Raw genomic sequence first — 144,179 nt, 5'->3', positions numbered from 1 at the left:
TTGGCGATTGGTGTTGAAGCTTTGGTAATACCTGATGAGGCAGGTTTCTCTATTAGTAATGAAGCAGCAGTTGTGCTATTAACCGATTGAGAGGTTGGTTTGCCTGGAAGAGGACAATAAGAAGTATGGTGTCATAGTTGGAACATTTCAATCACCTAGTGCTTTTGACTGGTTAGACATTTCTTTTCTATTTTGGTAAAATATGGACTGGACTGTTCTGTAGTAATACCTGATGAGGGAGAGACTTTGATGGGTGTTGAAGCTTTGATGTGTGCTTGGGTTGTTGGGGTCCCAACTAAGGAGTTGAAAGTAGACATTTTGTTAATTCACTTTAATCAGGAATCATTTGTTCAACTGCAGCAGAGTTTATAATAGAGAAAAATATTTGTATAGTGGTAATACCTGATGAGGCAGATGTTGTTATTGGTGTTGAAGCTTTGGTAACACCTGATGAGGCAGATGTTGCGATTGGTGTTGAAGCTTTGGTAACACCTGATGTGGCAGTTTTCTCTATTGGTGTTGAAGCAACAGTTGTGCTTTTAACCGGCTGAGAGGTTGGTTTGCCTGGAAGAGAACAGTAAGAAATACTGTGTCATAGTTGGAACATTTCAATTGCCTGGTGCTTTTGTCTGATTAAACATTAGTGTTCTCTTGTGGTAAAATAATGACTGGGTTGTTCTATTGTAATACCTGATAAGGCAGATGTCCCGATTGGTGTTGAAGCTTTGGTTATACCTGATGAGGCAGGTTTGGCGATTGGTGTTGAAGCTTTGGTAAGACCTGATGAGGCAGGTTTCTCTTTTAGTGTTGAAGCAGCAGTTGTGCTATTAACCGGTTGAGAGGTCGGTTTGCCTGGAAAAGGACAATAAGAAGTATGGTGTCATAGTTGGAACATTTCAATCGATAGTGCTTTTGACTGGTTAGACATTTCTTTTCTGTTGTTGTAAAATATGGACTGGACTGTTCTGTAGTAATACCTGATGAGGGAGAGACTTTGATGGGTGTTAAAGCTTTGATGTGTGCTTGGGTTGTTGGGGTCCCACCTGCAGATTTGAAAGAATACATTATCTTAATTCACTGTAAAGCCAAATAATTTGTTCAACTGAAGGAGGGTGTTTCAATTGAAAAGAGTATTTGTATAGCTGTATTACCTGATGAGAAAGATGTCACAATTGGTGTTGAAGCAGCAGCTGTGCTACTAACTGGTTGAATGGTAATACTAATAGCTGATGAGGAAGAAACTTTGATGGGCGTTGAAGCGTTGACAGATGCTTTGGTTGTTGGGGACCCAACTGTAGATTAGAAAGTATACATAATCTTAATTCACTATAAAGTGGAATCATTTGTTCAACTGAAGTAGGGTGTTTCAATTGAAATATGTATTTGTATAGTGGTAATACCTGATGAGGCAGATGTGACGGTCGGTGATAAAGCAGCAGCGATGCTACTAACTGGTTGAGATGTCAGCTTGCCTGGAAGAGGATGACAAGAAGTATGGTGTCATAATTGGAACATTTCAATTGCCTGGTGCTCTGATTAGACATTACTGTTCTGTTGTGGTAAAAAATGGACTGGGTTTTTCTGTAGTAATACTTGATGAGGTAGAGATATTGATGGGTGTTGAAGCTTTGATGGGTGCTTGAGTCGTTTGGGTCCCACCTGCAGATTTAAAAGAACACAGTAGTCGAATGGGTAGAGCTTCCGCTTAAGAACCGGAGGGTTGCCGGTTCGAGTGCCTGCCTAGGTGCCCCTGAGCAAGGCACCGAACCCTCAATTGCTCCCCCCTCTGCGAAGGGTGGTAATATAATGTAATGTAAGTCGCTTTGGATAAAAGCGTCTGCCAAATGATCGTAATGTAATGTAATGTAACACATTGTCTTAATTCACTAAAAAGGCAAACAATTTGTTCAACTGAAGCAGGGTGTTTCAATTGAAAAAAGTTTTTGAATAGTGGTACTACCTGATGTAGCTGATGTAGCAATTGGTGCTGAAGCAACAGTTGTGCTTTTAACCGGTTGAGAGGTTGGTTTGCCTGGAAGAGAACAGTAAGAAATACGGTGTCATAGTTGGAACATTTCAACTGCCTGGTGCCTTTGTCTGATTAGACTATACTGTTCTCTTTTGGTACAATATGGACTGGGTTGTTTTATTGTAATACCTGATGAGGCAGATGTCACTATTGGTGATGAAGCTTTGGTAATACCTGATAAGGCAGGTTTCGCTTTAAGTGTTGAAGCAGCAGCTGTGCTATTAACCGATTGAGAGGTTGGTTTGCCTGGAAGAGGACGATAAGAAGTACAGTGTCATAGTTGGAACATTTCAATTGCCTGGTGCTTTTGTCTAATAAGACTTTACATTTCTCTTGTGGTAAAATATGGAATGGGTTGTTCTATTGTAATACCAGTTGAGGCAGATGTCCCGATTGGTGTTGAAGCTTTGGTTATACCTGATGAGGCAGGTTTGGCGATTGGTGTTGAAGCTTTGGTAATACCTGATGAGGCAGGTTTCTCTATTAGTAATGAAGCAGCAGTTGTGCTATTAACCGATTGAGAGGTTGGTTTGCCTGGAAGAGGACAATAAGAAGTATGGTGTCATAGTTGGAACATTTCAATCACCTAGTGCTTTTGACTGGTTAGACATTTATTTTCTATTTTGGTAAAATATGGACTGGACTGTTCTGTAGTAATACCTGATGAGGGAGAGACTTTGATGGGTGTTGAAGCTTTGATGTGTGCTTGGGTTGTTGGGGTCCCAACTAAGGAGTTGAAAGTAGACATTTCGTTAATTCACTTTAATCAGGAATCATTTGTTCAACTGCAGCAGAGTTTATAATAGAGAAAAATATTTGTATAGTGGTAATACCTGATGAGGCAGATGTTGTTATTGGTGTTGAAGCTTTGGTAACACCTGATGAGGCAGATGTTGCGATTGGTGTTGAAGCTTTGGTAACACCTGATGTGGCAGTTTTCTCTATTGGTGTTGAAGCAACAGTTGTGCTTTTAACCGGCTGAGAGGTTGGTTTGCCTGGAAGAGAACAGTAAGAAATACTGTGTCATAGTTGGAACATTTCAATTGCCTGGTGCTTTTGTCTGATTAAACATTAGTGTTCTCTTGTGGTAAAATAATGACTGGGTTGTTCTATTGTAATACCTGATAAGGCAGATGTCCCGATTGGTGTTGAAGCTTTGGTTATACCTGATGAGGCAGGTTTGGCGATTGGTGTTGAAGCTTTGGTAAGACCTGATGAGGCAGGTTTCTCTTTTAGTGTTGAAGCAGCAGTTGTGCTATTAACCGGTTGAGAGGTCGGTTTGCCTGGAAAAGGACAATAAGAAGTATGGTGTCATAGTTGGAACATTTCAATCGATAGTGCTTTTGACTGGTTAGACATTTCTTTTCTGTTGTTGTAAAATATGGACTGGACTGTTCTGTAGTAATACCTGATGAGGGAGAGACTTTGATGGGTGTTAAAGCTTTGATGTGTGCTTGGGTTGTTGGGGTCCCACCTGCAGATTTGAAAGAATACATTATCTTAATTCACTGTAAAGCCAAATAATTTGTTCAACTGAAGGAGGGTGTTTCAATTGAAAAGAGTATTTGTATAGCGGTATTACCTGATGAGACAGATGTCACAATTGGTGTTGAAGCAGCAGCTGTGCTACTAACTGGTTGAATGATAATACTAATAGCTGATGAGGAAGAGACTTTGATGGGTGTTGAAGCGTTGACAGATGCGTGGGTTGTTGGGGACCCAACTGTAGATTAGAAAGTATACATTATTTTAATTCACTATAAAGCGGAATCATTTGTTCAACTGAAGTAGGGTGTTTCAATTGAAATATGTATTTGTATAGTGGTGATACCTGATGAGGCAGATGTGGCGGTCGGTGATAAAGCAGCAGCCATGCTACTAACTGGTTGAGATGTCAGCTTGCCTGGAAGAGGGTGACAAGAAGTATGGTGTCATAATTGGAACATTTCAATTGCCTTGTGCTTTGGTTTGATTAGACATTACTGTTCTGTTGTGGTAAAATATGGACTGGTTTGTTCTGTTGTAATACCTGATGAGGGAGAGACTTTGCTGGGTGTTGAAGCTTTGATGTGTGCTTGAGTTGTTGGGGTCCCAACTAAGGAGTTGAAAATAAACATCTTGGTAATTCACTATAAATCAGAATCATTTGTTCAACTGCAGCAGGGTGTTTCAATAGAAAAAAATATTTGTGTAGTGATAATACCTGATGAGGCAGATGTTGGGATTGGTGTTGAAGCTTTGGTAATACCTGATGTGGCAGGTTTCTCTATTGATGTTGAAGCAACAGTTGTGCTTTTAACCAGTTCAGAGGTTGGTTTGCCTGAAAGAGAAGGATAAGAAGTACTGTGTCATAGTTGGAAAACATTTCAATTGCCTGGTGCTCTGATTAGACATAACTGTTCTGTTGTGGTAAAAAATGGACTGGGTTTTTCTGTAGGATTACTTGATGAGGTAGAGACATTGATGGGTGTTGAAGCTTTGATGGGTGCTCGAGTCATTTTGGTCCCACCTGCAGATTTAAAAGAACACATTGTCTTAATTCACTAAAAAGGCAAACAATTTGTTGAACTGAAGAAGGGTGTTTCAATTAAAAAAAAGTTTTTGAATAGTGGTTATACCTGATGTGGCTGATGTAGCAATTGGTGCTGAAGCAACAGTTGTGCTTTTAACCGGTTGAGAGGTTGGTTTGCCTGAAAGAGAACAGTAAGAAATACGGTGTCATAGTTGGAACATTTCAACTGCCTGGTGCCTTTGTCTGATTAGACTATACTGTTCTCTTTTGGTACAATATGGACTGGGTTGTTTTATTGTAATACCTGATGAGGCAGATGTCACTATTGGTGTTGAAGCTTTGGTAATACCTGATGAGGCAGGTTTCGCTTTTAGTGTTGAAGCAGCAGCTGTGCTATTAACTGGTTGAGAGGTTGGTTTGCCTGGAAGAGGACGATAAAAAGTACAGTGTCATAGTTTGAACATTTCAACTGCCAGGTGCTGTTGTCTGATAAGACTACTGTTCTCTTTTGGTAAAATATGGACTGGGTTGTTTTATTGTAATACCTGATGAGACAGATGTCGCTTTCTGTGTTGAAGCTTTGGTAATACCTGATGAGGCAGGTTTCCCTTTTAGTGTTGGAGCAGCAGATGTGCTATTAACTGGTTGAGAGGTTGGTTTGCCTGGAAGAGGACAATAAGAAGTATGGTGTCATAGTTGGAACATTTCAATTGCCTAGTGCTTTTGACTGGTTAGACATTACTTTTCTGTTGTGGTAAAATATGGACCTGTTTGTTATTTTGTCATACCTGATGAGGGGGTGACTTTGATGGTTGTTGAAGCTCCTACTGTGACAGGAGATTGAGTTGTTGGTGTCTCAACTAAAGAGTTTAAGAGATGATATGTAGTTGTGCCTTTGACACACATGCACACTTAAAATGTTTTGCAATTGTTAACCACCGACAAAACTGTTCACACATTCAAAAACACTATTAAACTCAGTTATTTTGTATTGAACAAGATTATCAAGTCTTACTTGTCACAGCAATAGATGATGTGTCAACTTTCAGGGCAAAACCTTTGCTGGAAGCAGCGGTCACCAAGGTCTGAGCCACAGAACTGGCAGCTACCAAGGCTCCCTTCTTAAAATTTAGCTCTGCATCAACCACAACAGATCCTTTTCTGTAAGAGAAATGTTTGAGGAAATCAACGTCAAATGCTGTAATCCATTATGCTAGATAACTTTTTGAAAGTGAAATTCAAGGTTACATAACAAGAATGACTAATTTAATGACAGACATAACAAATCCCAATTTTGCTGCTCTGTCATATCTAAGCAATATTACCAAAGTGCAACTGAAAATGTTTAAATATTTTACATGAGACATTTAATAATTTTTTAACGATGACCCAAAATGTAATAGAAACTGACTCTTGAGAAATAAAACAAATAACGACTTATCAAATTTTTGCAAAGAAGGATGTCAAATACCTGAAACTGTTGATGACACAATAGTCATATTGACTTCCGTATTTGTCTGAATAGACTTTGTCGAGCTGTGAAAAAGAATGTGACCATTTTTACATTTTGAATTTTCAAGACGTTGGATACATAATTTGGAATGTGAAGGAAGTAACAATGGACTTACAGCTGTGGTGAGTTTTTGTGATAATGCTTTGAACTCTGGAGAGGTTTTGTCAGCAAGCTTTGACGTATAAGTTTCTGTCAACTTAAACGCCAATGCGAACATTGGCTGTTCTTGAGCAGCTGTTGTGACTGGAGTTGGAGCAGCACTTGTCTTGTGGGGTTGAGGTGAAGATGAGGTTTCATGAACTGGTCGAGAGATTGGTGCAACTGGAAGGAGAGAAATACAAGTATGATGTCAGTGAGCTGAAGCCAAATCATCAATGGAGAGGTTGTGTTCCCTGACAGGGTGATGTTGATCTTTCAAGACTATAGTATCAGAACTGCCCTCTGTAATCTAAAAAGCACAGTGGTAACACAGTGGTAAAATATGGACTGGTTTGTTCTGTGGTAATACCTGATGAGGTAGATGTCCCAACTGCAGCAGGGTTTTTCAATAGAAAAAAATATTTGTATAGTGGTAATACCTGATGAGGCAGATGTTGCGATCGGTGTTGAAGCTCTGGTAACACCTGATAAGGCAGGTTTCTCTATTGGTGTTGAAGCAACAGTTGTGCTATTAACTGGTTGAGAGGTTTGTTTGCCTGGAAGAGAACAGTAAGAAACACAGTGTCATAGTTGGAACATTTCAATTGCCTGGTGCTTTTGTCTGTTTAGACATTACTGTTCTCTTGTGGTAAAATATGGACTGGGTTGTTCTATTGTAATACCTGATGTGGCAGAAGTCCTGATTGGTGTTGAAGCTTTGGTTATACCTGATGAGGCAGGTTTGGGAATTGGTGTTGAAGCTTTGGTAATACCTGATGAGGCAGGTTTCTCTTTTAGTGTTGAAGCAGCAGTTGTGCTATTAACCGGTTGAGAGGTTGGTTTGCCTGGAAGAGGACGATAAGAAGTATGGTGTCATAGTTGGAACATTTCAATTGCCTAGTGCTTTTGACTGGTTAGACATTTCTTTTCTGTTGTGGTAAAACATGGACTGGACTGTTATGTAGTAATACCTGATGAGGTAGAGACTTTGATGGATGTTGAAGCTGTGATGTGTGCTTGGGTTGTTGGGGTCCCAACTAAGGAGTTGAAAGTAAACATTTTGTTAATTCACTATAATTACGAATCATTTGTTCAACGGCAGCAGGGTGTTTCAATAGAAAAAAATATTTGTATAGTGGTAATACCTGATAGGGCAGATGTTACGATTGGTGACGAAGCTTTGGTAACACCTGATGTGGCAGTTTTCTTTATTGGTAAAGCAGCAACAGTTGTGCTTTTAACCGGTTGAGAGGTTGGTTTGCCTGGAAGAGAACAGTAAGAAATACGGTGTCATAGTTGGAACATTTCAATTGCCTGGTGCTGTTGTCTGATTAGACATTACTGTTCTCTTGTGGTAAAATATGGAATGGGTTGTTCTATTGTAATACCTGATGAGGTAGATGTCCCAACTGCAGCAGGGTTTTTCAATAGAAAAAAATATTTGTATAGTGGTAATACCTGATGAGGCAGATGTTGCGATTGGTGTTGAAGCTTTGGTAACACCTGATGTGGCAGAGTTCTCTATTGGTGTTGAAGCAACAGTTGTGCTATTAACTGGTTGAGAGGTTTGTTTGCCTGGAAGAGAACAGTAAGAAATAAGGTGTCATAGTTGGAATATTTCAATTGCCTGGTGCTTTTGTCTGTTTAGACATTACTGTTCTCTTGTGGTAAAATATGGACTGGGTTGTTCTATTGTAATACCTGATGTGGCAGATGTCCCGATTTGTATTGAAGCTTTGCTTAAACCTGATGAGGCAGGTTTGGTGATTGGTGTTGAAGCTTTAGTAATACCTGATGAGGCAGGTTTCTCTTTTAGTGTTGAAGCAGCAGTTGTGCTATTAACCGGTTGAGAGGTTGGTTTGCCTGGAAAAGGAAGATAAGAAGTATGGTGTCATAGTTGGAACATTTCAATTGCCTAGTGCTTTTTGACTGGTTAGACATTTCTTTTCTGTTGTGGTTAAATGTGGACTGGACTGTTCTGTAGTAATACCTGATGAGGGAGAGACTTTGATGGGTGTTGAAGCTTTGATGTGTGCTTGGGTTGTTGGGGTCCCAACTAAGGAGTTGAAAGTAAACATTTTATAAATTCACTATAATTAGGAATCATTTGTTCAACTGCAGCAGAGTTTATAATAGAGAAAAATATTTGTATAGTGGTAATACCTGATGAGGCAGATGTTGTTATTGGTGTTGAAGCTTTGGTAATACCTAATGAGGCAGTTTTCTCTTTTAGTGTTGAAGCAGCAGTTGTTCCATTAAACGGTTGAGAGGTTGGTTTGCCTGGAAGAGGACCATTAGAAGTATGGTGTCATAGTTGGAACATTTCAATTGCCTGGTGCTTTTGACCGGTTAGACATTTCTTTTCTCCTTGTTATTTTGTCATACCTGATGAGGGGGAGACTTTGATTGGTGTTGAAGCTCCTACTGTGACAGGAGATTGAGTTGTCGGTGTCTCAACTAAAGAGTTTAAAATATGATAAATAGTCTGTGCCTTTTACACACATGCACACTTAAAATGTTTTGCAATTGTAAACCACCGACAAAACTGTACACAGATTCAAAAACAACAGTAAGCTCAATTATTTTGTATTGAACACGATTATCAAGTCTTACTTGTCACAGCAATAGATGATGTGTCAACTTTCAGGGCAAAACCTTTGCTGGAAGCAGCGGTCACCAAGGTCTGAGCCACAGAACTGGCAGCTACCAAGGCTCCCTTCTTAAATTTTAGCTCTGCATCAACCACAACAGATCCTTTTCTGTAAGAGAAATGTTTGAGGGAATTAACATCAAATGCTGTAGTCAATTACGCTAGGTCCCTTTTTGAATGTGAAATTCAAGGTTTCATAACAAGAATGACTAATTTATGAGAGACATAACAGATCCCATTTTTGCTGCTCTGTCATATCTTAGCAATATTACCATAGTGCAACTGAAAATGTTAAAATATTTTATACAAGACATGTAATCATTTTTTTAACAATAACCCAAAAAGTAATAGAAACTGACCTTGAGAAATATAAGAATTAATGACTTTTCAAATCTTAATGCAAAGAAGGATGTCATATACCTGAAACTGTTGATGACACATTTGTCATATTGACTTCCGTATTTTTGTGAATAGACTTTGTCGAGCTGTGAAAAAGAATGTGACCATTTTTACATTTTGAATTTTCCAAACGTTGGATACATTATTTGGAATGTGCAGGAAATACCAAGGGACTTACAGCTGTGGTGAGTTTTTGTGATAATGCTTTGAACTCTGGGGAGGTTTTGTCAGCAAGCTTTGGTGAATAAGTTTCTGTCAACTTAAATGCCAATGCGACCTTTGGCTGTTCTTGAGCAGCTGTTGTGACTGGAGTTGGAGCAGCACTTGTCTTGTGGGGTTGAGGTGAAGATGAGGTTTCATGAACTGGTCGAGAGATTGGTGCAACTGGAAGGAGAGAAATACAAGTATGATGTCATTGAGCTGAAGCCAAATCATCAATGGAGAGGTTGTGTTCCCTGACAGGGTGATGTTGATCTTTCAAGACTTGTAGTATCAGAACTGCCCTCTGTAATCTAAAAAGCACAGTGGTAACACAGTGGTAAAATATGGACTGTTTTGTTCTCTGGTAATACCTGATGAGGGAGAGACTTTGATGGGTGTTGAAGCTTTGATGTGCGCTTGAGTTGTTGGGGTCCCAACTATAGAGTTGAAAGGAAACATTTTGTTAATTCACTATAAATCGGAATCATTTCTTCAACTGCAACAGGGTGATTGAATTGAAAAAAGGTTGTAAAGTGGTAATACCTGATGAGGCAGATGTTGTGATTGGTGTTGAGGCTTTGGTAATACCAGATGAGGCAAGTTTCTCTATTGGTGTTGACGAAGCAGCTGTGCTACTGACCGGTTGAGAGGTGGGTTTGCCTGGAAGAGGACGATAGGAAGTATGGTGTCATAATTAGAACAGTTCAATTGCCTGGTGCTTTTGTCTGATTGGACATTACTGTTCTGTTGTGGTAAAATATGGACGGAGTTGTTCTGTAGTAATACCTGATAAGGCAGAAGTCGCGATTGGGGTGGAAGCTTTGGTAATACCTAATGGGGCAGGTATTGCGATTGGTGTTGAAGCTTTGGTAATACCTGATGAGGTAGGTTTCTCTATTAGTGTTGAAGCAGCAGATGTGCTATTAACTGGTTGAGAGGTTGGTTTGCCTGGAAGAGAACAGTAAGAAATACGGTGCCATAGTTGGAACATTTCAATTGCCTGGTGCTTTTGTCTGATTAGACATTACTGTTCTCTTGTGGTAAAATATGGACTGGGTTGTTCTATTGTAATACCTGATGTGGCAGATGTCCCGATTGGTGTTGAAACTTTGGATATACCTGATGTGGCAGGTTTGGCGATTGGTGTTGAAGCTTTCGTAATACCTGATGAGGCAGGTTTGGCGATTGGTGTTGAAGCTTTGGTAATACCTGATGAGGCAGGTTTCTCTTTTAGTGTTGAAGCAGCAGTTGTGCTATTAACCGGTTGAGAGGTTGGTTTGCCTGGAAGAGGACGATAAGAAGTATGGTGTCATAGTTGGAACATTTCAATTGCCTAGTGCTTTTGACTGGTTAGACATTTCTTTTCTGTTGTGGTAAAATATGGACTGGACTGTTCTGTAGTAATACCTGATGAGGGAGAAACTTTGATGGATGTTAAAGCTTTGATGTGTGCTTGGGTTGTTGGGGTCCCAACTAAGGAGTTGAAAGTACACATTTTGTTAATTCACTATAATAAGGAATCATTTGCTCAACTTTAGCAGCGTTTTTCAATTGAAAACAATATTTGTATAGTGGTAATACCTGATGAGGCAGATGTTGCAATTAGTGATGAAGCTTTGGTAACACCTGATGTGGCAGTTTTCTCTATTGGTGAAGCAGCAACAGTTGTGCAATTAACTGGTTGAGAGGTTTGTTTGCCTGGAAGAGAACAGTAAGAAATAAGGTGTCATAGTTGGAACATTTCAATTGCCTGGTGCTTTTGTCTGATTAGACATTACTGTTCTCTTGTGGTAAAATATGGACTGGGTTGTTCTATTGTAATACCTGATGTGGCAGATGTCCTGATTGGTGTTGAAGCTTTGGTCATACCTGATGAGGCAGGTTTGGCGATTGGTGTTGAAGCTTTGGTAAGACCTGATGAGGCAGGTTTCTCTTTTAGTGTTGAAGCAGCAGTTGTGCTATTAACCGGTTGAGAGGTTGGTTTGCCTGAAAGAGGACGATAAGAAGTACGGTGTCATAGTTGGAACATTTCAATTGCCTAGTCCTTTTTGACTGTTTAGACATTTCTTTTCTGTTGTGGTAAAATATGGACTGGACTGTTCTGTAGTAATACCTGATGAGGGAGAGACTTTGATGGGTGTTGAAGCTTTGATGTGTGCTTGGGTTGTTGGGGTCCCAACTAAGGAGTTGAAAGTAAACATTTTGTTAATTCACTATAATTACGAATCATTTGTTCAACGGCAGCAGGGTGTTTCAATAGAAAACAATATTTGTATAGTGGTAATACCTGATGAGGCAGATGTTGCGATTGGTGACGAAGCTTTGGTAACACCTGATGTGGCAGTTTTCTCTATTGGTAAAGCAGCAACAGTTGTGCTTTTAACCGGTTGAGAGGTTGGTTTGCCTTGAAGAGAACAGTAAGAAATACGGTGTCATAGTTGGAACATTTCAATTGCCTGGTGCTGTTGTCTAATTAGACATTACTGTTCTATTGTGGTAAAATATGAAATGGGTTGTTCTATTGTAATACCTGATGAGGCAGATGTCCCAACTGCAGCAGGGTTTTTCAATAGAAAAAAATATTTGTATAGTGGTAATACCTGATGAGGCAGATGTTGCGATTGGTGTTGAAGCTTTGGTAACACCTGATGTGGCAGAGTTCTCTATTGGTGTTGAAGCAACAGTTGTGCTATTAACTGGTTGAGAGGTTTGTTTGCCTGGAAGAGAACAGTAAGAAATAAGGTGTCATAGTTGGAATATTTCAATTGCCTGGTGCTTTTGTCTGTTTAGACATTACTGTTCTCTTGGGGTAAAATATGGACTGGACTGTTCTGTGGTAATACCTGATGAGGGAGAGACTTTGATGGATGTTAAAGCTTTGATGTGTGCTTGGGTTGTTGGGGTCCCAACTAAGGAGTTGAAAGTAAACATTTTGTTAATTCACTATAATTACGAATCCTTTGTTCAACTGTAGCAGGGTTTTTCAATAGAAAACAATATTTGTTTAGTGGTAATACCTGATGAGGCAGATGTTGCCATTGGTGACGAAGCTTTGGTAACACCTGATGTAGCAGTTTTCTTTATTGGTGTAGCAGCAACAGTTGTGCTTTTAACCGATTGAGAGGTTGGTTTGCCTGGAAGAGAACAGTAGGAAATACGGTGTCATAGTTGGAACATTTCAATTGCCTGGTGCTGTTGTATGATTAGACATTACTGTTCTCTTGTGGTAAAATATGGACTGGTTTGTTCTGTTGTAATACCTGATGTGGCAGATGTCCCGATTGGTGTTGAAGCTTTGCTTAAACCTGATGAGGCAGGTTTGGTGATTGGTGTTGAAGCTTTAGTAATACCTGATGAGGCAGGTTTCTCTTTTAGTGTTGAAGCAGCAGTTGTGCTATTAACCGGTTGAGAGGTTGGTTTGCCTGGAAAAGGAAGATAAGAAGTATGGTGTCATAGTTGGAACATTTCAATTGCCTAGTGCTTTTTGACTGGTTAGACATTTCTTTTCTGTTGTGGTTAAATATGGACTGGACTGTTCTGTAGTAATACCTGATGAGGGAGAGACTTTGATGGATGTTAAAGCTTTGATTTGTGCTTGGGTTGTTGGGGTCCCAACTAAGGAGTTGAAAGTAAACATTTTATAAATTCACTATAATTAGGAATCATTTGTTCAACTGCAGCAGGGTGTTTCAATAGAAAAAAATATTTGTATAGTGGTAATACCTGATGAGGCAGATGTTGGGATTGGTGTTGAGGCTTTGGTAATACCTAATGAGGCAGTTTTCTCTTTTAGTGTTGAAGCAGCAGTTGTTCCATTAACCGGTTGAGAGGTTGGTTTGCCTGGAAGAGGACCATTAGAAGTATGGTGTCATAGTTGGAACATTTCAATTGCCTGGTGCTTTTGACCGGTTAGACATTTCTTTTCTCCTTGTTATTTTGTCATACCTGATGAGGGGGAGACTTTGATTGGTGTTGAAGCTCCTACTGTGACAGGAGATTGAGTTGTCGGTGTCTCAACTAAAGAGTTTAAAATATGATAAATAGTCTGTGCCTTTTACACACATGCACACTTAAAATGTTTTGCAATTGTAAACCACCGACAAAACTGTACACAGATTCAAAAACAACAGTAAGCTCAATTATTTTGTATTGAACACGATTATCAAGTCTTACTTGTCACAGCAATAGATGATGTGTCAACTTTCAGGGCAAAACCTTTGCTGGAAGCAGCGGTCACCAAGGTCTGAGCCACAGAACTGGCAGCTACCAAGGCTCCCTTCTTAAATTTTAGCTCTGCATCAACCACAACAGATCCTTTTCTGTAAGAGAAATGTTTGAGGGAATTAACATCAAATGCTGTAGTCAATTACGCTAGGTCCCTTTTTAAATGTGGAATTCAAGGTTTCATAACAAGATTGACTAATTTATGAGAGACATAACAGATCCCATTTTTGCTGCTCTGTCATATCTTAGCAATATTACCATAGTGCAGCTGAAAATGTTAAAATATTTTATACAAGACATGTAATCATTTTTTTAACAATAACCCAAAAAGTAATAGAAACTGACCTTGAGAAATATAAGAATTAATGACGTTTCAAATCTTAATGCAAAGAAGGATGTCATATACCTGAAACTGTTGATGACACATTTGTCATATTGACTTCCGTATTTGTGTGAATAGACTTTGTCGAGCTGTGAAAAAGAATGTGACCATTTTTACATTTTGAATTTTCCAAAGGTTGGATACATTATTTGGAATGTGCAGGAAATACCAAGGGACTTACAGCTGTGGTGAGTTTTTGTGATAATGCTTTGAACTCTGGGGAGGTTTTGTCAGCAAGCTTTGGTGAATAAGTTTCTGTCAACTTAAATGCCAATGCGACCTTTGGCTGTTCTTGAGCAGCTGTTGTGACTGGAGTTGGAGCAGCACTTGTCTTGTGGGGTTGAGGTGAAGATGAGGTTTCATGAACTGGTCGAGAGATTGGTGCAACTGGAAGGAGAGAAATACAAGTATGATGTCATTGAGCTGAAGCCAAATCATCAATGGAGAGGTTGTGTTCCCTGACAGGGTGATGTTGATCTTTCAAGACTTGTAGTATCAGAACTGCCCTCTGTAATCTAAAAAGCACAGTGGTAACACACTGGTAGAATATGGACTGTTTTGTTCTCTGGTAATACCTGATGAGGGAGAGACTTTGATGGGTGTTGAAGCTTTGATGTGCGCTTGAGTTGTTGGGGTCCCAACTATAGAGTTGAAAGGAAACATTTTGTTAATTCACTATAAATCGGAATCATTTCTTCAACTGCAACAGGGTGATTGAATTGAAAAAAGGTTGTAAAGTGGTAATACCTGATGAGGCAGATGTTGTGATTGGTGTTGAGGCTTTGGTAATACCAGATGAGGCAAGTTTCTCTATTGGTGTTGATGAAGCAGCTGTGCTACTGACCGGTTGAGAGGTGGGTTTGCCTGGAAGAGGACGATAGGAAGTATGGTGTCATAATTAGAACAGTTCAATTGCCTGGTGCTTTTGTCTGATTGGACATTACTGTTCTGTTGTGGTAAAATATGGACGGAGTTGTTCTGTAGTAATACCTGATAAGGCAGAAGTCGCGATTGGGGTGGAAGCTTTGGTAATACCTAATGAGGCAGGTATTGCGATTGGTGTTGAAGCTTTTGTAATACCTGATGAGGTAGGTTTCTCTATTAGTGTTGAAGCAGCAGATGTGCTATTAACTGGTTGAGAGGTTGGTTTGCCTGGAAGAGAACAGTAAGAAATACGGTGCCATAATTGGAACATTTCAATTGCCTGGTGCTTTTGTCTGATTAGACATTACTGTTCTCTTGTGGTAAAATATGGACTGGGTTGTTCTATTGTAATACCTGATGTGGCAGATGTCCCGATTGGTGTTGAAACTTTGGATATACCTGATGAGGCAGGTTTGGCGATTGGTGTTGAAGCTTTGGTAATACCTGATGAGGCAGGTTTCTCTTTTAGTGTTGAAGCAGCAGTTGTGCTATTAACCGGTTGAGAGGTTGGTTTGCCTGGAAGAGGACGATAAGAAGTATGGTGTCATAGTTGGAACATTTCAATTGCCTAGTGCTTTTGACTGGTTAGACATTTCTTTTCTGTTGTGGTAAAATATGGACTGGACTGTTCTGTAGTAATACCTGATGAGGGAGAAACTTTGATGGATGTTGAAGCTTTGATGTGTGCTTGGGTTGTTGGGGTCCCAACTAAGGAGTTGAAAGTACACATTTTGTTAATTCACTATAATTAGGAATCATTTGCTCAACTTTAGCAGGGTTTTTCAATTGAAAACAATATTTGTATAGTGGTAATACCTGATGAGGCAGATGTTGCAATTAGTGATGAAGCTTTGGTAACACCTGATGTGGCAGTTTTCTCTATTGGTGAAGCAGCAACAGTTGTGCTATTAACTGGTTGAGAGGTTTGTTTGCCTGGAAGAGAACAGTAAGAAATAAGCTGTCATAGTTGGAACATTTCAATTGCCTGGTGCTTTTGTCTGATTAGACATTACTGTTCTCTTGTGGTAAAATATGGACTGGGTTGTTCTATTGTAATACCTGATGTGGCAGATGTCCTGATTGGTGTTGAAGCTTTGGTCATACCTGATGAGGCAGGTTTGGCGATTGGTGTTGAAGCTTTGGTAAAAGCTGATGAGGCAGGTTTCTCTTTTAGTGTTGAAGCAGCAGTTGTGCTATTAACCGGTTGAGAGGTTGGTTTGCCTGAAAGAGGAAGATAAGAAGTACGGTGTCATAGTTGGAACATTTCAATTGCCTAGTGCTTTTTGACTGTTTAGACATTTCTTTTCTGTTGTGGTAAAATATGGACTGGACTGTTCTGTAGTAATACCTGATGAGGGAGAGACTTTGATGGGTGTTGAAGCTTTGATGTGTGCTTGGGTTGTTGGGGTCCCAACTAAGGAGTTGAAAGTAAACATTTTGTTAATTCACTATAATTACGAATCATTTGTTCAACGGCAGCAGGGTGTTTCAATAGAAAACAATATTTGTATAGTGGTAATACCTGATGAGGCAGATGTTGCGATTGGTGACGAAGCTTTGGTAACACCTGATGTGGCAGTTTTCTCTATTGGTAAAGCAGCAACAGTAGTGCTTTTAACCGGTTGAGAGGTTGGTTTGCCTTGAAGAGAACAGTAAGAAATACGGTGTCATAGTTGGAACATTTCAATTGCCTGGTGCTGTTGTCTAATTAGACATTACTGTTCTCTTGTGGTAAAATATGGAATGGGTTGTTCTATTGTAATACCTGATGAGGCAGATGTCCCAACTGCAGGAGGGTTTTTCAATAGAAAAAAATATTTGTATAGTGGTAATACCTGATGAGGCAGATGTTGCGATTGGTGTTGAAGCTTTGGTAACACCTGATGTGGCAGAGTTCTCTATTGGTGTTGAAGCAACAGTTGTGCTATTAACTGGTTGAGAGGTTTGCTTGCCTGGAAGAGAACAGTAAGAAATAAGGTGTCATAGTTGGAATATTTCAATTGCCTGGTGCTTTTGTCTGTTTAGACATTACTGTTCTCTTGGGGTAAAATATGGACTGGGTTGTTCTATTGTAATACCTGATGTGGCAGATGTCCTGATTGGTGTTGAAGCTTTGGTTATACCTGATGAGGCAGGTTTCTCTTTTAGTGTTGAAGCAGCAGTTGTGCTATTAACCGGTTGAGAGGTTGGTTTGCCTGGAAAAGGAAGATAAGAAGTATGGTGTCATAGTCGGAACATTTCAATTGCCTAGTGCTTTTTGACTGGTTAGACATTTCTTTTCTGTTGTGGTAAAATATGGACTGGACTGTTCTGTAGTAATACCTGATGAGGGAGAGACTTTGATGGATGTTAAAGCTTTGATGTGTGCTTGGGTTGTTGGGGTCCCAACTAAGGAGTTGAAAGTAAACATTTTGTTAATTCACTATAATTACGAATCCTTTGTTCAACTGTAGCAGGGTTTTTCAATTGAAAACAATATTTGTATAGTGGTAATACCTGATGAGGCAGATGTTGCCATTGGTGACGAAGCTTTGGTAACACCTGATGTAGCAGTTTTCTTTATTGGTGTAGCAGCAACAGTTGTGCTTTTAACCGATTGAGAGGTTGGTTTGCCTGGAAGAGAACAGTGAGAAATACGGTGTCATAGTTGGAACATTTCAATTGCCTGGTGCTGTTGTATGATTAGACATTACTGTTCTCTTGTGGTAAAATATGGACTGGGTTGTTCTATTGTAATACCTGATGAGGCAGATGTCCCAACTGCAGCAGGGTTTTTCAATTGAAAAATATATTTGTATAGTGGTAATACCTGATGAGGCAGATGTTGCCATTGGTGACGAAGCTTTGGTAACACCTGATGTAGCAGTTTTCTTTATTGGTGTAGCAGCAACAGTTGTGCTTTTAACCGATTGAGAGGTTGGTTTGCCTGGAAGAGAACAGTGAGAAATACGGTGTCATAGTTGGAACATTTCAATTGCCTGGTGCTGTTGTATGATTAGACATTACTGTTCTCTTGTGGTAAAATATGGACTGGGTTGTTCTATTGTAATACCTGATGAGGCAGATGTCCCAACTGCAGCAGGGTTTTTCAATTGAAAAATATATTTGTATAGTGGTAATACCTGATGAGGCAGATGTTGCGATTGGTGTTGAAGCTTTGGTAACACCTGATGTGGCAGTTTTCTCTATTGGTGAAGCAGCAACAGTTGTGCTATTAACTGGTTGAGAGGTTTGTTTGCCTGGAAGAGAACAGTAGGAAATACGGTGTCATAGTTGGAACATTTCAATTGCCTGGTGCTTTTGTCTGTTTAGACATTACTGTTCTCTTGTGGTAAAATATGGATTGGGTTGTTCTATTGTAATACCTGATGTGGCAGAAGTCCTGATTGGTGTTGAAGCTTTGGTTATACCTGATGAGGCAGGTTTGGGGATTGGTGTTGAAGCTTTGGTAATACCTGATGAGGCAGGTTTCTCTTTTAGTGTTGAAGCAGCAGTTGTGCTATTAACCGGTTGAGAGGTTGGTTTGCCTGGAAGAGGACGATAAGAAGTATGGTGTCATAGTTGGAACATTTCAATTGCCTAGTGCTTTTGACTGGTTAGACATTTCTTTTCTGTTGTGGTAAAATATGGACTGGACTGTTATGTAGTAATACCTGATGAGGTAGAGACTTTGATGGGTGTTGAAGCTTTGATGTGTGCTTGGGTGTTTGGGGTCCCAACTAAGGAGTTGAAAGTAAACATTTTGTTAATTCACTATAATTAGGAATCATTTGTTCAACTGTAGCAGGGTTTTTCAATAGAAAAAAATATTTGTATAGTGGTAATACCTGATGAGGCAGATTTTGCGATTGGTGTTGAAGCTTTGGTAACACCTGATGTGGCAGTTTTCTCTATTGGTGTTGAAGCAACAGTTGTGCTATTAACTGGTTGAGAGGTTTGTTTGCCTGGAAGAGAACAGTAAGAAATACGGTGTCATAGTTGGAAAATTTCAATTGCCTGGTGCTTTTGTCTGATTAGACATTACTGTTCTCTTGTGGTAAAATATGGACTGGTTTGTTCTGTTGTAATACCTGATGTGGCAGATGTCCCGATTGGTGTTGAAGCTTTGCTTAAACCTGATGAGGCAGGTTTGGTGATTGGTGTTGAAGCTTTAGTAATATTTAATGAGGCAGTTTTCTCTTTTAGTGTTGAAGCAGCAGTTGTTCCATTAACCGGTTGAGAGGTTGGTTTGCCTGGAAGAGGACCATTAGAAGTATGGTGTCATAGTTGGAACATTTCAATTGCCTGGTGCTTTTGACCGGTTAGACATTTCTTTTCTCCTTGTTATTTTGTCATACCTGATGAGGGGGAGACTTTGATTGGTGTTGAAGCTCCTACTGTGACAGGAGATTGAGTTGTCGGTGTCTCAACTAAAGAGTTTAAAATATGATAAATAGTCTGTGCCTTTTACACACATGCACACTTAAAATGTTTTGCAATTGTAAACCACCGACAAAACTGTACACAGATTCAAAAACAACAGTAAGCTCAATTATTTTGTATTGAACACGATTATCAAGTCTTACTTGTCACAGCAATAGATGATGTGTCAACTTTCAGGGCAAAACCTTTGCTGGAAGCAGCGGTCACCAAGGTCTGAGCCACAGAACTGGCAGCTACCAAGGCTCCCTTCTTAAATTTTAGCTCTGCATCAACCACAACAGATCCTTTTCTGTAAGAGAAATGTTTGAGGGAATTAACATCAAATGCTGTAGTCAATTACGCTAGGTCCCTTTTTAAATGTGGAATTCAAGGTTTCATAACAAGAATGACTAATTTATGAGAAACATAACAGATCCCATTTTTGCTGCTCTGTCATATCTTAGCAATATTACCATAGTGCAACTGAAAATGTTAAAATATTTTATACAAGACATGTAATCATTTTTTTAACAATAACCCAAAAAGTAATAGAAACTGACCTTGAGAAATATAAGAATTAATGACGTTTCAAATCTTAATGCAAAGAAGGATGTCATATACCTGAAACTGTTGATGACACATTTGTCATATTGACTTCCGTATTTGTGTGAATAGACTTTGTCGAGCTGTGAAAAAGAATGTGACCATTTTTACAATTTGAATTTTCCAAACGTTGGATACATTATTTGGAATGTGCAGGAAATACCAAGGGACTTACAGCTGTGGTGAGTTTTTGTGATAATGCTTTGAACTCTGGGGAGGTTTTGTCAGCAAGCTTTGGTGAATAAGTTTCTGTCAACTTAAATGCCAATGCGACCTTTGGCTGTTCTTGAGCAGCTGTTGTGACTGGAGTTGGAGCAGCACTTGTCTTGTGGGGTTGAGGTGAAGATGAGGTTTCATGAACTGGTCGAGAGATTGGTGCAACTGGAAGGAGAGAAATACAAGTATGATGTCATTGAGCTGAAGCCAAATCATCAATGGAGAGGTTGTGTTCCCTGACAGGGTGATGTTGATCTTTCAAGACTTGTAGTATCAGAACTGCCCTCTGTAATCTAAAAAGCACAGTGGTAACACACTGGTAGAATATGGACTGTTTTGTTCTCTGGTAATACCTGATGAGGGAGAGACTTTGATGGGTGTTGAAGCTTTGATGTGCGCTTGAGTTGTTGGGGTCCCAACTATAGAGTTGAAAGGAAACATTTTGTTAATTCACTATAAATCGGAATCATTTCTTCAACTGCAACAGGGTGATTGAATTGAAAAAAGGTTGTAAAGTGGTAATACCTGATGAGGCAGATGTTGTGATTGGTGTTGAGGCTTTGGTAATACCAGATGAGGCAAGTTTCTCTATTGGTGTTGACGAAGCAGCTGTGCTACTGACCGGTTGAGAGGTGGGTTTGCCTGGAAGAGGACGATAGGAAGTATGGTGTCATAATTAGAACAGTTCAATTGCCTGGTGCTTTTGTCTGATTGGACATTACTTTTCTCTTGTGGTAAAATATGGACTGGGTTGTTCTATTGTAATACCTGATGTGGCAGATGTCCCGATTGGTGTTGAAACTTTGGATATACCTGATGAGGCAGGTTTGGCGATTGGTGTTGAAGCTTTCGTAATACCTGATGAGGCAGGTTTGGCGATTGGTGTTGAAGCAGCAGTTGTGCTATTAACCGGTTGAGAGGTTGGTTTGCCTGGAAGGAGACGATAAGAAGTATGGTGTCATAGTTGGAACATTTCAATTGCCTAGTGCTTTTGACTGGTTGGACATTTCTTTTCTGTTGTGGTAAAATATGGACTGGACTGTTCTGTAGTAATACCTGATGAGGGAGAAACTTTGATGGATGTTAAAGCTTTGATGTGTGCTTGGGTTGTTGGGGTCCCAACTAAGGAGTTGAAAGTACACATTTTGTTAATTCACTATAATTAGGAATCATTTGCTCAACTTTAGCAGGGTTTTTCAATTGAAAACAATATTTGTATAGTGGTAATACCTGATGAGGCAGATGTTGCAATTAGTGATGAAGCTTTGGTAACACCTGATGTGGCAGTTTTCTCTATTGGTGAAGCAGCAACAGTTGTGCTTTTAACCGGTTGAGAGGTTGGTTTGCCTGGAAGAGAACAGTGAGAAATACGGTGTCATAGTTGGAACATTTCAATTGCCTGGTGCTGTTGTCTGATTAGACATCACTGTTCTCTTGTGATAAAATATGGACTGGGTTGTTCTATTGTAATACCTGATGAGGCAGATGTCCCGATTGGTGTTGAAGCTTTGGTAATACCTGATGAGGCAGATGTCCCGATTGGTGTTGAAGCTTTGGTGATACCTGATGAGGCAGGTTTCTCTTTTAGTGTTGAAGCAGCAGTTGTTCCATTAACCGGTTGAGAGGTTGGTTTGCCTTGAAGAGAACAGTAAGAAATAAGGTGTCATAGTTGGAACATTTCAATTGCCTGGTGCTTTTGTCTGATTAGACATTACTGTTCTCTTGTGGTAAAATATGGACTGGGGTGTTCTATTGTAATACCTGATGTGGCAGATGTCCTGATTGGTGTTGAAGCTTTGGTCATACCTGATGAGGCAGGTTTGGCGATTGGTGTTGAAGCTTTGGTAATACCCGATGGGGCAGGTTTCTCTTTTAGTGTTGAAGCAGCAGTTGTGCTATTAACAGGTTGAGAGGTTGGTTTGCCTGGAAGAGGACGATAAGAAGTACGGTGTCATAGTTGGAACATTTCAATTGCCTAGTGCTTTTTGACTGTTTAGACATTTCTTTTCTGTTGTGGTAAAATATGGACTGGACTGTTCTGTAGTAATACCTGATGAGGGAGAGACTTTGATGGGTGTTGAAGCTTTGATGTGTGCTTGGGTTGTTGGGGTCCCAACTAAGGAGTTGAAAGTAAACATTTTGTTAATTCACTATAATTACGAATCATTTGTTCAACGGCAGCAGGGTGTTTCAATAGAAAACAATATTTGTATAGTGGTAATACCTGATAGGGCAGATGTTGCGATTTGTGACGAAGCTTTGGTAATACCTGATGTGGCAGTTTTCTCTATTGGTAAAGCAGCAACAGTTGTGCTTTTAACCGGTTGAGAGGTTAGTTTGCCTGGAAGAGAACAGTAAGAAATACGGTGTCATAGTTGGAACATTTCAATTGCCTGGTGCTGTTGTCTAATTAGACATTACTGATCTCTTGTGGTAAAATATGGAATGGGTTGTTCTATTGCAATACCTGATGAGGCAGATGTCCCAACTGCAGCAGGGTTTTTCAATAGAAAAAAATATTTGTATAGTGGTAATACCTGATGAGGCAGATGTTGCGATTGGTGTTGAAGCTTTGGTAACACCGGATGTGGCAGAGTTCTCTATTGGTGTTGAAGCTTTGGTTATACCTGATGAGGCAGGTTTCTCTTTTAGTGTTGAAGCAGCAGTTGTGCTATTAACCGGTTGAGAGGTTGGTTTGCCTGGAAAAGGAAGATAAGAAGTATGGTGTCATAGTCGGAACATTTCAATTGCCTAGTGCTTTTTGACTGGTTAGACATTTCTTTTCTGTTGTGGTAAAATATGGACTGGACTGTTCTGTAGTAATACCTGATGAGGGAGAGACTTTGATGGATGTTAAAGCTTTGATGTGTGCTTGGGTTGTTGGGGTCCCAACTAAGGAGTTGAAAGTAAACATTTTGTTAATTCACTATAATTACGAATCCTTTGTTCAACTGTAGCAGGGTTTTTCAATTGAAAACAATATTTGTATAGTGGTAATACCTGATGAGGCAGATGTTGCAATTGGTGACGAAGCTTTGGTAACACCTGATGTAGCAGTTTTCTCTATTGGTGTAGCAGCAACAGTTGTGCTTTTAACCGATTGAGAGGTTGGTTTGCCTGGAAGAGAACAGTGAGAAATACGGTGTCATAGTTGGAACATTTCAATTGCCTGGTGCTGTTGTATGATTAGACATTACTGTTCTCTTGTGGTAAAATATGGACTGGGTTGTTCTATTGTAATACCTGATGAGGCAGATGTCCCAAATGCAGCAGGGTTTTTCAATAGAAAAAAATATTTGTATAGTGGTAATACCTGATGAGGCAGATGTTGCGATTGGTGTTGAAGCTTTGGTAACACCTGATGTGGCAGTTTTCTCTATTGGTGAAGCAGCAACAGTTGTGCTATTAACTGGTTGAGAGGTTTGTTTGCCTGGAAGAGAACAGTAGGAAATACGGTGTCATAGTTGGAACATTTCAGTTGCCTGGTGCTTTTGTCTGATTAGACATTACTGTTCTCTTGTGGTAAACTATGGACTGGGTTGTTCAATTGTAATACCTGATGAGGCATATGTCCCAATTGGTGTTGAAGCTTTGGTAATACCTAACGAGGCAGGTATTGCGATTGGTGTTGAAGCTTTGGTAATACCTGATGAGGTAGGTTTCTCTTTTAGTGTTGAAGCAGCAGATGTGCTATTAACTGGTTGAGAGGTTGGTTTGCCTGGAAGAGGACGATAAGAAGTATGGTGTCATAGTTGGAACATTTCAATTGCCTAGTGCTTTTGACTGGTTAGACATTTCTTTTCTGTTGTGGTAAAATAAGGACTGGACTGTTCTGTAGTAATACCTGATGAGGTAGAGACTTTGATGGATGTTGAAGCTTTGATGTGTGCTTGGGTTGTTGGAGTCCCAACTAAGGAGTTGAAAGTACACATTTTGTTAATTCACTATAATTAGGAATCATTTGTTCAACTGTAGCAGGGTTTTTCAATAGAAAACAATATTTGTATAGTGGTAATACCTGATGAGGCAGATGTTGCGATTGGTGATGAAGCTTTGGTAATACCTGATGTGGCAGTTTTCTCTATTGGTGAAGCAGCAACAGTTGTGCTTTTAACCGGTTGAGAGGTTGGTTTGCCTGGAAGAGAACAGTGAGAAATACGGTGTCATAGTTGGAACATTTCAATTGCCTGGTGCTGTTGTCTGATTAGACATCACTGTTCTCTTGTGATAAAATATGGACTGGGTTGTTCTATTGTAATACCTGATGAGGCAGATGTCCCGATTGGTGTTGAAGCTTTGGTAATACCTGATGAGGCAGATGTCCCGATTGGTGTTGAAGCTTTGGTGATACCTGATGAGGCAGGTTTCTCTTTTAGTGTTGAAGCAGCAGTTGTTCCATTAACCGGTTGAGAGGTTGGTTTGCCTTGAAGAGGACAATAAGAAATTCGTGTGTCATAGTTGGAACATTTCAATTGCCTGGTGCTTTTGTCTGATTAGACATTACTGTTCTCTTGTGGTGAAATACGGTCTGGGTTCTTCTATTGTAATGCCTGATGAGGCAGATGTCTGGATTGGTGTTGAAGCTTTGGTAATACCTGATGAGGGAGATTTCTCTATTGGTGTTGAAGCAACAGTTGTGCTATTAACTGGTTGAGAGGTTGGTTTGCCTGGAAGAGAACAGTTAGAAATACGGTGTCATAGTTGGAACATTTCAGTTGCCTGGTGCTTTTGTCTGATTAGACATTACTGTTCTCTTGTGGTAAACTATGGACTGGGTTGTTCAATTGTAATACCTGATGAGGCATATGTCCCAATTGGTGTTGAAGCTTTGGTTATACCTGATGAGGCAGGTTTGGTGATTGGTGTTGAAGCTTTGGTAATACCTGATGAGGCAGGTTTTTCTTTTAGTGTTGAAGCAGCAGTTGTGCTATTAACCGGTTGAGAGGTTGGTTTGCCTGGAAGAGGACGATAAGAAGTATGGTGTCATAGTTGGAACATTTTAATTGCCTGGTGCTTTTGACTGGTTAGACATTTCTTTCCTCTTTGTTATTTTGTCATACCTGATGAGGGGGAGACTTTGATGGGTGTTGAAGCTCCTACTGTGACAGGAGATTGAGTTGTCGGTGTCTCAACTAAAGAGTTAAAATATGATGAATAGTCTGTGCTTTTTACACACATGCACACTTAAAATGTTTTGCAATTGTAAACCACCGAAAAAACTGTACATAGATTTAAAAACACTATTAAACTCAGTTATTTTGTATTGAACACGATTATCAAGTCTTACTTGTCACAGCAATAGATGATGTGTCAACTTTCAGGGCAAAACCTTTGCTGGAAGCAGCGGTCACCAAGGTCTGAGCCACAGAACTGGCAGCTACCAAGGCTCCCTTCTTAAAATTTAGCTCTGCATCAACCACGACAGATCCTTTTCTGTAAGAAAAATATTTGAGGAAATCAAAGTCAAATGGTGTAATCCATTATGCTAGATAACTTTTTGAATGTGAAATTCAAGGTTACATAACAAGAATGACTAATTTAATGAGAGACATAACAGATCCCATTTTTGCTGCTCTGTCATATCTTAGCAATATTACCATAGTGCAACTGAAAATGTTAAAATATTTTATACAAGACATGTAATCATTTTTTTAACAATAACCCAAAAAGTAATAGAAACTGACTCTTGAGAAATAAAAGAATGAATGACTTTTCAAATCTTAATGCAAAGAAGGATGTCATATACCTGAAACTGTTGATGACACATTTGTCATATTGACTTCCATATTTGTGTGAATAGACTTTGTCGAGCTGTGAAAAAGAATGTGACCATTTTTACATTTTGAATTTTCCAAACGTTGGATACATTATTTGGAATGTGCAGGAAATACCAAGGGACTTACAGCTGTGGTGAGTTTTTGTGATAATGCTTTGAACTCTGGGGAGGTTTTGTCAGCAAGCTTTGGTGAATAAGTTTCTGTCAACTTAAATGCCAATGCGACCTTTGGCTGTTCTTCAGCAGCTGTTGTGACTGGGGTTGGAGCGGCACTCGTTTTGTGGGGTTGAGGTGAAGATGAGGTTTCATGAACTGGTGAGGCAAGTTTCTCTATTGGTGTTGAAGAAGCAGCTGTGCTACTGACTGGTTGAGAGGTTGGTTTGCCTGGAAGAGGAAGATAGGAAGTATGGTGTCATAATTGGAACATTTCAATTGCCTGGTGCTTTTGTCTGATTAGACATTACTGTTGTCTTGTAGTAAAATATGGACTGAGTTGTTCTGTAGTAATACCTGATGAGGTAGGTGTTGCGATTGGTGTTGAAGCTTTGGTAATACCTGATGAGGCAGGTTTTGCGATTGGTGTTGAAGCAGCAGTTGTGCTATTAACTGGTTGAGAGGTTGGTTTGCCTGGAAGAGGACGATAAGAAGTACGGTGTCATAGTTGGAACACTTTAATTGCCTGGTGCTTTTATCTGATTAGACATTACTTTTCTGTTGTGGTAAAATATGGACTGGACTGTTCTGTAGTAATACCTGATGAGGGAGAGACTTTGATGGGTGTTGAAGCTTTGATGGGTGCTTGAGTTGTTGGAGTCCCACCTTCAGTGTAAGTATACATAATATAAACTTACCATAAAGCCAAATAAGTTCTTCAACTGAAGCAGGATGTTTCAATTGAAAAAAGATTTTGTATAGTGGTAATACCTGATGTGGCAGATGTTGCGATTGGTACTGAAGCTTTGGTAAAACCTGATGAGGCAGGTTTCTCTATTGGTGTTGAAGCAGCAGTTGTGCTATTAACTGGTTGTGAGGTTGGCTTGCCTGGAAGAGGATTATAAGAAGTAGGGTGTAATAGTTGGAACATTTAAATTACCTGGTGCTTTTGTCTGATTAGACATGATTGTTCTCTTGTGCTAAAATATGGACTGGGTTGTTCTCTTAGTAATACCTGATCAGGGAGAGACACTGATGGATGTTGAAGCTTTAATGGTTGCTTGAGTTGTTGGGGTCACAACTGTTGATTTGAAAGTATGCATAATCCTAATTCACTATATAGCGGAATAATTTGTTCAACTGAAGCAGGATGTGTCAATTGAAATGAGTATTTGTATAGTGGTAATACTTGATGAGGCAGGTTTCTCTATTGGTGTTGAAATGTGCTATATAAATAAACTTCCCATGCCTTATAAGAGAAAAAGGATTTGTTTCGAAAGAAGAAAGTTGATTTCAGTTCCAGATTAGACACAAGGAATTCGATCTGGGAACAGGTTTTGAGGCCCAAATTGTTTAATTTTAACAGAAAATGAAATTACGAGTGCATGAGGGTGTATTGATTATTGATCATTGATATACAGTATTACATATTCAGCAGCTTTGGAGATATCATGTTTGATTGTTTATCTATTCATAGCTGTTTCCATCACATTAAATTACGAGCTCACCAAGCTAATTCCACCACATTGACTGTGGAATCTGAGGGAAGATTTTAGACACAGTGATAACTGATTTAAATGTGATTTAAATGCAATTTCGGAAGCTAATGAACACTTTCAGATTTACATTCTACAACATAAAAATTCATTGTTACATTTTCAAAACTCGTACAGTCATAAACCTATTTGGTGATTATTTTTATTATCAAGCAAAAAAGCTTTCAAATAACAAGTCTAATGGAAGATGATCTGTATGTATGATTTGTAAACATACAGATCATATATAAACCCTAAAAATTTTAATTTTTTGGACAACAGTATTTGAGAACCACTTCAGTTATAGTAAATTAATGATTAATTAATTGCATGCACAGTAAACAATATGATTTTACAGCACATGGACAGCTTTCCTGCCTTTACAGTAATGTTATACAGTTAATGTTAACAAATGATGTGTTTTGAAATCAGAAAAACACACTTTCGATATTAGGACTGCCATTCACCATCACTTAACTGGGTTAGGGTCTGTCTTTATGCAGTAATTTCATAAACTACTTGTTTCTATTGTTCATCTGCAGAGGTGTACATTGGCAATGTTATCTTTATGCTCCTTGCAACACAAGATGCAAGTACAATAAATTATTTTTGCAAACAAATGTGCATAAGGCCCTGAAACTCTAATTGATCTGTATTTGTATAAAATACTAGTGATTATTATCATTATACACCTCTTTTTTTAACTGGTTCATTGGCGTATCCGTTTTCATCCACACTCAAAAGCACTGGAAAAAGGCAATTGAATTGAATTGTGTCTTTGCCAGCTAAATGTTACACAACCACTGTGTCACAATCAGTAGTATAAGTGACATGACTGTGCATGAAAACGCTGTAGGATGAGGAGGATGGCTGGATCCTGATATTGCACCTGAAATATTAGAAAGCAGATCATTTAGAAAGTGAAATTCCTTCCTTCCAAAAATGAGAGGTTTAAAAGGAAGCTCACCAAACCTTGTGTATTCAACTACAAAATAGCTTATACAATAATGACTGGTGAAAGCTTTGAAAAGACATTTTAGAAGCAATAATCTGTTGTTTAATTATTCAGTTCAAGAATGATGAAATGTTATGTATCAACATATTCAAAAACATAATTTTTTATCATTTATTGTATTGAAAGAATCATTAGACTCACTGTCACAGCTCAAAATATGTTAATGGTAGAACCTTATTGTTTTCTGAATTTTATGCTGTACAATGTTATTTTGTTTTATCTCAAATGTTTAGCACCTTAGGCTGCTTTGCAGCGTAAAGCTCTGCGGTGCCCCTCCTGTGTGTGTGTGTGTGTGTGTGTGTGTGTGTGTGTGTGTAGGAGGGGGGCGCAATTTCATATGTGTGTGATTTGCATTGTGTGTTGCATTTGCATTGTGTGAAACATTGTGTGTAAAAGCATGTATACATGAAATGTAAACTGCATGTACCTTAACCAAACATTTCTCAGACTGTTTGGAAAATAAAAGGGTTTTGTTCTTGTTCTTCTTTGACCTGTATCTATATAGGTGAGGCTCATTAAATTAGAAAATCGTAGTCTTCCCCGTTGTCGTGTTGCCTGTACCGGACAGGGACAATTTAAAGGCTCAGGAAACCTTTGCAGGTGATTTGAGTTAATTAGCTGATTAGAGTGTGACATCATGAGTCTACTAATATTAAACTTTTTCACAATATTAGAAATTTTACGAGATACTGAATTCAGGGTTTTCATGAGCTGTAAGCCATGATCATTAAAACTAAAACAAATAAAAGCTCAAAATCTTTCACTTTGTGTGTATTGAATCTACAATGACTTTCCCATTTTGAATTGAATTACTGAAATAAATGAACTTTTCCACGATATTCTAATTTATTGAGCTGCACCTGTATATCGTTACATATGACACTGTTTGTTTTCTGATATTTTCTGTGTAAAATATTCTGTATAAATGTTAAAACCCTTTGATTTTACTTTCATTTTGATTGCATTGAGAGACTTTTAAAAAATTTGCTCTCCGTGTCCCTTTTACTTTACGCCGTAAAGCACGCCGCTGAGTAATACAACTTTCAATTTGATTAGTAAAGCTAAAACAGTATCTGTTCTTCCAGTCGCAGTGGCACCTTTGAGTATCAAAAACAGCAGCAAGTACAAAGCTGCACCCCTTCAGGGATGCATTCTCCACATAGGCCAGTTTAAAACAGAGGTGATGGTGCAGTAAGTTTGATTGGTGGTGTCAGTGTATTGACTCGTTTGGTAGCATTTCAAGACGCTAAACATGCGATAACTGGTGGAGAAGTATTGTAACATGCGGATGTTGCATTGTCAACTAGTGTTGTGTTGGGGTAAAAGATGGAATGGTTTGTTCAACTGAAGCAGGGTGTTTATAGTGGTTATACCTGGTGAGGAAGATGTCTTTATTGGTGTTGAAGCAGCAGCTGTTCTACTAACTGCTTGAGTGGTTGCTTTGCCTGGAAGAGGACAATAAAAAGTAAGGTGTCATAAAAGGAACATTTCAATTGCCTGGTGCTTATTTCTGATAAGATATGATTGTGAGTGATGTTTTTTAATTAAAGATACAATGTAATTGAAGATACTTCAGTTAGTTTGGTGTGTGAAGTGGTAATACCTGATGAGGGAGAGGATTTGATGGGTGTTGAAACTTTGCTGGGTGCTGTAGTTGTTGGTGTCCCACCTGCAGATTTGAAAGTATACATTTTCTGGATTCATGATGAACAAAAAAAATTGTTAAACTGAGGCTGGATGTTGAACTTTTGTAGTGATAATACCTGATGAGGCAGATGTCTTGATTGGTGTTGAAGCAGCAGCTGTTCTACTAACTGGTTGAGTGGTTGTTTTGCCTGGAAGAGGACGAGAAAAAGTATGGTGTCATTGTTGGAACATTTAATTACCTGGTGCTTTTTTCTGACTAGACATTACTGTTCTGTTGTGGTAAAATATGAACTGGTTTGTTCTGTAGTAATACCTGATGAGGGAGAGACTTTGATGGGTGTTGAACCTTTGACAGGTGTGTGAGTTGTTGGGGTCCCACCTGTAGATTTGAAAGTAAACAATGTCTTTACTTACTGAAAAGCTAATTACATTGTTGAACTGAAGAGGGTGTTTCCATTTAAACTTTTTTGAATAATACCTGATGAGGCAGATGTCTTTAGTGGTGTTGAAGCAGTAGCTGTTCTACTAACTGGTTGAGTGGTTGCTTTGCCTGGAAGAGGACAAGAACAAGTATGGTGTCATTGTTGGAACATTTCAATTGCCTGGTGCTTTTGTCTGATTAGACAATATTGTCAGTAATGCAATTTAATTGAAGATATAATTTCACTGAAGTTACTTGTGTTATGGAAAGTGTTAGTCTGGTGTGTGACGTGGTAATACCTGATGATGGAGAGGATTTGATGGGTGTTGAAGCTTTGCTGGGTGCTTTAGTTGTTGGTGTCCCACCTGCAGATTTGAAAGTATACATTTTCTGGATTCATGATGAACACAAAAAATTGTTAAACTGAGGCTGGATGTTGAACTTTTGTAGTGATAATACCTGATGAGGCAGATGTCTTGATTGGTGTTGAAGCAGCAGCTGTTCTACTAACTGGTTGAGTGGTTGCTTTGCCTAGAAGAGGACGATAAAAAAGTATGGTGTCATTGTTGGAACATTTCAATTACCTGGTGCTTTTGTCTGACTAGACATTACTGTTCTGTCATGGTGAAATATGAACTGGTTTGTTCTGTAGTAATACCTGATGAGGGAGAGACTTTGATGGGCGTTGAACCTTTGACAGGTGCGTGAGTTGTTGGGGTCCCACCTGCAGATTTGAAAGTAAACAATGTCTTAATTTACTAAAAAGCTAATGCTTTGTTGAACTGAAGAGGGTGTTTCCATTGAAACTAGTTTTTGGTAATACCGGAGGAGGCAGATGTCTTTATTGGTGTTGAGGCAGCAGCTGTTCTACTAACTGGTTGAGAGGTTGCTTTGCATGGAAGAGGACGAGAACAAGTATGGTGTCATTGTTGGAACATTTCAATTGCCTGGTGCTTTTGTCTGTATAGACAATATTGTCAGTAATGCAATTTAATTAAAGATATATATTAACTGAAGATACTTGTGTTATGGAAAGTGTTAGTCTGGTGTGACGTGGTAATACCTGATGAGGGAGAGGATTTGATGGGTGTTGAAACTTTGCTGGGTGCTGTAGTTGTTGGTGTCCCACCTGCAGATTTGAAAGTATACATTTTCTGGATTCATGATGAACAAAAAAAATTGTTAAACTGAGGCTGGATGTTGAACTTTTATAGTGATAATACCTGATGAGGCAGATGTCTTGATTGGTGTTGAAGCAGCAGCTGTTCTACTAACTGGTTGAGTGGTTGTTTTGCCTGGAAGAGGACGAGAAAAAGTATGGTGTCATTGTTGGAACATTTAATTACCTGGTGCTTTTTTCTGACTAGACATTACTGTTCTGTTGTGGTAAAATATGAACTGGTTTGTTCTGTAGTAATACCTGATGAGGGAGAGACTTTGATGGGTGTTGAACCTTTGACAGGTGCGTGAGTTGTTGGGGTCCCACCTGTAGATTTGAAAGTAAACAATGTCTTTATTTACTGAAAAGCTAATTACATTGTTGAACTGAAGAGGGTGTTTCCATTTAAACTTTTCTGAATAATACCTGATGAGGCAGATGTCTTTATTGGTGTTGAAGCAGCAGCTGTTCTACTAACTGGTTGAGTGGTTGCTTTGCCTGGAAGAGGACGAGAACAAGTATGGTGTCATTGTTGGAACATTTCAATTGCCTGGTGCTTTAGTCTGATTAGACAATTTTGTCAGTAATGCAATTTAATTGAAGATATAATTTCACTGAAGGTACTTGTGATATCGAAAGTGTTAGTCTGGTGTGTGACGTGGTAATACCTGATGAGGGAGTGGATTTGATGGGCGTTGAAGCTTTGCTGGGTGCTTTAGTTGTTGGTGTCCCACCTGCAGATTTGAAAGTATACATTTTCTGGATTCATGATGAACAAAAAAAAATTGTTAAACTGAGGCTGGATGTTGCACTTTTGTAGTGATAATACCTGATGAGGCAGATGTCTTGATTGGTGTTGAAGCAGCAGCTGTTCTACTAACTGGTTGAGTGGTTGCTTTGCCTAGAAGAGGACGATAAAAAAGTATGGTGTCATTGTTGGAACATTTAATTACCTGGTGCTTTTTTCTGACTAGACATTACTGTTCTGTCGTGGTAAAATATGAACTGGTTTGTTCTGTAGTAATACCTGATGAGGGAGAGACTTTGCTGGGTGCTGCAGTTGTTGGTGTCCCACCTGCAGATTTGAAAGTATACATTTTCTGGATTCATGATGAACAAAAAAAATTGTTAAACTGAGGCTGAATGTTGAACTTTTATAGTGATAATACCTGATGAGGCAGATGTCTTGATTGGTGTTGAAGCAGCAGCTGTTCTACTAACTGGTTGAGTGGTTGTTTTGCCTGGAAGAGGACGAGAAAAAGTATGGTGTCATTGTTGGAACATTTAATTACCTGGTGCTTATTTCTGACTAGACATTACTGTTCTGTTGTGGTAAAATATGAACTGGTTTGTTCTGTAGTAATACCTGATGAGGGAGAGACTTTGATGGGTGTTGAACCTTTGACAGGTGCGTGAGTTGTTGGGGTCCCACCTGTAGATTTGAAAGTAAACAATGTCTTTATTTACTGAAAAGCTAATTACATTGTTGAACTGAAGAGGGTGTTTCCATTTAAACTTTTTTGAATAATACCTGATGAGGCAGATGTCTTTATTGGTGTTGAAGCAGCAGCTGTTCTACTAACTGGTTGGGTGGTTGCTTTGCCTGGAAGAGGACGAGAACAAGTATGGTGTCATTGTTGGAACATTTCAATTGCCTGGTGCTTTTGTCTGTATAGACAATATTGTCAGTAATGCAATTTAATTAAAGATATATATTAACTGAAGATACTTGTGTTATGGAAAGTGTTAGTCTGGTGTGTGACGTGGTAATACCTGATGAGGGAGAGGATTTGATGGGTGTTGAAACTTTGCTGGGTGCTTTAGTTGTTGGTGTCCCACCTGCAGATTTGAAAGTATACATTTTCTGGATTCATGATGAACAAAAAAAATTGTTAAACTGAGGCTGGATGTTGAACTTTTGTAGTGATAATACCTGATGAGGCAGATGTCTTGATTGGTGTTGAAGCAGCAGCTGTTCTACTAACTGGTTGAGTGGTTGTTTTGCCTGGAAGAGGACGAGAAAAAGTATGGTGTCATTGTTGGAACATTTAATTACCTGGTGCTTTTTTCTGACTAGACATTACTGTTCTGTTGTGGTAAAATATGAACTGGTTTGTTCTGTAGTAATACCTGATGAGGGAGAGACTTTGATGGGTGTTGAACCTTTGACAGGTGCGTGAGTTGTTGGGGTCCCACCTGTAGATTTGAAAGTAAACAATGTCTTTATTTACTGAAAAGCTAATTACATTGTTGAACTGAAGAGGGTGTTTCCATTTAAACTTTTTTGAATAATACCTGATGAGGCAGATGTCTTTATTGGTGTTGAAGCAGCAGCTGTTCTACTAACTGGTTGAGTGGTTGCTTTGCCTGGAAGAGGACGAGAACAAGTATGGTGTCATTGTTGGAACATTTCAATTGCCTGGTGCTTTAGTCTGATTAGACAATTTTGTCAGTAATGCAATTTAATTGAAGATATAATTTCACTGAAGGTACTTGTGATATCGAAAGTGTTAGTCTGGTGTGTGACGTGGTAATACCTGATGAGGGAGTGGATTTGATGGGCGTTGAAGCTTTGCTGGGTGCTTTAGTTGTTGGTGTCCCACCTGCAGATTTGAAAGTATACATTTTCTGGATTCATGATGAACAAAAAAAAATTGTTAAACTGAGGCTGGATGTTGCACTTTTGTAGTGATAATACCTGATGAGGCAGATGTCTTGATTGGTGTTGAAGCAGCAGCTGTTCTACTAACAAGTTGAGTGGTTGCTTTGCCTAGAAGAGGACGATAAAAAAGTATGGTGTCATTGTTGGAACATTTAATTACCTGGTGCTTTTTTCTGACTAGACATTACTGTTCTGTCGTGGTAAAATATGAACTGGTTTGTTCTGTAGTAATACCTGATGAGGGAGAGGATTTGATGGGTGTTGAAACTTTGCTGGGTGCTTTAGTTGTTGGTGTCCCACCTGCAGATTTGAAAGTATACATTTTCTGGATTCATGATGAACAAAAAAAATTGTTAAACTGAGGCTGGATGTTGAACTTTTATAGTGATAATACCTGATGAGGCAGATGTCTTGATTGGTGTTGAAGCAGCAGCTGTTCTACTAACTGGTTGAGTGGTTGTTTTGCCTGGAAGAGGACGAGAAAAAGTATGGTGTCATTGTTGGAACATTTAATTACCTGGTGCTTTTTTCTGACTAGACATTACTGTTCTGTTGTGGTAAAATATGAACTGGTTTGTTCTGTAGTAATACCTGATGAGGGAGAGACTTTGATGGGTGTTGAACCTTTGACAGGTGCGTGAGTTGTTGGGGTCCCACCTGTAGATTTGAAAGTAAACAATGTCTTTATTTACTGAAAAGCTAATTACATTGTTGAACTGAAGAGGGTGTTTCCATTTAAACTTTTTTGAATAATACCTGATGAGGCAGATGTCTTTATTGGTGTTGAAGCAGCAGCTGTTCTACTAACTGGTTGGGTGGTTGCTTTGCCTGGAAGAGGACGAGAACAAGTATGGTGTCATTGTTGGAACATTTCAATTGCCTGGTGCTTTTGTCTGATTAGACAATTTTGTCAGTAATGCAATTTAATTGAAGATATAATTTCACTGAAGGTACTTGTGATATCGAAAGTGTTAGTCTGGTGTGTGACGTGGTAATACCTGATGAGGGAGAGGATTTGATGGGTGTTGAAGCTTTGCTGGGTGCTGTAGTTGTTGGTGTCCCACCTGCAGATTTGAAAGTATACATTTTCTGTATTCATGATGAACAAAAAAAAATTGTTAAACTGAGGCTGGATGTTGCACTTTTGTAGTGATAATACCTGATGAGGCAGATGTCTTGATTGGTGTTGAAGCAGCAGCTGTTCTACTAACTGGTTGAGTGGTTGCTTTGCCTAGAAGAGGACGATAAAAAAGTATGGTGTCATTGTTGGAACATTTAATTACCTGGTGCTTTTTTCTGACTAGACATTACTGTTCTGTCGTGGTAAAATATGAACTGGTTTGTTCTGTAGTAATACCTGATGAGGGAGAGACTTTGCTGGGTGCTGCAGTTGTTGGTGTCCCACCTGCAGATTTGAAAGTATACATTTTCTGGATTCATGATGAACAAAAAAAATTGTTAAACTGAGGCTGAATGTTGAACTTTTATAGTGATAATACCTGATGAGGCAGATGTCTTGATTGGTGTTGAAGCAGCAGCTGTTCTACTAACTGGTTGAGTGGTTGTTTTGCCTGGAAGAGGACGAGAAAAAGTATGGTGTCATTGTTGGAACATTTAATTACCTGGTGCTTATTTCTGACTAGACATTACTGTTCTGTTGTGGTAAAATATGAACTGGTTTGTTCTGTAGTAATACCTGATGAGGGAGAGACTTTGATGGGTGTTGAACCTTTGACAGGTGCGTGAGTTGTTGGGGTCCCACCTGTAGATTTGAAAGTAAACAATGTCTTTATTTACTAAAAAGCAAAATACTTTGTTGAACTTAAGAGGGTGTTTCAATTTAAACTTTTTTTAACAGTACCGGATGAGGCAGATGTCTTGATTGGTGTTGAAGCAGCAGCTGTTCTACTAACTGGTTGAGTGGTTGTTTTGCCTGGAAGAGGACGAGAACAAGTATGGTGTCATTGTTGGAACATTTTAATTGCCTGGTGCTTTTGTCTGATTAGACAATATTGTCAATAATGCAATTCAATTAAAGATATGATTTCACTGAAGATACTTGTGTTATGGAAAGTGTTAGTCTGATGTGTGACGTGGTAATACCTGATGAGGGAGAGGATTTGATGGGTGTTGAAGCTTTGACGTGTGCTTGAGTTGTTGGGGTCCCACCTGCAGATTTGAAAGTATACATTTTCTGGATTCATGATGAACAAAAAAAATTGTTAAACTGAGGCTGGATGTTGAACTTTTGTAGTGATAATACCTGATGAGGCAGATGTCTTGATTGGTGTTGAAGCAGCAGCTGTTCTACTAACTGGTTGAGTGGTTGTTTTGTCTGGAAGAGGACGAGAACAAGTATGGTGTCATTGTTGGAACATTTCAATTGCCTGGTGCTTTTGTCTGACTAGACATTACTGTTCTGTCGTGGTAAAATATGAACTGGTTTGTTCTGTAGTAATACCTGATGAGGGAGAGACTTTGATGGGTGTTGAACCTTTGACAGGTGCGTGAGTTGTTGGGGTCCCACCTGCAGATTTTAAAGTAAACAATGTCTTTATTTACTAAAAAGCTTAATACTTTGTTGAACTGAAGAGGGTGTTCCAATTGAAACTAGTTTTTGGTAATACCGGAGGAGGCAGATGTCTTGATTGGTGTTGAAGCAGCAGCTGTTCTACTAACTGGTTGAGTGGTTGCTTTGCCTGGAAGAGGACGATAACAAGGATGGTGTCATAGTTGGAACATTTACATTTATTGGTGCTTTCGACTGATTAGACATTATTGTGAGTAGTGTATTTTAATTGAAGATGCAATTTAATTGAAGATATTTGTGTTGTGGTAAAATATGGTCTGGTGTGTGTAGAGGTAATACCTGATGAGGGAGATGCTCTAACACTGATGGGTGTTGAAGCTTTGACAGGTGCTTGAGTTGTTTGGGTCCCAACTGTAGATTTGAATGTATACATTGTCTTAATTCACTATAAAGCAAAATAATTTGTACAACTGAAGCAGGATGTTGCCATTGTATCGTGTTAATACTTGATGGGGCAGATGTCTTAATTGGTGTTAAAGCAGTAGCTATTCTACTGACTGGTTGAGAGTTTGTTTTGCCTGGAATAGGATGATAACAAGTATGTTACCGTGGTTGGAACACTTCAATTGCCTCCTGTAATTAATTGCGTTGCCTTGTAAATATATAGGCATGGAGGCAGTCTCATTTGCCATTTTTTTTGTTATATAAATACAATATTTGGGCTGGACAACATGATATAATCATTGGCTCAATCAATTGGCTGCCAAGTTGAGCTGATGTAGCTCATTTGTGGAAACCCCCATAACATGAATGAAGTTGTCCCTTGAAACCAAACTAATGGGGTACGTGTGCTCAAAATTTAGGTCAAAGAATGGTCACGAATTCGTGGTGTCACAGTTGAAGGAACATGACCTGAAGCGGCGTAAACCGGCAGTGAAGAACAGCAAAGAAAATAACACAGATCTGAATGGCTGTCTTGTTTTCATTTGAAATTTAGGTCTAGACAAAGGTTATGTATTTTCAAGATCTGTAGAGCTGAGCAGTCTACCAGTTACATACAAACTGTCGATACACATGTCAAATGCTTTCTGTTAGTGAATAAGCTTTACCCTGGTTTGAGAATTTTAACTTAGAATAGTGTTTTTATTTTTATTACAAAGGCATTTAAATAGATGAAGGATAATAAACTGTCCAAGTTTCCTCAACACCCAAGTGATAAGCTTGCTCTTAATAATTTTTCGTATTTCTCAACCAGGAAAGAGAAAACCAGAAAAGACAAAACTATTATATTTGTTAAATCAAAATGAAACCAAAGCTTAACCAAAAGCTTATACAAGAGCTTGAATCTTGCTTCAGTGTGTTACCTGTTGATGATTGAGTCACAGTTTGTACAGGAGATGGTGTAGGCATTGTGGCCACCAGTCCTGAACATCGAAATATAACAATGCAACAGTCAATCCGATGCAAAGAATGGCGTGTTGGTATATACGTCATAACTACGTTTTAATGCCTCCACCCCCCGCCACACACACACACACACACACACATACCTGCCAATAGAAGAAGGAATATGGGAGGCTCCATTCTCAATGATTCTGGACCCTGTGGAATTATATATTACTTGATTATACACAATGATTAAACATAACAATGTCTCATTTGCCCAAATACAACATTAAATCAACATTATCCTGCTCTTCTTCTGTGAGTATTTGACACAGTAATAAAAGGCAGACATTCTTTTTGTATTTTGTAGCTGCTTAAATATACATGAATGTAAGATTCCACAGATGCCACTCTATCACATACTGTAGCTGTGATGCATCCTTGGTTTGAAAGACTCTGCACAAGGAATACACACTTCCTGGAGAGACCACTCTCTGTAAAAATCTTTGTAAAATCCCACACCTGTTTGATCAGTGTGACAATATCTCTGGGAGTAGGTAGGGGAGTAGGAGGAAGATGTTAAACTGAGTCAGGCATGGAAATGACAGCAGCTCCATTTTTGACCTCGGTAGTAAACAAGCTCATCACCAATGTTGAAGAATCTCTTTGTTTTGTTCTGAGATATAGCTTTTTAACTAATAACCTTTTCAGAATAAGAATAGGACTACCAAGATGCTGTTTGACATCAATGGGATAGGCTGTTTCTGGTCTCGAGATAGCTCCAGTATGTTAACTGATGAGAAAAACCACAAGGCATAATTTATCATTTCTTAATATGTTACAAATTCACTCATACACCATTAAAGTAGTTGCATATTCATTAATTGGAAAATAAATACATGTAACTTCCATTTATATGTTGATGTTTCAAGCTGCTAAGAAGAAAAGTGGAGTTTATTGTTCATGTGTTTTTCATATAATTTGCCATTTTTATATTTATTGTCTGACTAAACATATCCGGGGTAAATATGATATGTTTATGCAATATTTCACAACAACATGAAACAACTGAATGGTACAAAATGGATTATGTGATTCAAGGGCTGCAAACGATGCACCAGAATTTTCTACTTAAATGTGGAGGAAAAGATTTCAGAGTCACATTTGGTGAAGCCTTTAAAAAATAGGCTTTGTCAATTTGTTCGGACATACAATGTCTAGAAATGTGGTCTTATACGGGTTGTTGACACAGCAGACAGCATTAGTGCCACACCTTGAAAAGCCAAACAACACAAGCTGTGGTCTTATGGAAGTTACGTTTCTTACAGTAAGAAATTGTCTTTGATGTAAGATTTTGTCACAAAAAGGCATGCAATGTAATGTGAATCACATCATTTTCCGGCAACAGACAATTAAGTATACTGTATTCAACGTCAAAAGCATTACTTCCTTAAATCTGTAGGTCTTTTGTAACATCAAATTTACATCTTATTCATATAGTTATGATAATAAGCGATACAATGATATGATAATGATTTATGGAAATTGGAAGAAAAAAAATTGTTGAGGCATACAGACTCTTTCCTTTCTAATAATTATTTCCTCAGTGAAAATACATACAAACTGTGTCACATTTTGGGACTTCTTGAACATAACTTAGTGATAACTTTTGGTGGTACAATTAAGAATTTGCCTTGTATGCGTTCCAAATATCATAGTCGTATTTAACACATACATATGATCACAGTAGAGGCAGAATATTAGGTGATATGGACTTACCCAGTGGAGAGCCAAGTCCAACTTTTTGTGTGATATTCCAAAATACAGAGAAATTGTTGATAAGTGGATGACACCACAGACCTGGTCACGTCAGAGGCGTTGAGTGAAGTTTTATTAGTGTAAGAGGGCTTTTGTAAAACGGACCAGAAATTCTGGATTTTTCCTCCAAAGTGTAACTGGTTGGACTTGTTCTTGTGTTGCACATCATCCCCATGTTTAATTAAATTAACTAGGACTCACATCAATCCGGATACTGTCAATCTGCCTGAGGTGCAGCCTAAAAGCATCAGTGCAGTTTACTCCTTACCTGTTCCTGTTAGCTTCCTTTAGCATAGCGAATGTGAATGTTTTTCCTCAGTGGTGGAAGAGTAGCTGATACCTCCTCCCATTCATTTTCTATGAAATTAAAATACTATTATTTTGTTAGATGTTCAGTTTCTCACACTCATAGTACTTGTGTATCTTGCAAACAAAAAAAAAACAAATATACATTCTGCCTTGGGCAAACAACTGTCAAAGCCTTCCGGCAAGTAGTGGTTCTTTCACTTATCTTTATCTCTGTATTTTAAGAGTGCAAATAAATGGATTTAGTTTAGTTATTTAGTGTTTTACGTTGTTGTTGTGAGAAGTGTACTAATAAATGAATAGCCATGAAAAGTGTGTGGTTTGTATGAACTTGATTAAATTATAATTGGAATTGATTTAATAAAGTCTTCCGAAGCATTATAACAGTGATGTTCTTCTGGGTGAGGTTCTTGCTGGTGGCAGAGACAAACAGAGAGAGAGAGAGAGAGAGAGAGAGAGAGAGAGAGAGAGAGAGAACTTTTCATGACATTGTTTTTCCTTTTCTGCCTAAAGGTAGTAACAGTAATAATAAACAAGTCTATCACCTCAACACCACTGATGCCATCCTTGACTCTGCGTCCACACTACTGTGCCATGTTCTCACAACCTTCGGTGGCCGTGGCTTCCTGCTGTTTCTGTTTCAATTTACTTGTAATTCAACAACAATAATAATTATACAACTTTCCTTCCTTTTCCCCACCTCTCTCTCCTTTTCCCCCTCTTCCCCCCTCATTATAGTATTCAAAGAAGTCTATTGTTAAATAAAGTTTTTTAAATGCTTCCTCTATAACACTGCTTTTTTCTTTCTGTTAAATAAACTTAACTTGGCTTAACAGGAAACACCAGATAAAATGGAGTCACACAACCCTACTGTAAGTGGTTCTGTAATTTCTGAGAAAGGAATGAGAAGATGGTGCCGAATATTGGCAGGAATGAGACATTGGTATCTCAAACTCCTGAGAGCAACTTACCAAGTGAATACCAAGTGAAAAGAATTAACTTACCTGCAACAAAACCTTGACTGTAAAATTATTATTTTGGAAAAATGTTAATGTCAAGAGAGAAAGAATGAGTACCGTACCTGTGGGGGATGTTTGGATAAAACAGTGATATCTCATACTGAAACTTTTTGGCAGAAGTACAGAAAATAACCTTAATAGAATAAAATCAAAAACACAAGGACACTACAGACAACTTTAGTGTGGGATAACACATTATCAGTTAAGGTATAAAAAAAAGAATATGAATTGATTCGCCACCTTGGTGACTTATTTATTTGGTAATTCCTTGAACTTGTCTGCAAATATTACGATGAAACTTTGCTGCATTTAAAATTTCGAATATGATCTTTGGCTCTGGTGGTGAGGGAGTCGACTCAAATCTTATTGGCTTTTCTTTTTTTGTAGATTTGTTCACTGACAAACTGAAAATAAGAGATTACTTTAAAAGGAGCCAGCCATCTACTATGCTGTAAGATACTTCCTTTTTAAGTTGTTTACTCACAGTATATTATGCAATACAACAATACACAGCAATTCCATAATTTGACGATAAACATCTTTGTGTTGCATTTCCATGCAATATGAGCTGCTCTTCACACACTGTGTAAATATCATATAACTGGTTATACCAGCATTTACAGTGTACTGTGCACAAGAATGGATGATGAACATGGAGGATACTAACCTGTAGCAGACAAAGAACTGGTACTGAAATAAAACAACTGAAAACGAAACGAGTCAGTGGAAAAATTAGTGAGGTGTAACTCATGCTGAACAGGCATAACTAGTTTTTTATATAATATATATATAATATTTTCACGATTTTCCGATTACAATATTGGGAACCTTCCTCGTCTTAGGAATCATATTTGACATTTTGCAGACATAATTGACGAATCAATTATAAATCCATTACATTAAACAGCAATTCAAATAGAAATTTGTTTAAATGCAGAAAACTAGTTTCATTTGGACGTTTGAGTTGGTTTTATGAAATATAAGCAGTGTATAAAGCCAATATTGAAATTTATCACTAAATTCCAGTAGAAATTATTTGATTTTTTTATCTAGTATCTATTGGGGAAACCCCCCAAATGCTGCTTCCATTGCCTCCATTCCGATGAAACAGTGCTGCAATTTCAATGCACATTCATTTTTGGGAGTTTCAGTTACAGAGGAGTCAGGATCAGTCACAAGTCAGTCTACTCACATGGCTGACAGCATGCAAAATGGTCTTGTTTAGCAAATATTCATTCTATACGGATGCACACACACTCCAGTGTTGACGCAGTAGTAACACCATCTTTGGTCTGAGTTGTTAAAGCAAGGCGAAAAATGTCAATTAATTATTAAGTACAATTGAGTTGATGGCTGCTCTTCAAAATGAATCAACATTGAAAACAAGTGGAGGTTTGATGAACACCTTTGTCCTTCATTGCTTGTCCAGTTGTTAACAGGTGTACTAGCCAGTGTCAATAATACAGCAAACTCAATGACAAGCTGTTCTTTGCTCAATCTTAGCATCAGCCTGATTTATTCCTTTGGTTTTGTATGTTAGTATGCGCTGTGAACAGTTTCATGAACAACATAAGCTAAGAACATGCTACTACTACAACATAATAAGAACTCAGTGTGTAGGAAAAAGTGGAAAGAATGTTTATTCACAAAATCAATGAAATCCAAATTAGTTTCTTGAAAAAAACTATATATAAAAAACAAACTAAACTTATATTCAATCAGATTAACTCCTCCACAGCTGTCACGAACAGAAAGAAAATGTGTGTTTGTATGTTTTACCCATGACGTGACCCTTTTGTCTTAGCGAGGTGGGAAGCCTCTATGTGGCCCCCCCCGACCCCGGAACCCTCCTCTGTCCCCGCGGAAATTTGGTCTGTTTCTCTCACGGCCTCTGTCTCCTCTACCTGCGTTTGGTCCACCGCGTCCCCCTCGGGGCGCTCCGCCGCCACGATCCGACTTCAACTTGGCAGGGGGGGATTTGGGCCTCAGCCTCTCTATCTCCTCGGTGCAGCCAGACAGGTGGGAGTTGGGGATGGCAAAATGTGAGGGGTAGGCCTCAGGGTTAAAGTTACTGTTTGTTAGCGTGGGGCCCACTGTCAGCCAGCCTAGAAAGGTCAGACGACGGAAACATCAGAAGAGGTTCAAGCAGATAAACAACATTTTGAAAGATCGTAATCCAATTGTTCATAGATACAGTTGGTCCATCTTTATTTTAGAACAGTGGATGTTCCTAATGGGTTCCATCTCACCTGGTCTGATGGTCGAATCTCGTCCAAATAGGTGTAGCCTTCTACGGCCCAAACAGAAATGCTCAATGATGTGGAAGATCTCTACAGGTTTCTCCACATTTCCCATCTCGGGCTCCTCGGTGATGATCAAGTCGATGTCAACATTGGCGTGAATGAAATCGCCATCAGTACTTCTACGGACTGTTCCCTTAATTCCCATCAGGCAGTGCTCCTGGAATTCAACAGTTTGACAATTATTCATAGCAAGCATTACATTTATACATGTGTATATCTGTGTGTGTGTGTGTGTGTGTGTGTGTGTGTGTGTGTGTGTTGTACCTTAGTCCTCTGGAATACTGCTTTTGGGTCCAAAGCCTTGGTCTTGCCTGGGTTGTTCTTGTTGGTCTTGATCCAACAAATGTCCTCACACCGTCTAAAGCCCCACTTCCTCAAACACTGAAATTGGTATAATAATGCATCTGAGCTCACGTTGCTATTGACTGTAACCTCTATACAACATGTAAACATCCGACAATCGGTTGGCCTTCAGGATTATTTCATAAAGTTGTATAAATATGAAACGGAGCGTGCATTCCAACAAACGTCCCCAGAGTAAAACCTCAAGTCACCACAGTAACGAGCTCAGAGACACTGACTGCAGACAACCAACTTAACAATGACATTTGCATTATTCCATTAGCAACTTGTCAGACAGTAGACACAGACAGGTGTGGGCTTTAGACTGGAACAGACCCGGATGAACAGAGGTATTTTTCAATCATCATGCCTGAGGTACTTCAAAGGTCGGTCGTGACGCTTCAGTCTACCAGTAATACCATAACACGTAACAGCTGCCTGAGCTATGTGTGGGGTAACAAATCAAAACATTACGCAGCTTCCAAAGCCTGGCAAAGTGAAGGACTGGATTTGCTTTCAGGACATTGTTTCCCTCTGACCAAGAGGTTGTGTTTTCGGTCGTTTCTATCCGGGATATCTTCAATGAAATGTGATCCAGGGAAGAGCCCATCAGATTTTGGTACAGGTGGGCCTGATGGTGGCACTGTAATAACCGGGTTTACGATTTGGCCTGCAACTTTTGAAGCTTTTCCAAAACAGTTTCTTGCATCTCCGCTTGGGCTTTTTACCTACAGAATGTCTGGACCCAGCAGGATAAAAGTTTGATCTTCGTGTGTTGATATCCGACACTGTTTTGCTTTGATTGACTACCAAAGTTATAATCATAATGGGAGGACTACTCGGCCTTGGCATGCGTGGTCCGTGTGAAATGTGTGCTTTACCATTCTTCCCAGGTCCAAGCCTTCTCCAGAGCCACACCACAGAAAGACAAAGGAACGCAGCGCCGATATCTCCTCGATCTCCAGTTTCATGATCTACAGTTGCAGGTGTGGAAAGAGAAGAGCAACAATGACTCAGCCGCCAAACTGATCCTTTTCCTCGTGCGTGTGCGTGTGTGTGTGAGCTGATCCAAACGCAGCCTGAATGCAACATTACATACATCATCCCAGGTCCAGAAGCGCTCCGTGTGGCTGATGCCTGATTCTCTGTAGTATTCCTCAAGTGGAGGCTCAAGCAGAATGACATCAAACTTGCACTTCAAATCCCTCAGATCAAAGTTCTCTGGATCAGCCTGGAGATACCTACACACACACACAAACAAAATGAGCTTAATTAACTACTCAGGTTTCTTGTTGATATGGAGGGACGTCTCAGCTAGCCTAGCATCGGTTAACATACATGGGCGGGGTGTTGGTGGTGGAGATGAGTTCGTCCTTCAGTCGGATGAGCTCTCTGAGTTTAGGGTATTCTTCAAATCGGTCTGCCAGTCCTGAACCGCACATCACACAGAGGTCAGAACCACACACAGACACACACACACCAACGTACACACACACACACACACACACAGGCAAATACACACCAACATCTCTGATGAAGTTTTGTGGTCTGTGTCCCGTATCAACAAAATGCTGGCAGTAGTCATTGTGAGGGTTCAGACTCTGAGTCCCCTGAGAAAAGACAAAAGAAGAAGATCAGAGAATAATAACGCTTCATGTAACTCATTAACAAATGGCAATACAGCAACCACATGTTCTGAACAGATTATAAAGTTTTGTGTGCGACAAGACAATCACTTATTGATATTTGATGGATGACAGACTGAACTGTTTTCAGTGTCTGTGTTCTAGTATGTTCCATATGAATATGAGTGACAGCTGCTGGCCTGGTACACCCCTGTAATGCCTGTGTGACATGTTAGATAAGTCATCCAGACTTAATTGAATTTGAGTGCTTGGACTTGTCTTTCATAATCCAGGCAAGTCAGTAAGGTGTGTGACTGTAACTCTATACACTGATAATAGTTAATACGCCAACAGAGTGTGTGTGTGTGTGTGTGTGTGTGTGTGTGTCTGCACTACATATGTGTGTGTGTCTGTGTGTGTGTACTACATATAAATAACGACATGGAAAGCGCAGATTGAAATGTCAATCATGATCCTGTATCAATCACATTTCCCCACATGCCTCCATGCCTCTGTCCTGGCTCAGTCTTATGAAACCTGAATGCGTCACCAAGAAGACGCCCAGAGATGCTCAGCGTTTACCCACGGGGCGTTCTGTCATGGAAAAACTACTTACATCATGAGTCAACTTAAACTGATTCGTCCTGTTTAAACCTTTAAAGGCGCCGTCTGTCCAAACTCAGGGCTTCGTCTACACGTGGGCCCACAGCCACCATCAGCTGCCCACTCTAAGCCCTAACTGGGGGTCCAAGTGGTACCATGTCTCATTTAGTAGCTTCGGTGTAAATGTAGCGACTTCTTCTATCTTCACTCAAATGAACAATGGAAGCAACTGATTTCCACTCTGATCATGAGGTTACTTCAAGGGTTTGCGCGGCTTTTCTTACCTTGAGGAACGTGCTGGAGTCCTTGTACACCTCCTCATATGGGTTGCCATCATCTGGCTGCTGCACCTCAACCTCGTCCTAACACACACACACACACACACACACACAATATTCTGTGATTTATGCAATTTTTATGCACTAATTGAGTCGTGAAACACGCCGTCGTGCTCAGCTCACCTTCTGCTCTTCCACGTCCTCCTCCGTGTCCTCTCCTTCCGTCTTCCTTTTAGAAGAGGAAGCTGAACTGTCAAATGAAGCCCTGGAAACACAAAATAAAGTCATTAGATTTCTCATCCCCGCTGAAGCACAGAGCTGCTGTCTGTCCGCCTGTAAAGATGGATGGACATGTATGTTCATATGTTACCGGCATGTTTCTCTCGTCTCCTCGATCTCCTTCAGCTCATCTTTACTGTTCAGGACGGCACCGATGCTGTCTGCACTCTCAGCTCCTAACTGGAAACCAAGAAGAAGAAGAAGGAGGTGGAATTATGTTTTACATTATGACAATTTCTCCATGATTAACTCTTTCCACACATTGTACAGTATTTGAGCTGTATTATGATCTGACTCCACTCTATGTTTACTGTGAAATACATCTTACACTGAACCTGTCAAACACTAAATTACATGCAATCACACACGCATTGCCGATGAATAGGAAGTGAACAAAGTCTTCTGGTGTTTCCGGGTTCATATTCTCTTTACACCTTTGTCTGGTTGGTGTTCGCTTGTTCCTGCTGTTTTTGCGGGAAAAGACAAAGGCGAGTCGGCCGGGATGTCCGATATTGGACGCCACGCTGCACATTCTCGTCACACACTCGCCAGTTTTGCATTAGACCCACAACATTAAGACCATTGGTAAAAACGGAACAGTTCCGTTATGAGCAAAACAAACCCGCTGCTTGCACACAGCTGCTGTACCTGTTGAGCTAAAAGCTGCCGCCTCAGCTTCTGTTTCTCTCGGATCTCCTGCAGTCGACTGTTCATTTCTTCTCCTGTAACAGTTTCTAGTTAGCCTCTGGGTCTCTGTTGTTGTTTTGCATCCAAATATTGCAGATAAAATGTGGTTTTAACTGTGTAAAACCAAGGGGCTAGTCGCTATTTGGTCAGTCGTGATATCATTGAATGGACGCGATTTGATGATGTCATCGGGCGCCGTTGTTTTGCGTGTTGACGCGCCGAGTGGCGCCTTTTGAAAACAAAACAATTATAATGAATATGGAAATAATAATCGTTATAATAACAATGATAATTACTTTGCGTTTAAATAAAAATATATCTATATGTTTTTAGCTTTCAACCTTATACTGAAAGTAAAAACGAACAAATAAAACCTTTCAAACTTTACTTTAGAATCGCAATTCTTTATAGAAAACTCATTTTAGCAGTAAAGCCTTTATATTACTACATATGAGATGTGTTCAGTCAACTCTAATGGAAGTTCTCTGTTTAAACAATAACAGACATATACATCAAACACATAATACATCTGCAACACTTTCCACAACCAGTATAAAATTATCAAGAGGTACGTTTTACTGAATATAACTAATAATAACAAATCTGTACTTATATAAATAGAACTTTTATCCAAAGTGCTTTATCATGACCAGACACTCACACATTGATGTCAGACGCGTACAACCTGCACACTAGCAGCAGTTAGGGCTTCAGTGCCTTGCTCAAGGACACTTCAACAGGCGCTCTAGGAGGAGCCTGGAATCGAATCAAATTGGAACCATCCGATTCTAAGACGACAGCTCTACCGTCCTGAGTCCCGAACTCTGAAGACAAACCTAAATATTGTCAGATGATATTGTATTGATTCTGCAACTTATTGTTTTATTTTCCGTCATCTACAGAATAAAACTATTTATAAAGGGCATTTTTACATCTGTTGTTTGCAACTTGAAGACAACTCGTTCACCATGAAGATGTCCACATTTGCTGTACCGACACTGGGGGGCGCTATTTCTCCGTTTAGGTCCACATACTCTCTCACTCTCTCTCTCTCTCTCTCTCTCTCTCTCTCTCTCTCTCTCTCTCTCTCTCTCTCTCTCTCTCTCTCTCTCTCTCTCTCATCCCATCATAGATATTAATATTTGATCACTCATCACTGATCCATTAGCTATTTAATTCCCAAAATTCGATTCAAAAGAAAACATCCTGTGATGATTCCTTCCCCCTTTTAAGCGGCAGGAGCAATGTTTACATTGAGATAATGCAAATATATCAGAGTAGTAATGACGTCATGATAACTCATTAAGTAAATCTAATAAAACCAAATCTGAATTGAAGGAAACTAAGTAATTACAGCTTTTCTTCTCTTCTTATTTTATAGACGTTCAGTTCCTTTAGAGACGTTAAGAGGCCAATGATGGTTTGGTTGATGGTTCAGGAGCGGTGCGTGTGTGTGTGTGTGTGTGTGTGTGTGTTGGTCACATGAGCCCCCGCTAACCAGACTTCCATTGATCCGCGTCGCTTCTCCCCTCTCTCTCTCTCAGCTGTTCTGCTTTCCCGTCCGGTGGCGGAGCGATGAGGCGGGGATCAGCGCGTCTCCTCCGCTGGTGACACACATCCACACCTACGGCAGAGGAAGACAACATGGATTTAACCTTTCCGGCTCTGCTCGCCGTCCTTTGGGCTGCGTGTGGCCGCTGCGGCTCTGGCAGCGTCCCCTCTCTCATCCAACCGTCCACAGACTGCGCGCACAGCCGTGGGAAAGACGCATTTTACCGGGGAGCCATAGACGTGACCGAGTCTGGCGTCCGGTGCATGAACTGGACCGAAGTGCCCGGGTTTAAGGAGCGATACCCGGATAAAGGGGTAGGAGAACACAACCACTGTCGGAACCCGGACGGCAGGATTCGACCCTGGTGTTTCTTCAGGAACCAGAGAGGGAGAGTGGACTGGGGCTACTGCGACTGTAAACAAGGTGCACAGGGGGACACGCAGCATGTAGAGGGGTCCTGCTCTCCATCTATACCAACAACACGAACACTTTAACCTGCTGCACACTAAATAAAATCACAATAGACGGCAGATAACGTTCAATCAAATCCCTCCAGCAGTTAATTACATCCATCTGTTGGAGCTTGTAAGAACTCAGCAGTTGATTCAAACTCAAAAGCTCTTGCAGAATTATGGACCTCAGTGGTGGAAGATCTTCAATATTATTTTTTATGTAACTTTCTACATTCATGCAGTCAAGTTAAAGTGAATAAGTACCAGTAAAACGCCTATTTTAGTCAGAATGAATCATTTTCAGCAATGGTCCTATCAGAGTTAAGCTCTTTATGCAGATTGCAGATTTTGTGATGCCGTTCATCCAAAATATGGAGGAAATGCAGATATAAATGGATTTACAGTTGCATTTAGTCTTTATGGGCAACAACAAGTGAACAACTAAATAGAATTAAATAGGAAAAAGCCTCAGCGCAGTACTGGAGTCCATTTATTTCCCAGTGAAGATTCAGGGTTTCAGTGTTTCATGTGGAAATAGTGCATGCAGATGGCAAGTCCAAGCACATTTGTGTGTACAGGTATTTGCATGCTGTGTGTGGTAGAGACGCTTGCCAAGGAATTCACAGTGTAAGAGAGTAAATGAGGAGGCTCCAATAAAAGCCCTTATCACATGGAGGTACGGTGACATCATCGTATACCTGCGGAGTCTGGAGACGCTCAAATGAAAAATGAAGAGCCACAGATTTCTTTTGATGAAAGGCCAAAGAGAGTAAGAGAGAGAGAGTGATGAAAGGGACTGAGTGTGTGATTCCCAGCTGGCACAACGCAGGCAGTCTGAGGTATTTATAGGCTTGGTGTGTGTGTGTGTGTGTGTGCGTGTGTGTACGGGCACAACATGGATACATCATTTGCTTCAGGTGTTAAAAACTCAGCACGCACAAATCACCACAGTGCCTTGTTCTGCTTCTGTGGGGACTTGTACTGGCCTCTAATGACAACAGTGCGTGCGCGCACACACACACACACACACACACACACACACACACACACACACACACACACACACACACTAGGTATCCTCAAAAGCAAGTTCAGATATGCAGATGGTGGAAGTATCAGACAGACAACCACCTGTGTACAGTATGCACATGTGTGTGTGTGACTGACATTCGCTGTTGCCCTAATGGGCTTATACACTCTGTTACTACGGCCACATGGCAGTGTAGGGAGAGGATTTATGACTCTACCAGAGATATCAAATAAAAAGCTCAAAGCAATCAGGTCACTCAAGATATATGGCTCTATGGAGAATTACACACACACACATGCACACACACACACACACATACACACACACACACAAACACATTCTCAGAGGAGCCGGTTCTTCTTTCATATGGGAACCTTTACACACTTTACCTGTTTTACCAATCATTTCTATGGGAACATTCTGCTCTGCTGTACGCAAAGTGAAAGTTTTTTTGTTTTTTTTCAAATTTTGTATTCACGTTATTCACATTATTCACATTATTACTATTATTTACAACAGATGACATCAAGGTTTATGGGCCATTACTTTAAAACACTACATACAAGAGAAATGAAAATCCAGTGCTGCAGTATCGCCGCATTCTCTGCATACAGGACCCGATAAGAAAATCTGATTTATTGCAAAGAGCAACTGACTGTTAAAGCCATCAGCTGTTGAGACGTTGAAATAAGTCACTCTGCTCGTCCTGAGGCTGCCTGACCTCTCAACCTGATGGGATCAGGAACCTCAGCCAGTCTCAGGGAAACCATATGACTGAACCAAATCGGAATCAAAAAGAATTTACTTTTAGGAATTAAAGTGAAACATCCCAGCGAAATGTGTTGAGACACAACACCACAAAGGAGACAAACAGAGGCCTGCTCAGTCGGATTGTTCTGTCGAGGTTCTGCATTTGCTTTTCTTCTCACAGCACCATCTTTCTTTGGTTGGTCTTTGTCGAGAGCAGGTGTTCTTTGGCAGCACATGTGCGGCGTCATAACAGTGACTGTCATGCACAGGCAGGAACTGGGATGTTTGAGATTAGATGAGAAAGATTCACAGACACTTTTATCAGACAGTTACAGGCTGTTTATGTGCGCTCTCCCGCTGTCTACCAAATACCACGCTGCCTCTTTCTTTGGATTTTCCACCTTGATCTCTCTCTCTCCCCCTCTCTCTCTCTCTCTCTCTCTCTCTCTCTCTTTTCTTTCCTTCCATCTTTCTACCCCTTTCATCGTATCCACATTCCTTTCATCCCGCTTCCTTTATTCTCTCTGTCTTTGTTGCCAGGCTTTCTCACTCCAATTGTATAATGTATGACAGATCTTTTATCTCTTGACCTTCTCTCTTTGCTCTCTCTGTATGTATTAATATACATCTCCTGTCCTGCCACCCTCTCTCCCTTCCCAGGCTCAGTGCGTCTACAGGGAGGTCGATCCAAGCTAGACGGACGGGTGGAGGTCTACCTGGGGGGAGTGTGGGGGTCTGTGTGCAGTGATGACTGGGGGGACGAAGACGCTGTTGTGGTCTGCAGACAGCTGGGCAGGGGGTGAGAGATCATAAATGCCCACATGCACATTTACAAATGCATGTGCTCACACATGCACTATTCATTCTACTATTCATTCATTCTACCCCCCCCCCCCCCCCCACACACACACACACACCGCAACACACACACACTCTCTCTCTCACGCACATACATATGCACACACATGTGCATGTAATGTGCATGTAATTCACAACATGGAACGACCGCCTGACAGATGGTAAGAGTGTAACGGAAAATTTGTGGACAACCAAGAGAACTTTTCTTCTCTTCTCTTCTCTTCTCTTCTCTTCTCTTCTCTTCTCTTCTCTTCTCTTCTCTTCTCTTCTCTTCTCTTCTCTTCTCTTCCCTTCCCTTCCCTACAACAAACAGGCCTTGTAGATTGTAGTCTTCTCTGGTGTGACCCTTGCATTCCAACCCCCATTCCCCAAAGGTATTTAAATACCTTTAGTGCTCAGCTATTTACCTTGTTACACACACACACACACTCACACTCACACACACACACACACACACACACACACACACACACACACACACACACACACACACACACACACACACACACACACACACACGCCCGTGCCTCATTACGCTGACTATGAGATATGGACATCTCAGTCACAAGAGGCACTAATTTGCTGGATCCTAAGGGATTCAGTTTGGACACAGAGACAGAGGTCCTTAGATGCGGTGTAATCAGTTGAGAAAGCTCTGATTTCCCTGGAGAAGAAATCATTTCTGTTCTGGACCTCTTGATAGTAGCACCAATGCTGGCATGCATGCTGACATGCATACATGCCCGTATGCTTGTGTGTGCACATTCACACAGGAGTCAGGGAAAGTACACAGTTGAATGGAAGAGGGCAAATGTCAGGCATGTGTCATTTGGAATCATGGGTGATGAGTTTCAGATGGACAGTTATTGAAAGCGGCTGCCTGTAAAATCACTGCAACGGCCCTGGAATAGCAAATCATTGACACGGGCTGCTTTTGTTTCTGTTCTCTTATGGGCAATATCAAAGAAGTATCGTGTCAAAAGTATGATTAAAGAACATGTATGATCATCTCAAGCTTTCAGAAGTAGTTTCCTGTGAATGCTTACTGACCCGGTCTGTATTCCCTCTGTAGAATCTCAGGTCATGCACGTGCGTCTCCCCTGTCTCGCCTGAGCATGGCCAAGCTGCACTGGAGGGCCGTCCATTGCCAGGGAGCGGAGCCAGACTTGCTGCAGTGTCCTAAGACTCAGTGGAATGGAGAGGAGTGCACATCGGCTGCGGCTGTCACCTGCACTCAGCAGCCAGGTAGACATGAAGTGGTGGATAAATGTTAAGAAACAAAAACATTTGATGCCTTCTGACAGCTCCTACCCATCTCCAGATAAAAGAAATGTGTTGATAAAGACATTAAGTAAGGAAGTAATCACAGCACTTTGTTTGAATTCCTGTGTTGCAGCTGTGGTTGCACTCCCTGTTCGCCTGGTGGGCGGTCGATCCGCCTCAGAGGGCACGGTCGAGGTCTTCCACGGAGGGCAGTGGGGTTCAATATGTGATGACCAATGGGACGACAGTGATGCAGAGGTGGTCTGTAGACAGCTGGGACTTAGGTGAAGGGTCACACACACACACACACACACACACACACACACACACACATTCATATTCACATTCATTCAAAAACCATTAATTTGCACAAAGGAAATACTTTGTAATGAGGAGGAAGTGTGACAGATAGATAGAGAAGGAAGCTGAGCTGAGTTTATGTGGGTGTCCAGTCGTTTGTCCGTGAAAGTATGAGAAGTATTCTTTCCATTCTGACACACACAGAGAGGACGAAGCAGTAAAGAACATCTGGGGGTCAGACTGTGAATCAGGCTCATTGTTCCTGGATGAATTCTAGCAGCGCAGAGATATGCATATTTAGCATCACACTCGCTGCAATATGCTGTGTGGTGTGTGTGTGTGTGTGTCTTTGTGGTGTTTGTGCATGCATGCCAAGGTTTATGTCTCAATGTTAGTTCGTAGTCAGTTTCTATTGGCACCACAGTCAAGGTCCAACCAATGTATTGGATTTTAGTTCTTGCAACATCAGAACTGTCCTCTCATTGTCTTTGTCCTTTGTTGTCTTTGTAGTGGGGTGGCCAGGGCCTGGGGCCAGGCACATTTTGGCAAGAGTTCAGGCCGGGTGTGGCTTGATGAGGTGCGATGTACTGGAAATGAGCTTTCTCTGGAGCAGTGTCCTAAAGGTGCCTGGGGAGAACACAACTGCCAGCACTCAGAGGATGCAGGGGTGTCCTGCACCACACTCACAGGTAGGAAGGAACAAGTGGCTGGAATTGGGGCGAAATGTCTCAAAGAATACGAGGACTGATCCGATGATAAGGAAGGTTGAGACTGTTGTCCTGGCCTGTTTCAAACAGCAGTTTGGGGATTTGATCATGTTCCACTCTTTTCAAAGCATGAATGTTGTGAGTTACTGTCTCTTAATGAAAATTCATCATCAGACAGTGTGACATTTCTGTGTGGTAAAGTTGTCTGGCCTATGACAGTGTGACTCATTCTACTGTCAGTGATTGTCTATGCAGCTTGTATTGCTGCTGTCTGCTTGACCTGTGTGGTACCTGAACTCAATAATTAGGAAGTGTGTATCTCTCTCTCTCTCTCTCTCTCTCTCTCTCTCTCTCTCTCTCTCTCTCTCTCTCTCTCTCTCTCTCTAGATGGCACTATTAGGTTGGTTGGGGGTGCAGGGAGCTACGAGGGACGTTTAGAAGTCTTCTTCAGGGGGCAGTGGGGAACAGTGTGCGATGATGGCTGGACAAAATCCAACACACAAGTGGTGTGCCGACACCTTGGCTATAGGTAATGGGCAGTACACACGAACTCAGGCAGCACAACAGAACATGCACAGTAACATACACATGTAAAGCTGTAAAAATGTGTGTGTGTGTGCAAACCTTGCAGATTTGGCGAGGCTGTCCTCTCTGAAGGGTTAGACGTCTCTCCGGTGCCACGGTTCGGGGTGGGGTCAGGTCCCATCCTTTTAGATGATGTGAGCTGCACAGGGAAAGAGCCTAGTTTACTGCTGTGCAACAGGAAGGAGTGGTTCCGTCATGACTGCACACACCATGAAGATGTCAACATCGCCTGTAGCCCTGAGCGCAATGGAGACGGCCTCCCTGCCAGTAAGACAGACAGCATCGCAATTTAAACATCCCATAAATAAAGGTTATAGATCAGATAGAAAGAAAGAGTAAGGATGGAAAGAAAGACTGTACATAACCACACACACTGAAGCTGGTCTGGCATTGGTGTGCGTGCTTGTGTGTGTGTGTGTGTGTGTGTATGTATACATGCATTGTATCAGTGTTGAGATGAGCCATTCACACACTGTAATGTATGTTTTTATGTATAGATGTACATATTTCCATGCTTAAAGACAGGAGAGTTCCCACAGTGCTATTTCCAGTTGTATGTGGTTGCCATAGCAACACGGGTGTGAGATGACTTGGGGTTGGAGGTGTGGGGGGGTTAGCAAGTTAACAAGCGTGCACACACACACGCTTACACCCTAGGGGCTTTGCCACAGAGCTGTGTGTGGAAGGAATACTGATGACATCAACCGCTGCGCAACTTCTCTCAAAGATCACACACTGTACACACACACAATCAGAAACAAAAGATATCAGATTTTACTGCATTTCTGTAACGCTACACTTTGGTTCTGGTTCTGAAAGCATCAAATGATCCAGAATCTGTTCCTGAAATCCGAGCTGAACTTAACCTGCAGTCAATTAGAGCTCGTCAGGAATCGCAACAATCACCAAGAGACACATAGAGAATGATGTCAGCCGTGCTGCACTGTCACAGGCGCAGCTGTCACACTTGGCTTAATCCCTGCTCAGCAACTGAACCACTTGTAAAGTCATCACCATTTAACTCACAGCAAAAGCCTTTAACCTGTAGCACCTCTCAGTATCTCTCATGCCGCTCCCGTCCCCTGCTCCTCATTCACAGCCTGATGAATACCAGACACAGCAGGTCGGCATGTTGCCACGGCATCGTATAAAAGGGAATTAGCTTCACCCAAAACCTCTTACCTCTTTACAATAACAGACACGGGGAAGTATTCACAGGAAGGAGGGGGTGGGGGACATGGGGGAGGGGTCGGTGGTAGCACCGTTAAATCAAGCCCATGTTTTTAACCTCCAGACACCAATAAATGTGAGATGTGAGGAGGAAAAGCTCTGGATGGAAATGAGTCGTTGGTACCGAGTCCGTGTGAGTTGAGCTCGTCAGCTCGGCCGTGATGTTTAATGTAACAGATGCGTTTGTGTGTCTCTCTCTCGTGCATGTCAGGGAGAAGATACGTCATCGCTTCATTACTTAGTGCCGATGACCCAACATGTTGAAAAAGAAGGATCGCTTTGGGAAAAGAGGTCACAGCTCAGATTGAACTACGTGTTTCATCTGCTAGGTTCGCTTCAGTTGTTTGGCAAAGGCTCACACCACAGGGCGCCCACCGAGGCCCGCCGAGGAATTATATCATTACTAAATCCTGTCTGTCTGTGTGTGTGTGTGTGTGTGTGTGTTGGAAAAAGTGAAAAAGCTGATAAGCCAAGCAGACGCTTTGAAGCCTTCTTCGCTCTCTCTTCCTCTCTCTCTCGTTCTCTCCGTCTCTCTCTCTGTTTATGTCTCTGTTTATACACTCACTGGTGTTGCACAAGATGGAAGGCGTGTGTTTAAAGCTATGGCACCATGAATGAATATTTGCTTAACTGTAAACACTAACAAGTAAACATTCCCTCATTTCAACTCATTCTCTCCGCCATTTCCTAAGATTTTCACCTCTCTCTCACACACACACACATACACACAAAGAGCATGTAAGAAAAATCATTTTGTAACTTCCATAAACTTTGTATCCGCCCAGCAAGCAGTCAGGTAATTGAGTTGGTTACCAGGCAGACAGAGGAGTGGAAAATTAATCCTGAAAAAAACTGTCCACACATGGAAAAGACATGAGTATTCACCTAACACAGGCGTGTGTGTGTGTGTGTGTGTGTGTGTGTGTGTGTGTGTATGTGTGTGTGTGTGTGAGAGCAGTGATGATGGATTGTTTGAACCAAAGCTCCAGACTGATTTGGTTAGCAGTTTGAATGAATGAATACCACTGTGGAGAAAGAGCGAGAAAAGAACAAGAGAGAGCGAGAGAGAGCGTAGACCAGGATGAAGATGAACGATCCTTTGGTACTGACAGGAGCCGAATGTGTTTCCTCTTGTGGGCTCTCTCACTCACTCCCACACACACACACACACACACACATTGAGGCAGTATTGTGGTTAGATGTATGAAGACAGGCAGGTGTTGGAGCTACTTTCCTTTCATGGAACATGAGCTCACATGCCCGGCTCGCCACAGGCTCACAGAGAAGATTGAGTTTGCGAATGTGTTTTTTAGACCTGTGTTGTTATAGATGTGAAGCGTGTGTCTGTGTGTGTGTGTGTGTGAGTTGTGACATGTGTTGTTTGTGTGTGTGTGTGTGTGTTCCAGCGGTGCCAGTGAGGCTCGTGGGAGGGGAGAGCCCCAGGGAAGGCCGGGTGGAGCTTCACCTCGCTGGACAATGGGGGACCGTGTGTGACGACGGGTGGACTGACCGCGACGCCGAGGTGGTGTGTCGACAGCTTGGTTACAGGTATGTGTTTCTGTATGTGTGTGTGCCTTCTGTCTGTCGTCTATTCCTCTTATTCCCAAGGTTTTTGTCATATTGGGTCTTTTTCTTCATGATGTTAGAGTGGCAGCGTAGAGATGAAATGCAGCTGATGTGAGTGGTGAGCTGTGAGTTGTGACACTGCAACATGATCACACTATACACACACACATACACACACTCACTAAGTGAATCCAGACCTGCTTCTCTGTTCACAACACCAGCCACTACTGCTTTATTGTTGGCATCTGTCTCTCTCTCTCTCTCTCTCTCTTACTCCCTTATTCTCGTCTCCAAAACTTCCGATGGTTCTGTTTCCACTTTACACCTCATCATCAAAATCCATAGCGTCAGGACAGATAATGTTGTGGGGTGCGGGGGGGACTCTGGTATGCTTTGAGCCATTTCCTCACTTCCTCACATAAGAAGTGTCTCCCTCCATTGTCTCGTCCCTCTGAGACACTGTCCCCTTTTCCATAACAGCAACAGTGATGAGATGTTTGTGCTATGAAAAGACAAAAGACGTCTCGGTTTTTTTCTTCTTCTCACATCACGGATACTCTTCCCCGAGCCACCTCGTTCTCCCCGACACACATCTGTCCGCAGATGAAAGACACATCTGGATAGCGTACGCGTGAGAGAGAAAGCGTGTGGACGGCTTTAAGGCCATGTCAGGATCATGGCTCTGTTTTGCTCAGGGTGTGGTGAAAGGCCATTACATACGGCGAGAGAGGCTGCTGTGCTAGGGATGATGTCAAATGGCACACACACACACACACACACACACACACACACACACACACACACACACACACACACACACACACACACACACACACACACATCCATACATATTCAATGCAAACTAAGTGATCTGGAGTCGAAGACAATTGACCTGCGTGAAACTCAGTTAAGCCCAAGGAAAGTTTCTATTTCTATTGGCCTGAAAACAAAATGAAATGTTCTGAGGATGAATGAACTCTAACTACATGCGTCGACATCCTATTAAAAAGCCAAGAATGTAATTTACTTTCCATTTCTTTGGTATAAACTGAGCGCACGTTGCTTACATTCCTGAGACTTAAACAAAATGCGCCGCTTCATACAAACTCTTCTTCTGTGGCCGATCCCGACTTGACGCGGAGCCTGAAAGCTGAGAACTGCCCTTGAAAACCAGCACATTCTCTTCTAGTCTCCTGCCCGCACACACACACACCATTTTGACACACGGCTTGTTTGAGGCCAGGGCTTGTTTTGTTGTCAGCCTCGTTATCCTTTGCTGGGGGGGAAATATGTGTGAGTAAGAACAAACCATGCTAATGTGAGCAGAAGAACAAGAATAGAGTGCTGGAGGACGTTTAGACCCACAGTGGAGATGTGATGTCTTAACTTAAATGTAACACACACATGTCAAATTAGATGCGCTAAAGATTTATTTCATGGCCAATAACGACAGGACAGCAGAAGAAATCATCTGTCTGAGAAACCAAATGTTCTATAAGTATCAAAAGCAGACTTAAGTTGCGTGTTTTTTGAACAGCATTGCTACAGAGACGCATGGAGCAGACTTGATGTCAGTCGCCGGGCTTTGATGCAGCTGACTTTTAAGTTCATCCTGTGCATCCTAAGTGCTGCTTGGGGAACGACAGGAGACGTATTCATGTCTCAGTACAACACATGAGCTTCCCTGTGGGTCAGAGTGGATAGGAGAGCTGCCACCCGACAAACCTCAGGGACGCAACACGAGAGGCTCTCATCATTCACTCTCAATTAAAGTCAGAGTAACAGGGATAAGCATTCTTTTGTTAGAGTACACACACACACACACACACACACACACACACACACACACACACACCCTACAGGGCTGTGTTTTGGTTGGATAATAATACAAACATTGTTGCTCTCAGCAGATTGTAAAATGGTTTGACCCGATTTGTGTCAGAGCCAGAGAATGTGAAATCATAACATCCAATCTTCTTCATATCACCCCTGCCTACACACACACACACACAGACACACAGTCACACAGAGAGAGAGAGAGAGAGAGAGAGAGAGAGGGAGAGAGAGAGAGAGAGAGAGAGAGAGAGATAAAAGTAGATATAGCGCAAGTTTACTCTAAATGATTGATCCATAAGGAAATGTTTCCATTCAAATTTCCGTTTTTGTGTGTGTGTGTGTCTGCACGCTCAGCGGCGAGGCAAAGGCCCGTGTGATGGCGTACTTTGGCGAAGGAACGGGTCCCATCCACGTGGACAACGTGAAGTGCAGCGGCGATGAGCGCTCCCTAGCCGACTGCATCAAACAGGCGCCCGGCACCCACAACTGTCGCCACAGCGAGGACGCAGGCGTGATCTGCGACTACGGCGAATCACAGCCCAGCAACAAAGAGGTCAAAGGTCAGTCATGAATCATCCTGTGTGCATCATATAGAGGGTGGACGCACAAAAACAGATGAAGCAAAGTTAATGTTGCCGTGAAAAATGAGCTCTTGAGATTTATTTTGTCTGTCAGAGTGAGCTCGTACATAGTGTAGTGTGTTGAATAAACACTTCCGATGTGTCACACACACACGCACACACAAACGCAAATAAGAAACAAGTGATTAAAAAGTGAAAAATTAAGGGGTTTTGGGATTTTGACAACCAGAGCCGGCGTGGCCTCAGTGTGTTCGTATCCAGATGGTGAAATGGGGCGACTTCTGTTATTGCTCCAGCCTGTCTGTCACACAATCACAGCAGACACACACACACACACATACACACACACACACACACACACACACACACACACACACACACACACACACACACACACACACACATCATATCTGTTACACACAAACTCCATTTCTCACGGGCACCTCACAAAAAAGTCGCACCAGCATATTTTGTCTGTCAAATTACAAAATGAGACGGTCTGTGAAAGCACTTTAGATCTGGACGCTGACTTATGAAAACGATCTTCTCATTTATTATTACAATCTAAATGTCTATTAAGAGCAACATCTGAGCCTTAATGTATGGTTTAACAATCACCCACCACCCACATACACACACACCCAGTGGTTTCTCTTGTCTCTGTCAGATCCTGTCAGCTCGGTCTGTGGTCTGCGGCTCATACACACTCGCCAGCGAAGAATCATAGGAGGAGAAAACTCTCTGAGGTAAGATGGAGGTATTACAAACATGGCTGAAGAAAATGATACCCAGAGAGGTATAGAGGCAAGAATGTGTGTGTGTGTGTGTGTGTGTGTATGTGTGTCTGGCTGTAAGTTATAAATGGGGAAACGGTTGATTAACAAAAATTTCCCAATACCTGTGTAAGCAAGCATGAACGTCCTGTGTATGAGGCCAAGCAGGAGCACGAATGTGTGTGTGTGTGTGTGTGTGTGTGTGTGTGTGTGTGTGTGTGAGTGTGTGTGTGTGTGTGTGTGTGGATACGAGCTTTACATGTGTGCGCCGTCTCCACAGATTTACTTAAAGAGAAACAGGCGCACTGGAACAAAATAAAACAATGCTGTCATCGCCGCTCGCTCTTCTTGGTTTGTGTGTTTGTGTGTGTGTGTGTGTGTGTGTGTGTGTTAGTGTGTGTCTGTGTAAGAGAGAGATCGAGGGAGAAAATCGCTCCACTTCTTTCAGCGTCTGTTTTCAGTGGTCGCATCTATGTGTTGATGTGCAGCCCCTCATCGCTTTTCATATACTGTGTGTGTGTGTGTGTGTGTGTGTGTGTGTGTGTGTGTGTGTGTGTGAGTGTGTGTGTGTGTTTGATTTGGTTCAAGTGCTTAAAGTTCAAGTAAGACAGGCAAGTTTATGTACATCATGCCCTTCCCATCTGTATTTACATACTTCTTATTTGAAAAACAATTACGTGATCACACTTCTTCTTATGTGTGTGTGTGTGTGTGTGTGTGCGTGTGTGTGTGTACGTGTGTGTGTGTACGTGTGTGCGTGTTTTGTATTTCTCTCTGTAGGGGGGGCTGGCCGTGGCAGGCCGCAGTACGCTTGCGTGGAACTCGAGGAGATGGGAGGCTGGTGTGTGGAGCAACTCTGATCGACACCTGCTGGGTGCTCACCTCAGCACACTGCTTCAAAAGGTAAAACACACACACATACACACACACACACACACACACACACACACACACACACACACACACACACACCTGTACCTTTCACATTGGAATGGAATTTTTGTCTTTCTTCTATTAATTGTCTTGATTTTAAGGCAGAAGTTGATCTTTTGTGTGTTGGCGTCTTTGTCTTTGTGCAAATCTGCAGTACAAATTATCGCACGTGTGCATTTGCTCAAACGTCACTACAGTTTGACACAGAACACACACTCTCCCGCAGCCTCTTCTCAAGTCTGACAGCGGCTAATCAGTGTCAGCTTTGGCCGCGGTTGTGGTGCAGGTGGTGTTTGGAGTCATTTCACCTCAGCCGCTCCGTCTGGTCTGCGGGGCCTCTGCACGGCGCCACCAAGCTGACATCCATCACCTAATACAGACTGCAGAGAAGGCAGAGGAGCTAGGAAAGGGAAAAGAATGGAAGAGAGAAAGAAACAGCAAATCAAAGTGAACTCTTAAGTGTTGAGGGTTAAGAGGAAACTAAACATACGGTCTAGATTTGGAGTATGATGTTCTGTTGTGAGATTGAGATATTTAGAAACTAATCTTTTGGTTGTGTTCGCAAGTATTAGTTCCAAGGTTTGCGGTCGGTATGGAAACCAGAATGTTTGACTGGCCCCAGCAGCTCAGCCACTATAAATCTCGTGTTTCCACATTAGAGAGAGGGAGAAGTCATTCAAAAATTCCTCTACCATTGCTCTTAAAATTCCCAGGCCCTTTTATATGTGAGGATTATTCCAAAACAACAAGAACCTCGGGGCCAGGTTCTAATCCCCGATCTTAGACTGTGAAATTCAAAACACATCAGAAATATAACAGGACTCAAATTGACGACACTCTTGTGAATCTAATCTACATTCTGGTGACTTCAAATGATTGCAGAATTAGTTTTAAAGCAGATAATCAACAGCTTGAGAAATGTGTTATTTACAGTCTCTGGCAAATTGTGAACTCACACTCAAAACAACATAGAAAACAGCTCCTTTTTGTTGTTTGGCACCTTTTTACATTGAGCGATGAAAGAGTTTTATAGGCTGTTGAGTCAAACATTTAGAACGATCAGATAATAACATTTGGTGATAAAATATTAAGTGCTTTGATATAATATAACCAGCTTGAAATCCTGGCTCACAGCGCTTAAGTGTGTTCAGAGAGCTAGGATCTAACGTCACAACAACCTGTAAATACCACACACACACACACACACACACACACACACACGCACACACACACACAGGAGTTGATGGGATATTTGTTAAGGAAAGCGAGGTCACATGTCAGGACACATACCTCCTTCCTGGTCACGCACCAGCGTTCACTGCTGCACTCCCTATCTTCAGCTGTGACACCTTCCAAAAAGCAATTTGCTGCCTGAGGTCGAAGGACACATACCAAGACAGAGACTTCCGACTTTTCCGTGTCTCCTTTCAGTACGTGGCAATACGGATAGGGAATACACACGCAAACACATGCAAATATAATACACACACACACACACATACACACACAAACACATGCAAAATGCTGCTGGCTCACTCCTGCCTGTGCTCATGTGTATTTGAAATCTAGACAGAATCTGATAGACACGATTATATTACTCAATGCCTGACATAACTATTAACCATTAATAGTATGAATAAAAATTGAGCTCAGGTCAGTGGCTGCAGGCAAGTGACATATTAATCCTATTTATACTGAGTGTCTGCACAGCTGGAAGCCGTCCAACAGAAATCTAACGCCATCAGAGTATAGCAACAACAACGTGTGTAAGGTCGCCTAGGTCACATTCAAGATCTATTCTCATCGTGACATCATGTAGGACTGTTAGGTCTGTCCAGCGCTCGATGGTCTGTCAGTAACCTCCAGAGTGAGTGAGTGAGTGAGTGAGTTAGATACTAGAGTGGAAGGATGTGTTACCTGGTTGGCTGATCAGCAGCTTTGTGTGCCAGGAAAGTGGTCGGCATTCCCGGGTCAGGGGATCTTCCCGGAAACATTTCAGCAGTTGTAACTGGACACAGAGTGTTAGCTCAGTGGAAAGGCCTCCTTCCTTCGCTCCTCTCCTCTCCTCTCCTCTCTTCTTCCTGGCTTCCTCTCTCGTCTCATTAATAATCAGAATTTATACTGAATTATTACTGCAATTCTGCAAGTGATGGAATGGAAGTAGGGGATGTGATTTAGTTCGGTGCTGATTAGTGAGGCAAGGAAAGTTTCTATAACTGTCTGACTAAGCGTATAAATTATTAACTTTATAAGTGTGTGTGCTCAGCATAACACCTGCATATTTATGCAGCCCTAGATGAACTTCTGCTGAGGTAATCCCTGTCAGACACGGGGAATTTATGGTTCATGGTTTATGTATCAGCGATGGGATTTGTCTCTCACACACGCATACTTGCACGTACACACACACACACACACACACACGCCCTCTTAAATGGCCTTAATTCGTCTGATTCCTCATGCAGGTATGGAAACAGCACTAAGCAGTATAAAGTCAGAGTGGGCGATTATCACTCGCTGGTACCTGAGGAATATGAAGAGGAGTACGGCGTGGATGGCATCGTGCTCCATCCAAGCTACCGCCCCCATAGCAACGACTATGACCTGGCTCTGGTCCGCCTGTCGCCGAGGGTCGTGGGCCAAAGGCCAGGGGAGTGTGTGTCATTCAGCCGTCATGTCCTTCCCGCATGTCTGCCTCTGAGGAAAGAGAGGGTGCTCAAACAAGCCAGCAACTGTCACATTACTGGCTGGGGTGATACAGGTGATGATGTGTGTGTGTGTGTGTGAGAGAGTGAATGATTTTATTACTTGTGTAAGTGATATGACAGCACAGGCTTTTTAGCACATGTAATGTAGTGTAAAGGCAGTGACTGTTTGACTTTAAGGGGATATATCTATACTGTGCAGCTGTTTATGTTTGGCTGTCTGCCACTTTTGATATCACGCACGCACGCGCACACACACGCGCGCACACACACGCGCGCGCGGGCGGGCGCGCGCGCACACACACACACACGCACAAACACACAGCAGTATTACACAGCAGAACACTCTAAGCCACCATGGATAGTTAATGACACAGTGTGTAACAGGAACCCCCACACTACATTAAATAACAGTTTCTCTTACTGTTGCTTCTTCTGGCAGAAAGTTTGAAAATCATTGTGCTGCATGTCACGTAGAAAAAAACTAAATATGCTTTTCTTTCCTGCAGGCCGTTCCTACTCCAAGACCCTGCAGCAGGCCCCCATCTCCCTGCTTCCCCGTCGCCACTGCCAGCAGCACTACCACGGGGCTTTCACCAACCGCATGCTCTGTGGCGGCAGCGCGCAGACGGAGAAGCGCGTGGACAGTTGCCGTGGCGACAGCGGGGGTCCATTGGTGTGCGAGCGGCCCGGGGGCGGCTGGGTGGTTTACGGGGTCACGTCCTGGGGTCAAGCCTGCCGGACACAGCAGTCCCCCGGCGTCTACACCCGAGTCTCTGCCTTCAGCACCTGGATACACAAGGTGATTGGAAAAGAGACGAAAGAGCAATAGAATCTCAAGACTTACCGGGCTGATGTATACTGTATATATATACATATAGATATAATGTATATCTATATGTATATATATGTACTGCACATACAGTATATTCCAGCGATTAACTGATGTCAGATGACCTTTTGACCTTTGAAGGAATCAGCTGAACTTGTTCTTATTCACAGAGAGAAAGAGAAATGTCTTTTCTTTTTTTTAAGTTATTAGCACTTATTTTATGTTTTGAACAGTAGTAACCTTGACTCAAGTGTATGCTGTCACTACGTTATAACATTTTTCACATATGAAATGAATATGTGTGTTTTCAGAAATACTCAATCATAGTCAGAAATGTTTAGTGTTTATTTTTTATGATGCTGAATATTTAAGTGAAAATGTTGAAAAGGGACCACAATACGTATGAAAACAAATGTTCAAACAAGCATGTGCACACACACACACGCACACACACAGCATTGGCACGACATGAATTTGCAGACTTGCACTAAGACCCTCCTGCTAAGGTGCTTACTGCATGATACTCTGTGCTTTTGTGTAAAGCGTTCTAGTCATATTGACCTTTGCCAAAGTTAGAAATGTTTTTAACCTCATTTTAATCTTGGTTATGTTATGTTTGTCCATGGTGCTCTTTATATTTCACTCTGTTAAAACTGTTTCAGTTCATAACTACTCAGGCATTTATAATTTATATCTATCCAGTGTTTGTTCTGGTCTCATTGCTGCTTGACATTTGGATACAGCGAGTGTTTGGATACATTGTTTCTGATACAAAGAACATTTCAGTGTTTGTCAAATCTGCACAGCTTGTTTGGTTTTACTGCACAGATATACAATCTGCTACACTTGAAAAACACACACACAACACTACCTTCTTATTTGGTGTTTACCGTTAACGTGTAATGTTTGAATGCACTGTAACATTTCTTCATAAACTTAAGATTTTGTAAGAAGCTTGACTTTGTTGTGTGCTTACTTGTAGAATTGAATGCCCACAGAAAAACAAGTGTGTGAGATGTACTTACGCATGTGTCTGTTCACGTTTACAAATGTGTGTATGATGTTTGCGTGTGTTGTCTGTCATTATCACGTACACGTGAAAGGTAACAGCACTTGGAACAACAAAAGTTCTTTCAGGGCCTGTTTCTAACCGCAAACTGAGAAAGAGAACACTGCCGTGTCAGACAATTCATTCGAGCCCCCACCACACAGTTCTTTTTGTACTGGTATGTCTCACATTGTGTACAGAAACAGCAGCCATTTTCTCGGATGTCTTCAGTTGCAGCTTGTGGTGACCTTACACATATTTGAACTACGTAAAGGCCAAATGTTGCAGTGATATGCAGCATCAAAACATCAATGACTGAGTTTAAATATAAATATCTGATATATATTATTTCTTACATATACATTTTTGCGTTTCACAACCAAATATAATGCTGAGCACAAATACAGGAGGTATGTGTGAAATTAAAAACAAATTGTGTTTTTCGTACAACTCCCTTCCTCTCAGCAAACATTAACATTAACTTTAAGTATTTTAAATATAACAACAATTAAATTAAGTGGTTCCTTCAGGGGCCGGATGTGTGGCTGAATTAGAATTTTGCAATTTTTGTTTAGATTTTTATATTGTATTTCATTGGCCCATGTTCATCATCGAAGTTCTAATTTTGAGCCACATATACATTTAAATATGCACATAATTGAATGGTAAAATCTGTAATAATCATAACTCAACAATCTGTGTTAAACTAGACCTCCACCCCAAAAATACAACTTTCTACTCCAACATACTTTATCTCTGTACTATCTGAGAGCACCCCCCTGTGGTCATTGTAACACATTACATTAAAAAGAGCAGGTTATCGTGTGTGAAAAACAAGCAAACACACAAAGACATGACACAGTGACATGAAACATGAAAAACATTCTGATAGTATTGATAACTAGAAATGTATTCCCTGAAGAAAACGCACTGTGATTGAATTTGCTAAAAGGTTTTGCTGAATGCTGAAGAGGTGCCTGTCTGAAAATGTCTGATTGCTGTCTGTGCCTGAATGAATAAAGAAGTTACAGCTCAAGTTGAAATCCTTTGAAGTTGATGTTTGTTTATAAACAACAGGTGCAGCTAATTAAGCAGAAACACAGAGCTGAGTCAGTGTGAAAGCAGAATATGCATTAATATACCACATGTGGATCAACTGGTTCTCACACAAAAACTGTAACTGCCATCTGACAACGGGTTGGACCCCAAGAACCAGAAGAACTTCCTGAACATAGGGATCTATTATCCTGTCCAAATAGGTAAGAAAATAACAAGGAATTGGCGGGTTGAAAAAGAAGTAAAAGATTTTTCTCAGCTAAAAACCTAGCATTGCACCAGTTGAGGAAAATTGAAGACCAGTTTTCACTCAAAGGCAGAAAGAGCAAAAACTTCACTACACAATTGGTGGCAAAAAGTCAGAAGGCCTGAAAAATGCTTGAATTGTTTCTCTGCATGAAAATAAGATTTTTTTTGGACGGAATGTATTATTTTAATGGGGAATATTTCAGGAAATATGAAAGAAATGACCACCAAAAGTCCTAACAATAATTTCCTGAATATTCTAAACAGTTTGATGTTTGACTGATGCCTCTAGGTTGAAGTATACAGATCTAGTTGAGTGCCAAGTAAACCTACCGTTGACACAGAGGAACAATACTGGCTGGAAGCAATCACAACACTCCTTCAGACTCATAAAGAGGACAGTGAAGGGGTCCAGCATTCATGATCAGCCATCTTTCACTTTGGCTCCCATCTCAGAGGCCACAGACTGTGAGATAAAACAGCAGTGGGTCAAGAAGCGCAGCCAAAGACCCAATTAAAGCCAATTACACAATGATTAAACTGACCTGCATCTCAACACTTGTTTCACTCAATGTCAATGTCTCTGCCCTCATTGTGCAGTTACAGCACTCTCATCTCCCAACACTGGTAATGCAAAACAAATCTGTTTTGCTACACAGTTGGTCTGCAGTTATGTGAGCCAGGGGGGCAATTCAGTGCTGTTATGTGGATAAAGTGTATATAGGATATACTGTATAATTGCTGTACTCTACCTTGGGTAACAAATGGCTTAATAAGACAATAGTAGGGTATTTGGGTTAACTTTCTAACCTTCTAACGTCTTCATACTTTCAGCCAGAGAAACTATTCAAACATTTTTCAGGCCTTCAGGCTTCCAATCAGTGATTTCAAACATTTCACATTTTTTAAGATGAAATCTTTCAGAAATGGTGTGTGATCTTAAGCGTTAGGAAGCTTCCTGATCTTCTTATCCGAAAGAACAATGGGGAAGTGCGTAACAAATCCCTCCAACAGTAATCTGCTATATTTATCATTTCTTATTTGCCTTGATTTCCGTCCGTCCCATTTGAATGCATGCATCAGTTCATGATTGCCTGTTTGCTCATTAAATACAAATGAAAACATAAAAAACATCTGGTCACTCATATCATTTCTTTATTTTGGTTTCTGTGTTTGACATGTAGGCTTTTTTTTGCATTCAAATTGAAGCTAAACAATCTAGGCCACTGGTTTTAAAAAGGAAAAGAGCAGATTGAGACATAAATGAAATACTGACAAAACCAGAATGTTCTGTGGTTACAGCAGCTACTTGATTATGAAGAGTCTTGGAATGAAAGTGTCCATTAGGCTTGTTTTGGTCAGGTTTCATTCCTTCTTCTCCTCCGTCACTGGCGCCGATCATACCGGCGCTTGCGCTCTGTCAGAACGTTTCTCTGCATGGCTTGTCACAGCGAAATAATGAGCAGGCATTGCATCTTGGTCCAGTGACTCCTTTCCAGTGAGTGACATCTCTGTGGGTGAACAAGGCTGCAAGATCTACCCGGGAAGAGCTTCAACTCCGAAACATTATCTCATAAAAACAACGAGAAGCGGTCATAGAAAATAACATCTCATCACTCACCCTGAGTCTATGCACTCTCTTTAAGATATGAGCTTATCCTCCCTGCTTATTCACTCCGACGTGAACCAAAGGGAACAGAACTCGGTGCAATGTCATTTCCATGGAGACCACGCACAGCTGACCAGCGCTGTCCTGGCGTCATAAATTAAACGTAAAAGTTAAACAAAAAACGATAGAACCAGATTTGCCCGAGAGTTCACCACAGGTCACTTCAGACTCACACTGTTCTCCTTAAAAATGTGGCCCTTCCTTTCTTCAGATCCACCTGAGTTTCCCCGAAACTGCCCGCCTTCCTTCCATTCATCCATCCTTTCGGGAATTGCAGTTTCAACCTTTCTTTGCACATTTTTTCGCCTCTTGCTCCCTTTAGCAGTGTCACAGCTCCTGGGTGAAACACGACACCCAGTCCTCAGTGTCGATTGAAAGGCCACAGGCAGAGCATTTGAATGCCAGGTGCTCTTAGGTCGACTTTCTGATCTTTCACTCTTTGATCTTTACCCCTGGCTGCTGGATGCAAAGGTTATCTAACCTTAAGAAAGAGAGAGAGGGAGGGGGGAATCACATACAGGGAAAGGTGGAAGAGGGAAAGACGTTTAGAAGTTCATTTAAGTCTTTGCTTTCATACGGCGTACAAGATGCCAACCGGTGAACCTTCTATCTAAACTAAAATGATGAGTTCCAGTTGTGTTTACATGTAATATCTTCATTTCTATCCACAAATGTTCAACTTAGGAACATACTGTTTATATAAAAACTGTTATAAATCCAATTAAGTGCATCAATGTCAATGCATTTAGAAGTTCTTTAATGGGGCTGACCTTCTGCAGCTCCTCTCGTAACCAGGAGGGAAGCGGCTGTCCGAGGCGATGCAGCAGCTTTGACAGCTCCACATTGTGCTCCCTGTAGTACCTGGAGAGATACGCACGAGCCTGGCAGGGGAGAGCGGAGGAGAAGGAACGGGGAGGGGGTGGAGAGGCAGAGAGAGAGAGAGAGAGAGAGAGAGAGAGAGAGAGAGAGAGAGAGAGAGAGAGAAATGAGTGGCGAGCAGATAAGCGAAACGTCGACGGAAAGCGAGCGAGGGAGACGAAGTGGAGTGAGGCATTGAGCAGGGCGAGAAAAGATTAGACAGGTGGCGGCGGGAGGTGAGGAGGCAAGAATGTACCGAAAAATACCGCGGGAAATTGCGGGGGAGGTTGAGGGGGAAAAGGAAGGAAGGAAAGGGAAGGGAAGGAGGCGGGGAGGGAGAGTGAGGCGGGACAAAGAAGAAATCGAGAGAAATGAATGATGATGTGCCTCCATCTTTAGATGAGTTTATTTCTCCTTAATGGAACTTCAGGGACTTGAGAGTGGAGGTGAGAGAGAGAGAGAAATTACATGAAGGATGCAGGAGGTCTATTATCACTCTCTCCCCCCTGAGTGCATCCTTCATCTCTCCTCCTTCTGTCGCTCCTCCCCTGTGTTCCCTCTATCTCCTGCCTCTTCATCTGCCCTCAAATGCAGTTTAATTACAGGTGGCGCAGAGGCACGGTCATTAGGCGTGCGGGAGCTCACGGGCGGGGGGGGGGCAAATGCGCTTTCATCTGTCGCGTTTGTCTTCGTGCGACAGAGGACGTGCGATTTATGGTGTGCAGGTCGCTCCTCTGTGGAATCAGCCGGCGGGACAAAGATTTATGGATTTGGATTTGACTCTTTCTTTTTCCCTCCAACCCTAATCTCCCCCCTCCTCTCATGGGCATTGTGTCACTACTGAAGCCTCATAATTAGGTTATAACTGTCTGTCGGCATATGATTGGCTGACACTCTCCACCCCTCCGCCGAGTCCTGGGGGAAATTTTGCCACGGTGATGCAGGCGACCGTGTGATTTCACCCATAATGCACTAGTGAAGTCATACGGGCCGCTTTTTCAGTGAGCCAACGTTTCCTTTCCTCTCGTATATAAATATATTGATGTATGTGCTTTTACCTCTGGTTCCATAGTAGGGTACTTCCTCCCTTTGCTCTTTCCCAAACACTTGGTCTTTCCTCCTTCGACAAGCTGGCACCAAAAACCTTTCTGAGGGTCAAACCTGAGAGGAGAGGAGAGGAGAGGAGAGGAGAGGAGAGGAGGCTTCAATAATCTATTATTCTTTCATACTTCTAAAGAAATATACTGATATGACAGCGGCGTAACATGAGGGAAAAAGGCCGAAATTCAACGATATTCCAGACATTCCTCCAGCAGCCTGGTGTCCAATGGGAGCCATTGGAGAAGGAAACAAATGACAAAGACAAAAGAAAATATGAATAAATGAAACTCCACATCCATCTGTCTGTCAGCGGCTGCTTATGCTCGTGCCGTAATTGGTTTAATTTATTGTGACTGACAGTAAGATAAACAATCTCATAATATTACTTAGTGAGACGCTCAGCACCATCTGATCTATGTTGTTCATTTTCCTTATTTGGAATGCAAAGGGGGAGCCGGGGGGGAGTGCGGGGGTTGGAAATATCGAGGTGATCAAGGCGTTAAGCACCCACAGACCATTTGTCCTTCAAAGCGTGTTACTGTCTGTTGCCATAGCGACACACTCGGCGACGTGAGCCAGACAAAAATGTTTACCACACTGTCAAATTAGCGTCCAGTTCAGTCACCTTGTAAATAGCTGGAGGTACGCCTGCTGGATTCAGCTATGCATGAATGAGCTTTGACAAGTACATCTACTGTATGTTCCTTTCATATTTTATAATATTTCCTTTCTTTTCTATATGTTAAAGCGTATTTTTTTGGGGTGCACCTTGGATTGCTGACGTTAAGCGTTGCCGCTATTTGCTACTTGGCAGCCAGAGTGGGCCGAGACGCGGCAGAGTGAGCGAAAGATGCAAATATTGTTCTTTATCTGCACGCATCAGTGGGCGAGTAAAGGAGAAAAGGAGTTAAGTGGTTCCTCCTTCACTTTTCCTCTGACAGGATGGGAGGACGAGAGGAGGGGGATTAAATGAAACGGCTGCATCGCGAGGATCTGTCAGACCGCCACCGTGTCGGAAGAGAAGGAGAAAGGGAAGATTGGGCTTTTGTCCTCACCCAGAAGACACGCACACACACACACACACACATGCAGACAGACGCACATGCACACGCACACACACGGCTCCCTTATTATTTTGTCAAAATCTATCTCCTTTCACGTTATTTGTATGCATGTGGCTTTCTGACAGAAGCACTCTGTGTCCCACTCTTAAATTCCAGATTCTTGATGTCCCTGTCTGGAGAGCTGCAGGCTCACAGGCAGATTGAATTCTGATTAGTCGGGCTGGGGAAATAAACAGTTACAAATTCCCTCCCCAATTTAAAGGTCAAATACATCATTTACTAATTGATGGTGAATGAGACGGAACAGAGATGAGCAGCAGTCTCACACTAATTCACTCGTGCGTATTACAACTCAGGTGCTCCAACGCGCCGATACAGGAAGTCTTTAGGGATGAGAGCTTGAAGCGGAATTTGGGTAAAGCAAAAGTATTTCCTTAATCCTTATGCTTATACCTATACTTTCTTTTCTGCACTTGTGTTTTGTAGCACAGGCAGATAAGCCACACAGCGGAGAGGCTTTTGTCTGACATGTATAGCACTGAACTGGATTTCAGTACTTGAACAGGTGTGATGTGGGACGAGTGCCTCCAGCTACCAAATGTTACTCTCACTTCCTTTCTTTATTTCATTTCTCTTTCCCATCCTGTCAGCTCTTGTCTGCTCTGCTGTGCAGCTCTTCTAAGCTCTCTCTGTTGAGCGGGCATGGATAAACAAGAACAAAGAAGAAGAAAGAGACACGCTCAAACTTGTCTCTCTTTTCTTTCAAAGATGGACAAAAGCCCAAACCAAAATCTGTGTGTTGCCTCCTAACATCTAAGAGAGACCGCCTGCTGTTAGAGGAGCTTTGGTGCCGGGCGACGTCTCCGCTCTTTTCAGAGAGTGTTGCCGCCACAAGGCACAGGGGACCGGCGAAGAAAGAGACGATGCCGGTCGCTCGCCTGCTTTGCTGCTTTTCACCAGCAGATGTCAGAATACACACAGATTTGAGTTTGGATTTCCTCACATCCTAAATCGTTTTAATATTTTCTATTACACATGAAAGGGGCCATTTTCTTAGAGCCCAAGGAGCAGAGAGAGAGAGGGGGAGAGAAAAGAGGGCGGGGCTTACGTGAGGGCCTGGGAATAGTTGAAGTGAGGAGTAACTCCCAGGAACTTCTGGACTTCATCCATCACCGTAGCAGGGTCACTTCTCAGCTGATGTCCGTCTATGATCATCACCTGTAAAACCGTTTCACATCCGGCATGACAATCTCCTCTTGCGTTTTGTCAATGTGCTGTATTGTGTGTGTGTGTGTTTTGTGTGTGCGGACCTGGTTGGCGGGGTAGTAAGTGAGCCACCTGTCTAAGTGTGTGGAGTAGAGACCCGGGGTGAGGCAGCGGTTCTGCAGGGATCGCAGCTCGGCCGGCGCTCCCTGTTTGGCGCTGATGACATCATAGAAGGTGAAGCGCAGAGCTGCGTGGTCCTCGTGAGCTCTCTGGTGCTGCGGAAGATCGGCAGTTTGAACGTGATATTCATCCTGAAACTGTGTCAATCAATCGTTGACCTTGGGTAGTTTGTAGTTTCAGGTTGAATTGATGTTGGTTACAGTGGATTCCAATGAGGATTTGTTTTCACAACATCAATAGACTCGACTCAAACCATTCCTGCAGCATCGTCTACTTCCACTACCATCTTCCTAAAACTCACAACGGCTCTCATTCATCACCTCACACATGACGGCAAATATTCACAACTTTACACGGGACCCGATGTTTTTCTCAGGCACAATAACAAACATCGCAGCTGCATCTTTTTGCATTCGCACTCCATTAATCAAACGGACATGAGCTCAAGATTCCAGGATCTTCTGACATTACCCAGACTGTGGCACATTGATAAATAAGGCTCATTAACTCCACCTCACTGGGACAAATTGGACTCAAAACACAAAGTCTGATTAAGAATTCAATGCAGAAATGAGGCGTGCTGCACCGCGAAGCGTGAAGCGTCTCAAAGTTTGTACTACTAGCGAGTTAATAGATGTAGCGGTCAATATCTCTTTTGGAGTGTGTGTGCGCGCGAGCTTGTGTGTGTGTTTGTGTACCTGATACCAGCTGTAGGCTCTGTCGGAGGGGTTGATGAGCAGGGTGATGATCTTGGCTTTGGGCAACAGGGCAGCAGCTCGCCGAGGGGACTCCTCTGAGGGGAAGTAATTAGCGCTCTTCTCAAACAGGAAGTCTGTGCTCACATTAGAGGGCACAGGGAAAAACTCCATATACCTATGGCAACACACACACAGACACACACAGCTGAGTAGAAAACAAACACTCCGGCACTCACCAATGCTTTCCGATCTTTACTGAACGATCCTGTTGCTGAAAGTCGGATGCAGGTTTTTAAAAGTCACAAAGTTGTGACCTTTATCTGACAGAGCGATCGGTGTGGCGCGGAGGAAGAACATTCAAATGTTCTTTTTCAGAGCGGCTCCGGCATATGCAGCAGATGTGTCTGTATCAGCTAAGTAACTCATTTACAGGGCAATTTAGGCAGCCATATGTCTTTGGCTCGTGTTTACGGGCGTAAAATGATCATTTTGAAGAAGTTATTGAACTGTTTTGTCGCGCTTAATGTATCATTGAAGTCTGTGAGGCATTTTCGATTCTGTAACAACCAAAACCAAAGAAAACAAGAAGATCGGTGCTACAGATAAGAGTTAGTTTTGTTGCCTAAAAGGTCCAGAAAGCTTTTGAGAGGCGGGCGGTTGGACACACATTGAAAGGCAGGAATCTGTGTGTGTGTGTGTGTGTGTTGTCCCTACCAGTCGATCCCTTTGTGGTAGTTGTTGGTGTTGAAGAACTGGACCTCCTCGTACGTCTTTGGGCTGGGGAAGTTACTGGAGATGGACGGATGCATGAGCAGGAAGAGATAAAGCGCCGTCGTTCCTGGGAAGGGAAAGAGCATAATTCATGACGCCATTGTTAATTCAGTGGCGATTGACTGTGCGTGTGTGCGTGCGTGCACACGTGCATGTGTGGAAGTGTGACAGCTGTCATCTACTAATCCATATTGGATGATTTTATTGCGGTGAATATGTGAGGTCAAGACAGACGTGTATGATCACAGGCCTCCTCTTCAACCATTTGACACCAATCAGCGTGGGGTCTCCAGTCACACCCTCCCTCTACCTCTCTCTCCCCCTCTCTCTATCTCTTCCCACTCATACACTCTTACCCCTGTCTCTTATTTGCCGCAACGTCCCTGACATGAGACTCGACCGTTCAATATGAGGAGGATTTATCGTACTGCAGTTATTGTTATCCTGCGGTTAATTAACGCCGTTACAGGAACCTCATCACCTCCACGGACCAAATAGCGGCGATTACGCTCAGTGAAATCATCTGGAAGTGGACAAGTACGCAGACTTTTTGTTCCTTTGATAAAAAGAGAGAGTAAAGAAGAGGACAAGAAAGAGAGAGAAATGAGAGGAGTGGGTGGGATGTGGGCGATATAAGAGAGGAAAGTCTCTTTGTCTCTCTTACTACGAGGGAGTGTGAAGCATTTAGACCTGAATACAGAGAGGGATTATGTTTTGTTTTGTGTGTGTGTGTGTGTGTGTGTGTGTTTAGGGTTATCATGTGAAACATACCTGTTTTCTGAGGTCCGACGACCATGAATTTGGGCAACCGGTCGCAGGTTTTCTCTTTGGACCAGATGTCTTTATGTCGTTTATCATCACATGGGTTCTACAGGAGCATTAAGTACAATAAGAGGGATTTCCAGTCCAATAATGTCTCTTTATACACAAAGGCACTGATAAAATATTGACACACACACACACACACCTGCCACAGCGGGTTCCTTTGTTCGGGGAACAGCTGGAAATACTTGTGTGCGAGCTGGAGCGGCGGGAGCGTGTGGAGCCTCAGGTTTGTCCACGAGCGTATGAAGGAGGACAGGTGGACGAAAGTGTACAGACCCAGCCGGTCGTTGCCATAGTTGGAGAGGTGCGTCATGAATATGCTGATCTACAAGGGGGAGGGGGGGGCGGAAGAGAGAAAGGAGAATGTTGTTATTCACATTTGCAAAGAATAAGAAAGTAATCACGTTAAAATCTCATTTCCCCAAGTTTCCATGTTTGCGAAAGACAACGTGGCAAATCTAATTAGTGTTGCCGTGGCAAACAGATGATCATGACACCCTTTGACCAGGGCACTAGGAAAGGCAGAGAAACAGGCAGAGAAAATGTTTGTCTGAGCTCTGTTTTCTTTCCTTGTAATTTGCAGATTTAATGATGTTGCTGCGTCGATTCGTCTTTTGCAAATTTAATGCTGATAACATTGAAAAGCTGCGAAACACCAACACCAACACCGACACCAGCAACAGCAACAGCACCGACACCATGATCAACACCAGCACAGTGTTGATGTTCTGTCGGTGTTAAAAAACATCGAGGCCTCAGTGGAAACACAGCAGCTTCACCTCTGCCGTGCAAGCCAAAGCTCAATTTCATGTCGAGAGAGTTCTAAGCACCTTCTAGAGGAACCTCAACACTCAGAGAGTCGAGGAGGCAGCACAGCCAGGAAATGTGTGTGTATGTGTGTGAGTGTGTGTGTTGGGGGGTGGAGGATGCAGAGGGAGAGAAGCAGTGATAGTGTGTTAGTCTGGGCTATCTGTCTACGCCTCAGTGCTTTTATAGGCTGATCAAGGAGACAAGCCAAGAGAGCTGCTGCAGACAAATGCACATACTGTACATTCACACCCATGCACACACACAATCACACACACACACACACACACACACACAGACACACACACGCACAAACACATTTCTTTTGTGACTGGAAGGAGCTTTGGAACTTGAAGCATCTGGATGAAATGTTAACATCAGCCATTAAGATATGAATTATTTGGTGGATGTGTGTGCATCAGTGTGTAGTTGCATGCCTGTCAATGTCAAAATGTGTGTGTGTGCGTGTAGGTGTGTCATATACGCATGCATGCATACATGCACGGGTGCATTTGCTGGTGACAGAGGGCTGTCGCTGCTCCTCTTTAATGCTGAAGGTTGCCAGCGATACAAAGCGACACAGTGATGGATCAGCGTCCGGCCGACCTGGAAAGCTGCTCGGAATACTGATGGGATGTGTGTGTGTGTGTGTGTTTTTGTGTGTGGGAATGAGTGTGCGTGTTTGTCAAGGCAGAGGAGAAGGAAAGCGTATGTGTGTGTGATAGAGATGGAGTGTGTGCATGTCTTTGTTTGCGCGCAGGTATGTGTGTGTGCAATTGTGTGCATCTGCCTCTGTTATCTCATCTGGCGCTCACGTCCACACTCGCTCGCTTCACGTCAATCCAGCTGACGTTTAGGCAACAAAGTGGAACCAGCACCAGGAAGCATTAACAAGCACCCGGGCAAACACACACACACACACAAACACAGGAGAGACACACACAAAATCAGGAAACCGTGTTTGCAGCTTCTTCATCTTCCAAAACCCAGCGCCGTTAAAGTTTGAGCTGCGTGCTTAAATGTGACTCGACAATGATGAACGGACAAGCAAACGTAAAAATCATCAACTGTCGAGCTTTTGCACTGTAATAAACATGTAACCAAGACAATGTTTCCCACAGACATTTGATCCGCTTTTTCTTTTCTTTCTTCTTATTTTTGCAATTTGGAAACAAGGAAGGAAGGAGGCATGGTGATCAAAAAGTGATTTATGTTCCCTTCAAACCGCTCAATACCCTGTGATGTCTGACTCATACAGAACACTCAGCCTGGAAGGCGATGGGATTTCCGTGTGTGTGTGTTATTGTGCATGTGCAGGTGTATATATCTATCTGTGTGTGTGTGTCTGTGTGTGCATGTGTGCATTAAAGTCAGGGCAAGAGAGAGAGAGAGAGATGGGGGAGAGAGAGAGAGAGAGAGAGAGAGAGAGAGAGAGAGAGAGAGAGAGAGAGAGAGAGATCATTTTACTTATATCGAACATGGAAACATTCAAAGTCAACTCTCTCTGCAAAGCTTTAATGTCTCTCCTCCCCTGCTGCAACCCCACTCAGCACACTGAGTGAAGACAGGCCATTTTTGCTGTGATTACTTCCAGCAATCTGCATACTTCAAATCTACAGACACCATTCAAACATCAAACTGTTCATTATATCCAAGACATTATTGCTATGACATTAAGTGTTCATATCTTTGCAGAAATATTCAGCATTTTGCAGCTGAAAAATCCTCCATAAAACCACAAAATTCAAATCTCTTCAAATTTCCTTCAGGCACTTCATGGCCCTTCTAACTTCTTCACATTTTTAGGCAGATAAACCATTCAAACTACTTTTCCAACAAATCACAAGTTAAAATCTGAAGTATTTAAGCTTTCCCCATGTGTGTGTATTGCATCTTGTTACATTGGAAGCAAGTTGAAGCTGATTGGCTGAGAGCCTCACACTCTAAATTCATCTACTGGAAATTTCAACTTCAAAAAAGGTGTTAGACTCTTTATAACTTCACTAAATTTGACACTTCACAAACAACACAGTTTCCAGTCATCTTCTGCCTTCAGACTGACTCAGCTCTGCTTAATTGGCTGCACCTGTTGTTTATAAACAAATGACGGCTTCAGAGGATTTGAGCTGTCCCTCAAACTGCTTGTGACTTCTTCATTCTTTCAGGTACAGAAACCATTCAGGCCTACAGGCTTCAGTCTTTCACACACTTATTCAGCAAAACCTTTTAGCGATTGAAATCATAGCGTATTTCTTTCAAGAAATGCATTTGTAGTAGAGTACCGTCTCCCCACATAATCTTTATGCCGATTTCGACCTAACAAAGGTGCTTTTGAAGGCGTTCGATTCGCAGCGGTTGAATTCAAACAGGCTCAGGTGGCTTGTAAGATTCACTTAGCGGATGTGTACGAAAAAGCAATACAACTTTGACAATGTTAAACACACACTTGGTGCTGTATTACGCTATAAAAAAAAAACGAGGGAAGCGACAACAACACCTGGCGGCATCTCGTTGTTATCTAACGCCGAAAAACGCTTGTTAAATAAGCACCGCCTGCCAAATTACAACAGGCGAAAAGCAAGGACGATTTGCAGTTGTTAACTTGGAGAGAATTGAGGAAAAGAGAGAAAAAATTAGTACAGAGAGCGAGAGAGAGACATGGAGAGAGGGTGAGAGAGATAGAGATAGAGAGAGGGTCGGTGGGTGGGGGACTGACAGAGGGAGTAATTATTTCTTTCTGTCATCGAAGCCACTTCACTTTTGCAGCTTAATTTGAATCCCGCTATGCATAAAAAAAAGCGTTTGGAGAGAGTCTTCACCCCCCCTCCCCCCAACACACGTTGACTAACACTTCAATTAACAGCAGCAGATAAACCTCCTCCTCCTCCCTCCTCTCAGCATCCGGCGGCAGCTCATTTCCTGACTGTTGGATTTCCTCAACTCCCTGATCCCCCCCCATAATAAAGAATACCAATAATGATTTAACACACCGATTGGAGTCCAGGAACCATCCAGGAACTCGGGACAGTATGGGTTCATCTCACGCCCTCTTGTCCTCCTCTCCTCCCTTTGCTCTGATGTGGCTTCATTTCCTCTCCTCTAATATCTTTCCTTTAACTCTCTTCGGTCTGCCCTAAAAGAAAAAATACTGTTTACTCTGTCTCCCTCTTTCCCCATCTCCCTCTCGCTCTCGCTCTCTCTCTCTCTCTGCAATCTCGTGCTGACCTAAATGCTCTGATGAAGCATGTCAGCCCACCGTGAAGCGATGTTCTACAAAGTTCATTCCCATGAATGTTCCGTGCGCGCAAACACACACGCACAAACACACGTGCACAAAAACACACACACACGTCATGTGAGATTAGCGGCGTGTGTTCGGGATTAGAACATGCTCTAATCCTCCCTAACTTGATTACATTTTAGAAAATACGACTCGATTCCTCTTGATTGATTTGCCTCTTGTTTGGGATCCATGTATCCACACTCCCTCGTCCTCTTCCCACTCGCTCCGTCCTCTCCTCTCTCTCTATCTCTCTCTCCTGCCATGTGTAACACAGGCAGCCTGTTTCCCATTACAGACCGCTTACTTCCAGATACATTTCTCCCTGATTGAATTGTTATTGCTCCTAAAAAGAGGCACACTTCATTCTCTCCCTCCTTCGCCCTCTCTGTCCTCTCTCCCTCTCGCCCAGTTTCATGCCCCCCTCGCCCCCCCCATCGACATTGCCCGTTCTGTCCTTCCCGATGTCTCAGCCTCCACTGATGGATAATTGAAAGCTGAACATCAACGCAGCAAACGATGTCGATTCAATTTATTCCGCCTCTGCTGGCGACATTCTGTTGTCTTTCATTGCTTTACTTTCACTTTGTAATGTCTCCCCATGTTTGTGACTTGTTTGCTTATGTGTGTATGTGTGTATGTGTGTGTGTGTGTGTGTGTGTTAATGTGAGAGTGCGAACGTGCCGATGAGATAATGAAAGATTTGCTGACAATTAACAGGAAAGTGAAGAAGGAAGTGGACAAAAGTGTGCAAAGAGTCAGTCTCTCTCACACACACACACACACACATTCTGTAGTTGAGAGGGTAAATTAAAACTTTGGAGGAAAAGGTGCCTGACAAATATTTTGTGATGACTGAAGATTTTAAATTTAGAGTGAGTGAGAGTGAGAGAGAGAGAGAGAGCGATGGTGCAGACAGATAGAGGTGAAGAGAAGGCACGAGGCGGGGAGGGAGGGAGGGAGGGAGGGAGGGAGGGAGGGAGTGATGGTGATGGTGTGAGGGTGCGAGCAGGGTAAAACAGAAGATTGTGCTGATATTTGGTCTTTGGCTAATAAGCTTGGTGGCAGAGCTAAGCGCTAAATGTCAGCGCTGATATATGTCTACCGCTCTGCTTATGTCAGCTCTACACACACTTATACAAACACACACACACGCGCGCGCCCAGGCACACACACGCGCACAGGCATACGCAGGCACACTCGCACGGCAACAAGCAAATACACACTTATGTGTATGTGCGTGCTAACTTGTGTGCATGTGTGCGTGTGTGTGTGTGTGTCAGTATGTGCTTCACTTCCTCCCTGTATGTGTCTGGATTCTCAAGTGACACAAGAAGCCGTGACCTGAAAATTAAATCTCAATCTGTCTGCCACCTTCTCACCCTGCTCGCTCGCCTTCTCTCTCTCTCTCACTCTCTCTCTCTACACCTGTCTGTCTGTCCCACTCAATGTGTGTGTTGCTCCCTCTCTCTGCCTGTCTCTCTGACTGTTGCTCTCTTTATCTATCTCTGTCTCTCTCTGCCAGTCCTTCTGTCTGTCTGTATTTCTCTCTCTCTGCCTGTCTCTCTCTCCCACCCCTATGGTCATTTGCTGGAGAATGACTCGTCCCCTATTGGCTGATTGCAGACTCTAGGTCATCCGATTGATTTCTGAACTCATGTGGGGGCTAAATGATCGCTGATGTAGCCTGGAATGATGCAAAAATACCCCCCCCCCCCCCCCCCCCACACACACACACACACACAAAATAGGTGGTTGGTTGTTATAAGTGGTAAGCTCTGTCACCACAGGCAAAATGTGATTTAAAGTCATTGAATGGGAAGTGACAATGTTACCAATGCGCAAGATCATCAACAACAGAACCCCCCGAGGACTCCAGCAGTCAGACACACAACACTATTGATTACACGAACAAAGTGCACACACTAATGAAAGTGTCTGCGAATGGAAACGTATCAGGAAAAAGCTCAAATGAATCATCGGCATGCACGTGTGTGCGTGTGTGTGTGTGTGTGTGTGTGTGTGTGGGGGGGGGGGGGGGCGTGTGTACGTCATGGCTGATAGTTCCCATTTAGGCTTTAAATTGCTTTTATGTTTTATAAGTCTCTTCATTAGGAGATACAACAAGGAGTGGAGCTTCATCTTTTATTACACTGATTAAAAATGGAAGAAGTCAGAGAGGAGGACAAAAGATGGTTGAAATGGAGGAAAAAATGTAATTAGCCTCTGTCTTCTTCTAAGCACCAAAAAAGAACCCTTATGCAATATATATATATATTATATACGTGCCTGTGTGTGAGTACGTGTGTGTGTGTGTGTGTGTGTGTGTGTGGTGAGTCATCCCAGAAGACGTGGCAGGTTGACGTGAGCAGAATTAGCATTTTTGAATTTTGCGACATGCTATTAGAGCCAAAGTCATGAACCTTTGAGCAACTATAAATACATTTTAGCTGTAATCATCACAAGCAAGCACTGATTATGACAATGTGACCAAGTGAAAACTGCGCCAGGGTGCTGTGAACAGAGAGAATAGGTGAGGCACATATTGTGAGAAAGAGATGGACAGAAAGAAGGAAAGAGTGAAAGAGAGAGAGACAGAAAAACAGAAAGGAAGAAAGATGGAGTAAATAAAGTGCTGATACTGTGTTGACTCTGATGCTCTGTGAGTTCTGACAGCTCCTCTAATCCAGCGCTCTTACCTGATGATTGAACTGAGCCCATTGCTGCTCTATGAGGATCTAAGTGTGTGCATGCTCGTTTGCGAGTATGTTTCGGGGGTGGATCATATTTTTCCACTTACCTGTGTGTGTGTGTGTGTGTGTGTGTGTGTGTGTGTGTGTGTGTGTGTGTGTGTGTGTGTGTGTGTGCGTGCATGCGTTTGAGTGTCTTAAAGGAGCTGCCACCGAAACCTAATTCTGTTTCTTAATTCAAAGCAAAATCGAGTCAAGCTGACACACACACAGCAGGAGGAAGCAGGAGGGGGAGGACTCTTGTGTGTGCGTGTGTGTGTGTGTGTGTGTGTGTGTGTGTGTGTGTGTGTGTGTGCGTGCGAGAGTGTGTGACAGCAACCCCCCTGTGGTGAGACCTAATTTAAAGTGGGGAGATGAACATGGCTCCACAGTGAGGAGCGGCCCCTGACAGGGAAAGACACACACACACACACACACACACACACACACACACACACACACACACACACACACACACACACACACACACACACACACACACACACACACACACACACACACACACACACACACACACACACACACACAAAATGAAAAGGCGCAAAACAGACAGAGAGAGCAGGAACCCCTGTTGGTGCTTCTTTTAGGCGCAAAAATAAATAAAATAAAGAGTGACGATCGCCTCTGTTTCTTACTCGCTGTATCTGTGTGTGTGTGTGTGTTGTCTCTGACTCACCGGGTTGAGCAGCACGGTGAGAAACAGCTCGCCCCCTCGGATGCTTTTGTCCAGCTCTTTGGGTCCGCCGGGGTATTCCTTATAGTAGATGGTGTGAGTAAACAAGCCACACGTCTGACGAGGCAGCACCTACACACACACACACACATACACAAAATAAAGAATTGCTCACCACCCTCTCTGTTACATGTACAGTTTACAGAAGACGCCCGTAGAGGAAATTGTACAAATAGTTCATAATGGAAGAACTGAGCTCAAACCGTTCGACCAAACAAAGCACAAACAGGAAATTGATTATGAGGAAAAATTACAAGATTGCATCAGAGAATCTAGACAAAAAGAACAAAATGTGTCCAACAACAACACAAATTGTTTTCAACTACACAACATTCTTTCCCTGCTCTCTTGCGCTCCTCGTCACTGATTGCCCCCCCCCCCCCCCCCCCATGATGTCGTCACGCGCCACTTTTTGACCTCTTTTTGCCCATGGGAGGGTTGCCCACACCCTGACCCAGAGCGAGGATTACATCCCTCAGGACATGGCCGACCACGTCAGTAGGTCAGGAGTCTGAGTTGCTAGTGAAGGACTAGATCCAGTCAGCCGAGTCTTAAGTGCTGTGGTGCAAGTTTAAGGCCTTACATCGATTTGTCTGGACAGTCAACTCAAACGTCACACAGAAGAAAAGGTGAAGCCAGAAGTTGAACTCAGAATCAAAATCAAACTAACCAAAATGTGACTGTGCTCTCCCTAAATAACACACACACACACACACACACACACAACTCTAACCATCTTAATACTGTAGGTTGGACCTTGAAATTAACTTTTTAAGATCTGATTTGGTTGTAACTATCCAGTCCAATATCGTCCACTAAGACTTCACTTTGTCAAGAATCAGAAAAGCTGCTGAGATGGTCCAGGAGTGAGACAGGACCCAAGTGAAACATTTCCAGAAAGTCATTTGGTCATTTAATTTGAGGCTGTAATGGATCATATTTTGTTCTGACCCCATTTAGAAGGGAGGAAGCTAGATGAGACGAAATGAGACGAGGAGAGGAGAGAAGAGGAAAGGAGAGGAGAGGTCTTTATTGTAAACTCCATGTGGAGCACTATTTTGTGTGAAATAGAGAGCAAAGGCTGGAAGCGCAGATATTGGTTTATCCATAAAACACTACACACACACACACAGGGTGAGAGAGAGAGAGGGGAGGCAGGGAGGAAGAGAGAAAGAGAGGGAAGGAGAGAGAGAGCGAGTGAGAGAGCGAGCCACAGACGCTCAGCACTATTTCACCAAACCAATTATCCACACAGCCATAGCTCAAACTGATATAGTACATTTTAAAAAGAAATGCACGCACACAAGTATGCATGTACGTGCACACACACACACACACACAAACTCGCACGAGCACACACACACACACTCACACACAGAGACACACAACGCCATATCTCAGTCTGATTTGTTCTGATACTGTTGGTCCAGTGGGTGGCTCTCAATCTGCTGACAGAGACACACAAAGACCAATTTTACAGCCTTAAGACAACTTCCAGTCCCCCACTGAGCAAACAAAAGAAAGAGGAGAGGCAGAGGAGGAGATAAATAGACAGAAATAACAAGAAGAATGGGAAGAGGGGGAGAAAGAGAGAGGTAATAATAATACGCGGAAATGTGAGGGATGTGAGCGAGTAACTTTACAAGGAGTCAGCCGACAGACTGATTCATCACCGTCCAGATGCATACTGATCAGTCTCACGGTTTATTGTGGAGTGATTAAAATTAATATCGGAGTTGGCAACACACACACACGAATCACCTCAAACTGACTCGGTGAGGGGAAAGTTCCACCTGCATAAGCCTCAATTCAAATTCTTTCTGTTGAATCAAAGGAAAGATGACACAGACTTCTTCATCATTTCCTTCATCATCTACAGTTTTGTGAGCAGGAACTCAACAGATGTCATACAAAAACAACAACCAAAACAAATCCTGTAAAGAACCAAAAAGGTGGAAGGAAATTCGTCTTTATTCCCCCCCCGCCGAGGTAACAGAGAGCGAGCGACTCCCGCCCGTCGGCGTCCTTTTGTTTACGACGGGGCAGAGGGATCGGGGTAAACGCCGGCCTGCTCTGAAATACGTGCGGGGCGGCGGGGTCATCGCCTATTAACGGCCAATCTGATTTATCCGCGTCCTTGTCCCACTTCCGATGGGGAATTTTATGAGGCAACCTGAAAAATGGGGGCAGGCGTGGAGAATCTCAGAAATAACGAGACGCAGCTGTCAGTGAGGTCATCGCTTGTGTTGGAAATGAGGTTACTTCAGGTCAAGTGAACGCAATGCTGCGACGCCATAGATTCCCATTGTTGCTCTTCCAAAGTAAACGCACTCTTATGTCAACAACACTTCAGAATACTACTATGTACTACCACTACTGCTATCCACTATGTTGCCAATTCCTCTACAACTCTTAAATGCCTAGAACAGTTTGAGCCGTTAGTTACTTTCGACTTTGCAGGAAAACAAATCGTTTGATTCAATTTTTACTTTCTGACAGTTCTGTTTTTCTTCTTCCTTCCTTTGTGATGCATTGTGTTGGGGAAAGCTTTGAATATTCATTATTGTTCCCGGGGGCTTATTATGTGATTCAGTGATTCAGCAAAACGTCTGAATAACCTATTATCAATAATTTATAATCACACATTATAACCTGTCAAAGTGTCGGGCCTGGTATTGTATTGAAAGGAAGTATGATGAAGTGTCTGTCTTTTATGTTGCTGTGACAAGATGCCAAGAAATAAAAGCAGGCGTCTCAAACTGATTAGGAAATTGACGGAGCTGTCTGTTGGAATTGTTTGCTCGGGACCCAAAGACCGCAGAAAAACATGGCCTCCTAATTTTGGTGTCAGATGTGATCGGTTCGTTTGTCAATAAGAGAAGAGTTGTGCTCCCTGACAAAGAGCCTGACTGACAAGAGAAAGGAGCAGAGCGAGGAGGAGGAGGAGAGAGAGGGAGGGAGCCAGGAGATGAAGACAACAGGCTTAGCTGACGTGGATGACAAGTGTTCCATTCTCCGCCTCTCAAACAGTGACTGATGGATTATTTATTGTTGAATTAAAGTGTAAAAATACTCTCATTATGATTCTAACTCTATGATATGGGATATAGGCATAGGCACACACACACACACACACACACACACAGAGAGACAGAGAGAGAGAGAGAGAGAGAGAGAGAGAGGGACAGAGGGAGAAAGCTCGACCCTTTAGCTGCATTGGGAAGCCATTAAATATTGAATCAATGTGGAGCTGAGCATGCAGTGGGGAGATGAGGTCAAAGAATTCATATCTCTCTCTCCGTCTCACACACACACACACACACACACACACGCACACACGCACACACACACACACGCACACACACGCGCACACACACACACACACACACACACACGGCATTATTGATTTTCTGTTTTAGGCTGCAAGAAACAATCAGCACACAATTTACTATTCAGCAAACACTTATTTGAACACAGAGGCAACAGATAAATACAGATCTTCAAAGTAAAACAAAAGCCTAGCGAGAGCGACATATCAACAAAGCCAATGCGACTCTGGTGACTTAGTGATTTTGCATTTAATCACACGGAGCAGGTTAGTACTTACAATTCATGCATTTGATCTGAATCAGTTGAATTAAGCAAATTATTTTCCCTTGGGGTGCGAGGAGCAAGATTTACGGCTTATGTTTGATTTATATTCTACATGATCCATGGCGTTGGGCCAGGAGACACAAATTAGAACCAACAGGAATTCTGCAGAGGCTTCGGGTTGTAAAAAAATAAATATACGCGAGCGCCTCAGCTGACCTCCTTTTGTCAGACCACACGCACACACACTTATTCTAAAGATGCTGCAGCACCTGCTCAGTGCCTCGGAGCAGAACAAACATTAAACTTAGAATCCCTTCATCCCCTCTTGTACTTTGACAGAGCCCGAGTGGAGCCCCGACTGAAAACACTCGGTGAGGTCTTTGCCGATTCTCTCTTAACTTTATTCTAACTCCCCGTCTCATCTTTTTTGCATGCGGCATATGAAAACATGGCTTCACAACAAAGACCAGCAGGCTTTGCTCTCATGCAGGTTCATTCTTTTGTTATAGACAGTTGTAACCCAGAGAGAAAGGCCGCATTTGGAATTCAATGATTCGTTGATGGAGGTCGGGCTTTGTGAGGGTGAGGTGTTTTATATAAGCTGACTTTGGAGGATCAGCGCTTTATATCATCCTGAGGTCCACACAGCGAGGAATCGTTTGCACTCCATCCTTTAGTAGTCAGAGCTGCAGTCTTAAAAAGTGGTTGTTGTTGGTGTGATTTTGGACCAGTTGAACATACATACATACATATATATACTGCATATATCAGAGTAATGTGTGTGTGTCAGATTGGCCTGCTGTGTGTTCCATTAACACCCCACTGTGACTTGTTTTGGCTGTATTATTATGGAAGTGCCGGCTCAGATCGCATCGCAGCGTAAACAAACGAGCTCCATGGCCGTCTTTTGTTCTTCCCGTGAATACAGACAAGCAAACACACTCGAGCTGTCTACAGGGACACACTGCAGTGGAGAGTGTATTAGAGGCCAGAGCTCCATATAAAAAAAATAAAATAAAAGTGAAGCGGGACTATAACAAAAGTGAAACCAGGAGAAAGGTTGAATAAATAGATGCAATTGCAATAACACAACACTAGGGGGCTTAAAAAAGCTACCTCACGCTGCTCACACCTGTTATACACTATGTCTATGGGTTGAATAAGAAGATAAACTGCTATGGGCAACATTGAAAGCAGCCAGTTTTCTTCTCACCATGATGTTGTTGTGGATGAAGCCCTTGCGGTAGCGAGCAGGCTTGAGATGCGGGTACTCCTCGGTGCTGGTGACCCTGATGTTCCACACGCGTCTCCAGGCCTCGTACAGCTGCAGGTGCACTGGGTAGACGCCGGAGTGGTGCGGTGCCACAGCGTAGCCCATGTTCACCGGGATGTTGTGCTCCTAAGAGGGAGGGGGAGGGGGACAAGCGAATGCATGCAGAGACAGGCACATGAGGGTTATATACATAAATATAAAGGTTATAGATGATCAGCACATATACAACTCAGCCAGGAGACAGGTTGGGGTATAAACACACACACACACACACACACACACACACACACACACACACACACAGCCAAAGTGCCTGACCTTGTAGAAGCAGCACGTGGTCGGTGTTGTGTTTGTTACGATGCTGGCCATCAGATTGGAAAAAAAAAGTTTTCGTTTATGTGTGTATGTGTGTGTGAGTGAGAGGGTGGATGGGTGAATGGTTGCTGGCTGCTGCCTGCATCTAACAGACTGATGGTGTTGTCCTTCGCACTGACACACAACTACACACACTGTCAAAGCCAGGCATCAACACTGAAGGGAGGAGGGAGAATGCGTGTGTGTGCTGGTGCGTGAATGTGTGCGTGTGCGTGCGTGGTTCAGAGCGATGTGGGCTGCAGGTTAGGGATCACATTTTACGATCACGCTCACCTTCAAAAAACGGAACCGGCGGTCTTAAAGTACATGCGGCGAGACACTAAGATTCGCTTGTACAAATCAACTTCACTCACATCAAAGTTCATAACAATAATAATAATGATCTGAAATGTAATTTAGAATAAAAACATTGTAAAACAGTAATGAATCTAGCAGTCAGAGTGTGCGTGTGTGCTGTGTGTGTGTGTGTGCTGTGTGTGCTGTGTGTGTGTGTGTCTTACCAGAGCAAACTCCTTGTTGAGGACCATCTGCTCCAGCAGTGAGGATTCGTTGTGGAAGAGGTGAGGCTGCATGTGGCTCCACATGTGGGGGAACCACCAGAACTCATCAACATACTTTAGCAGTAAATCGTCGCCCTCATCCTCCTCTGCCGTGCCTATGAGCAAACACACGCATCACACACACACACAAACATGGACAAAAGGACAAAAGTAAAGACACACAAACAAATCCATCCTTCACGCGTGCATATTGGTTCATGTTTGTGTTAATCATGTTGGAGCCCTTTGGGAGAAGCCGTCTCGCACATAAAAATTTGCTCAAAAAGTACAACCCTGAATCCATGGTGATGGGAGCTGATGCCATGGCGACAACAGATCCTTTGATTATATGTTCTAATCTGTGTGACATTACATCTTATTATAATTATATTCAACTTCACCTGTTTTTCAGTCTATCCTTCTTTTTTTCTGCTTGCAATTTACATAAATACAATCTTACTAACTAACGAGTGTAACGTTTGTGTGTCCGTTGCTCAATTCAAGCCATGAAGTGTTATTGACTTCATGTAAGTAACCACTAAATAGTTTGACATTACATAACAATAAAACATTTGTACAATAATAATCAATTGTACAAATGTGTTCTATTCTTCATACTGTATCATACACAGCTAGAGCTTTGATGTTTGGCTTTATGATTTTGTATTTATGTATGCAAGTGATGTTTTGGAGACAAATGCTGAAATACATTTAAATATAGATAGCATGCATGTCTTACTATTTAATAAAGGTAGATTATACTTATAATAAAAGCCTCATTAACTGAAAATCTGTCTGCATTTGATTCATGTTCCAAGTAATAATCAAAACTGATAGTGGGTTAAAATAAATATATAAACAGCTAGCGTGCATTTTGATTGATATTACCTGGAGGACCATTAAAAATATCTTCAGACATTTTTCAAAGCTAAAATGAACTTTATATTCTTAGCGTTCGCATATCGACCCACTGAAACGTGCAGTTGTGTAGTTTAATCCTAACATTGATCCAGAGGACAAAAACAGAAGCAAAACAACACTTGGTGTGATCTTTTTGAACATAATTGGATGAGTTGTTCAACACTGTTATGTGGTTTATGTGGTTTCATGGTAACGCAGCACAGGCCACACGTACCAGTGTGGTAGAATTTCCCGGAGAAGCCCAGGTTGAAGGTAAAGTTGGAGATCTGAGAGCGCAGCTGCTTCTGCGTATCGAGGAGAGCCTGGATGGAGAGATGAGACAGAACACACACGCTCAGATTGATATGCAGCAAATCAGCACTCGCAGAGATTAACACCGGATTTTTTTGGCCCTTCAGTCGCTCTGCTGTGCGTTTAGCAGAGCTCTGTCCCCTCACAGGACGGCCATGATTACTGTTTCCGTCTACCGTGTGACAGTTGGCACGGCGACGCGGTGCGTTCCATGTTTTCTCTGTTCTAAATGCTGAGCCCGCCCTTTCAGCCACCTCCTCTTATATCCAATACTTGAATACGGATTTTCCACACTTATTTAATGACTTCATTAGTTTACTGGCCTTTAAACAAAGACTCCTACTGAGTGTTAACTAAAAGGTAGTGCGCACACACAGACATACCCACACACACACACACACACACACACACACAGGCATGCACGCACGCAGGCAGGCACGCAGGCAGGCACATACAGTCACACACACCGACAGTAATGCGAGTTAATGAAGGTCAGTGCATTAGTAGCCTCTGGAGAGTGGACAAATAACCCTCGCACACACACATGCACACACACACACACTCTTCCCCTCTCATCATTCTCTCCATCCGTCCGAACACTTGAGCAAGTAAAAAAACCTCAACTCTCTCTCTCTCTCTCCTTCTTTTCTTCCATCTTCCCGTTTTTGAGGGATCCTGCAATCGCCTCTCTGCCCTCCACTCCCCGCCCGCTCCCCCCTCCCCTTCCTACCGGCACCATTCGTCTTCCTCTCCCACCCCACCCTCACCCCCCTCCTCTGCACCTCCATCTCTCCCTCGCTTCTCTCCGTGAAAATGTCACATTCTCGAGAGACGAGGCTGTTCTAATTTGAAAGGAAGGCTGAAGCAGCATGGAGGAAACATCGTCCTCTCTCTCTCTCTCCCCCTCTCTCTCTCTCTCTCTCTCACTCCTTCCACTCCATCTTCTTGCTATCTCTGCACTTCTCTCTCTCTGGCGCCTTCTCCCTCAAACATTTTCTTTTATTGTTCAACGAGTATTGTCCTCAGTACGTTCCAGATTGTTTGGACTGCACTCCACATCTCTATTAACAATCTTTGTCACGCTGCTTTGAATCGATCCGTGAGGAATCCTCCCTGATTTATGAGACGCGAGCAGCTGATGTCAGAGCCAGGATTCAGTGCCAGACAGGCCTTCTCTGTTTTCTCCTCCTCAGTGCGTGTGTGTGTGTGTCTGTGCGTGCGTGCGTGTCGCACTAACAAATATACAGACACATGCACACAACATCTTCATTAGTGCTAATCTAATGGTGTTGAAGATGGCTGCACGCTGACAGATGTGCACAGCTCCTTAATCTGATCCCCTGTCTCCTCTCTTATGAAATCCTTTACATCTTAGACTCTCCCTCACACACACACACACACAAATGTGTACATGCAAAGACCTGAAATTAAATTAGGTTTGTAGTGGAGTGCTTTGCATTGTAACTCAATATAAACTCCCCAATGCACTTGGTCTGAATGCATTATTAACATGTGTTGGTATCTGTGAGAGCGAATACGTGAACCTGAGCAGTATATTAATTCAAACAGCCCATTTGTATTCGGCTTTCTAACCTGCAAAGCGTCGCACAGACTTTGATGCCACAAAGGACCGAATCTTTGGAAGGTTTTAGCCCATTAACTACAAACTCATATAGTTTATATTATTGGCAACCAATTTTCAAGGCACACCTCAAGTTTTAAGATCGATTTTGTTCCTTCCAGGCAGTCATTAGTTTCCATTAATTTCAGTATGGTAGTAAAATCAGCTTACAGAGGCTTGAAAGTTGCTCAGGATTGGTGATCCATCACGGTAAACCTTTCATCGCCTTCCCTTTTTAACAAAGTAACATTTACGTCATGTGGCAACGCCGACGTGAGCAGAGACGTCAAACCTCCGGTCGTGCCGTTTCAGATGTTTCCTTATTGTTGATTGCTGTAATGAAATGGACTGACAAGCTGTGCTTTCACGCTCACCTTCTGAAAGGCGACTGCGTGAGTCAGAGTTTGGAAAAAAAATGCTCCTTTTGAGCAGCAGAGGGTCTTACGTCTCTTCAAAAAAAGAGAAAAAGAGAAAACACTTTGCATCGCTGCTTTAACGGCACATTATAAACCCAAGGCCCATAAATACTGAAATCACACATAATTGAGTTGTTGTGATACATTTGCTTTGTCAAGTAAATTTGAAGACTCTGCAAAGTGACTGCAATGCCCCTCAAAAACACTTTTAGAGAGAAATTCAAAAGATGCACCAACAAAGCTTTACATCTCCATCATTTACTTTGCATTTTTATTTCTAGCACTGTTAAACAATCATGTAATGTGAGGATGTTAAGTGACTTTTCATGTAGGAAAAAAAGTCACATTTTAAATTTTAACAGTGACTTTTTGCTTTTTTTATTGCACTTCTCCTGAAATCAATCAAAATAAAAGGGATTAGTCTGGCATGCGGCTGTCATAGTCATCAAACCTGCATACAGCAGTATTGATAACACGTACAAAGCAAATGAGTACAACATTAGCACCAGAGTCAGAGTCAAAGGGAACACTGCAGTGGGAGGCCGTTGGTCGACTGCAGCGCTTTACTGCCGTCCAGCCTGAGGCCTGGATGTTGTTGTCAGAAACAGAAACCTTCATTTTTGAAGCAGCGATCTATAAAAGGCAACCGGATCGGCATCAGGAGGCCGAACTGTGGCTACAAACAATGGCCAGTAATGAAAAGGTGCAAAACACTCACACTGAGCCCTAATTCTGGTCTCTGAGGGACAACGAAGTCCTGTTGTGCTGTTTTTCTGATGCTAACGCCAACACCTCTGGGTGAGTGCAGAGCCTCGAGAAATATGGAGCCAATCTGTCAGCTGGATATTGAGCCTTAAGCCTGGGATGGCATAAAACGGGGGCCGTAAGAGATACTTTATGGGCTACAGGAGGGGGGTTAGATTAGCAGGAGGTGGGACTATGTCGCATGTGACAGATCTTGACAATCCTCGTGATGAAGGTAAACACACATTGGGATTAGCGGTAAGCAATAGCCCTCATTTCCGTGCCCAATCCCACAGCTGCCTAACACTGCGAGCGTCAGAAGCGATGCCAGTTTCTCTGCGCGTGAGAGTGTGCGAGTGTGCGAGTGTGAGAGTGTGTGGCAGCGTGCGAGGTGCCAGCTAGATGATAGTTGGGGTTCAAACAGATGGGAGACTGGACAGCTGGCATTCACTCGCTATCACAAACCCCCTTTTTCTACCGCAACCACATCCTCATTCTGTCACTCTCACCTTTTTTCATTGCCTCTCCCTCTTTGCAGCCTCACGCCCGGGCTCACATAATGGCTGCGTGTGCGTGTGCGACAACGTATGTGTAAAACAAGTGAAGTGTGAGCGAGTCGGGTAAGGAAAAGCGAGCGGCAGGTACGTTTCACCCACTTTCATTATTGTGCAATTCAGGTCAAAGTTGTCTCGATTCATCCAAGAGAGTGTGAGTGCCTATATAGACGTACGTGTACGTGTGTATACGTGTGTGTGTGTGTGTGTGTGTGTACACCAGACCAGCAAATTTAACTGGGTCATGTATTTCTGTTTGATGAAGAGGAAGGAGCACTTCACGGGCTAATGTCAACCTGCTTTGGCTTTCTCCTTCCTTCTGCGCTTTGTTGTGAACTCCATGTAGATTTTACACGAGAGAGTTCTAGAAAGCTAGTGGTGGTCACTAGCTTTCTAGAACTCTCTCTACAGAGTCTGCGTTCCAGTGATTACCGCACAGGAAAGAAACAACAGTCATCAATTAGAGAATAAAGTTGTTGAGACGATTTTCTTGTCGACTACAGCACAAATGTCAAACCATATATATAATAAATAACAGCTATTGTAAATGTATTTTTAGGGATGTAATTAGAAAACAGCGTGTTCCCTGCAAGGCTGACTCAGATCATTTCACTGTTCCTGATCGGGGGGTAAATGAGAACAGATTTCAGGAAGAATCACGCTGGAGGGAAGAGCCTGTTCCTCTCCGCTTTCCTCTTTGTTCCCCACTTACATCTTTGTCCTTTTAATATGGATCATCTCTACCACCTGAGATCTGTAAGCCAAACCGATCTGGCACGTCTCTACTGTTCCCAACTTCCTCCCCCCCCTGAGTTGACATCATTTCTTCATCACTTTCTGTATGTAATCGCGTTTGGCAAAGTAATAAACGGAAAGATGCTCAGTTCAATTGGCTTCAACGGCAAATACGCATCCCGCTTAATTAGGCCTAAAGATGAACTCTGAGCAAGACTGAAAAACAAATTACTGACTGCAAAGCAAAAGAGAAAGAAAAGATGAATCTTCCTCCAGGGATGAACTCTGCAAATGTTTTGTAGAAATAACATAAAGTCAATAAATAATGGATGTGCACTTATCTGCTTTTAAGTTTAGAGGACGGCGAAGGGAAACGAGACCACCCTTCATCGCAGACGTCCCCCTCTCCATTATCCCTTTATCGCCAATCATCACATCCGTTCGCTCGAGCATAGCCGCCCCGTCGTATTTAAGGAAAAACGACTTTTAAGGGGATTACGTTTGATTTGGACAGCACAGGTTGTTTGGACAGTTAATCCTTTTGCAAGTGCAGCCCGACCGGAGACCGCAAAATGATATAAATACGAGCAGAAGGCATGGAATTTTGATTGGTGAATCCATCACAGAAGAAAGACTCACACTCACACACACACACACACACACATACACACAAAAATACCCTCAATCAGTTTAGAATCTGGACTAATGTGTCTAAAATGACCGAAACAACCTGACAAAATGTGTGTGAAGACCAATACAAAGAAGCATCTCTATGTGTGATGAGAGTGCATGCAGGTGTGTGTGTCGTATGTGTGTCTTCTTTACTTAGGTGAGGAAAGCAGAAAAACACCTTGGGGAGAATACACACACACACACACACACACACACACACACACGCACACAGGGATAGAGAGAGAGAAAGAGAGAGGAATACAAATAGGCCGGAGATATGGATCAATGTGGCGGTAAGGAAGAAGGTGGAGGCCGCGGAAGAGTAGGAGGAGGAGGAGGAGGAGAAACAGACGCCTGACTAACGACCACTCGGAGGCAGGGAGCGATGAAGGAGCGACGGAGACCACGGCTTACACGTATGAATTAAACACGCATCCGGAGACGCACACGGGGGGAGACAGGGGAGAGAGTTTGTGACGGGCGCCATCCCTCATTTTGAAGAATGCCGTCGGTGGGGGTTCCTCCCTGTGAGCCGTTCTAATGGAGGGAGTTGGGCTGCGTGTAGATGGAGGGGTGCGGGGTATTGTTTGTCGCCAGATGAACTCGCGGGGTGAGACTAATGAAGAGTGCAGAGTGAGGAAGGGTGGCATTTTAATTGGCCTCTATCTCTCCGTGTGTGTGTGTATGTGTGTCACCCTGTCTCTCTCGCTCGCTCGCTCGCTCTCTCCTCTCTGGGAGAACAGGACAGTGTTGGCTTACAGAGGTAAAATTGGATTTCCTGCGCTGCCACTACAGAAAGTGCTGTCCTACTAATTGGTTAATAAGAGTCACACACTCTGACGCAGTGTTAAACATAAGGCTCGTTTGTAAGCACAGAGGAGGAGAGGAGTTTTCACAGCATCGGAGTGTCATTCCTACTTATTCTGTGTGATGAACTGTGTGTTGTTGTTGTTGTTGTTGCCGTGCAGTGATGTCTTGAATTGGTTCAATTTCATGCGTTACAAATTTCATCTGAAGTGATACGATTCCTTCAATCCCACATGTGCTCCTCCTCTTCCTCGGACTTAATCGCATCCCCTGAACTTTCATATTCAGGCAAAATTCAATATTCTAATTCATGCTGTTCAGTAACATTTCCATCCGTCTGTCTGAAAACCCACTAAACATCGACTTATCAAACAGTTAATGAGCAGCTGAGATGTAAAGAAGCGAGTCGGCGCCATAACTCGGCTGAACGGAGAGTGTGTGCGCGGGGCGGCATTGTGAATCCAAGGATACACACCTTATTCAAAGTGTAATCTAAACTGAAATCTACCTGAGTCTCTCCATCTCACCGGCTGCAGCAAATCACATATTCCTCCTTTCCCTTCCTGCTTCCCCAACTCCCCAAAGCATTTTGTTTCTCTGAAATTGCTAAGTTAGCTACTCGTTCTTTCCCCAGGCCCCTTCCTCCACCCGCCCCTCCCTTCCTCATCCTCTATCCCCTTCACCCCCCCCCCCCCCCCCCCCCCCCCCCCCCACACACACACACACACACACACCAGCCTGTGATTGCCAACTCTTCTTGAAGGAGAGTTAGATGGAGAACAGAGGAAATACATATGGAGGCTGTGTTGCGTCTCTGCCTCTGCCTCTGTCTCCATCTCCGGCTCTCCTGCCTCTTCCTCCATCACCGTCTCCCTCAGCCTTCTGCCGTCGCACCCAGTTCATCCTCATGTATATTTACACTGCAAAACTAAAGATTCAGGCAGACTTTAAATATAAACTCCAACAGGAGAACGCCTGTCTGCTCATTTTATGAAAGCGTTCCTGTGTGTGTGTGTGCGTGTGCGTGTGTGTAAATATGCTCTATTTTATCCTGTTTGGATCGGAGCGTTTATATTCCTTCACCCAGTGCTCTCCTGCTCCCCCGTCCCTCTCATCTCCTCCCTCAGTCTAACCCCAGACAGGTGGCTCATTTTTTCGGTGCCTAGTGGGACAGGTGTCAGCCGTTGACGGAAAGTGACAGTCTAATCTAGCGATCCACAAACTCCCATACGCACGCACACACACACACACACACGCACGCACACGCACACGCACACACACAATGTATATCCTGTGGCAGCGTGTTTGCAGCGTGATGGGCAGATGCCTCTGGTCTGTGCATCTCTGCAGAAGTGCAGATATTTCACCTGTGTCACAGCCCCACACACACACACACACACACACACACACTGTACACTGTAACACACAAACCTCCCTCCACCTAAGCACAATTTGATTGTGGTGAATGGACCTGAGCGGGGCTGCAGAGGGAGAATGCCAGCACAGAGTCCTCCTCCCTCTCTGCTGCCAAAGGGGGGACGATTTTATCCGCCAACCTGAGATGATTCCCCCTTGATCAAAATATTGGATCTTCACATCACATCAACCTTTGCGTGTGCGTGTATAGATGTTCCTGTGTGCGTGCCCGTGCCTGTGTGTGTGTGTGTGTTTGCGTTCAAGCGTGCGTGTGTGTGTGTTGAAACAATAGGCGTCTTGAGAGGCGGGCTGCATGGCTGACTCTCCTTTAGTCCCTCTAAGAGGAGGAACGTGGGAAAAGAGGAATAAGTGCCATTCATCTTTTCACAAGCTCATTCACTCCCTCTCTTTCTCTCTGGCACCCCTCCTCTTTCTCTCTTTCACTTCACTCCTTTGTTCCCCTAAATGGCCTCTTTACTTCTAGCTAAACCTCCATTTGAGCTAAATACCCTCTTGCTGTACCCCAACACATATGCTTTACTCTGTCTGCACTTGGTTTACAACACATACACACACACACACAAATGAGTTATTCCAAACACCCCCCCTCAGCCACAATCATCCAGTAAACACTTCGGATAAAATCCCGGGACTTTGCAAACTTGTGATCTGACAAGTTAACGCCCTTTAACTTCAGCCCTGCACAGCTATTAATTACTATTTTGGTAACGGAATGAAACCTCGAAATTCAAGAACGCTGCAAAAAAAATAAAAAGGATATTTCCCCGCAACCCTCCACCCTCCCTTTCCCGGTTGCATGTCATCACAAAAGCCCCCAAATCTCCCACAATACCTTCACATCCTTGGCGTTCATCCGTGTCCCCTCCTTCCCGACAAAAATGTCGTCTACATCCACCAGTATGTGGCGATCCATCCCCAGGGAGAGCTTCTTGTCTGTGAGGTAGGAGATGGCGTCCACTAGGATGAGTCTGTGGAGCCAGTAACCCAGGCCCTGGCCAAAGAGCACTCGCCTCACGCCATCATACAGTCCCATGTCCTGCACCACGGTGGCTTGCAGGCCCGCGCTGAAGCCGGGGGCCGGATTGTCTCCGCTGCCCGCCCCGTGAGCTCCGTCCCTGCCTCGGGCGTGGAGCACGGCCTGATACGTGGAGTGATTGGAGGAGAACGACGTCCAGTCCTCTCCCGGTAATGTCCCCCGGTCCATGCCGGGCTTTGTGACGTGAAGTAGGGGAGAGCTGGACACGACGCAGCAGTCCGAAAGTGCCTGGTTGGTCCTCAGCACCAGCGGGAGGCCTCGGAGTTTGAGCAGAGGTGGGGAGTTCTCGGTGGCCCGGTAGAAGCCGATGATGCCCACTCTGTACTCGGTGCAATATTGATGCAACAACTGTCTGTTCCATGTGTCTGCGTGGGCATACTTCAGTAGATTCTCATAAATGATGAGCGAATAGCGTCCGCGGCCTTTCTCTGTCAGCGGCGGCAGGTCGCCCTTCCCTGAGGCGATCTCCATACGGAACTGGAAGTGCGCCGACTCTAGTATAGCCACAATGTCCTGCCCAAGCTGGGAGTACTGGGACTCCACCAGCACCAGCACCACCGGCTCGGTTTGCACATGTGTGTGAGGAGGGTTGGGAGGATACGGGTACGGGAGCGGCCGGTACGGGGACATGGAGAGCGGCTGGGAGCAGGCGGGATCGGGGGATTGTCCCAGCTGCATGGACGGGGAAGAGTTTGTAAAGAGGAAGTAGGCGGAGAGGAGCAGTGAGAGGAGACAGCAGGAGGCCAGCAGGAGAAGAAGCCTACGCAGGTGACGACGTATTCGCACAGCCACCGTCATCGTGAAGCGGAGAGATGCCGTGTGTGAGGAAACGGAGCTGCTTACGCCTGCGTCTTCTTCTTCTTTTTTTTTAGGTTACTGGAACATCGAGAGGGTGTGTGCAAGTTCCGGGGGGTTTAAGCTGCCCCAGAGAGAGAGAGTCTCTTTGTGTGTGTGTGTGTGTGTGTGTGTGTGTGTGTGTGTGTGTGTGTGAGAAAGGACCAAAGCCACTCAGGGGTGTGTCATGTCACCATGGCAGGTGGGGTGGGGAGCAGCGTCTGGTGTGGGCAAACAAAGGTCTTCCTGGACGAAACGGAGTAGAGACGCTCTCCTTCCCATCCTCACGGAGGAGTCACACGCAGAGACGGAGCGGGAGATGATTAATGTCTGCGGGAGATGCAAGACAAGGAGAAAAGAAGAAAGAGTGAACACTTTGGGCAAGGTTGACTAGTATGCATTACTAGTGCGCGTGTATGTGTGTGTGTGTGTGTCTACGTCGTGCCACCCTGGGGAATGCAAGGGCACAGCTGGTAACTACAGAGCTGATTGAAAACAACTTGCATCCTTAGGGCTTATCCAACCTCTGGCACAGATACACACAGGCACACAGACACACACATGTACACGCGCGTACACACAGTGGCATCACAGTTAAAAGCACAAACACAATGCAAAAACTGAATCCCCGCGAATAAACAACAGCTGGTTGTGTGTTAATATGGCAGTTTGGGGAGGAGGATGGGAGCTCGACTAATCAGCCCCGCAAAGCTCTACAGAGGATTCGTCTAATTGTGCCAAACTCTGTGCACTTCTGTCATCGTTCCTGAATTTAATCATCTGAAATACCACAAAATTAGAGCTGGAGTCTTTTTTTTTTGCCAGCGGCGGTAATCTGAGGGGAGCCCCTGACAGTGTGGAGGAGAGGGCGAAGCGGGAGGAAAATATAAGAATAAGAGGCAGGGAAAAGGAGCAGAGGAGGAGGAAGAGGAGGAGGAGGAGGAGGGAGGGGGGACAAAACGCAATGAATTATAGAAAGAGACAAAAAAGAGGAGGATTAGCATCTTAATGTATGTGCCGGGAGCCAGGGAGAAGAAAAGATCCCACAGCATCTCTCTCTCTCTCGCTCTACGCCTCACTCGCCCCGTCTCTATCTCTCTACACCCCCCCCCTCTCTCTCTCCCTCGCTCTCTTCTTCTGTCTGCTTGAATATAAATACTCTTTCCTCACGTCCCGTCCCTCCTCTCGTTCCTCGCCTTTATCTGTGAGCACGAGAAGAAAAGGTCAAAGAGGAGGGACTCCAATCCGATTTCCTTAAATATAACATGAGAATAAGGAAAAGAGGGAAAAGAGGGAAAGAGCATGCGATGGCATTTGGGGTTTTCTTTATAGTTTTCCCACCGGCATTCACAGGGAAAATTTTGCATTTATTTACTTCAGTGGCACTCATATCTTCATAAAGTATTTGATTATTTTTCTTAAACTTCCAGTGGCCTTAAGAGTTTCACTGCACAAAACGAAACTGAGAGAAAGTGTCTTCCGCAAGTACGTACACGCCGTCTAAAAGGTTAGCAGGTTAATTTGTTTTGGGGGGGATTTAAAAGTACGAGAGAAAGTGAAATACAGCCGAGTGTCTCAAGTGTGTGTACGTCAACATTACGGGTTGCACTTTAACCTTTTCAGACCTTTATCCTGACGCTGAGAGCTGCAGTTGTACCTGTTACTGCTGTTTGTGTACAGTCTGCCTGTCTTACAAGAAGGTGCCGCAAGAGGGCGCTGCAAGTGAACTCGAACACGTCTCCTAATCAAAGTTTTTGCCTGTTATCTTTCATTGATAACACTAATAACTGAATCACGACAACATCTTAGTGCGATGGATATACTACAAGTCTTCAATCAAAAACAAAGCCACTAAAGCAACGCCGAGTGGAGATGCTGTTAGAAATGAAAGTAAATAGAAAAGGAAAAAGTGAAAAGCTTTTGAGTTAAGTGTTCTTACCGGATCATCACTTTAATTTGATTGATCGTTGTTCGTGAGTTAGTTCTGCAGCGTGTTATCGTTCAGGATAATACGGAGAAAACCAGGGAGATAAACTCCACCGTGGTAATAAATCGAGGCTCTTACTCTGTGTGCTTAAATCCCCAAGTGCACGTTTAGTGGAAAACAAGCCGCATCAATAATCTCCCTGCCCGTTAACGTCCCCGAAGATGAACCGGGGCTGATGAAAGATGACGACGATCCCGGGGAGTTTTCCATTCGGTCTCGTAGCCGCGGTTTTAAGTTTAAAGAGTCGCGGAAACGCCGACTCGCTCACTTACCTCTCGCCGAGGTTGAGGCGCTGCTGCGCGGGAAGGAAGAGTGCGGTGAGCGAGACGCTGCCTCGCGTGGGTGTGGGGCTCCGGTGTCGGCGGCGCACCTCTCCGGTGTGTTTGGGATGCTGGAGCGTTGTGCCATGTCCCCCTCTCCCTCCCTCTCTCTCTCTCTGCTCAGCGCCAGAGCAGCAGGGGCGGCCAGCCGGAATGATCCGCTCTCCTCCCCCCTTTCACCATTCTTCTCCTTCTCCCCTGTCCCCCGCTGTCTTCTTCTCCTGCTCTCTCTCTCTCCGTCTCTCTCTCTCCCGCTGTTGACCACTTGTCTCTTTATCTATGCGCTTTACGGCGGAGGTCGGGCGGCGAACAGACGCGGAAGCGAAGCGCGGATCTCCGTTAACGAGCCGCTGCCGTGCGTAAACGCCGTGCTTTAAGTGCGCGAGCGGAGGCGACGGGGAGAGAGAGAGAGTGAGTGAGAGTGAGAGAGGGGGGGGGCGGAGAGGAAGGGGAGGGTCGGGTTGATTGACACAAACAGCCTTTTCTCCGTGTTTACGTTCTCGGTAAAAGCTCACGGCCCGTTAGTTGTGGTGTTGATCGGGTGCAGGATGTGTCACATTCGGATGCGCGCCGGTGCAGGTTAATGGCGCACCCCGCTGCTCCCCCGCTGCTCCCCCGCCATCGTGCTCACGGCCAAAGCGGGGGAGGAACACGCTGGGCACCCGGGAGAGCTGTTGTAAAAACAATCAAGGATGTTATCAATCATGTGAATTAATACAAAAAAACTTCCAACTCTTTCTCATAGTCAGCACGGAAAACACACACACACACACACACACACCAGCCCAATTACTTCCAAAGAATGTCAGTCAAGCATAAACAGGAATGCCAATCATACTTGTTTCTAACTTAATTAGTTGTTCCCCCTTCAATCCATAGTAGTTCATCAATCTCTCTGAGCTATTTACACGGACACACGCACGGGAGTACGTGCACGCGCGCACACAATGGAAGTATTGAAACTTAACTGACACACACACACACACACACACACACACACACACACACACACACACACACACACACACTCTATATATGCTCTATTGTAAGGCCATTACAATAAGAATGAGCCCCCAGACTGGCCCATTGAAATGCAAGTAAATTGACTTCCACCATTTGTGTGTGTGTGTGTGTGTGTGTGTGTTCATGTGTTTAAAGCATGCCGGAAGACAACACTTCCCAGAGTACAGCTCAGATGATGATTTTGAGGAAATCGAGATCACAGAGGAAAACTTTGCGCTGGCACACACACACACAGAGACACACACACACACAATATCACAGAGAGGTGGGCAGCTCAGTTATGCTCAAATCTGTGTTGTGCTCCTTTTACCTGCTCTTTCCCCAGCTTGAGAAACGTAGCCCTCCTTGGCTGGCGTTCCGGCTGGAGACGTGCCTGTGAGTGGAATGACTAAGCAGAGAACCGGAGCTCGAATGAAGCAGCAGCCAGAATATCAGGCCTCACAGAATGGAATCCACAGATAATGAAGGTTTGGATTGGAGTGCGATTGTGTTTGTATGTAAATGAGTGTCAGTGGGTGAAGTGTAATTAGAGAGGCTGTGCACCCAGATCCTCCACATTACAAAACTCAGCAGCACTTCTGCCGCGCGCGTGTAGCTGGAAACAATAACCAAAGAAAAGAAGACTTGACAACTGTGCAGAGGCTTCATGTCCTCTGTAAGTGTGTATTCAGGCAGACACGGGTGTGTATGACTGTGATATCCTTACCGATAATTGCAAGGCAAAGGAGAATAATAGTGTCGTACAAAAGACGGTTAATTGCTTACAAGTTGCCCGATTATAGAAGCAGTTATTATTCCACGGGGACCTTCAGACCAGAACATAACTGCTGAGAAAGACCGCATCCACACTTTTCTCACACACAGATGGGCCAGGATGCAACTACGACTTTACACACACACACACACCCACACATAGGCAACCACGTGAAGACACACAAGCCGCCCCACTACACATACACGCACACATAAAAGCACACACAACAAAAGGATGAGAGATGTGAAACATGTCAGAGCTGCCATGTTAAACTAGCACTCTTGACTGCTAAACAGAGGAGAGCAAGAGACAAATAGAAGGGAGCAGGAGAGACTCGAGAGGGAGAGGGAGCGAGAGAGAGAGACAGAGAGAGAGAGGTAGCGCTTGTTGTCTTCATCATAGGCTTTTGTTAAGTGAGAGATAAGAGAGGAGGAACGACTCATTCTCTCACCCCGCTGAGAGCTCAAGGCCGCTCTCTAAACCCCTCATCCTGTACGAGGGCCTGAAGAGAGCACACGGAGCAGACGGAGGAAACATTATCTCCACAAAGCATCGCAGCATCCCAGGAGCCGGCGCATGAAGCTCGCACACCAGCACCACTAGTTGTTTTTTTTAACGCTGTAATTAAAAGAAAGGAACAAAACTCGACGCAGGCGCGCAGGCGGTACAGTTGGAAACCCCGAGCCCAGGCACTAATAATGTTACCCTGCTCTCCCCTGGCTGTGTCCACCAAGCACAGGATCTATTGCACCAGCTCGCAGCTCTCTGGGATGTATTAGGTTTTGCCTCCCACAGTGTAAACAACAATATATTTGAGCTTTGCTGGGACGTGTTGGCTGCTTGGTGCTGTTGCCATTTTAAAAGATTCCTGCTCAGGTTTTTGTATGTGAGCACGTTGCACGTTTGTAGCTCTGAGTGCACGTGTGTGTGCTTGAGTGTGTGTGTGTGTGTGTGAGATGGAGCAACCACCCTTTTCTGACCCCTCCCCATGCCTGGAAATGTTGATAGATAGATGTTCTCTTAAGAGCTTGGAGGCTAAGTGAAAGCTGCACCCCCCCACCCCTCTCCATGCACATTAGAGGAAAGATCTCCTAGCCAATCAATAAAGGGCTCACAGATTGATAAAGGGAAGATGCACATGCACAACCGCACACACATGTTCACGTGCACACGCTAGGAGAGAAAGAGAGACAGACTATAGTATAGAATAACCAACTCCAAATCAATCTATTACTGGAATGCTGCCAGTAGCAGGATTACCATAGCAACATTCACCAGCAAACATTCTCCAGCAATGTAAGGCATAATATCAAATGTGTTCTTTATTTAACAATCTTATTTTAGAGTCACATCTAAACTTATTATACTTGTTACCCTCAACACACTGTGGAGTACATTGATATTAAAATGGAGTTATGCAGCATATTTCATAGACATTTGTATTATTTATATTACGGTTAAAAGAAATTATTAATATAGAACAGTAGTTTAGTGAAACATGCAATTAAGAAAACAGGTTGTTCAAAGAATTTTAAGCTTTTTTTTCTCGTTTTCCTTGAAATCATCAGTTACATAAGCGATGCGTTTTATGTCCACGGAAACAAGCAAATCAACATGTAAGGCGTTACGTGTTAACATAGTAAATGAATAACACTCAGACATAGGACAGGCAGAGGAAGCGGTAGTTAGGACCGAGTGCAAGACCACAATCGTAGTGTGTTAGTGTGTGAGAGATTCATTCAAAGACAGGAAGCGGTTCACCAGGATGAGCAGAGTTTTTGACACATCCTGAAACAATATTGCCTCGGCATAAGCAGAATGCACACGCGCACCCACAAAAACATATTTCACGCCCACATATCTGTGTAAACAATCCAATACTCCCACACTCTAACAAGCCGCAGACACACACATACACACACAGACACACACAGACACACACACCGGCTTGGTTGTTTTTTTTAAAGTGACAGGGTGCAGCTTCATATCATATCACGTCAACACTTCATCTCCAATGCTGATTACAAGTGATGCTTCTGACAGGCGCATAGGCACACGTGTTCTACACGCGTGTGCAATTAAGATATAAACCATCTAGATGTGTTGCGTATACATCTGTGAGATTACACGTTTCAGAGGAAATAATAGAATTAGAAAATAGCAATGTAGTGGAGAGAGAGAGAGAGAGAAAGGAGGAGGAGGAAGAGGAGGATGTCAGCAAGCAATACAGTGATCAGATCTCCCAGCACTCAGGGAGGGGGAGGGGGGGTAAAGTGATCTATCTCTGTCTCCGTCTGACCTTGTTCACTCTCGCCAAAAACCTGAATTACAACCCCAAACTAAATATGATACCTTCCCTCTTCCTCTCCGTCGGTCTCTCCGTCGGTCTCTCTCTCTCCCTCTCTCTCTCTCTGGTAATAAATCGTGCTGTAATTACCAGGCAGGATCAATAACAGTCACATCACTCCTCTCTCCTCTGCTCCTCTCCCTCGTCTGCTACTGACATTAACGTGTTCATCCCTCGCTCTGCGCCACTCTTATAGATCTATGAGTGATAGATTACATACTGCTCCGGTTGTACAAACACGTACCAAAACACACACACACAGACAGTTTCAAACCTGAAACAGAGGCATGGAAATGCACCAAGGCGCACACACACACACACACACACACACACACACAGACAGGAACAGTGCAACCAGACTTAGCGCAGAGGGGAGGCCATAGGTCGCGGTTGCTATTGGAGATGTCTCTTTAGCTGAGAAACCAACAAAGAGTTACGGTTCTCTCCCAGAATAGCTCGCTCAGCTCCCTGTCTAATGAAATGGAGGAGAAGGATGAGAATCACACGGGCGGTCACGCCGAGCAAACTTGGCTAGTTTGCCTTTGACAAAGACGCGGCAGTCATGTACAGTACGTGTGCATGGGGTGTGAAGGTGTGTGTGTGTGTGTGTGTGTGTGTGTGTGTGTGCGCACGCGGCTGTGGTTTACTCACATTCATGCTCATGTGGTGAGCATTAATAGGAAATTCGAGAGAGAGCAAGTGCAATTTTTACTTTTCAAATCTGCTGACCTGTAATATTCTCTCTCTCCCCCAAACACACACACAAACACACACAATTCTGTGTATATGTATCCCTTATTTATCTAAACTTATGCTTAAATAAAGTGTGAGGTTATTGACAGAAAATAATTGTTGTTGTTATAGAGCCACCATCAGCTTGGTTGAACTTTCATGATAGTTACTTTAGACTCAATCATTAATGTATGAGCCACGCCTGCTCAACTCTGCTCAAAACAGTAGGGAACGGTTCTAATGTTACCTATGGCCTACAGGTAGAAGTGGCTATTATAGCGCCACCACCAGGCCGAATGGTACCAAAATGTGATAGATTCTCCCCTGCATCAAGTCCAATCTGCACAACAACTGTCAACTGTGTGTGTTCCTGCTCTTCTTTGGATGAAGTAAATATGGAGCTCAGACAGATACAGTAGATCCTCTGTCTTGCTGAAAATGAAGGCGTACATCTGGACAGGTGCATACACACACACACACACACACACACACACACACACACACACACACGAACACGCGCATAGGATGAGACCTGCAGAGGGTGTATGATTAACTGTTCTGTCAGAACTGAGAACTCTCTGGGGCGGGAAGGGCAGAGGAGGAGGAGGAGGAGGAGGAACGGAACAGAGGAGAGAATGAATTGGAAAAGGATGGAGGAGCATTAGGAGGGAGGTTAAGGTCTCCGGGGTCTCTGAAAAGCAGGTTTGGGGAGGAATTCTAGAGCAAACTGTTGCTCCTGAACTGTTGGCTGTATTTGTTGCTTTGCAGTAAACAAGTGTATGTACGGTATGTGTGTATGTGTGTGTGTGTGTGTGTGTGTGTGTGCCTCTCCTGTGACACTCCTGCAGAACCTTCCTTACAGGCCACATCTTTTTTTTTTTTTTTAAATCTATATGCAGAGCAGAGTGGCTTTCGCAGTATAGAATGGGGCTGCTGATCAGGTGAATAATTGTAAGGTCTCTCTGAGTGTGTGTGTGTGTGTGAGAAAGAGTGTGTGGCCCTTAACACAGTTGTACAGTGCAATAAAGTCAGGATGGTCAAGAGAATCTCTGCCTTTTTTATATAGTCACACACACACACACACACACACACACACACACACACACACACACACACACACACACACACACACACACACACACACACACACACACACACACACACACACACACACACACACACACACACACACACACACACACACACAGCTCTATTTTCTCCCATTCGTCACAGGGCTTGTTGTTCTAATACGGTGGATAGGTCTGCGTTCAGGGTCCCCATGCTGGGGAGCTCAGTGCTTAATGACTGGCTGCGCTACATTTCTCACTGAGTGCGGGGAATAGGCAGAGACAGAAGGGTTGGTCAGAAAAGAGGCGGACAGAAAAGAGGCTAAAAACACATTTATTAAATACAGATCTCACTATTTCTACTTCCATACAACCCCTTATCAAACGGATACCAAAGTGATGGTGTGTGCGAGCAGCTTTTCGGGTGCTGGATTTAGCTTTAGGCGGCCAGGCGGAGGTAATCTGTAGGACCCTGGAAACCTGGAGCCAGCAGAAAGAAAGAGCCTGGAGCTTATTTACCCTCGCCCTCACACCACACCGCGCCATCACCACCAATCTGAACGGTTCTGAAAAAGGTCAAACACTCTCTCCACGTTTGAACCGCTGATTCTGACGGAGATGGGGCTTGTGTCTAATTAACACGTCCGCTCGTAAAATGGCGCATTCAAGCTAAAACAAGACGGCTCCCTGCAAGTGCTCGCACTCAATTTTCACCCGGGTCTCTCACTGCGTCTGCGCTCTCCTGTCTTTCATCGTCACCCAAGTGTCTGTTTGCACATAACCAACACCTATAAACACTTCAATGTACCTAAGATCAAGAATAGCACCTTTTTTTCCCAGTAACCACCTTCTAACTGCTGCATATTGCTTATAAGAGGGTTTGTTTGCCCACTTTGGTGATATGACCTCAGAGCTGTAAATCACCACTCACTACTTAGCTTACTAACACTCCATTCAGGAGTTGAGCACAATAGATCCACAACACATTCATTCACTCTCTCTCCTTCTGCCGCCCTCCTGCTATTCAGCTTTACTCTCCTCCTGCGTTCTCCCTCTTTCTCAATCCTCCCTCCTGCTACGCTAAGCTGTTTTTCTCTTTCTTCCTCTTTCTTCTGTAGTTCTCCCCCTCCCACCATTCTAGTTCCTGATGTGGTTTTGTCTGTCGGAGGGGCCAACAGTTTCCCATGCACCTGCCTAGTCGTAGATATGTCAACTTGCACACATTGGGGGACAAACGCATGCACGCATGCACGCACATACACACACACCGAAAGAGATAGTCAGCTTTAAATGTTCCCCTGCTATTTTAATAAGAATGTGTTGATCTCATGGATAAAATGTTAGTCACAAAACCCAAACTGTTACTAGTGTGCGGGTGTGTGAGTGTGTGTCATGGGTGTTGATGGAAGACACTGAGAGGAGCATCACTTCTGATTGGTCCTGACAGTTCAACAGTCTTTTCTTATTGGCAGTGACACTTCCAGCGTATGCAGTTTCACTCCTTATCTGTTGGGTGTTGAAGCAGTGATAACCACACACTTACTCACACACTCACACACAAACATACATGCACAGACACCAGCATTGACTGTCAGGCGCAATCAGCACAAAGTGTGCTCTACATGTCTATGCAGCAGGTAAGGTGTGTGTGCGAGTGAGTGAGAGAGATGCCAAGCAGTGATTTATGACCTGAAAAGACAGATTAACTCCACTGGCTGCCTAACTGGCCCTGAAACAAGCTGAATTACAGCCCAGACCAGGAAAAGAGGAAAGGTGGAGAAATGGAGGAAGAACGAAACTGAAAGGTCAGTAGCTCAGCAGAACTGAGAGACAGTGTAGATGGCAAGATGGAGGAGGAGGAAATTGGGATGGGCGAAGTCAAAAATGAAAAGGTCATGGACAGAGAGGAAAAGAAGAGGTTGGAGGGAAACGGAGATGGTGAAAAAGAAATCCTGACGTGTGGTTGTTGGCCTGGGCCCTTCAGTTTGTGTGATCTGATGAACTCTATCAAACCCATCAGATTCCATTTCCTTTGTGTGCCTCAAAAAGCAGGGTTAGGGTCAACCGCATTTCACCTGTTTGGTGGCAGGAGGTGAAAGGCCACCATGCGATGTGAGGGCAATTCACACAAATCATTAGAAACCAAATCCCCCCCCGCCCTCCCACCCCTAGACCAGACCGCCCCCACCCAAACCCCCATCGAGCAGCAGGAGAAAAGCAGAAGAATAGGCTTTAGATCTTAATAAAAGGGCCGAGTTGTGGTGCTCTACTCACACAAGTGTTAGATCGACCCAAAGTAGCTGGTGTTGGTGGTGGTGGTTGGTGAGGTAACTGGCACCAATCAGAAAAACCTAAAGAATATGTAAATTCAATGCAGTATCTGTTGTCCAAATCCTCATGTCACTTTTTAGAAAATAAGTGCAGCTAAGACTAGGGAAGGTTCATTATCATTATTCAAAACAGTCACTCTGACTAAATCATTAAACAAACACGTTGTTGCCTTCGAAACACAACCAGACACACACGTTATCTACACAAAGCACAAGCCTGGCAGTGGGTTGATCTTGTCGTACTTTATGGGCGTGAGTGTTATTTGTCTAAAGACGACGGCCAGCAGGCATGTTTTTAGTTTAATTGTCGTTTTCCTTTTCTTGTGTTTGTCTTTTTGGATAAAGTGCGTTGTTTCTATATAAATAAAGTTAAGTTGATGTAGTTGAGTGTTTCCTAGTCACTGTTGGACTGAGGTTATTCACAGGTCATTCTGTGTGTGTCTGTGTGTGGGCAGTGCAGCAGTGACCTAGACATCCACTGGCAATCATTTAAAGGATAAAGACAAGTACAGGCTTAACCTCACACAGCTAGCTAACAGCGATGAAAACTGTAATGTGAACTGAATTCAATTATGCAAGATGGAAGAAAAGAAATACGAGTTTTGCTGTCACTGATGTTGGGTGTCAGCAGTTAAGGGGAGTTTGATATTCATCCATAGATCCATTTTCCATTGGTTATCAAGCAAAGCAGCAAGCAATGTAGTCTCGATGTTCCTCTCCCTAACCATGTTCTACAGCTTTTCCTGAGAGATCCCAAGATGTCCCCAGGCCTGCTGACATATAGAATCCATCTCCAGTGTATTCTGGGTCTGCCCAGTGGTCTCCGTCAGGTTGGATGTGGAACTCCTCCCCAGGGAGCCGTGTAGCAGACATCCTGATTAGATGCCTGAACGACCTCGGGTAGCTCCTTTCAAAGCAAAGTAGCAGTGGTTCTACTCCGAGCACCTCCCGGCGTCCCTAAAGGGCGAGTCCTGACACCCTGTGGAGGAAACTCATCTCAGCAAGCGTTCACTACCCTGAGCTCATTGAGAACTTGGCTCCATCTTCACCATGACAGATCGATACAGCGTCTGCATCACGGTGGAGACCGCATCACGGTGGAGGCCGCATCAATACGCCTATCAACAACAACTGGCTCCCCACCTGGAGGGGACAATCCACCCTTTTCTAGGAGAAAACCATGACCTCAGATTTGGACGTGCTGACACTCCCCCCAGATGCTTCACACTCGGCTGCAAACCGATCCTGTGCATGTTGGAGATCACAGCTTGATGAAGCCATTAGAACTACATTCAGTGCTGCCTTAAATAAATGATATGAAGAAAGTGAGTCAGGAACACACAGCTTAGACCAAAGTATATCTGCCTGCAAAGAATCCTGGGAGCAGTTTAGACCAAAACAACAAACTTACAGAATCAAAATTCAGTTCAGTGCAGTTCCCTGGGTTAAGATGAATCCTCCTATTGTTTTTCTTTTTGAGAGTAAGCTGAGACATTGATGTGCTGTCTTGATACCGAGTGATTTGTTGGTGCTGGGTCAGAGTTTATATAAACCATGTTTGGCCATGGAAATCTAATCAAAATAATAAAGGTCACAATAGCAGCTCAGTTCATATAAACCATAAACACCATGTAAACAAACTCTGTCTCTATTTCCCTCCTCCTTGGCCTTTTCGTTCCCCCCCATCCTTCACTCTAACTAAACTAGCATAAACGAATGGCAGAGGCGAGGCTGTAAATATGAGCAGCCACCTCTCAGAACGTTCAATAAGCGCTGTTGACAAATGAAATAGCTGTCCACCAATTTCCTGAGGTCCTGTTAATGTCTCACAAGCTTATTAACTTACTGTTTTTATAGTTATCCTGTGCAGGATGTCTGCACATACACACACACACACCCTCCTATTAAGGGTGTATGTGTTTATGTGTGCCTGCATGTGAGTTATGTGACTGGTCGCTAATTGCAGACAAATCGCTTTGCCGCACACAATCATTCCTGTTTCTTTGATGTTTAATTTCACCAGTTGATTACCAGCAGAGTTTAGCACTGCCATTTCTCTTCCTCCGCCACCGGGACGACTCATCCGTCTTCTCGCGCTCTCACTGTTGCGCATACATAATGAGCTCGCTCTGACGAAGAGAGGGCTGGATTTCATAAATCATGCTCTTGTTTGTAACAGCTTTTCTCTCTCTTTCCCTGTCTCTCTTTCCCTTTCAATTAAAGTAGCAGAGCCCCTTCCCAATGTTGAGTGCCTTGAGACATACAGTCCAAGTAAATTATTTCCACTATAGTTTTTCTATTTGAGCCAATTTTGCTTCCCTTCTCCCCGATATCCTCCTCCCTAAACCTGCCAAATGACTCTCACCAAAAAAACTTCTGGGCTTTGCACCTCTCAGGGATGCTTTTATGGGTGTTGACTTTCCAATAATAAATGCTGTAAAGAAAGTGAGAGAGGTACAGACAGCAGCATAAAGACAGCAGACAGTGAGACTGAAATCAGAGCTATACAAGCCCGTACCAAAGTTTATCTCTCTGTGCTGTTAAATGGAACCTAGTGGGCATTTTACCGTTTATTGGTTATGATACTGTGCATCTGTTCGACCAATAGAAACTCCTATTTCTGCCATCGGAAAACAAAAACGCAGTTGTCATTGCTGATGATGGCAAGTGCCACGTACAAACACACACACACAGCGGCGCGCAACGCATGTAAATGAAAACTGCAAGCAAAGCTTAGCATTGGTGTAATACAGTTTTTATTACCCGCTGCTCTCTGTGATCGGAAAATAAATCCTGCTACTAAATTGATTTATTTGTTTTTTTATCACTTGCCGTGTCGCTCACTCCCTCCCGCTTGCAGATTGGAGTCCCGTATAAACCAGAGATATTTTTACAACTCAATTTAAAAGCATGTTCTGTAAAAACAAAGAGTGACAGTTGTGGGGGTGTTAGCGTATTAGGTCTGGGCTCACTTTCTGTCTTTGCTCTTCACCTCCTGTGACCTCTTCAAACCGGCCTCCCTGGGTGAAGGGAAGCAGGAGATCTCTGGGGGTGTTAGTGCCACCGGTCCCCCACAGTCCCTCTACTAACATCCACTCTCATCAGCTAAATAAATAGCACCCGTCACTGTTCCTATTCGGCCCCAGGCCCCATAGTTTCAGTTATAAGCTGTGTGCGCATGTGTGCATTGCAGAGTGTCGGGGCAGAAATATAAAGAAAGGCTGGCTGCGCTCCATGCACCTCTCTCTCGCACTCCAAATGATGCGTTAAGGTCGCTCTGGGAGGAATGGCACAGAGGAAATCGTTGTTCGATCCTTCAGCAAGGCCGGCGTGCCTTGAGGCTAGCCATTAGCCATGTGCTAAGCTAAAAACAATGCAAATACAAGCCCAGGGTCAAGCAGAGGATCATTAACAGCCACTCAGCCTCTTCAATTATAAAATGGGTGATGCATGGCAGCACTGACGGGATGCTTACGCCGATTGTTTCTCAATAAAGCTGCAGTGACACACTCGCTTACCTAGCGAGGGGTCAAGGGAAGTGCACTGCACGGAGGGTCTTTGCAGAGATGGAGCCAACACTGCAGGCTATGTTATCATAAGGCAGAATGCAACGTATGATGTGTGGCTCCCAGTCCAGATGTATTGATAAGAACTGGACAGGTGGCCGTTTCAAGAGATTTGAAGAAATGGATGAGGGAGCTCTGTGCTATTCAGAGCTCTTATAGGCTTAAATATATTGTGCTGCTTGAGATACAGCCATTTACTTTGATAATGGCTTTCTGCGAGGACACATGTCACTAGAGGGTAGGAGGAATAAAACTACTTTCAGCTTTAACTCCGGGGCAACGATCCATCATGAGCGAGGTAGGTATTGACCACCCTCTCTGACCAACACTGCAGGCCTCCATCTTTCTTTCCTTCTCTGAGGAAGAACTAAAGTCATTTACTTAAGCAAATGCACTATTACCAAGAATGAAAAATGCTACATTACAAACAAAAAAATTCTTTAAAGAGTATTAAAAATTAAATTACAAAATTCTCACACAACAACGATCCCCGTCAATGTTAAATGACTGAATATCATAAACATAACGCATATCTATGTATCGAGGTAATGAAAATCTCCACAACTGGAAATACAATGGCTTCATCTCTTCTTCGTTTTGATGAAATCATGAAAGTATAAATCAGATCAAATACTTCTAATTCAATAAATTCAATTAGCTCTAGATTTCTCATGCAGTTAAAAAAAAAAACCTCAATCGTCATGGAGAGGGGTGGGCAGTGTGTGTGTGTTTGTGGTCGTGATCGCAATGCAAGTAATCAAATAAATAGAGGGGACATTTTACTAAAGGGGAGGTGTTGTTGCGTTTAAATATGCACACCTTCACTTCCTACTTTTTGCACCTTGCCACATGATCGCAGTACAAAGCAGCCACGTCTGGTGGAGTGGTGCGATTTGGATTTTGTGGGAGGCACACCCACCCTGAATTGCCGCCTCCCTCCACCCCCTTCCTGCCACATGAACATCCTGCGGCCTCCGACTTGACTTGCCTCTTCTGTAGTCAGGCCCCTGAAATGCTCAAATCCCTCTGTCCGTATTCTTTGCATTTCGCCCATTTGCAGCCATCTGAATATTTCATGATATCTCTTCTGAGATCTTCATCACGAATGAGGTTGCAAGTTGAGCCGCTACGACAGCTTTTGGCTAAATGCAAGCTGGTGTGCATGCGTGTATTTCATGATGACTTCATTAACCCCATCCTGCAAATACAGTCATCAGGAAAGTGAAGTACAACATAAAGAACACTTACTTCTGAAATCAGCACTTGAGTCAATGTACGTGTGTGCTGCGTGGATGATTAGTGCGGGTAACCACTGACGTTAATGCTCCCGGACTGTGTGTGGTGTGAACACTAATAGACTATGGCTGTGAGTGTTTGTGCAAGTGCTGCAATCTCAGTGTGCGTCAGTCTGCATCTCTGAGTACATTTTATACAAAAATATCCCACCACCGCCCTATTTTATCAACCTTAGTTTGTTCTTTCTTGTGATACAGGATGTTTGTGGGTGCGTGTGAGTGTGTGCGTGTGTGCGTGTGTGTGTGTGCGTGTGTGTGTGTGTGCATCTGGTTGTTCCAGTGATTCTCTTTTTGCTGACAGGAATGAACACGCTGTTGGGCTGCGAGAGGCGGTGAGCCGAGACCGGGGAGAAGGAGAGTGGAAGGGAAGGAGAGAAAGAACGACAGGAGAGGAGAACCACAACGGACACCACCTATTTATCACCCTGACTCCTTCCGTCCACTGCCAAGAGAAGAGGAGAGAGAGAGAGAGAGAGAGAGGGAGAGGGAGAGAGAGATGGAGCAGATGAAGACAGCAAGGCCAAAGCTTTAGACATAGAAGAGACACAAAAAAAAGCCAGCAATTGGATCTGTATCTCAAGTTTAAGGTCTGTCTTTATGTGTGTGTTGTTCGGGTTTATGCTCCTTATCACATTCCACCCACTCCCTGCTGCCCCTTAAAAAAAAAGCCCCCCCCCAGCTGATTTGGTACAGCGGCGACGGCTGAATAGAATGGAAGAGATGTCGGGGTGAGCGGTGAGGGGCTCCCCGCAGAGAAAGCCACTGTTGCCAAGGCGAGAGTGAAGGAATGCGCATTTCCAATACAAAAAATCATCCAGCGGAACAAACTACGAGGAGAGAGATTTTTTACCTCTGATAAAACTGTGATGAGCCAGTCGATATCCTGCGAAATGTTATGATCTGCAACTACAAAATTACGTGTTTAACTTGCGTGTCCAAGCTCGCTCGCCACACCATTTCTCTCAGTTTGTGCGAGTGTGTGTGTGTGTACAAATGCCGCAGGGCATACACAGTAAAGGCTTTTATGCTCACAAAACCAATTTGGGCCCTGAAATGAGATCTAAAGTAGCGTCACATCACGCTCCCATAATTAATTGAAAAGAGCTAAAATAATGATATCTGCAGAGTGATATTGATAGCCGTGGTATAGTTCTGACAGCTGGGTCATATGGAGCCTTAAAACACTTTTTATGAAGCTGGGGAGAACAAATGATTTAAACTCTCCATGCCTGCTCAGCATGCCTTGACTTTTTTGGGTTACAGTATATTTTTTTGCCAGTGTCAGTATGGATAATGAGAGAGGGAGAGAGAGAGGGTTGAGAGAGAGAGAGAGAGAGAGAGTCGAGAGAGAGAGTGAGGGATAGAGAGAGACGAGTGAGAGAGAGAGAGAGAGAGAGAGAGAGACAGCAAGAGAGAGCAAGAGAGTGCATGTGAGAGGGATGCCACAGTGAAGTTTTGTTTTACATTATATTTCTTAGGCTTGATTTTCAAGATATTTCATCGTTATGGCATGGATTTGCTTGTTTACTTTGTGTTAGTTCAGTAAGTGGCAGAGGAATGGGGGGGTTGAGAGAGAGAGAGAGCGAGAGAGAGATTGTATGGGCATTTGGACTCAGGCAAAGGTCTCTACCACCAGTGGGGTGATAAATTGCATGGCTAAGAAGAAGGGACACCTGTCAGCTACCCCCTACCTACACCTACACCACAACAGAGAAGACATATGCATGTGGGCTCACACATGCCAACACACACCCACACACACACTCTCACGCTCACACATTGCTCGCACCGCGCAGCACAACACTGGACTGATTGGAGGCAGCCGTCACCTTGAACTGTCAATTCTTTCATCTCCAGCATGTTCTAAGCTGTCAGAGCTCAATTGATGTGTGTTTAACAGTAAGTGTGTGTCCGTGCGCACGAGCGAGCATTTCTCAATGTTTTTGTGCGCGTGTGTGTATTTGTGTGAGCAACCGTCTGTTTTCAGCATTGTGTAGAAGTTGTGACAAACAGGAAAACAGAAGTGGTGAAGAAACATAACAGCATTGTGTGTGCCAAGTACACACACACAAAAATCAACACTGTTTACCATCTCATAGTAATTTTCCCGCATTCTCCTCCGCAAGAACTTGTTTACCAGTGATTAAGCATTTGTGATTATAATAGAACATATGACAATCTGCTCCATAATATCTGAGTCATTTCCCAGGTTTACTGGAGATGGAATCCAGCTTTCATTTGAGCTGCTTTGCAAAAATCCTTTTCTAGACAAGACTACAAATCTTGGCTTGACTTTTCTGCCAAGCCTGTAAATGAAAAAGCCTGTTGTTGTGTACAGAGTGAATGTGAGGGACTTAATCTAAAATCAACATCTTTTGATTCGGTTTTGTAGGTTCTCCATTTTTCTCTCCATTTCTAAGATGCAAAACACAATTGTGGGTACTGTTCAAATATATAAAACCTTCAATATCTGTGGAGTAGAGTGCAGTCTAGGCGTACAGTAGAGTAATGCATGTAGGTCCATTTTTCAACAAACACACACAACACACATACAAGAGTCATACATCATCCTCACCTTCACCAACAGCAGCATTGATCGGAACGAAAGGCAATTATATATCAGTGCTACATGGGCGCTAACTGACTTGTAACATACTTGAAGTATAGTGCTTGATATACATTTGTTTGATGTTTCTGTAGCAGCTAGTATAGAAGATTTCCATGCATAAGTAGAAATGCATTTCCTGAAGAAAATGCGCTGATTGCAAACGCTGAAAATGTTGCAGAACGCTGAACAAGTGCCTGAAAGACTGAAGTGTTAAGGCCTGAAAATGCCTGAAGTTTCTGTACCTGAAAGTATAAAGTTACAAGCAGTTTGAGCTAAGGCTGAAATCCTTTGAAGCTGTCGATTGTTTACAAACAACGGGTGAAGCCAATTAAGCAGAGAAGAAGCAAAAAAATAAAAATATTAGAATTTGAATAATATTTGAAATATTTGAAAACACTATTTAAGACCAATAGTCAATGCAATAATGTACTAAATATTCAAAACATTTTACTGTATGAACCATGTCTATAGTTCGAAGTATGTAGAATCAGTTAACTACCAAAAAACCTACAGAAGAAAACAGAAAAACAATACCTGTGATTGATTGTGACTGGAAGCAATCACAGCAATTATTTTGCCCCCATTTGCGGAAACAGAATCTGCATATTCTGGATGGAAACAATTTATGATTCCAAGTATTGGTACACAAGTCTAAAAGTTTGTAGCGAGAGGCCGTTGACATGTAATTGCAGTCCATCTTTGCCTGCACCAGTAACTGCAGGTTGGTAGATTTTCCGGTTCAAAGCTTTGACTCCACTATGAAATAAAACTCATCGAGTGTGAAGGCTGACGACTTTGTGTCATAAAACACGTTTTTTTTTATATTGTCACTAAATTTCATGACTCGCTGTGTTCAAACTCTGAGGATGAGTTGTTGGTCTTCATCAGTTTTGTTTTAAATGGAGATATAACAACATGAATCACAAACCAGCTCTGTTGCGGCACGACGGTTAGAATTGGAATCAAAATTAGATGTTTTAGTCTTAAAATACGTGGGTATATTTGTGAAGTATAATCATGAGCCGATATGTGATAATGGGTATATAAACATCTGACTAAAACATGTTTCTGCCATTCCGTCTCTCTGTTCAGCAGGATATCTTGAATAGGTAATTAAGTTTTGTGTGAAAATTTGGAAATGACGGTCACGTTTGTGTACATCATCAAACAGTCTGCACATTTCATCCCTTTATATGTCAACCCCGCCATTACAGGCTCAATCAAACTCCTCCTTCCTGCTTTATAGATAAGATTTGGCAAGAATCCTCTGTAGCATTTAGTGGAGATCACTAAATCGTCAATGTTGTGAATGTCACTGTACCTTTAATGTTTCCTTGAGCTGCTAACAGAATCCCTTCATCGCAAAGTGAATACTAACAATAAGTGTGAATATAGTTTGCCTTATGTCAGCAGGATAAACAAGCCACATGTTTACTTGAATATAGTGTGAGTGTGACAACAGCGGAGGAGGACAGGTCGCTCTCTGCCTGCGCACTCTGAATCACTGCAGATCTGCAATAATAAACACACTTTGATGCAGAGGCTGTATGTACCAACAACAAGCAGCTAGTGGGTACACATGTTAAACATACATTGTACCTTCAGTTAGAATGGGTACATTCATATTATGTCATGTGGAATTTTGTCCAATGGATTCTTCTTGATGGAGCAATTAATTTGTAACGTCAACATCAAACACCAAACTTAAAATCCGTAGCATAATGCTAATACTAGACAAAATAATAAAGCCTAAAGAGGAAAGCCACCTTGTTCATGATACAAGATTTGGTCATTTATAACAAAAGTCAACCGAAGATTTGGTCATTTATACCAAAAGACAACTGAAGAGAAGTCTGTTCAAATAAATCATAGATTACCAAGCAAATTAACCAAAACGTGTTAAAATATGTTACTTTATGTTCTTTTCAGCAGTTTTCAGTGAAGCCATCATTTACCTTTTGAAGCGATTTAATAATTCATTCATCAAAGTGCCAGTGCATTCCCTCAACATGACCCACCTTTGTAGCAGTGATGACAAATCTGATTAAGTAATTTGAGTACTAATAAATAATACTAAGAGGGGAACACTGGTATGCCATAGTATTGGGCACCATATCCATGTATGACATTGTATACTTCATTTAAGACATACAAATCCAAATAAAGTCTTGAGTATGTAAAGGTTATCAGGTAGAAACATTTTTGCAGAAATGTTGATGTTATTCTCTCTAACTCTGAGCTGTGTGATGAAAAGTCATTAGACAAATTGCTGAGTGAATTATAGGCATCAGAAGTTGAAGTACACTTACTTTCCAATATATTTCACTTGAATATGGCCAGTGATGTTTTATCACCAATGTGGCATTTTTACTGAATCCATGTTTGTACAAAGTACTTTGAACTGAATTATGCTGAGAACTCCACCAAACCTTTTATTATAACTGTTAGTACTAAATATGAAATGTGTAGTTGTATGTACTCCAAAATGTGCTGCATACAGAAATGCTGGAAGCTCTATAATGATATTGAAATGTGGTTGAATTATGCATGTAAATGTTGAAAATGTATTTCGATTTTGCTGGTGGTTTTGTAATGCCTGAGGTTTGAAGAAAAATGTGCAAAGCTTTTTTTTCTATGCCATGAACATTTATATATTATTTATGATATCAACATAATTATACAAAATACCTTCCAAGAATTTAACAACACAGCTTATGATGCATGACAGATGATTTCCATTCATTTACATATGGTGCAGGAAGCCGGATTTCTCACAAACATTTACACATTTTTTAAATCTGCAAATCCATGTTAGAGGTTTAATATGGGTTAAGGGATAAATGCATTGAGTTCAAGCACATTCAGAAAGGAAACAAAGGCTACGTCTTCCTATGGACAGTACTGTGCGGTGTAAGGAGAATTTTGTCTTTAGCTATTGTATTATTCAGGATATTGGTAAAATAAAGGTCCCTCCTTCGTATCAAACATCTGAAAACTCTTATAAAAGTGCAGCATAACAGCTCTATTGTTTACCGAACTCTTATTGTTTAGCTTTTCTTTTTTATATATATAGTACGTGAAATTTCAGAACATTGGAAGGCGGTCATGATAACAATCACTGCTGATTATGTAAATCCTACCCCACCACCTCTGCTTGCTAACATCCACAAAAATAATAATTAAATTATATTCATTACAAAAACTCACATGTCTTGTGTCTAACAACCGTTTAATGTGTAATAATGTTCTCTCCATCTTATTTTGGTTAGAAGTTCAATAATATCTTCTTTCTTTAAAAATAAAATAATTTTTATGTACTTCAACTACGATTGTAACGTCAATAATGGGTGGGTAGAGCAAGGAAGGCAGGGATGAAGGGAAAGCCTCCATCAGGGCTCCAGGCTTTATCAGGTGAGGCCAGGTACATAGCAGGTCTCAGGCTTGGGCAGAGTAACTTTATAAATAACTATAAATAAACGGAATCTAATTTGAATGTTGAACATCACCTTAAATACAAAAAACGCCAAGATTAAGTTAAGTGAGAAATCCAATGATCCATTCAAGTATTCGAGTATTGGTAGCTTTTAATCTGTAAATCCAGAATGTTTCCATCTGCAGAAGCTTCTAAAACCTTAGCCCACCTGTATATGCTCCATACCACAGGCTTGATAAACTCAACCCTTGTTTGAGAGGCCTGAACTACCTGCCTGCTGATGGAGAACTGATCGTTGATCCAAACAGAACCAGTGGGTCACACTTTGTTCTGGTTCTGATTGCACTGGGACACAGATGGAACCAGGGGCCATTGGCTGCATCACACACTCACAGGTTTGATGGAGCCCTGGCTTGTGTCCCAGTAGCACCCAGCAATCCAGAGCTCACTCCTGGTGATCTGTAGTCATCTGAAGGATCTCTCCTCCTCAACACTGTGCTCTTGCTCACCCTCATCAACCCGAGTAGGACTGACCTGTCATTGCCATGCAGACCCACTACACCCCATGCTCTTCACCCACTGCAGCAGCACTGTTCTACCAGGTTCTCGTATGACAGAGATGCGTTTCGAATATAAGTAATAGCTAGTAGGAGTTATCTGCTGTCCTCCTTTGTGAAACCTGATTGAATAATCAATCAAAACTTGCTGCAACTTGCTGGCGTCAGAATTGCAGTTGAGAGCCAGCCAGTGTTTATGCCATGAACAGCAGGAGGTAAGTGGCAAATTAAAGTGTCCCCTGACTGACACAGGCAGACTGAGCCGTGTGATGATCACGATGCCACCATGGGGGAAACAAATTAAATCTTAAGAAGATCATCAAATTAAGCTTGACTGACAAGTATGTACAGTCTACCTCATCAATATTCATCTGTAGTCACATAACTCCTCAAGTCACACTCACGTTCACTTCCTTCCACATACACGTACAGTATGTGTGGGGTGTACATAAAAAGGAAAGTTTGGATAAAGAATGCAGGGCAAAAGCCTCCGCATACATCAAGACGACTTGCATTTCGACTTCGACACTTACTTTCCCTCATATGCCATATTGTGAAAGACAGAATCCTTCTTTAAGTCCATCTACATCTTTAACCTGCGATGATTTGTTCATTATTGTGTTTGTTTGTACCATATTTATGTGAGCATCTACATTACAGCGCGAATGACTAAGCCTAAATGAGGATGTGGAAGTGCAAGCAGTGCTGTACATTTCAGAGGGTTGTGTTACATGCAAGAGAGGACAAAACAATCACAAAAGCTTTTCAATTATAAAACTACATTCCTCATCCCGTGCTCATTCATATTTATAAATTCACAGATTTCATTGAGTGTGAACATATAGACGTTTGTCATATCTCTTTTAAAGTGGTAGTTGACAAGTGATGCAAGTGTTCTCCTCCATCACAGCTTCTCTTATCCGTCAGCAACCGGTCAGGCCTGACAGAGTGATGATAGATGTGCAGTACGGATTAGACCATCATATGACACACCAGTACACACACACACACACACACACACACACACATCCTTAAAAGGTAGATAAAAATAGCCCACTCCAAGAAACACAACACACACAGGAAGACTCAGCAACGGTGCAGGAGGAAATGCAGTAAAACGGCAGCGCACTTTATCAAAGCAACAAAAAAAGTAATCAAGCTTGTGGTCCTACACGCGACCTTGTCTGTTACGCCTCCGTACTAAAAGCTTAACAATTGGATTACAAAAATTTGCTTTGATATAGTGTGCAGAAGCCTTTTTTAAAGTTCAACACAGCGAAACTTTGATAAAGGGTCATGGTTCGTCAATCCTGGTTGTGATGCACTTACTTCCTCCTGATTCCATTTAGATGTCGGGGGGGAAAAAAACATAATGTAATTACGATAATGCCAATGGCAATAAAAATAAAAGCTTTGGCAAGGAGCAAGCGGCGCAGAAACCCGCAGTGCCGTGACACATCAGTGTGTGGCTCTCTGCCGTGTTTGTGTGTGTGAGGCCATGATAAATCTTGATGTCTGTCTGAACATATAGCAGCTTATCGGATGTTGATTGCTATTTCACAACTGGACAAAGGAATCTAATTAGAAAACCCAAAGACATTTTGGGGTTTTTTTTTTTTTTTGTAATCAGATCTCATACCTTCACCGTCCTCGTCACCCTTCTCCCTCTATCCACTCATATGACTAACTCTGTTTAGGATGAAAGAGCCATCAAATCATTAGCAATAGCTACATAACAATATTTCACCAGATGCTTACAGACCTTTGTCCTTCAGAAGAAAAAATGAGCCCAAGGCAAACAGGAGCCGAGTAAAGCATTTGTTTTATTCGTCTGTTGTCTTGGTAACGGGGAGACAGAGCGGTCAGGAAAGAAAAAGTACTTCTGAAATTGGGTATTTTTGGAACGGTATAGCTCCGAGACTGGACGCACCCACAGAAACGCCCACACAGGAACTCATCTGCACACACACACGGGTAATGAGGTGCCTTCCCAATGAGTTTCACAAGCAAACTTTTCGTACACTCCGTCTTTGTCCCATGTATCCGTCTCTGCTCGTCTGTGTCTCTCGATATTCCTTTTGTCTTGACCCATTTCCAGAAACCAGAAGGTCAGATAAAAATCGTCTAATGTGTGTGTGTATGTGCTTCTTTAACAAAGCCACTTTCTTCTTCTCATTGGCTATTAGATTGTCTTGCCCAATAATCCATGTGCATATTCTTTTGCACCATATTTTCTCTTCAACAAATCCACAATCTGCAATAACTTCCAAAAAAGGTATGAGCCACGAAACATGAACATACACCCGTTTTCATTTCACACGCCGCAAACCTGCGTGTTATTCGACAAAGTTTCTGCAAAGTGCCTGAAATGGCAGAATGTGGGCGGTAAAGTCACACCAGAGTGTTTAAGTGTATCCGTGCTGGTATCTGTGGTTATGGGGGAATGAAGTACACTGCCTCCTCATGAATATTATATGAGAGAATGACAGATAGATGGGATCAATATGCCAGCCATATTGAATGACTTTAATGTCTCATAATGACTGCTGATCCTGGCTTAGCCGCTCATAAACAAGAAGCCCCGGCAATGCATTAATCCAATTTGTAATGCGTGCACACACACACACGCACACACATATACATACTGTATATTCACAAATTCATATACGGCTCCCTGGAGTTGGGCACAGTGCGCCGTTTGTGTGTGATGGGATACAATTTGAGAGGGAATACAAGCGATTTGAATTTGCATTTGATTTCAGTCTATTGCAACCTCCACTCGGTATTTCTGTTGGTTTGGGAAACAAAGATTAGAGCTGTTTGGAGGTGTGCTTTCCTTCTCATAAGCATATAATGTGGAGAAGGTTTGCAGGAACATTTGGGTAAAAGGTCCAACACCACATATTTTTGAGTTGGGAAGTTGAGTTCTGAACGAGTTCTGGAAATCCATTTGTATTTATTGGAGCAAGAGAGAGCGGCTTCCCTCTTTTCCTCTGCATCTACCCTCAACCCATCCCAAGTGTCACGTTGTCATGCCAACAACTTTTCTCAACCTGTCTCAACAGGAGAAGGAGACTGCAAGCACTTCCGCACACACACACACACACAAATATGTTTGACATTTAACTCAAATTTCTCATTTTACATATACCCAATCAGAATCCAGTGCTTGATGACACAAATACATAATAATGCAAATGAAAACAAATGACACGGCACAGATGTATAATTGTCTCCACATAGCTAATATACTTGTGTTTAATTATAGAACAATTCATGAATAATGAAACATTTACTTCTCTCACATTTTCACAGCTAATTAGTAATTCGTGTTTGTTTAGTGCAACAGCAGAATATGGCAGCCGACGTTTCCATAGCTCGGTTCATAACATTGCAACCACAGTAACACAGTGGCACGACTGTAGTGACGGAACCTTAAAATAGCTGGAAGCAGCATGAAAAGTTGAAGACTGCAATAAAAGCCAGAGCGAAATGAGATCAGGTTTGGTGAAACACAATGCGCGGGTAACATGTTGGGCTCCGACACAGGGGAGGGAAGTGAGCCCTCAATGGCACTTCAAGGTTGTGCTGAAAAACCCCTATAGGACTTTATTTGATATTGTAGTGAGGAGATGGGAATGTGATATTGATGTGACCATGGGAGAACAATGGGGAGGTGGCGGGAAACAAGAGGCAAGTTAAGCAAAGTGGACAGGTACACGGCCTGTGATACTCCCAAACAGGAAGCACGCCGGTAGTATAATTGTATGATTATTTTTGGACAATCCATTAACAATAAAGCTTTTCAGAGCTGAATGAAATGAACAAAAGTTCTTCAAACGGCATTAAAGATGAAGAACAAACTTTATGCAACTCAGGGGACACAGAATAGATGGAGCTGCCTGTCCAAAAATTGACACTCTTTGTCCTTCATTCTTCGTTTTTGAGAACTTGTCACGAATACGTCTCTGTGTGGCTTGGCAGACGGCCAGCCGGCGTCCTTGAGTCCTTGTTATAAAGGTGTGCATACTTGCCAACTCTTAAAAGTGGCAATCTTTTGCTGCAATGATGCTAATAAAAGCAGGCTAGCAATGGGTGGCGCCAAGATTAAAAGATGCAGCAAATAAACCCATAAACACATGATATTTGGACTAATTGTTTTCATATGATTTGGTGCCATGAGCAGTCACCATACTGTATTTCTGACAATCGGGAGAACACCACACCGTCCATCCTACGCGTCGTGATTGTGTGTGCAGTCTTGAGTGTCTGAACCATCGCAGTCAAGACGACAAGCCTTTCCTCAGAAAGAAGGCAGATGTCCAGAACGGAGATAAACTGGAGGATTTTCAGAGTTACTCGAGTAGACTGACAGCGACGGATGGAGTGGTTTGTCAATGGCTAACGAGCTCAGCGGGCACAGCTGAGCTAAGTGATTGCCGAGGCAGCAGGGGGGGAAGGAGAGGACAGAAGAGACGGCGAGAGGACACCATTTGTGAGTGGGTTCCCCTAAGACTTAACACAGGACAACGAGAAACAGCGCTCCCACTGACCCTGAAGAGGATCTACAACACGCTCAATGGAATGCAGAAAGGGAGCAACAGGTATTCACACTACATCGCTTGAGTTAAGCGTGAATTACCGCTGAGCGTAAAATACACTGTTGAATAAAACATCAACTTAACAGTTGTTTAAAAGCAACAGACGATCAATCAAAGTCGTCCACGTCAGCATAGTGTAGATCACCAATGGCATAAATTTATGTTCAGATTCTGGCTGATTCAAACTTCAAACTCTCAGCGTCACATCTAGTGAGAGTCATCACATTTAGTGAGAGTCTCTTTTCAAACAGCCCACTGCTATGAATGAATGCAAATCAAGTTCAAAGTCTTGATGAAGGCATAAAGTGACATGGTGACATGGTTTGTCATCCACAATGGCGCCACCTTAATTCCAACCCTGGTCACTGAAAACGCTCTATTCAACTAAACTCTGAGCACATTTGGCCTTCAGAGACCTGCATTAAAACACTCATAATGGGTCTGAATCACTTGTCTATTTTCACTTTAATATTCTGAGGCCTTTTTCGACTACAGTCTCACTCATGGTCACTGCCTGCTGACGCCAAGAATACGTCGAGCGTAATGAAGAAGAATCCTCCAGCTTCTACCTTTAACTACAAAGTCAATACATTGGTTCCACAGGAGTTGCAGCGCAGTAATTTTGAAGATGTATTGCTTCATTAAGAAGACATTGATGCTTCAAGCTGAAATCCATTTCTTTTTTGATATGGCCGCCTTCTGCACCATTAGGAGTTGACGTTAGTGCTTCTTTTTTTTGGGATTCGGCTCCATCAAAGCTGCCGTTTTCCCTCTGAAACCAATGAGCACAGAGTAATATTACTGGGCTCAGACTTTGATTTTATAGCGCAAAACACAAATATATGCACAGCAGGATAGTAAACCTAAAGAAAGACATATGTTCTGCCTTTTCTGCATTGAAGGCGAAATGCTCGAGAAAGACGTATACATGAATAGAATTAATAGGACGTTTGGTAGGTAGTTTGCTGAATAAATATGACTTGTTGCTTCATTGCCTTGCAAGAGGATATGTACTTATTTTCTACTTAAATGTGATTGGAACCCATTTTAGTGGTTACATGCTTTAGTAAATCAACTTATCCAACCTCAGGCCTGTCGCTCAGAATACCGCTACATCAATTGATGTTGCCGACTTTGATCTATTTATGACGATTACGTGACATTTGAAATAAAATCTACTCATTGCCTCATTTGTTTTCAAATGTAATTAATTGCAGGTTGAAGCTGGTAACCATGGAGGTGGCACACTTCTCTCTACCTCGACAGTGAGGTAGCAAGCACAACAATATGTGAGGAGCATCCCCAATGTTAAAAGAATTGGAAGGGGATTTTGAAAAAGTCCCCAAAAATGTTTTAAAAATGCAACCAATATTTCCACTACACTCGAAATACAGGCATCACGTCCGAGTTTCTCCGTCTGAGAAACGTGTGAATGAATCATCGATGGAGCATTGGTTTTCAATACATTTGCAGACACTGTGTGTGTGTGTGTGTGTGTGTGTGTGTGTGTGTGTGTGTGTGTGTGTGTGTGTGTGTGTGTGCAAAGAAAACTGAGTTTATATGCAGCAGTAGTGGTGTAGTAAAATGCCCGCACTCTTCATCTTCTTTTATGACTTATAGTGTATCAGGCTCAGATCCATTTGGTCATTTCCCAATAGTTGACTCATCAGAAAGGACTTCAGCCCTACTACTCCACTACACACACACACACACACACACACACACACACACACACACACACACACACACACACACACACACACACACACACACACACACACACACACACACACACACACACACACACACACACACACACACACACACACACACACACAAATTATCATGAATCAGCTGATGGTTAAAAGCAAAAATGATATTTATGGCTGTATACACATCATTCCAAAACTCATTATTCTAAGACCTGTCTTGGCAGGATTAATATAAGGCTTTGCTGTGTGTGTGTGTGTGTGTGTGTGTGTGTGTGTGTGTGTGTGTGTGTGTGTGTCCTGCTGTAGTGTGGAGTTTGTAGACTGATGGAGGCCTGATTGATTTGATAAAAATGAAAGCATTGATTCTGTCATGAATTTACAGCACCTCATTTACATAATTCAGAGAGCTGAGTTGCATCTTAGTGCAGACATTAATGGAAACAGTGCTCCTTGCAGTGCCCCCCCACCCCCCATACACACACACACCCACACACACAAATTGTCAACACGCTGTCCCTGAAATGCTTACTGAGCAGTCAGATGCATACACAAATCACATTTGATGCACATTTGGAAACGTGTTAAAAACCGTCAGCTCTTAGCACCTGCTCACTAGTTTACTGATGGGAACCGTTACATGCATGCTTGGCAAGAGTGGGGAACTGGCAAATAACTATAACTGCATTTAACCAAGTGTAGCTGAAGGGATCGTGAGGAAAGGTGAGTAAGAAGAAAGGACTGAAGCACCACTGATGAATAAAGACAAGCAGCACTACTCTGTCAGCTTGTATTTGATGACTGATCATGAATGACTCACAAGGCTAACAAGACGCAGGAGTGAACATTTAGAATCAACAGGCTACCCAAAGATTCACAAACCTATAAGCAAATAAACACATGGCTTCCTTGTCATTTGCCTGCAGGTTTCCTTGTTTGATAACGGCAAAGGTATTGGCCATTGAGTTCGGCAAACAAATTAGACGTGCTGTGATCATTAGGGAGGCAATGGCTCAGTGGTAGAGCTTCCGATGGGAACCGGAGGGTTGCTGGTTCGAGTCCTTGCCGAGGTGCCCCTGAGCAAGGCACCGAACCCTCAATTGCTCCCCCCTCTGTAACTTACTGGGTGGTGATGTAATGTAAGTCGCTTTGGATAAAAGCGTCTGCTAAATGCTCGTGATGTAATGATGATGATGTAATGATCATTTCCTCATTTCTCCTGGTAATAAAACCTTTTCAGTATCCTTTCATATTTTAGCTTTGATGAACTCCACACGTACAGGCGCTACATTCCTGTGGTCATCATTAGTTACCCAGCAGCCTTTGCAGTATGGGCTGCTCAGCAAATTTATTGACATAAAATATGAAAGCTTGTCGTTATTCAAACTAACATTTAGTTGTTTATTGTTAGTGCCTGTGCTGCCACGTCAATTAATTAGATTCAGACAACAGGAACCCTTTTATGTACCATATGTACCATATGTACATAAAAGGGTTATGTACCTATAGATCACACATTGTACTGTATGTACATATAGGCACACCATATGAAGCAAACTGTGGCCTTTAGTCTCCTCTTGATTCTTTACAGATTTCCTACTATTCTTGTTTAATCATTTCCCCCATGTGTGTTTGGGGCCATCAGAGAGGTGTGTTGTTGGGTGATATGGGTGGCACATGTGGGTGCCATACTTGGCGACATGACACTGCTGTTTGGTGGCGATAGGGTTGCTGTCCTGGAAAGGTCTGCTACCTACACTGCACTCTGCCAAATGGGACGTCCCTGTCCATGTGCCTCCAGCAGCAGCTCTCTGCTACACTGGGCACATATACTGTATATGAAAACTATAAGCTATCAAACTAACACCTAAGTGCTTGGAAATGATTAAATCCCTCAAATGAATTGAACTAAACTACGCAAAACAGGGAATTTTTTATTTTACATTTAAAGACAAACACACACACATCTTGAGCAAAACATATTTACCCTGAGGACAACAACAAGGATTAAAGACAGACAGCGGAAAATGAGGAAGAGACTGAGAGCTCACTCACCCAGTTACCACCCAGTCACTCACAGATACAAGAAACTATCTGAGTGTGTGGGGGTGTGTGTAGGGGGGTCACGGGAGGAGAAGAGTGACAGATGAATGAGCACGACTGTGAAGCCCTCTGTGCTGCTTTAATTGGATTTGAGTGGGCTGTCCTATGGAAAAGTACTGTAGCGACAAAATGTGCACGTACACACACTTGGCATAGCATAAAATTCTTGGACCAGGAACAAAACATACCATTTCAAAAGAAATCATATGCACCGTGAAAACTGTGATAATACGGCTCATTCACAGCAAATCACTCCATAAGGTGCAGTGTTTTTGTTTTTAAGCATTGAAAGATGGAAAGCTGCAGCTGACAGGAAATTATCCAAACACAGATATGATGGGCATCCAACTGTATTTACTATTGGCTTGAAATTATAGATGAAAACACACAAGAACGTACAGACACATGTGGGAACAGAGGGCGTATGAGCACATGACATATTGATCCAGCAACATGTGGGATTTCATAGGGAAATGCAGTTATTTAGGGAAAAACTCTGGGAATTGGACCAATGTGGAAAAGAATAATTCAATAATTCATTCAAGAATGGTCAAAGCAAGTGACAGCAAAGCTAAGCTGAGTATTTTTTGCAAGTCCGGTCGGATTCTTCTTCTACCTAATGGCATCCAGCTGAGCAGCATCTGGATGCCTGGCTGCTATCTTCAAGTTTGGAGGGAAGATCAAACCGCCTGTAGTGCCCCGCTGCTGCTGGGGCGGTGCTGTCTCACCCACCACACATGCCAGAAAATATAATCAATAATGAAATCTAACCACTCAAACATCAAAAACCTCAGCACCGCGCAAGAAACACACGCGAAAAGCCACAAGTATATGCCTGTCATGGTTGTTTTGTCAGTATCCACCACCTCTCTTCAGCATTAACTGACAGGAAGTAGCCCTCCTTACAAACAATTGCTTGCTCAATTGAAAACGCTCAAATAACAGTTTAAACATTTTAATTCACCACTGAAACGACCATAACTCTGCTAAAATATAGAATTGATTCGAAATCTTACCGTCATTTTAAAGCTGAAAGCGTCCCAAACTGAATCCAAGAATGCATTTAGATCCTTACTCAGGTTTGAAACACCTATTCCCCAAAGAGCAGCCATTACCTGCACCAATGAGGAAGCAGCCAATCAGTACGCGAGGGTATTACTCTTCCCGCCTAAACTAAGTTGATTGACACGTGTCACATCCAATAGAAAGCCTTCTAAGCTTAGATCAAGATCAAGATTAAATGCCTGATTAAAATCTATTTATTTCTACCTTTGAATATCAATGTTGGTACACGTTTGAAGAGGAGTCTTGGGAGCACAAATCTATGCACTTTAAAGAGTTATTAGTCATATTGAAGGTCATTGATGTAAAACTATACACATTTCGTGTTTGTCTATTTAATTTAGATTAATACGTTTGTGATTAAATGTTAAATCTCATAGTACAAGTGTACTACTTTAATTGCTGCGTTTCTGTGATGTGTATATGTAGATATAAGCATAAAAACAAAGGGTTCATCCATACACAAGTATAAACATACACACTAACATTAATCAAGGTTTCAATCGTCTCTCTCTCTGAAATTTTATAATGAAACATTTTTTTAAATACAGTAATCATAATTAAATCATTACTTTTTTCATTCACATCTCAAACCTTCCACAAACATACAAGGATTATAATTTGCTCTAAATGAGTTTTAGCTTTAGTCTTTCATGTAGCACAACATGATGGCATGAACATGAATTGAATCCTCTCACCTGGCCTGGAGGAAGGATAAAAGGATAAAAGGAATACATGTAAATCAGGCATCTCAAGGCAAAGAGTGGGTATTGATTTGTGATGAAGTTGTTGCAAAAAGAGCCGCAAACATCACATATAATCTCAGAGCAATGCCAACCCTTTCACAATCAAAGCCCTTCACCCCCGCAGCCATTAGTGTGCCAAACAAGCTCAAATGAGCACTTTATCCCTCATTGATCTTTTTAACCAAAAATGCCCTTCAATTGATTTATGATATTGATGTTTTGAAGACGATTTTCTGTTACACTGTGACAGACAAAGCCTTGAGTCTTGAATTACGCATTAAGACCACAGAAAATGTATGTGAGATGTACAGCATCAATAGAATAATGCTGAATTGTGAAAAAAAGAAGTGGTGCTTCCGTTGCATCAGGCAGTGATTGCAGAAAATTAAGAGTTAGCTGTATCAATATTACCTCCATGCAGAACAGCAGCAGGTATGAGATTACATCATTGTTTTAAATGGAAACACTGTTGAATTACTTGCCTGAAAAACAAACGTTGCCTGCTAATTATCTGACAAGCATAAAGAGTGTTTTGTCAGAGAAACTATATTACATTATCATGCATAAAAGAAGGCATAAAAGCTCATTATAGCAGCAGGGGAGCACCGCATTGCCAGATACATTTTTCAATGTGATGATGTTTCATTTTTATTATGTGTTTTGCGTTGTTTAAGAACACAAATACATTATTGTCAGAAAATGCGTCACAGCAGCATGGGGCTGCAGTGGTCACAGTCTCCTCAGCAGTAAAGCTGTTATGCTGCTGCCTTTCAAGGTGACACGTTCAATTATGTGTCATAGTGTTTGGAAAAGATCCTTAAAGGTAAAAGACAAGGGAAGTAATATAATGACTGAGACGGTAATTCATCACTAAACTCCTCTAATTATCTTCCACCACCAAGACCTTTTGCAAAATGATGCACCTTTGCATCTGTGAGAAGTGCTTATGTGCTTATAGGAAGAAAGTTTCTTATATAATGGAAAAAGCTATTGATTTAAAATAGACCAATAACCGAGAACACAACAGAAAAGGTTATATTATTTTAAAACACATCTAAATGAATAATATCTTATACAATACATTATTATATATTCATCTTTTGTAGCACATGTGTAATTTAATACACACGCAACATATGTACATGTGTAACACCGATTTCACATATATGTAACTGATGTATGGAGGATAGCTTAATAAGCAATACCATGTATACAGAGACCATATTAGATTTTACATCTCTGTACATGTGTGTGATACCATGATACATTAAATAGTCGTTCCATTTTCAATAGTAGAAATTTACATATATAACATTTCCATATACAATATGTTTATTGTGTACATTTGATTTCCATATGGCATAAGACTTACTTAAAGCTGTCTATATGATTCAGCGCTCTGTTTCTAACAATATTTCACTTTGTGGAAATGGGCAGCCAAGGTCAGTTAGCCTGAGGCCAGCTGAGCGAGGGAACTGATGCTAATCACTCTACCATAGCAAGCTAAATGCTCTGCGACTCTACTTCTGTGTGAGGGAGCGAGAGTGAGAGAGAGAGAGAGAGAGGCTGAGGGGTAAATGAATGGCTGGAAACATAAACTATGTAAAGGCACACGGGTGCTGCTGGCTCTGAGCTCATCCCACAGACACACTGTCTCACCAGTATCAGAGACAGAGAGACACATCACAGTATTATATAGAAGACAGAGTGAGTGGCAGAGACGAAAAGATGGAAAGAGCCGGAGAAAAATGAGTCACAGACAGAAAGAGAAGAAAGGAAAGATCCAGCGAGGTACCTGCAGAAACAATGATAAAGACAGGGAGGGAGATGGAGATTGACAGACTGTACAGGAGTCTCTAACAATGGAAGAGTGAGCAATTGAAGTATACAGAGAGCAGAAGAAGAAATGGAGCGCTTTTGTCTTCCAGGGGATGAAGTCATTTCCCCCAGACACAGCGTTCCTGTTGCCGTTAAGCATCATGGGAAAGAGCTGACAGAGTAATAGATCACCTCTCAAAGGGGAAATCAGCACGTGCACGTGCACTCACAAGCACACGCAATACACACACAAACACACGCATACACACACACACATACACATACACATACACATACACATACACATACACATACACATACACATAAATACAAACACAAACACACACAGGAGACACAGGCGCTACATTAGAGAGCACAGTTTCAAAAGTGGCCGTCCCACACATTCCTGCAGAGTGTCGTTGTTTGTGTGTAATCAGGTTGCACTTATGAGGTAAATTACTGCTAATGGTTCCAGGATGGATTTCAAACTCTAACATCTTTCAAACTGCATAGATAAGGTACAGAAAGAGACACACTTACACACACACACACACACACACACACATACACACACACACACACACACACACACACACACACACACACACACACACACACACACACACACACACACACACACACAAACTGAACGCAAACCTGCATGCACGTACACATTTTCCATGGTGTCACACAGTGGGACCGATGTTAGCGAAAGACATGCACAGGTTGCTGTCTATCCACTTCGGGCTTAGCAGTGGATTGAAGAACTCACCCTCCCACCGTGATGATGAGCTGATGGAGCTTCAGAACACTTTAAACCGCTGTCTCATACCCCCGAGGTGCACCCTGAGGTGTACGAGTCAGTGCTGACTGCTATCTTTCTGTACACTGATTCCTGCCATAACAGAGCTCATCTCAGCAGGCTTAAGAGAGAAGTAATACCTAGTTAGATACGGTGGCTCTGTGGTTAATGCCGTCGCCTCACAGAAAGGTTTGATTCCCTCTTTGGCTGTCTCTACCAGGAGGACCTTGTCTGCGTCTCCTCCCAGTGCTGCGTTTTACTCCCACCCTCAGTTCAGGTGAAATGATGATTCTTTAACCTGCACTTATCTATTTATGTATTAACCAACCATGCCAAAGAGAAGAAGTTGTGGTAAATGAGTCAAAGCATGGTGCATGGTGGTCTCTGTAAATAGTTCTGGGCTCCGAACCTTTCAGACCAGCAATTTTTGCACAAGGACGTCACACATTTCTATTTCTATTTTCTATAACCGCTCCAAACAAGCACCTCTGAGCATATGGACATGTGTCGACGCTGTAGATTTCAGTGCCTCTTCCATCTTTACACTTTATGTGCCCTCTCCATCTGTGAATGTGTCAAGCTCAGCACATTTCTGTATACGTGTAGAACACATCTGATAATGTCATTAACTTACAATGCAAGGTTAAAAGTGGAGCGAGTGAGTGAGTGAGTAAGTGAGTAAGTGAGTGAGTGAGTGAGTGAGTGAGTGAGTGAGTGAGTGAGGGAGTGAGTGAGTGAGTGAGGGAGTAAGTGAGTGAGTGAGTGAGTGAGTGAGTGAGTGAGTGAGTGAGTGAGTGAGTGAGTGAGGGAGTGAGTGAGTGAGTGAGTGAGTGAGTGAGTGAGTGAGTGAGCGAGCGAGTGAGTGAGCGAGTGAGTGAGGGAGTGAGTGAGTGAGTGAGTGAGTGAGTGAGTGAGTGAGCGAGTGAGCGAGTGAGCGAGTGTATATTACTCTGGGTCTAAAATGAGGGTTGTTCAGTTATTAATAACATGTTAAGGGTTAATACACTTCTGGTGACTTTGGCTGGTGCCTTTCATGTCTCTTAGGGCCTTTTCATGCCTACATGTTTTAGTCCGGTTCAGTCAGAGCAGGGTAGAGTCATTACTCAAACTCTGGAATGGTTATTATATTTGTGGTGTGAACATGAACCCTTACTATTGGGAGCTCTATTGATCTATTGATTGATGTAGAGACAGAGAGGTCTAGCCATATTATTTGGAATCAATGGTGGGAGGGGCTGTAACAGTTTTCCTCATTACAACAATTAAGGGTTCGAATCAGGCTCGTCATTAATGTTTCTTTGGTTATAGATTTCTTTGCGAGGTGATGGAGGATAATGATCATTCGCTGTCTTTAAAGTCCCCTCAAGTAGAAACAACAAGAAGAAAAAACTCCTTCCCTGTGTTTGAGTCTTAAGTAAAGTAGTTCCAGATTGCACAAAGTTACAGAGGAAGGTGATGCGTGTGAAGGGAGCTCAGTCTCCAAGAGTAGGTCTCTCCTTTTAACCAGATATTATTGAACACGAATGTTCTGGAATTGATAAATATATGTCTGTACAGAACCTATTAGGATGTTGCATTTTCTTTAAAAGTCTTTTATCTCTATTTGTATCTTCAGGTTAGTCTGTGGATGCTTTGCTTTGGTTGGCCTCATTATACACTGGATGGCCGTCTGAAGGCAGCGTCTCTTTTCTGCAATGTGAAGCAAAATGCACCTTTGGAGATGTGGTTTTGAAGTTCAAATTCAGCATTCTGCTTGCATAGATTTGCATTGTACATGATCCCAAATGATGACGACTGCGACTGGGGAAGTTGCTCCTTGGTATTTAGTTATCTCAGCAGGAAACTTCCCCCTACTTTGATTTTGTCACGACAGCTTTTCCTGACATCACTGGCCAATTAGCACAGCCGATGTGGTCACATGGCGTTTGATATTTTAGCAACTTCACCCTTAAAAAACCCTTAAAAACCTCCTTACCCTCTGTTATCTCCCTTGCACCTCTATGGATCTCCCATCAGCACATGTTCTCACTCTGTCGTTCTTCGCTTGATATCTATTTTTACCATTTAAGTATATGCAACATGTCCTCCACGCATCCTTTGTCCCCAACAGCATTTTGACTTGTATGCCGACGCTGTGCACACTGAAAGTAAGACAAAGGGCAGCCTGCACACTTCCTCCACAGCTGTACTGACAGCAAGACAAAGCAGAGTGAGACACATGTTGTGATGCGTTCGCTGTTCAACACAAAGAATCTGTTGTCTCGCTGTCCCACCAGTTTAGAGCACTCTCTGCCTTTTGATTCCATCACATCTGAATGGTGCATTACAGTTTGCATTTGTTTCCATTTTCATTTATCTAAGTATTACTTGTATTTCTATTTACAAGTGGATTTATCCCTCATTATTTCCAGCCTCACAGCTTCAACAATATTAATTATGAGTTGAAATTCATAATACAATTCTAGCTTTGTTTTAATTTAGATTTTATTAAACAAATGTTATCTGTGTCGAATTTTGTGGACAGCAAGTGATGCACACAGGGACTAAACACAACACACACTCGCAATACTAATATGATAACAACATATTTCTGCAAGCCTGAAATTCATTAAACTTCCTCCATTCGTTGTATTTTCAACATCTTTTATGTTGATATCAATACAACGGGCTTATTTTCTTTCAGTGCAGAAGCTCAGTGTCGGTGCTTTCACAGCACCTACAGACAATGTGAAATGAATATGATGATGATGATGCTGATGATGCTGATGAATTCTCTATGGGGATATAGAAATGGATTTAGGCACACATGAACAGAGAGATGATAGACAATCAGTCAGACAGATTATCTGATAAATGGACTCCAGACTGAAAAGGAAGGGAGTCAGACAGACAGCCTGAGAGGGCAAAGACAGGCTGGCATGCATTATGTACACGCAGAGCAACAATGGACAGACAGACAGACAGACAGATGGTTCTTCTAATAGTAAAAGGGGCTTTGACAAACAAAACCACTTACATACTAACAAACTAGCAGACTGGCAGACAGAAAGCCTTTGGGATGCAGTAAATGGCCGGACAGAAAGATGAACTGGCTTGACATTCAGATATTGAAAATGGGACTGGGACGCTGGGGGCGATGGTGAAAAAAACATGATGAAGGACTCGGCTTGAAAGCGTGTATGCAGACGTTTGCGTGCGTCTGTGTGTGTAGTCTATACTGGACGTGTGTGTGTGTATGTGCACACATGGAACCTGCTCAGGCCATTAAAGAGCTACAAGATGAAAGTTGTGAACATGTTGCCATAACAAGGTGCTAAAAGACTACAAATTCGAATGCAAAGGAGTTTTCTCTCTCTCTCTCTCTCACACACACACACACACACACACACACACACACACAAACTCGCATACACTCATACTTAGAGCAGAAGGACAACAGGGACATCTGCCCCAGTGTTTATCTGCTTCCTCCCAGAAAGCACTAATATCTTACAGTGATGTATTAAGAGAGGAAGAGATAAACTTATTTCACAAATGCTGAACTATAAAAACGCCACCTTCATTTCCCCACTCTGTAGTCTGAATGACAAATTCTACTCATTTAGTTCATCAAATTCATACATGAGTACAGTATGAAGTAGTTAAGATAAGTAATATGAGGCATTAGGGAGGTCAAATGTATTTACTGGGAACACAAAGGTTTTTTATTTTAACCTCACTGCATTTTGAAGCACAGTTTTGAGGCCTGCGCCTATTAAGCAAAAGCATAAACATCTATTTGAAGGCTTAATAGGGACTCGTGGAACGACTGTGTGTGTTGTGCATATGTGTGTACCGATTCCCCCACAGGCCCTTAAGTGGTGTGTATTTATAGAGTGTGTCTCTCTAAGGCCCAGAGGCTGGTTATATGAGCCCGTGCTAATGGCTAGGAGGAGAGGAAACATCCACAGTCATGTTCCCACAAAACACACACACACACACACACACACACACACACACACACACACACACACACATCCATAGAAAGAGAAAAAGACTCTTACCTCAGGCAGTTGAACGTGCGGTTGTTCCATCCTCTCCAGGATAAAGTCTGGGGAGAACCTTCACCTTTTTTACACCTTTTTAAACCCACAAACAAGATCGCTCCATACTTGAAAGAAATGCATCTGCAGCACTTATAAGGGACAGAATGTATCGCTTTAATTTTATGCATTCTTACTGTTATTCTTTATCGCCGGAGACGGAGTATCAGCAGTTTTGGGGCGGCGGGAGGGCAGCGATGTGCGAAGTGAGCTGGGATCTGGGAGGATTTCTGACCAAATGGAAATTCCTGCGCACATCACTTTGTTTTTTTCCGAGCACTGCAGCCCGTCTGGACAGGTGTTGCTGATTCCTCTCGTCCTTCAGCTGCACCAGGTTTACATATATGAAGAAAGAAGGGCCATATGGCTTTGTTTGGCTCCGTATGCAGGCCAACAAGAGCGCACGCCGGCGAGGTGGTCGCATCTGTGCGTGTTTGCAGGGATGCAGCTGTGTGTGTGTGTGCGTGTGCGTGTGTGTGTTTGATCTGAACGCAGGCCAGGCAGCGCTGAAACAGCAGCAATTTAACTGATGCTCCCACCATATGGTTAGAGTGATAGCATTAGAGAACCTGCGCTGAACCCGAAAGAGAGAGAGAGAGAGAGAGAGAGAGAGAGAGAGAGAGAGAGAGAGAGAGGGGAGGGTGGACGAGCTGATGCCAGGATTTGTAGAACAGCACCATTGTAGTACACCAGTATGAAAAACATTGTCACGCACGGACTCACTCACACACGCAGGCATACTCACACCGTAGATAATGTGTCAACAACTGCATGGACACGTTGATGCAAACGTGCGCTTGACCATCACACAGACTGAGGTGTGCATGTGTGGAGAAACTTACAGGCATGTGCACAGCTGTGTGGCTTTATGTGGCTGGCATTCTCTCTCCTCTCTGTGTCACACACACACACACACACACACACACACACACACACACACACACACATTATCCTGTGTGTTTCAGCAATCTGGGTGATTTATGCCTTGAATACTGCAGTGTTTTAGGTGAGATCTCAGGGAATACGCAGCCATATGTCCTCATTTTCCTCCCTATCTCACAAACACACTCGCACTAGTACTTTCAAACACATGCGCACATGCAAACTCTACAACATTGCTTGTACTACACACACACCCGCACACACACAAACACACACACGTAAGCGTAAAGGGCAAGGGCAAAAGACAAGTGTGTGGAGATTTGAGAGTGTCCGGTTGGGGGACAGCGGCTGTGAAGCAGATAGTCCAGATTTTCTGCTCCAGTTAGAGGGGAAATTCTTGGCTCGCACTCCGCACGAGAGGAATGATACAGGACACACAAGTATACACACAAGTATAATAATATAAAATTGCATAAGAAATAATGGAAGATACCATCAGACAGAGTTGCAGTGGACAGCAGGAAGTGGAAATGGAGAGCAGCCTCACTATAAGAACCCATTATAAAATACACTGACCATTCTGTCGAGCTCTCAGAGGAGAGTGCAGTGTGTGGATGTGTGCTTATGTGTGTGAGAGTCTGTGTGTGTGTCTGTGCAGATCAAGGTGTTTCTGAAGGTGTAAGTCACCTTGAATGTGTGTACAACCCAACCCTGCTTTCCATTCCTTTGGCAGACAGTCAGGATCAACTCTCACAGGGGAGAGCCGACTTTAGAAGCTGCAGGCTTCTTCATCTGAATTTCCAAGTGTTCAGACTACATGATGTCAGATTATGTTGTTTCTGTGGGCCCTCAGCGGAGCAAGATGGATTAGGCCCCAATTTAACCCGTCCCAGGAAAAACATAACCTGACAGCAAATCTCCCCAAGAGACAGACGGCGAGGAAGAGAGCTGAGGTTGAATTCTATTATTGAAATCATATCACATCTTAATATTGAAACTGTATCTCCTTTCTGAGAGCCATCATCTTCCATCTCCGTCTTTCTCTCACCCTCTCTCTCTCTCCCTGTCTGCCTTTCAGCTCGCCGTATCTCAAAGGAGAAGTGACACGTCAAGTGCAGAAGAGGGTTCGTTTAGAGGAGAAGCCGGAGGGCGAGGACGAAGGGGGAAGAAGGTAAGGGGAAGAAAGACGGAGGAGGAAGTGGGAGAGACGAGAGAGGGGTCGAGGAAGGGGAAACGGTCTCAAATTTCTCGTTTGTATCTGAAGTCAGCGCTCTCTCTCTCTCTCTCTCTCTCTCTCTCTCTCTCTCTCTCTCTCTCTCTCTCTCTCTCTCTCTCCCTCTCTCTCTCCCTCTCTCTCTCCCTCCCAGGTAGCCCACTTGAAAGGCGTAATTCGTTTACTGTCGCCGCCCCAGCTGCATTGCCTCTTCATTAGGTTACCAGCGTCACGCGAGCACTTGGACACCGGCTCAGCCCGACGAAACGTACACGCACTGGATCTCATCCATAAACATGTACTATATTATTACCTTCCTTATTCCCTGCAGAGATCAGCCACTTGATATGAACCACTAATGAGCCCCAGTCTGACCTATATACTTAAATCATACATACACTCCTGCCATCACTTGTTCCAGCATTATCATAAATCTGCCTTATTTGCCGTTACACACCATGTGGAACGTAAGATGGGAAAATAGCTCTTTTCATCCTTGTTTGCACTATAACCTGTAACTAAACTGTGCTAATTCTAACTAAATGTGCATCAGCCACACATCCACACACACATACACACACACACACACACACAGCAGTGAGGTGTAGAGTTTAATCATAACCACGAGCGTAGAGACCAGCACCAACGTTTGATAATTATGCATGAATGGAAGCCCCTGCTAGTTTGTGCGAGTGGGAGGGAAGGAGAGAGAAAAAGGGTGTTTGAGTGTGTGTGTGTGTGTGTGTGTGTGTTTGCTTTCATGTGTGTGTGTGCGTGTGTAATTTTCCAATCTACACATCTCACTTGCCTAATGAATATTCAGGCCAGTATTACATTGATTTTGCATCAGTAGAATAACATCTCATCAATTCACTAAAACACTGGTGTCAAACACATTTATGATGAATAAAGATATTAAAAACCTGATGGAGAGCTTTCAGTAACGCTATGATGTAATGAGGCAATCAGTTTCAAAGCCAAGGCCACGCTGCATTCAATGTACAACCAAAATAGAGGAATTTAGTAATGAATAATCAAGTGAAGTACATTTCGGCTTGTTAAAGATCAATTAATCTGCCTTGTTTTGCAAATGAAGAGGAGGGAGAATCTGATGTTAACCTGTGAGCAAGGCAGGTTTATATGTGAAGTCTGTTTGGTGGATGTGTGGTGAAATGATTGTAATTTGAGCCTCAGCGGGGTTCCTATAGGTGTTAATGAAACTACAGGTATAGCTGCTGGGAAGTACCACTTGTCAGCTGGAAAGGTCGTCTACATAGATGAATTACTTTGCTGTGGTTTTCCGTTGATGAAACGACACACACACGTGCATGCATACGAAATCACAAGAGTGGGATTAATTATTAATTTTGTTTATGCCGGGGCTGCAAACACAAGCACCTCAGATTGGTGTGTAAGTGTCCATTAAATATGTATTTCAGGACACCTCGAATATCAAGCGAGATATCAGTTTAACCCCCCGTTCAAAACCAGTGCGCAGCAGGGTGTACTAAAACCGCAGGTAACCATGGCAACAATACTTCTGCCTGTGTTCAACCTTACATACTCTCACTGGTGAAACATGGGTTAACAAGGAAGGCACAGAAGGAAACAGATAAAGATTTGGAAAGTGATGCGAGGAAAACAACAAATGTGGAGGAGGAAACACAACTCTGCTCCATGTTTGCTGTGTGAATGTTTTACCGCACATCATCTCCGCCGGCGTGTTTGTGTATCCGCTCCGTCTTTGTACAAGCTTTGTCCTGTTCAGGGGGTGTGGGGCGTCATTCGGGCGACAGGCCAACACACACATTCACACCTACAACCAGTTTAGAGCTTCCAATCCACCTCAATTGCTCGTGGTAGCAAACCGGAGTCACCAGGAGGGAATCCACACACAAACACATCCCCCATAAAAAACACTTATTTCAACAAAAACACACTGTCAGCAGTATCCTCCTCCTGCTCTCCTCTGTTCTGCAGCAGATGCAGCACGTTTGTGGTCAGAGAGTTGGAGATCGTGGCCCTGCTGCTGCTCCAGCTATAAATGGCTGGTGAGGGAGTCGGGGTGTCTGGGGTAATCTGCATTAACCTTCCTGCTCCATGTCATACAAGTGGAATTGTTTACTGTTTACCTAGTTTGCAAGTGAGAGGCACGGGGCAGTCTACATAGGTAAGCAACTATAAAGGCTAAAGGGCCACAGACTACAGGTCTAATCTAAACACTAAAGATCTCCAGAATGCTCCATTTTCTACCAAAAACAGTGTCAATGACCTAGTATGGATGTTATTCCTCCTAAAATCATTTAAATTTGTATGATCACTTTAAGGATCCGTCCCTCATCTGTTCACCGTTCAACACTGCCTCCTACAGGTGAGACAGGAAACTGACCATATTGATCCTAGCTGTTAAAGAATCTTATTGGAGTGAGTTCAAATACAGACGTCTTCATATATGACAAAGAACTGCACGGTTGATTATCTAACTCCAGTTGAATGGACGTGTGCAGTTGGTCCCTCTTTGCTTTCCGCTACATTTAGTAACATGGTTGCAGGGATTTGCTTCCATTCAGCCATAACTGAAGTCAGGCCCGGCTGTGGGCTGATAAGGCCTGGATGCACCGTCTGCATTTCAATTCAGCCCAAACCTGACGTATGGGGTTGAGGTCGGGTCAGTGTGAGCAGGCCGGGCAGTTTGTACCACACCAAACGGGGCAGAACCTTTCATTTAAGGACATTGTTTTGTGCACAGGGGGCGTCGTCATGCTGGAAGAAGAAGTGACCTTCCCCAAACTGATACAGAGTTGGTTGCACACTATGCTCGAAAATATCAATGTAGGCTGAAACTTAAAGATTTCTTCCACTGGACTAAGAGCCTCAAGCTGCAGTCGTGCTCCAGTTAGACCTCTTGTTACATTGCGTGGTTCTTATTTGCTGTGGTTGGTTTCTTATTGCATTAGACGATCTAACTGTAACGCGTTTGACTTGGTTGTTATCCGATTAGCCGTTTTTAAATCTGAAAAATTTTCCTCAAGCTCCCTACATTGTGATCTTAATACTCCATTCATGTCATCACAAGCAGCTTATGATGACGCAGCAAGTATAAGCGTCTGCACACAAGGCAGAACAGGGGACTTTGTCTCTTTTGTCACTGAAACTCACTTTTCCAGATGGCATCACAGACTTTGATATAACTTTGTCTCAGCTTTTTACCTCTAATGGGACATTGTTCAGCAGGTTCTCTAAGAGCTTTTCTCACTCGTGGTCTCGTCTGTAGTAACAACACAACAAACTGCACCAGGGTTCACTTGGTAG

The 144,179-nt window shown here is 42.8% G+C and overlaps 3 protein-coding genes across 6 annotated transcripts; 1 reads left to right on the top strand and 2 right to left on the bottom strand.

Annotated features, from left to right (window-relative positions):
- Nucleotides 1–43,240: 43,240 nt before the first annotated feature.
- mettl14 (methyltransferase 14, N6-adenosine-methyltransferase non-catalytic subunit) lies at nt 43,241–47,908 on the bottom strand. The gene is made up of 11 exons (XM_076145840.1): nt 47,698–47,908; nt 47,141–47,229; nt 46,954–47,035; nt 46,777–46,854; nt 45,787–45,874; nt 45,603–45,693; nt 45,364–45,505; nt 45,146–45,238; nt 44,187–44,303; nt 43,869–44,079; nt 43,241–43,724 (listed from the first exon to the last, which is right to left on the bottom strand). Exons 1-11 carry the CDS (start codon nt 47,761–47,763, stop codon nt 43,420–43,422), a joined length of 1,362 nt encoding a protein of 453 aa, XP_076001955.1. The 5' UTR covers nt 47,764–47,908; the 3' UTR covers nt 43,241–43,419.
- A 1,291-nt stretch (nt 47,909–49,199) lies between these two features.
- Nucleotides 49,200–66,610, top strand: prss12 (serine protease 12). Its single transcript, XM_076145189.1, has 13 exons — nt 49,200–49,711; nt 52,181–52,319; nt 53,451–53,623; nt 53,775–53,925; nt 54,452–54,630; nt 55,036–55,177; nt 55,280–55,500; nt 57,870–58,011; nt 60,220–60,425; nt 61,114–61,192; nt 62,000–62,122; nt 64,618–64,913; nt 65,367–66,610. The coding sequence occupies exons 1-13, from the start codon at nt 49,381–49,383 to the stop codon at nt 65,687–65,689; spliced, it is 2,505 nt and encodes an 834-aa protein (XP_076001304.1). The 5' UTR covers nt 49,200–49,380; the 3' UTR covers nt 65,690–66,610.
- A 2,570-nt stretch (nt 66,611–69,180) lies between these two features.
- ndst3 (N-deacetylase/N-sulfotransferase (heparan glucosaminyl) 3) lies at nt 69,181–102,536 on the bottom strand. 4 transcript variants are annotated; one of them, XR_012961446.1, is made up of 16 exons: nt 102,090–102,536; nt 98,793–100,160; nt 90,898–90,985; nt 89,724–89,878; nt 88,789–88,974; nt 83,925–84,053; nt 76,554–76,736; nt 76,358–76,454; nt 75,530–75,653; nt 74,816–74,990; nt 74,042–74,212; nt 73,840–73,949; nt 71,625–71,727; nt 70,479–70,589; nt 69,661–70,184; nt 69,181–69,550 (listed from the first exon to the last, which is right to left on the bottom strand). XR_012961446.1 is itself a non-coding variant. In XM_076145792.1 (15 exons), exons 2-15 carry the CDS (start codon nt 99,792–99,794, stop codon nt 70,181–70,183), a joined length of 2,643 nt encoding a protein of 880 aa, XP_076001907.1. In that variant the 5' UTR covers nt 99,795–100,160; nt 102,090–102,536; the 3' UTR covers nt 69,181–70,180. The 4 variants fall into 4 exon arrangements, 2 of the variants coding, with proteins under 2 accessions (XP_076001907.1, XP_076001906.1); XR_012961445.1 differs by having other exon boundaries at nt 69,181–69,792; nt 69,882–70,184; XM_076145792.1 differs by having other exon boundaries at nt 69,181–70,189.
- Between the last annotated feature and the right edge of the window lie 41,643 nt (nt 102,537–144,179).

The sequence above is a fragment of the Genypterus blacodes genome, unplaced genomic scaffold (assembly GCF_046128005.1).
Source record: "Genypterus blacodes isolate CSIRO-AG114 ecotype Tasmania unplaced genomic scaffold, CSIRO-AGI_Gbla_v1 ptg000030l_1, whole genome shotgun sequence".
Classification (NCBI taxonomy): Eukaryota; Metazoa; Chordata; class Actinopteri; order Ophidiiformes; family Ophidiidae; genus Genypterus; species Genypterus blacodes.
The sequence above is the reverse complement of the archived record's forward strand: the minus strand, read 5'-3'. Positions and strand labels throughout refer to the sequence as shown.

Coding starts and splice junctions, on each gene's coding strand:
- mettl14 (XM_076145840.1), bottom strand. CDS start 47,763: ATGAACAGTCGACTGCAGGAGATCCGAGAGAAACAGAAGCTGAGGCGG. Junction 47,036..47,140: donor GAGACGAGAGAAACATGCCG/GTAACATATGAA, acceptor TTGTGTTTCCAG/GGCTTCATTTGACAGTTCAG. Junction 45,694..45,786: donor AAACTTCATCAGAGATGTTG/GTGTGTATTTGC, acceptor TGTGCGGTTCAG/GACTGGCAGACCGATTTGAA.
- prss12 (XM_076145189.1), top strand. CDS start 49,381: ATGGATTTAACCTTTCCGGCTCTGCTCGCCGTCCTTTGGGCTGCGTGT. Junction 53,926..54,451: donor TGTAGACAGCTGGGACTTAG/GTGAAGGGTCAC, acceptor TTGTCTTTGTAG/TGGGGTGGCCAGGGCCTGGG. Junction 61,193..61,999: donor GGAGGAGAAAACTCTCTGAG/GTAAGATGGAGG, acceptor TTCTCTCTGTAG/GGGGGGCTGGCCGTGGCAGG.
- ndst3 (XM_076145791.1), bottom strand. CDS start 99,794: ATGACGGTGGCTGTGCGAATACGTCGTCACCTGCGTAGGCTTCTTCTC. Junction 74,991..75,529: donor TACCACAAAGGGATCGACTG/GTAGGGACAACA, acceptor GTGTTGCCATAG/GTATATGGAGTTTTTCCCTG. Junction 70,185..70,478: donor TACGAGAGGAGCTGCAGAAG/GTCAGCCCCATT, acceptor TCTTAAGGTTAG/ATAACCTTTGCATCCAGCAG.